This window comes from Acomys russatus, chromosome 10 (assembly GCF_903995435.1).
Source record: "Acomys russatus chromosome 10, mAcoRus1.1, whole genome shotgun sequence".
Lineage (NCBI taxonomy): Eukaryota > Metazoa > Chordata > Mammalia > Rodentia > Muridae > Acomys > Acomys russatus.
Window position 1 is genome coordinate 57,128,903 of NC_067146.1, and position 144,179 is coordinate 57,273,081.

The following is a 144,179-nucleotide window of genomic DNA, read 5'->3' on the forward strand; positions in this document are numbered from 1 at the left end:
GTCCAGGATGGCCAAGGCTACACAGAGAAACCCTGTCTCAGAAAAAAAAAAAAAAAAAAAGAATAGAGTAGTGGGGAGAAAAAAAAAAAAAGAATAGAGTATCAACTACTGTTGTGAAGCTGATTATTAAACAAATATAAAAGAATTTCAATTATTTATATGATAGCTGGGTTAAGTGAGAGAGACAGAGAAACAGTTTTGTTTTGTTTTTCGAGACAGAGTTTCTCTGTGTAACAGCTCTGGCTGTCCTGGAACTTGCTCTGTAGCCCAGGCTGGCCTTGAACTCACGGAGATCTGCCTGTCTCTGCCTCCCAAGTGCTGAGATTAAAGGTGTGCACCACCACCGCCTGATCCGGAGAAACAGAGTTTTATGAAAATAACTTTAACACAGAAGCAGGAGGGTCTCTGCCTTAGAGGCCAGCTTAGGCTACAAAGCAAGTCCAGGACAGCCAAGGCTACACAGAGAAACCATGTCTCAAAAAACCAAAAAAGTGATAGGTACCTAAGGAACAACGGGCAAGGTTGTCCTCTTATTCACACACACACACACACACACACACACACACACACACACACACACACACACACGTGTACATGCACAGACACAAAAATGGTACATAGCTTTCTTGGAAATCCTGCATCTGGTTTCTGACTGTGATTATATTTTAAATCAGCATAGCTCAATATCCAAATCAGGGTGCCGCTGCTTTCATATTGGTTGTTTTCTGTACAACTGATGTATAAAGAACTACTCGAGCTGTGGTTCCTGAACTTATGAGGCTGTGTCCTCAGCTCCTCAGAGGAACTCTGAAAGCATGGATAGTACTGAACCTTATATGTACAGTGTTTTCCCACACATACTTGGTAGGCTTGCACCTTTTCCCCTTGAAGGAGGGGCTTGACAACTCCACAAGCACTAAGATACTATGAAACTGATGTAACAAAGATGGCTACTAAGTGTCTAATGGGAGTGTAGCAAATACAAACATCAATATCAGATGAGGGCATCATTCAGGTTAGAGGACGAACAGTAAGACTTCATCCCACTGCTTAAAGAGTACACAATGTAAAACTTGTGAGTTGTTTATAGTTGGACTTTTCCATTTAATATTTTTGAACCGTAACTGACTGTAGGTACCTGAAATGATGGCCAAGGAGAGAGATATCTGTGTTTAATGTGCTCTTGATGTAGAAAATAAATAGGCTATTAATGTTTATTATTAAAATCCTATAATTATTATGGTGGTATTATTTTCTAATCTATTACCAAACAGTAAAAGACACAGATACCAGATGGAGTTTGGATAAGCCTTATTTCACACGAGGCTGGGCAGATATAAATAACCGCCTAAGTTACGTTGTTACCACCCAGCCCCACATTCCATGCTTTAATCATTTCTATTTGGGCCACCTCCCAGGCAAATAGTATAAATACTTGCACGTGCTTTCCATCCGGGCTGCTCCTCTCCACACCACTCTCAGAGTTAACTCCTGGCCATGTGTTTCTCTCCATGCTAACCCATGGTGGTCCCCCTGTCTCCTCTCTCCTGTCCTCTGTCTCCTCCTCCTCTGTCTACTTCCTCCAAGCCTGAGGACCTTTGCTAAACCTACCTAACCTCTGCCGGCCCAGATGTGTAGGCAACTTTATTTAGCCAATCAGGGATACTTTTGGAGGCAGGGCGACACAGTATCATTTGGAGTACTTGATAGTCTGTAAGAGAGAGCAAGCAGACCATGGGAAGCAAAATCATTAGCAATCAAACACAAAGTAGCAGACGTGCTGTTACATGTACTACTTATTATTTTGAATACAAACTCCATGATATCACCACCAGAACAAACAAGATACCACATTCAGTCCCTCCTCCAAATAGCTGTGTCATCTGAATTGACTTGGGTCACCTGGCCACATATGTATTTTTTGTGCAAGCAATATCACAACCACAGATTCTCCTGCCACCCGAGACCATTGAGTTCTCCTTTGCACTGTCCCCAACTCTTGCACCCTGATTCTGTTCTAAATGGAATTTCACAGTACCGGTGTGACCTTTGGGGACTAGCGTTTTTGGTCAGTGTAACATCCTATCCTCAACGGCCATCCAAGAAATTGTGCAATGATTATTCTCTTTTTGATGTTTGGTTGTTTCCAGATTTGGGCAATGACAAGGTATCGTATTCATGTGTGATTTAAGCCATAGCCCTCCTTACTCTTCGGCAAAGAGAACAATTGCTGGGTCCTATGGTGAGAGTGTGTGTTTAAATCTTTATTAAAGAAACTGCCACGGCATTTTGCAGGCAGTTCTGCGTTCGCTCTGCATTCTCAATAAAATGAGAGGCCTGTTTCCATGGCATCCTTACAGTCTGTGGTAACCACTCGTCTTCTGGTTAGTAGGAACCTATGTCTATAGGATTGTGACCTACCTCCTCCATGGCCTTTTAGTCACTAAATATTTATTCAAATGCTATTTGGGGGCCCTTTTACTTAGTGCTGTTGCCAGTGCATCAGTAAGCTTGAGGCTGGCAGCATGCTTCAGTGGTAACATGCTTCAGAGGTAACATGCTTCAGAGGTAACATGCTTCAGAGGTAACATGCTTCAGAGGTAAAATGCTTCAGTGGTAACATGCTTCAGTGGTAATATGCTTCAGAGGTAACATGCTTCAGTGGTAACATGCTTCAGAGGTAACATGCTTCAGAGGTAACATGCTTCAGTGGTAACATGCTTCAGAGGTAACATGCTTCAGAGGTAACGTAACATGCTCAGGTAACATGCTTCAGAGGTAACATGCTTCAGTGGTAAAATGCTTCAGAGTAACATGCTTCAGTTGGTAACATGCTCAGAGGTAACATGCTTCAGTGGTAACATGCTTCAGAGGTAACATGCTTCAGTGGTAACATGCTTCAGAGGTAACATGCTTCAGAGGTAACATGCTTCAGAGGTAACATGCTTCAGAGGTAACATGCTTCAGTGGTAACATTCTTCAGAGGTAACATGCTTCAGTGGTAACATGCTTCAGAGGTAACATGCTTCAGTGGTAACATGCTTCAGAGGTAACATGCTTCAGTGGTAACATGCTTCAGAGGTAACATGCTTCAGTGGTAACATGCTTCAGTGGTAATATGCTTCAGAGGTAACACGCTTCAGTGGTAACATGCTTCAGTGGTAATACGCTTCAGAGGTAACATGCTTCAGAGGTAACATGCTTCAGTGGTAACATGCTTCAGAGGTAACATGCTTCAGAGGTAACATGCTTCAGAGGTAACATGCTTCAGTGGTAACATGCTTCAGAGGTAACATGCTTCAGAGGTAACATGCTTCAGAGGTAACATGCTTCAGAGGTAACATGCTTCAGAGGTAACATGCCTCAGTGGTAACATGCCTCAGAGGTAACATGCCTCAGAGGTAACATGCCTCAGAGGTAACATGCTTCAGAGGTAACATGCCTCAGTGGTAACATGCCTCAGAGGTAACATGCTTCTGAGGTAACATGCTTCTGAGGTAACATGCCTCAGTGGTAACATGCCTCAGTGGTAACATGCTTCAGAGGTAACATGCCTCAGTGGTAACATGCCTCAGTGGTAACATGCCTCAGAGGTAACATGCCTCAGAGGTAACATGCCTCAGAGGTAACATGCCTCAGTGGTAACATGCCTCAGTGGTAACATGCTTCAGAGGTAACATGCCTCAGAGGTAACATGCCTCAGTGGTAACATGCTTCAGTGGTAACATGCTTCAGAGGTAAAAGTGCATGGCATCAAGCCTGATGACTGAGCTCAATCTCTTGAATCCACATGGTAGTAGTAATAGAGGGAAGACTCTTGCAAGTTGTCCTCTTTCACATATGTGCACATGCGTGTGTGCACGCACACGCACGCACGCATGCACACACACACACACGGGGGGGGGGGGAGAGAGAGAGAGAGAGAGAGAGAGAGAGAGGTCGAAATGATTCAGCGGGTGAAAGGTAAAGCACTGGCTACTTTACTACCAAGCCTGATGACGCAAGTTTGACTCCTGCACATTTTTAATTCCAGTACTTGGAGGCAGCGGACACAGGAACTCTGTGAGGTCCAGGCCAGGTAGGGCTGTACAGCGAGACCTTATTTCAAAACAAGGTGGAGATGGGGGCTGGAGAGATGGCTTAGTGGTTAGACACACTGACTGCTCTTCCAGAGGACCCAGGTTCAATTTCTAGCACCCACATGGCAGTTCACAACTGTCTGTAACTCCAAGATATGACACCCTTACACAGACATACATGCAAGCAAAACACCAATGCACTAAAAATAAAGAAATTGTTAAAAAAAAACCAACAAGGTGGATACATAGCTCATCAGTTAAGAGTGCTTGTTGCAGAGGACCTGGGTTCATCTCCCAGCACAGGAGATCCAATGCTCCCTTCTGGCACCAAGCACACACACACATGTGATGCACAGACACACATGCATGCAAAAGATTCATACACATAACATAAATAAAAATTTAAAGACAACACCACCCCCAAAAAGATAATGTTCCTAATCATGTGCACATGGCATATACACATATGTATATGAGATATATTTATGTACATATATAATATATATGTTATTTATACACAATACACATTACATTTGTATGTACACAGAACATGATATACACGCTATGCATGTATAGGACAGATATGTGGATATTATATTTATTTCATGTATGCCGTGGTATATATTCATGTATTTGTATGTTTATCAAACTCTATGTATATGCTTATTGTTTTATATTTATGTGTATTTGTATATGATGTGTACATGTGTACATGATATATATTTATGTTGCTTTGTATGACATATATGTGTGTATATGGTGTACATTCATCTATATTGCTTTGTGTATATGTATATGTATATGTAATAGTCTGTGATGTTTTTATACACAGGCGTACATATATTAGACATGTATACAAGTGCAGGGATATATGTTAGGGTATATTTGTGTGTTCTGTATGTATCTATGATGCATTTATACATTTTGCATGCATTTATGTATATTCGATATTCATATATATAGTCTGTTATTGACTTTCGTGTGTTGGTGTGCATTCGAGTATTTGTACAGAACTAGGATATCTTAAACGTGTTTGCGTTTGTATTAGCTATATATTCATACATATGTGGTGTGGTATAACTTTCGTGTGATTGTGTGTACTTGCGTATCTGTATGTGTATGAAGTACATTTGTAAGTCAGGTGTGTGTTCAGGAATATCTCTGTTTGTATGTCATATATTACTCGTCTCTATCTGAGTCATGGTGCAGTTTCTGTTAACAACCTGTTCCCGCACCTAGGTGGAGGAGGGTGCGGACTCCTGCGCCGGGCTTCCGGTGTCCTGTAGGGAGCGTGACCCCTTCGGAGTCGCGGGGGGCGGGGGGGGGGGGGTCGGTTGGCCGCAGGACGCACGCGCGGATGGGTGGTGGACCCCGCGGAGCCGCGCACGCAGGCAAGCCCAGAGGCTGCCGGGAGGAGCGCCGCGCTATCGATGGCAGGCGCCGGTGCTCGCGGGGACTGCCGGGAGGAGCGCCACGCCGTCGATGACCCGGCCGCGCACGTCCTCGGGGCCGCGCACGCAAGTGCGGGCTGTCACCATCTTGGTTCCGACGGCAGCGCGGTGCAGGCGCGAGTCGGGGCTCCTTTCTCTAGGCGGCGGCGCGCCGTGGATGAAAGCAGCGCGGGCAGGCGGGCCTCCAGCGTCGCCGCGCTCGCGCCCGTGTGCTGGGCGGAGAGCGCAGAGCCGCAGGCGGGGCGGCGCGGGACAGCGAGGCCCCGACCCTGCCGGGCCCCGCCCAGCCCGCCGGGCCCGCCCCCGGCCGCTCCGCCGCCCGCCGGGCCGCGCAGATGGGATAGGCGGCGAAAATGTTCAGCTTCGAAGGCGACTTCAAGACAAGGCCCAAGGTGTCCCTCGGTGGCGCGAGCAAGAAGGTGAGTCGGTGCGGCCCGAGGTGTTAACCGAACCCGAGCCCGAGGCGAACGCCGGCCTGTCAGCGCCCGGGCGGTACTGCTAAGGCAGTACCGGTGCGGAGCGAGCTTCGGCCGGGCGCGGCTTGGGTGCAGCCCTGCCGGGTGTGCCGGGTCTGGTAGGAGGCTCCAGTGGAGCGCTGTCGAGAGTTGCGGAGTGAGCTGCCCAAGGGCCGCAGTTTTGACCTGGAAACACACGTGCACCGGTAGTCTGTGTCTAGGGCGTTACACCGTTAGCTCTCCAGCTGTGCGAGAAGGGGGGGTCTCCCGCCTCCCGCCACCCCTACCCCGCGTCCTTTAAGAAAGAACTCTTTACAAGCTATAAACTTGACATACCCTCTCTTTACAGTCTTGGAGTGACCTGTCCCCCAGAACTGCTTAGGGAAAGAGTCCTCCGTGCCTGTGAAGTGGGAGCGGGGCAGGTAGGACAAGGTCTTCATAGCCGGCGTCTAGCTTTTAGCCTGTACCACGCAGCATTACAGAGTTGTGCCTGTCTGACGCCTGGGCCGGGTTGCATGTAGACCTTTCCCCTGCTGGAGGCTGAATGACACTGCCTGGCATTCTGCCGCCGGCTGAAGGAAGGAGGGCAGTCGGCCGGGATGTCCCAGGCCTAGTCCGGAATCGAGACAGGATCCCTAGAGTTAAGTTAAAAGAATTTTTTTTTTTTCAAAACAAAAATTTAAAGTTTTAAACTAAATTATATGTATATAAGTGTTTGCCTGCATGTATGTATGTGCACCACATGCTTGCTTAGTTCCTGCAGAGGTCAGAAGAGGGCTTTGGATCTCCAGGAACTAGAGTTTAAGGACAATTGTTGGGCTACTATGTGGGTCCTAGGAACCAAACCCAATTCCACGGCAAGAGCAGTAAGTGATCTTAACTGCTCAACAATCTCCTCAGCCCTTTAATGTAAATTCTTTTGCCCGCCCTACCCCCGCCCAAATTTCGTTTTAATTATTGTGTGTGCAAGAACAGTACTGCTGGGCCATTGCTCCTGTCTCAGCTCAAAGGATTTTCATCTGGACACATTTATGTAAATGATCACTTCTTGGTTTTTTGAGACAGGGTTTCTCTATGTAGCTTTGGGTGTCCTGGCCTCCCTTTGTAGAGCAGACTGATCTCCAACTCACAGAGATCCGCCTGCCTCTACCTTCCTGAGTCCTGGGATTAACTCCTTACTTTTGATAAAGAATGTTCCTGGCCAGAGGCAGGTGGATCGCTGTAGGTTCAAGGCCAGCCTGGACTACAAAGTGAGTCCAGGACAGTCAAGCCTACACAGAGAAACCCTGTCTGGGGGGGGGGGGAGAAAAAAAAGAATGTTCCTGGCATACCTATCTGTAGCTGTTCTTCCTGAAGATGACTGCTTTTCTGATCTTTTATTACAGGTCAGTTTTAACTATTGTTGAACTTCCTGCAAATGGCTGGGCGTGGTGGCACACGCCTGTAATCCCAGCACTCTGGAGGCAGAGACAGGTGGATCTCTGTGAGTTAGTTCAAGGCCAGCCTGGTCTACAAAGTGAGTCCAGGACAGCCATGGCTACACAGAGAAACTCTGTCTGGAAAACAAAACAGAACTTGGTGCAAATGAAGTCAGATGCAGGGGATGCAGCTTGATGAGCCTTCTGTCTTCCTTCTTCAGCTAGCCATTGTCTTAGATAGATTCTCCCATCACACTGTGTCCCTGTTGGTCCAGGCCATGAGTACAACACAGTTATTAACCCATTCTGGTTTTGCTGGGTGCCTGTTATATGTGTCTTAGTAGATGTTGCTGGTGCACATTGCCCATTGTTTCCCTAGCCCATTACCCTACAGCCAGCAGAGTCTGAGGGCACCATTGACCCACATCGTTGCCAACACGTGCTATTAATACTTTTTGGAAATTTGACCATTCTAGTGGATGTACTTTCTTTGTGTCTTAAATTATCACTTGAAATATTCTCCTTTTGAGCTTATTATTTTTTTTAATTGACTAGGTCTTTTCCTTTTTAAAAGTTAAATGAATACTTTTATGCTTATTATCTGTAAAGGCTATATGCTGGAAAAGTCCAAGACTTAACACCTTGAAAAAAAGAATGGGCCACTAATGACTTCATTTCCCTCAGGCTAATACAGACACACAGATTGTTTGCCTTTGTCTAGAAAGATGGGAAGAAGTAGGATGGGTTTGAAGGTACAGTGTGCAAAGTTTGAATTAAGTGTGAGCTGTGTCCCACTGCTTCAGTTCTACCATCTTCTACTTGCATTTTGTTATATGTGAGACAGGCCTTATTCTGTCCCGAAGTCCAGCTCTGGGAAGAGGAAGAGGAAGTCTTGGTGGTTCCGAGGTAGGGAGGATTGAGCAGGCAGGGAACAGCTGGTTGAGGGAAACCTATTGTTGGTTGAACATCTAGCTAGAGGAACTAGATGTTGAGAGATTTAGGAACAGGAGAAAAGAAGTGTTAGTCCAGGCATAAATGTGGTGCAAACTGAAAGATTTTCTAGTCCAGGAGAACTTTTTCTTCTGCTTTTTCCTTGTCTCCTTGGGCCAACTCCAGTCATCCGTTATACAACCCTGCCCCCTTCCCCCCAGACAAGGTTTCTCTATGTAGCCTTGGTTGGTCTGGACTATCTTTGTAGACTAGGCTGGCCTCCAGAGATCTGCCTACCTCTGCCTCCAAAGGTGTGCACCACCACACCCAGCAACCCCAGGATTTAAAGTGAAATTCAATTTTTTTCCTTACAGATTACATCATGATTTTCTCATCTTTTACAATCAATACAGCCTCTAGAAATCCAGCAGAACAAGAGAACAATCTAACAAAGAAATTCAAACAGTTCTGTATAACCTACAATAAAGCCTACAGCCAAAACCAATCAATTTCCAAGCAATGGTCAGCATGACTTGATTATTATTTCTTAAACAATATTAGAGAAAATTTAATCATAATTTTCCCTGGGGCTAATGACATTGTGTTTGCATGATTGTCATAGCAACATAGCTTGAAACTAAATGTCCTTAACACAGAAAGAACTTGACTTACTTCCAGTCCCAAACCAGCAGGTGTGCTATCTAAGCCTAGGCTAACTGCCAAGGGGTCCTTTATTGTAAAATAAAGGTATAACATCCCAAGCCCACCTTCTATTGCTCTCAAAACAGATTCTAAAGAAACAAGTTTACTTTTCTACAACTAGCAGTATCTAGCCAGGTACTGTTATGTCAAGGTCTTAACTTTCTTTCAGGCAGTTTCTGTCTGTCTGGGCTGCTCACAATAGTCAGAGCTAAGGCTTTCATTGTCTCAAGCCTTTGGCCAGATGCCTTCTTTCAGCATTCTCTGTGGGGAAAGTTTTCCAGTGTGAATTTCGTTAGGGATCATAAAGTGAGAAATAGAGGGAAAGACAGTTTTAGGAGAAAAAGCAGATTTCAATCTAGTTTTCTGGCAAAATTACACCTGGACCATACATAATATTTAAGGGTAGTGGTGATCAGCCAGAGATCTTTGGGACTTTGTCAAGCAAAGCCTCTATGTCTTGTCCTCATGTCTGTGACAATTCTGTATTCCTGGCTGGCCTAGATCTCACTGTGTAGTCCAGGCTGGCCTCAAACTTATGTGCAACCCTGCCTCTGCCTTCCAAGTGCTGGAATCACAGATAAGAGTGCAACAACACACCCTGCTGTGAGTCAGTTCTGAAACCAGGATACATCCTGATGGCACAGTTTATTTGCCCCCCCCCTCCCCCGTGTGTGTGTGTGTGTGTGTGTGTAAACTGTCTTAGCAGATATTTGATTACAGGTACAAAAGTCCACTGAGGGTTGGAGAGATGGCTCAGTGGTTAAGAGCGCCGCCTGCTCTTCCAGAGGTCCTGAGTTCAATTCCCAGCGACCACATGGTAATCTGATACCCTCTTCTACAGATAAAGCACTCATATGCAATAAATAAAATAAATAAATCTTTAAAAAAAAAAGTTCACTGAAACTACCTGCAGAAAAGCAAGTAAACAAAAAGCCCAAGAGAGGCATGATAATATTTCATAGAATGTACAAGTCAAAATTGTCTAGTTTCCATGCTACCAGTACTAAGGTAGTTTAGCTCAGCTGTTCTCTTTAAACTACAAATCTTTTTCTTTCTCTTTCTCGTTCCTTTTTTTTATTTTGGAGACAAAATTTCTCCTTTGTAGTCTTGGCTGTCCCGGAACTGTTCTGTAGACCAGACCTCGAACTCAGAGATCTGCTTGTCTCTGTCTCCCAAGTGCTGAGATTAAAGGAATGTGCTACCACCATCCAGCTAAGCTGCATTCTTGACTTTCTTTCTGTATATAGGTCCAGTCCATTTATTTCATTCTAACCAAGCAGTGGCTATGTATGATTTCCTGCTTGAGTGCCTTGATGTCCATTCCTGAATCTCCGGAGAGGAATCTGATTGGGTCATAGTTTCCACCTTGAACTGAGTCTCAAACTCTGAGGGGTGAGGAGAGGGAGTTTTTGAGCACAGATCATTCTAGGGTGTGCTTAAGTTAGAAGACTCCAGGGGAAGTTCCTGTGGGGTATAGACATGTGTGGAACCAGAGGAATTTGGGTAGACCTGCAGGTGAGGGATGTCAGTGAACTGCTTGCTTAGTTGTTGATTGCAGTTTGGGACAGGACGGATTACAGATAGATATACTTTGGGACCTAAGGAGACTGATGTCTGGGGAATGAGTTTATAGAAGGAAGGAGTGGGCCAGAGGTGTTGACTGCTGAATGGGTGCCTCTAGATAACACCATGATCTAGATTGGGAACTGAAGACTGGACACTGGAGTATAGCAAAACTTTCTTGGAACTGCCAGCAGTTAGAATAAAGACATGGAGACAGTATTATTATAATGGGCATTAAAGCTGGGCAGATTCTCAGCTATTCTAACCTGACAAACCCCGGCCTATGTCCCGCCACGTGGCCCATTACCTCTCTTTCACTCAGTCCAGTCCCAGCACCAGTTCCTTCCCATGTCATGCAGGGGAATCCTCCTCATCTGATTCTTCTCCCAGAGACCCTGTCTTAGCCTAGAAGTCATCTTGCCTTTCCTACCTAGATATTGACCATGTCAGATCCCCCCACCCCTTTTTTTGGTTTGTTTTTCAAGACAGTATTTCTCTGTGTAGCCTTGGCTGTCCTGGACTCGCTTTGTAAACCAGAATGGCTTTCAACTCACAGCGATCTACCTGCCTCTGCTTCCTGAGTGCTGGGCCATGTCAGATCTTTATTAAGCCAATTACAATGTGAGGGACGAAGAGTGTTTACAAAATATGAGGCAGGTGATCCATAAGAATAACAGTATCAGGGCTGAGTGTGGTGGTACGCGCCTTTAATCCCAGCACTCAGGAGGCAGAGGATCTCTGAGTTCGAGGTCAGTCTGGTCTACAAAAAGAGTTCTAGGATAACTAGGCCTACACAGAGAAACCCTGTCTCAAAAAAAAAAAAAAAGAATGCCAAAGTCCAGACAGCACTCAGCTCTCTCTGGCTTAGTAGCCAGCAGTTGTATATACAGAGATATCCTTCACACAGTGTACAAAAGGTTACCCCAACACTGGAGAGTGTGTCCCTAAGGGTAACAGGAGCTTAAGTCAAGACTGCAGTTCAATGAGGAATGGAGGGAGGGGTACAGTGACTCTGTGTAGAAGACCAGAAGATTGGATGGATGACAGGGAGAAAGAATTTGGAGTCAAAGGAAGGTTTGGGTGATAGGGCAACTTGACCAAGTTTTACAGAATGGAACAAAGCAAGGTGAGGGGAGGCAGGGCATAAAAATACAGGGAAGATCCTGGAAAAACCAAATGTATACAGTTGGGAACTACTTTCAGATTGAAAGTGAGGATGGATGTGGGTGTAGAAAAGTTGTAGGAAGGAGGAATAACTTTAGCATTACCTTTGCAAGTTTCCATAGCTACATAATCTAATAGTGATAGTTGAATTATAATAATTTCTTTTTGTTTTGTGGGTTTTTTGTTTTGAGGCAGAGTTTCTCTGTGTGTATCTCTGGCTGTCCTGGACTCACTTTGTAGACCAGGCTGGCCTCAAACTCACAGGGATCCACTTGCCTCTGCCTCCTGAATGCTGGGATTAAAAGTGTGTGCCACCACGCCTGGCTGAATTATAATCATTTTAATGTTTGTTCATTGCTTCATTCTTTAGAGCAGCCCTAGGTGTGGAGTAGGTGTTAGAGTTCCTATGTGTTGATGAATCTGCTCCTGGGTAGCATTGTCAGCTGAAGTCCACAGTTCTGTACTATGCATCTCATGATTCTGACAAGTGACTGCTATAATGACCTGACTCTAACCCAGCATCATAGTTCCCATTGCCTTTAAACCCTTTATTCTCGGCCCAGCCACTGCCCTCCTCTCTTTACCCTGGCAACTCCTTTTCTTGTCTAATAGTATTGCTTTGTCCAGAATGTCACTGTTGGAATCATATAAAACACAACTTTTCAGAATGACTTCTTTCACTTTTATATGTGTTTTAAGGTTCCTCCTTATCTTTTGTTTGTTTGTTTGTTTGTTTTTTGAGACAGGGTTTCTCTTTGTAGCCTTGGCTGTTCTAGATTCACTTTGTAGACCAGGATGGCCTCAAACTCAAAGAGATCCACTTGCCTCTGCCTCCTGAGTGCTGGGATTAAAGGCGTGCACTACCACCGTCCGGCTCCTCCTCATCTTTTCATGCTTTGCTATTTTAATTTTTAAATTATATTTATTTGTATAAGTGCATTTGTGTGGGCGTGTGAGTGCCACAGAACTCTTGTGGACTCTTGTGGAGGTCAGTTCTTTCCACTGTGCAGGTCCCAGGGATCAAACTCAGGGTGTCAGATTTGGCAGCAAGCACCTTTACCCACTAAACCATTCCACCAGCCTGCATTTTATTTTGTATTAATAGTATTCTATATATATTAAGAGTGGTTTAAGGTTTATAGAAAAATGGGTAGGAACATAAAGTTCTCAAATATCCTTTCTCCCTTACTGTTTACTACAGGTTTGTTTTGTTTCTGTTATTGATGGTAACATTTTCTGTGGTTTGACATTTGCATTTTTATTTACTTTTAAAAATTAAGACAAGCTTTCCTGATGTCACCCAGGCCGGCCTAAAACTTGTAGCAGTTCTCCTGCTTCATGCTTCTCATGTGAGCCACCATACCCTGAAAATTGACTTCTTGCATTTAGCAGTCTGCTTGTTTATTGTGGCTTGGTAGCACTTCGTTTAATAACGATTTATGGTATGTGCCAGTTTGTCTTATTAAGCTATATTGAGAGATTCATGATTGCTTCCAAATTTGAAGCAATTATGAATAAAGCCACTATAAACTTTTGTGTGTATATAAGTTTTGAATCTGGGTAAATACCAATGAGTATCCTTTTTATTCTTAATATTTTTTGCAATGTTGGGAACTGAAAGACCTAGTGCATGGTAGACTGTTCTCCGCAGTATCTTCAGTCTCTAATTTTTTAAAAACAGTTATAGCCCAGACTGGCCTTGAACTCCTGATTCTTCTGTGCTGGGAGTACAAACAAGTGCTAGGATTGTAAGTGTGCTAAGTATGCACCACCCCACGTAGCTGTATGTTTTTGATGAGGTGTCTGAGTTGTTTGGTTTCTTACCACTGCCCAGGTATTTCTTTTACTTATAAAAACAAAATTTTCACACTTTTGTGTGAAATGGCACATAATTGGAGGGTCAAAGGCAGTGTCTGGGTATCAGTTCTGCTCTTCGGCCATGTGGATTTCAGGGATGGAACTCAGGCTCTGAGGCTTGGCAGCAAGTACTCTTAGCATCTGAGCCTTCTCACTGGCCCCTCGTCATTTCCTTATATTTGGAGCCTGTGAGCCCTTATAATCATGAAGTCTATCAGAGTTATAATTTATTATCAATATTCACTATACTTTGGCGTACTAGGCTTGTTCTTTTACCTGTTTTATCGTTCCCTCTTTCCCAACCTATTCTTCTACATTCAGATTGACTTTTTGAAAATGGAAATATTTATTTGTTGGGTTGGAGAGATGGCTCAGGGTAAGAGCACTTGTTCTTGCAATAGACCCAGGTATGATTCCTGGTGCCCACCTGGCAGCCTGCAACCATCCGTAATTTGACACTTTCTGTGTGCACTTGTCATGTATGTGGTATATATACATTAAAGCAAAACGCCCATGCACGTAAATATGCCTAAATTTACATACTTGTTTTATTTCTCTGTGTTCACCTGAGTATATATGTGTATAATATAAGCTTGCAGGAGTCTGTGAAAGTCAAAAGAGGCCTCCCCTCCCTACACAAAGATAGTTGTGAGCCTCCATGTGGGTGCTGGAACTGGAACTACAAAGAGCAATAAGTCCTCATAACTTCAAAAACACTTCTCTAGCCTGTACTCTGGACTTTTAAAAAAATTGTTTTTTAATTTTATGTACTCTATCAGCATGTATGCCTGCAGTCCAGAAGAGGGCGTCAGATCTCTATATAAATGGTTGTGAGCCACCATGTGGTTGCTGGGAATTGAACTCAGGACTTCTGGAAGAGCAGACAGTACTCTTAACCACTGAGCCATCTTTCCAGCCCCCTTTGGACTTTTTTTTAATATTAATATTTGTCTTTCCGTGTCTGTCTATTTCATTAACATGTCTTCTTGTTCCACCCATTGCTTTTGACTGAATAATACTCCTTGCGTATATGTACCACATTTTCTTCATCTGTTCACCTGGGATAGGCACCTAGATTGATTTCCTTTCTGGTCCTTGTGAATAATGCTGTAATAAGAGGACTTAAAGACCTTTTTTTGTTTTGTTTTGTTTTTTCGAGACAGGGTTTCTCTCTGTAGCCTTGGCTGTCCTGGACTCACTTTGTAGACCAGGCTAGCCTCGAACTCACAGCAATCAGTCTGCCTCTGCCTCCCGAGTGCTGGGATTGAAGGCATGCACCACCACTGCCCGGCTAGACATTTTTAACATGCTGATTTCATTTCCTTTTGCAAAATGGGGTAGGTGGTAGTATGTCTTGTAGAGGAATTTTAATTCAGAACATGGCTGCTCTGGCAAGTGATCACATCCAAAGACCTTATAGGTTTGTGTGATCTGAATGCAATACAAACCAACCTTAATCCAGGAGACAGAGTTAAGCAGATCTGAATTCAAGGCCAGCCTGGTATAGAGGAAGTTTCAGGTAAAGAAAAGCTTAGGCCCAGGTGTGGTGGTATATGCCTTTAATCCCAAACCATGAAGGTCAAGTTTGTTTGAAAAAGGAAGTACCCATTTTTGAAAGTGATACTTAATTGAGTGTCAGAAAAAGTGATGAATCAGAGAAAGATTTGACCAAATAGCATACGCCCAACTCTCACATGTGTTTTCTCTGCTGATGAAATAAACCAGTTAAAGCCAGATTAAGAGTATATAACATAAGGTTTATTGGGTACAGCTCTGGGTCAGATTCATGGGGTTCACTAATCTAATAGGAAGAGGTCAGGAAAGTCACCATGCAATCAGGGAGATTGAAACCCTGGCAGGGAGGTGGGGGGGGGGGGGGGGGGGGTGGAGGAGAAAGGGCGCCAGAGAGAGGGGGCACAGCTCTGGGCTGGAAAGTTCAAGGTTGAAGGCAGAGTGTGCCCGCCATGCCCCATATCAGATAGGGACTGAGGAATGCTGAAAGAACCTGGAGGCCAGGTCCACTTTGGTATGTTAAATAGGCACCTCACTTTGCTGAATCCCAGCAAGCTCTACTGTACTTAAGGCACAATAGAAAAAGGTGCATTTGGCTCTAAATCTTTCCTTATGATGTAGCTTTAATCTTAATTCTTTTAGACATGCTAGTAAGCGCTAGTGTTCTAGTAAATAGCTTGGTCTCTATGTCGCTTGTGTATTGTGAAACCGTTTACTATAAAGGATGAAACTGTCAATAGCACCCTGGGAACTGGTCTGTGGTTTAGTTTGAATTTTGTTTTGTTTCTTTGTTTCTTTTTTTTTTTTTTTTAAGATTTATTTATTATTTATACAGTATTCTGCCTGTATGTGCATTGGATCTCATTACAGATGGCTGTGAGCCTCCATGTAGTTGCTGGGAATTGAACTCAGGACCTCTGGAAGAGCAGATGGTGCTCTTAACCTCTGAGCCATCTCTCCAACCCCTTGTTTGTTTCAAACCAGGGTTCAGTATGTATCTCTGACTGATCTGGAACTTGATACATACCAGGCCTGCCTCTGTCTCCCAAATGCTGGATCTAAAGATATGAATCGCCGTTCATGGCATGCAGCTATACTTTTCACATTTTATTTTATTTTATATGACGGCATGTTTTGCCTGCACATGTTTGTTCACGTTGTGTGTGTGCTGCCCAGAAGAGAATGTCAGATTCCCTGAAACTGCAGTAATGGACTCTTGTGAGAGATGCCCTGGAAGGGCAGCCAGTGCTCTTAACCACTGCGTCTTTTCTCCTGTGCGTGAGACTATAATTCTTGAAAATGAGGAAGCCATACCATCATGAACCTAGCCAAATCAGGGCACTCCTGGTTCTTCTGGGAGGTCTTGAATATACCGAGGCAGATGGATCACTGTGAACTCAAGGCTGTCCTTTAAAAAAAAAATTATTATTAATTCATTCATACCACATCTCAATTGTTGTCCCATCCCTTCTATCCTCCCATTCCTCCCTCCCTCCCACTTTCACCCTATTCCTCTCCCCTATGACTGTGACTGAGGGGGACCTCCCCCTGTATATGCTCATAGGGTATCAAGTCTCTTCTTGGTAGCCTGCTATCCTTCCTCTGAGTGCCACCAGGTCTCCTCATCAAGGGGACATGGTCAGATATGGGGCACCAGAGTTCGTTTGTAAGTCAGTCCCCACTCTCCACTCAACTGTGGAGAATGTCCTGTCCTGAAATCAGGGATACACAGCCATAGTGGTGTGATTTGAGACCTAAGGTTATCCTTGATAGGTATTCTTCACCTACAAAATGAGCTAATTCAAGCCAAATTTAAGTACAAAGGCAGGTTTATTGGGGGCAGCTCTTGGGTGGGTTCACTGGTCACAAGGAACAGGGCCAGGGGTGTTGCCATGCAGAGAGAGACGGAAAAGTAAGGGCCAGAAAGAGAAAGTGCACACACAGAGAGAATCAAACTGGATTAAATAGAGCCCCTGGGGGAAAGGAAGCCCAGGCCCTGAGCTTGAAAGTTCAGGTAGGGACTGAGGCTTGCTGGAAGAACCTGGAGGACAGATCCCCTTTGGTATGTTAAATAGGCACCTCAGCCACCTGTCCTGGATCTGAATTCCAATATCCTAGTCCCCCTCCCCACCCTTTTCTCCCCCAGTTTTCAAGACAAGAATTTTCTCTGTGTAGCTGGGATCATAGGGGCGCACCACTACAGCGGGTGGGGAAGTGGGGGTGTAGGGGAGGGGGTGCTCCATTCCCAGCCTTTTGTTAATGTAGGTAGTAGCACCTGTAGGTAGTCACTTCAGAGCTGTCTTGGGTGCAGGTTTTGAGGAAACACCTGGACTTGGCAGGATACTGTAACACATTTATATGCTGGGACCAGAATATAAGGAGTTTAGGGAGAACATTTTTTCTTGGTTAAACATTTGAAACTTTAGGCACATGTCTTGGTAGTTCCAGTTAGACCAGCACCATCTGTTGAAGATGCTATCCTTTTTCCATTGTCAAAAATCAAGTGTCCATAGGTGTGTGGATTCATTTCTGAGTCTTTGATTCAATTCCATTGATCAATTAGCCTATTGCTATGCCTGTACCATGCTGTTTTAATTACTGTTGCTCTATAGTGCAGCTTGAGATCAGGGATGGAGATTCCTCTGGAGGGAGGATCTTTTATTATACAGGATTGTCTTAGCTATTCTGGGATTTTTGTTTTTCCATGTGAAATTGAGAATTGATTTTTTTTTTCAAGGTCTAAAAAATTGTGTGGGTATTTTGATGGGGTTTGCATTGAATCTGTAAATTGCTTTTGGTAAGATGGCCATTTTTACTATGTTAATTCTCCCGATCCACGAACAAGGGAAATCTTTCTATCTTCTCATGTCATCTTCAATTTCCTTCTTTAGAGACTTGAAATTTTTTACTTGAGTGGTTAGTTATACCTAGATACTTTTATATTACTTCTGGCTATTGGGAAGGGTGTAGTTTCCCTAATTTCTTTCTCAGCACGATTGTCATTTGTATACAGGAAGGCTACTGACTTTTTTTGAGTTAGTTTTGTATCCAGCCACTTTGCTGAAGGAGTTCTCTGGTGGAATTTTGGGGATCACTTATGTATACTATCATATCTGTGAATAGGGATACTTTGACTTCCTCCTTTCTCATTTGGATCCCCTCGATCTCCTTTTGTTGTCTTATTTCTCTAGCTACAACTTCAGGAACTATATTGAAGAGATATGGAGAGAATGGGCAGCCTTGTCTAGTCCCTGATTTTAGTGGAATTTCTTTGAGTTTCTCTCCATTTAATTTGATGTTGGCTATAGGCTTGCTGTGTATTGCCTTTATTGTGTTGAGGTGTGTGCCTTGTATCCCTTATCTCTCCAAGACTTTCAACATGAATGGGTTTGAGATTTTGTCAAATGCTTTTTCGGCATCTAAGGAGATCATCATGGGTTTTTTTTTCTTCCGGTTTGTTTATATATATGGTGGGTTACATTGATGGATTTCTATATATTGCACCATCCCTGCATGCCTGGAATGAAACCTACTTGCTCATGGTAAGTGGTATCTTTGATGTGTTCTTGGATACAGTTTGCAAATATTTTATTGAGTATTTTTGCATCAATGTTCCTAAGAGATATTGGTCTGAAATTTTCTTTCTTTGTTGAGTCTTTGTGAAGTTTAGGTATCAAGGTGGCTGTGACCTCATGGAATGAGTTTGGTGATGTTCCATTTCTATTTTGTGAAGTAGTTTGAAGAGCATCAGTATTAGTTCTTCTTTGAAGGTCTGGTAGAATTCTGTGCTGAAACCATCTGGCCCTGAGCTTTTTATTTGGTTGGGAAACTTTTGATGACTGCTTCTGTTCAATCTTCTTGTATCTGTTGAGGCTTGCTTTGTGACCTACTATATGGTCAGTTTTGGAGAAGATTCCATAAGGTGCTGAGAAGAAGGTATAGTCTTTTGTGTTTGGGTGAAAGGTTCTGTAGATATCAGTTAGATCCATTTGATTCATGACATTGGTTGGTGTAATTATTTTTCAGTTTAGCTTCTGTTTCATTGACCTATCCTTTGGTGAAAGTGGAGTGTTAATGTGTGGGGACTGATGTGTGGATTAAGCTTTGTTAATATTTCTTTTACAAATGTGGGTGCCCTTTTATTGGGGACGTAGATGTTCAAAATTGTGATGTCATCTTGGTTGGATTTTCTTTTGATAAGTATGAAGTGTCCGTCCTCATCTCTTTTGATTAATTTTGGTTGAAAGTCTATTTTATTAGATATTAGAATGGCTACACCAGCTTGCTTCTTGTGTCTGTTTGCTTGGAATACCTTTTTCTAGCCTTTTACCTTGAGGTAATGTCTATTATTGTGGCTGAGATGTGTTTCTTTCTTTCTTTTAAGATTTGTTTATTATGTATACAGTGTTTTGCCTATATATATGCCTGCACGTCAGAAGAGGGTACCAGATCACATTATAAATGGTGTGAGCCACTATGTTGTTGCTGGAAATTGAATTCATAACTTGGAAGAGCAGACAGTGCTCTTAACCGCTGAGCCATTGCTGCAGCCCGAGATGTGTTTCTTGAATGCAGAAGAATGTTGGGTCTTGTTTATGCATCCATTCTGTTAGTCTGTGTCTTTTTATTGGAGAATTGAGACCATTGATGTTGAGAGATATTAATGACCAGGGACTGTTAAGTGCCTTGATGTTGGTTGTGGTAGAGTGTTTGTGTGGTTATGTTTTGCTACAGTGAAGTTATCTATTTCCTGTGTTATCTTGGCTGTAGTTTGTCACTTTAGATTGGAGTTTTCCTTTTAGTACCTTCTGTAGGGCCGGATTTGTGGATAGGTCTTGTTTGAATTTGTTTTTGTCATGGAATATCTTATTTTCTCCATCAATGGTTACTGAAAATTTCACTGGCTATAGTAGTCTGGATTGGCATCTGTGGTTTCTTAGGGTTTGCAGGACCTCAACTCAGGCCCTTCTAGCTTTTATGGTCTCTGCTGAGAAGTTGGGTGTAATTCTGATAGGTTTGCCATTATATTTTTTTCTTGCTGCCTTTAATACTTGTTCTTTGTTCTGTACATTTTGTGTTTTGATTATTATGTAGCAGGAGGATTTTCTTTTCTGGTCTATTCTACTTGGTGTTCTGTAGGTTTCTTGTATGTTTATATGCATCTCTTTCTTTAAATTGGGGAAATTTTCTCCTATGATTTTGTTGAAGATATTTTCTGGGCCTTGGAGACAGGCATCTTTTTTCTTCCCTCAATTCCTATTATCCTTAGGTTTCATTTTTTCATGGTGTCCTTGATTTCTTGGATGTTTTGTGTCAGGAATTTTTCAGACTTAACATTTTCTTTAATGGATGCATCAAATTCTTCTATTGTACCTTCTACACCTGAGATTCTTTCCTCTATCTCTTGAATTATGTTAGTGAAGCTTACCTCTGCATTTCCTGTTTTCTTCTCCAAGTTCTCTTGTTCCCGTCTTTCTTCTGTCTGTGCTTTTATCATTGTTTCCATTTTTATCTTCAGCTCTTGGACTGTTTTATTGATTTCCTTCATCTGATTGTTTGCATTTTCCTTAATTTCTTCTAGTGATGTCTTCATTTCCTCTCTGTAGGCTTCTGTCAGGGCCTTTCTGAGGTTCTCAATCTGGCTGCATTTTCCTGCATTTATTTACGGGTTTTATTCGTTTCCTTCTTTATCATCTTCATGACTAAGGATTCGAGGTCATTTTCTTGTGCTTCAGTTGTGTTTGGGTTCCCAGAGTTGAATTCTTTGGGATAACTGGATTCTGCAGATGCCATGTTGTTTTTGGCTTTTGTTGTTTGTGTTTTTATGCTGGCTTTTAGTCATCTTGCTGTTTTTGAGGTAGTTTATGGTGTCCTTCACTGGTCGTTGTGAGTAGTTCGTTAGTGTCTCTAAGTCGAGACCCCTCACCCGTGGAGATCAGGGAACCCTTCCCTAGATCAGTCAGGTGACCTGGTTTCAGCTCTGGGGGATTAGCTGCACACCCGGGGCTCCCCTCTGGACCTGCGAAGGTTGGTGCTGGTATTCTGCAGCCCAAGATTCAGTCCAAGATAGTGGAGGTACTATCTGCCTTTGGCTGGACTTTGAATACCCTGTCCTTGGCCACTAGAGCCCTGAGACCTCGGATCAGTCTGCCAGAAAGTGCAGGAGCCACTTGCTATCTTAGGCTTCAGCCCATTCTTGCTCGGGCAGTCGGATCTAGGTTGAGTCCGCCAGATAAGTGAGGGGGCCTCCCGCTGGCTTAGGCTTCTGCAGCCTATTCTTTTTTTTTTTTTTTTTTTTTTTTTATTATTAATTTATTCTTGTTACATCTCAATGGTTATCCCATCCCTTGTGTCCTCCCGTTCTTCCCTCCCTCCCCTTTTCCCCTTATTCCCCTCCCCTCTGACTGTTCCTGAGGGGGATTTCCTCCCCCTGTATATGCTCATAGGGTATCAAGTCTCTTCTCGGTAACCTGCTGTTCTTCCTCTGAGTGCCACCAGGTCTCCCCCTCCAGGGGACATGGTCAAATGTGAGGCACCAGAACATGATAGGCAGATTTGGGCCCAGGGGTCCCCGCTCAAACTAAGGCACCAGCCAAGGACAATACAGGTGGTAAACTTTAAACCCCTACCCAGATCTAGCCAATGGTCAGAACAGTCTCCACAGTTGAGTGGAGAGTGGGAAATGACTTTCTCACGTACTCTGCTGCAGCCTATTCTTGACTGTTCAGACAGACATAGCAGGGACCAGGTACCGCGCCGTAGTGGAGAACATGTCCGCAGCCGCTTGTAAGCACCCCACCCTCACCCCGTGGGCCCTGGGTCCCTCTGTGGATTGGCAGGGTGATCTGACGTCAGATCTATTCCAGATCCACCCTCTGGGCTTCTCTCTGGGCCAGCAGACACTGAAGTTGGTAGTCTGTAACCCACAGTTCAGCCAGATAGAGTGCAGGAACTGCTTGATATGCTGCACTGGGCTTTGGAGACCCAGCCCTCGGCCACAGCACCGAGGGGCTTTCTGTGGACTGGAGGGGGTAGTCTGGGTTCAGATCCAACCGTTCTTCTGGGTTTTCCCCTGGGCCAGCAGATCCAGATGCTGGCACTTCAGTGACCACAGTTCAGTCCCAGATCCAGAGCCTGAGATATAGAGCACAGGTGCAGCTCTCATGCAGTATGCAGCCAGTCTCTGGGGACTGGGCACCCGTCCTCTGTGGATTGGTTGGATGACTGAAGGACACACCCACCTGTTCTCTGCACTGTGTGGACCCCTCTCACCTAGGGCTCTCCAAGTCTTGTGGTCTGTAGCTCTCAGCCCAGTCCCTAGGCTCTGTCCTGCCACTCACTGTGTGTAGTTGGCGCTGCCATCTTGGATCCCCTAATTACATTAATTCTTAGCATGACTACAAATACATTTCTGAACACATTACAGGACAAGATCATTTTTAATGTGGCTGACTACCAACTTGCATTTCTTTCTTTTTAAAGATTTATTTATTTATTTTATGTATATGAGTGCTCTACCAGCATGAACACCTGCATGGCAGAAGAGGACATCAAATCTCAGTATAGATGAGCAGACAGTGCTCTTAACCACCGAGCCATCTCTCCAGTCCCAACTTGCATTTCTTAATTATTAACAGTTTCCAGTAATTTAGTAGCTTTCATGAGACACTAAGGCTTTAGGTTCTATCCTTGTTATGTTTGAACCTTTATGGATTTGAATTGAAGCTCTTCTAGTATCAAAATAAAACTTTGAGTCGTAGATACGGTTCATAGAGAGACTGGCACTTTGCTGAACCTGCTGTATTGCATCATTACAGGCCATTGTAGTTTTCTGGATGACTTAGTTTAATCCAAACAGCTAAAGCTTAAAAGACAGAGAAGTTAGATAAAAATTATTTTAAAAAGCCAGGCGTGGTGGCCCATGCCTTTAATCCCAGCGCTGGAGAGGCAGAGGTAGGTGGATCTGTGTAAGTTCAATGCTAACCTGGTTCAAGACAGCCAGTGCTACACAGAGAAACCTGTGTCTTGGTGTCTTGGAAAAACAAAGAAAAACATTTTTTTTTCTTTTAAGCTTTTAGCTTAATATAGGTTGGCATATTTCCCATAAATGAGATGGCTGCCAGCCTTGGGCCTGCTCTTAATCAAGATGGTAGTGAAGCCCATCGTTAAGATGGCAGTCAGCCACATATTTATATCCCAGAACAGAATCATACCACATGGTTTAAGATTATCTAAGCAGAGACTTTCAATTAGTAACCCTGTGTTATGAGTTTTAAGTTAGTCTTTTGTTATAAGTTTAAAGCCAGGGGGCTGGAGAGGTGGCTCAGTGGTTAAGAGCACTGACTGCTCTTCCAGAGGTCCTGAGTTCAATTCCCAGCAACCACGTGGTGGCTCACAACCATCTATAATGTGATCTGATGCCCCCCAGGGGTACAAGCAGGCAGAGCAATGTATACGTAATAAACAAACAAACAAATAAATAAATCTTAAAAAAAAAATTTAAAGGCAAATGTTGCAGATTTTAAGCCATACCTAATGAGCATCTTATAAGTCCTTCCATAAGAGTTTAGAGCATAACTTTAAGATATGTGTATGTATGTGTGTGTATATGTATAGATATGATCTATTTATATAAATATATTGAGTCAGAATGCAAAGAAATCAGAGATAGAGGATTAGGAGTGGAGCCGGGTGTGGTAGCACATGCCTTTAATCCCAGCAGAGAAAGGTGGATCTCTGTGGGTTCCAGGCCAGGCTGGTGTACAGAGTGAGTTCAGGACAGCCAAGGCTACACAGAGAAACCCTATCTGGAAAAACAAAAACAAAAACAAAACAAAACAAAACAAAAGATTAAGAGTGGAGAAGCAGAGTAAAGCAAGTTTAGATATAAGGTATTTTGGAACCATTTGTCCATGGCAGTAAGAATTTGGGATTCAGGTGTGTCAATTTGTAATAAAATCTGAGTCCATGAAAGAACAGAGAGAGTGCTTAGCTTAGTGCAGGCCAGCTGCAGATAGCTAGAGGGGGTAAGGGCCTGTGGTCATGTGGGTAGGCTGAGAGCCAGATCCAGTGTGGAGGACAGAACTGACTGAAGAATTAGACTTTAGAATTTGTAATTAAATTCACAAATGATTCATACATACCTTAGGGGACTCAGATCAGCAGTTTGGTTCAAGCAACCATTGTGCGATGAAGTAGGGGGAGGGGCTTTCCCAAAAAACCTGAGCTCATAGAGAGTTCAGATTGAAGTTGTCAGAGAAAGGTCTGAGTCAAACCCAATGTGCCTGGCAATTGAGGTTTAGAATGAGCGGCTTTCATTTTCCCAGCCTTTGCCAGTAATCTGAAGACTCAATGGGCAGTATTCTGCACGAAAGTCTGAGGGTCGTATAGTAAGTAGAGCGTCGGAGGGAATGAGGTAGCCTTGGGTCAAACATCTCTGAATCCAAAGACTCCTAGGCTGAAGAAGAACCCGGAGTCCACAGTTGATGCTATCAGTCCGAGAGAAGGAGAGGGGAAAGGAAAGGCCTCGTGTGGCTGGGGCTCAACATCTCATCTCCGAGTCTTGGCACCAGATAGGTATTCTTGTCTACAAAATGAGCCAATTCATGCCTAATTAAAGTATAAAGGCAGGTTCATTGGGGGCAGCTCTTGGGTAGGTTCACTACTTCCCAAGGAATGGGGCCAAGGAAGTTGCCATGAAGAGGGAGACAGAAAAGGGGCCTGGGGTGGGTGGGTGGGTGGGGGGTAGGGTGGACCACATAGAGAGAATGAATGAGTCTGTGAGAGAACCAAAATGTCTGGAGAGCCTCTGGAGGAGAGGAAGCCCAGCCCCTGGGCTGCAAACTTCAGGTAGGGACTGGGAGTGCTGGGAAAACCTAGAGGTCAGGTCTGCTTTGCTGTATTAAATAAAATAAGCACCTCAGCTGCTTGACCTGGATCTGAATCCCAACAATCCTGATCTATATAATGAGACTTTGTCTCAAAACAAAAAACAAGCAAACAAAAAACCCAAGGTGGACAACTCGTGCAGAATGATACCTCATATAACCCTTATTTAAATTAAATTAAAAATTATTTTATTTTGCCAGGCGTGGTAGTGTGTACCTTTGGTCCCAGCATTCAGGAGGCAGAGGCAGGTGGGTCACTGTGAGTTGGAGGCCAGCCTGGTCTACAAAGCGAGTCCAGGAAAGCAAAAACTACACAGAGAAACCCTGTCTCGAACCCCCCCCCCCAAAAAAAAAAAAAACCCAAACAACAACAACAAAAACCAGACTGTCAGAAGAGTTTTATCAGAACTGTATTCTGGGTTGTACTAAGCTGTAGTTGATAGCCCCTAAGGTTTTTTGGGGTTTTTTTTTTTGTTTTTTGTTTTTTGTTTTGTGTTGTTTTTGGTTTTGGTTTTGGTTTTTTTTTGGTTTTTTGAGACAGGGTCTCTCTGTGTAGCCTTGGCTGTCCTAGACTCACTTTGTAGACCAGGCTGGCCTCGAACTCACAGCGATCTGCCTGCCTCTGCCTCCCAAGTGCTGGGATTAAAGGCGTGCGCCACCACTTTTGTAGTATTTCTATAATCCCTGAGTTGGTGTCTACAAGGTTTCTTCATTGTGATTTGCTATCTTTCAATTGGTAATTGATAATATCATGAGGAGATTGAGGCAAGGGAAATCCTTATTCTTAAACTTTGGGCCACTGGTATTAGCATGGTTCAGTGGGTCTTATCTGTAGCAGTTACTGCCTGGTACTTAAAGACGGTTCTGTCTATTGACTAGTTGAAGTGAAGACTAGACCCCCCCTTTTATTTATTCACTTATTTGTCTTAAATATGGCATCATGGAGATAGACTTGGCCTCATGGATTAAAATACAATAACTGTCATTATTTTGTAATGTTACCTGAATCATGAGAGAGTGTGGAAACCAAAGCTGTAGACAAGGTCAAGACATAAATTCAAGACAGGAACTGTTATGGATGAATATTGGTGGGGCACAGCTAAGTGCTGTGTGGGGTGCTGAGTGGGCCTTAGGAGTGGGTAAAGTCCACTAATAGAAAGCTTGTGTAGTTAATGTTGAACCTGTATTAGTTTCCTGTTGATAGTCTGGTTCTGTAGGAAAGTGGAGAAGATGTATTCAGATTAGGGAGCTCAATTTGAAAAAAGGACAGTTTTTGACTATTTTTGTAGCTTTTCTTTGACTAAAGAGTTTAAATTTCAAGAGCAATTTTTAGTATCAGTGGGTAATTATTTAATAGGTTTAAAGCAAATTGTGTGGCCTTTGGACATGTGGTAGATAAAGGCTTTAATTTGAAGTTTTCTATGATGAAATATAGTTTTATGTAGCTTTGTAAATTGCTGGAGAATCTTTGCTCTATACATTATGTGTTTGTATATCAACACATATGCTTATTTTACATTGCTCATTTGCATATGTGATTCTCATATGCCAGAAAAAAATAGGGGGGGGCGGTTTACTTTAAATAGATCTTTGGAAATCCTTTCTGGACCAGACCATTCTGTAATCTTTGTATGGTGATGGTATTAGGCTTAAAATGATAATCCTAATTTTGTCTCTCTTTGGATTTAGGAAGAAAAGGCGTCTCTTTTACATCGTACTCAGGAAGAAAGACGGAAGAGAGAGGTAATAGTTTTGATTATTCTATATTATTCCTTCTAGGCCCTTTTCTGCAGTGGTTTTTTTAAAGCTTTGCTTTACATGTACATGTATATATGTTATATGTGTTTATCTTTTGCAACAGTTTTGGATGTGTTCAATTTTTCCGGTAAGTTTTTCATTCCAGAACTGCTGTAGGAAAATAATGGGCGTAAGGCTGAGTTCTGATTAGAGATGAATGTGAGGTTTTGGTTACCTTTTTTGCTTATAAGAAGGTTTCCAGAAGATCTAGAAAGGCTTAATATGCAGTGTTTATTTCTCCATGTAAGGAGAAAACCTAACTTTAAGGTTCTTGTCTTAGCTATTTATAACAAAGCTAAAAGGGGCTAATGACATTCTTTTCCTCTTGTTGTTGTTTTTTTGTTTTGTTTTGTTTTGTTTTTTCAGATAGGGCTTCTCTGTGTAGCCTTGGCTGTCCTGGAACTCACTTTGTAGACCAGGCTGGCCTCAAACTCACAGTGATCTGCCTGCCTCTGCTTCCTGAGTGCTGGGATTAAAGGCATGTGCCAACACACCCAGCTAGAAATAAATCTAAAACTGGTTGGTTGGTTGTTGGTTTTTTTGTTTTTGTTTTCCGGGACAGGATTTCTTTGTGTAACAGTCCTGGCTGTCCTGGACTTGGTTTTGTAGACCAGGGTGGCCTCTAACTCACAGGGATCTGCCTCCCGAACATTGAGATTAAAGGCGTGCACCACTGCACCATCATAGCCTGATATAGTTTGCTTGTTACTTATTAGCGCACGCCTTTAATCCCAGCACGTGGGAGGCAGAGACAGGTGAACCGCTGTAAGTTCGAGGCCAGCCTGGTCTACACAGCAAGTCCAGGACAGCCAAGGCTAAACAGAGAAACCCTGTCTTGAAAAAACAAACAAACAACCCAGCTTATTTTTATTTTATGTGCATTGATGTTTTGCCTGCATGTATGTCTGTGTGAGGTGTCAGATCCCCTGGAACTGGAGTTATGGACAGTTGTAAGCTGCCATTTGGGTGCTGGGAATTGAACCCAGGTCCTCTGGAAGAGCAGACAGTGTTCTTAACCACTGAGCCATCTCTTGAGCCCCCCCCCAAAAGTTTGATTCTTTTCTATTTTTTAATACTTTGTTTTTATTTTCTGTGCATTGGTATTTTGCCTGTATGTGTGTTTATATAAGAATGACCAATACCCTGGGAGCTGGATGTATAGACAGCTGTGAGTTGCTATGTAGGTGCTAAGAATTGAACCTGGGTTCTCTGGAAGAACAGCCAGTGCTGAGTCATCTCTGGGTTATCTCTCCAGTTCCTGTCTCTTTAAAACCTGCTTCCTGCCCTTCCTGCTAGCCTACCAGTGTAGCCTGTTTTCCTGTTCCTGGATTGTTGGAATTGCAGTTGTGTGTCATTGTGTCCAACTTTGATGTTACATCTTTTGGGGATAGTTACTTCAAATAACTGTAATGGTTAACCATAACTTATAAGGCTTGCTTTTCTAGATAAGAGTTTTGGGCATTGTTATTTTACTCATTTGTTTGTTTATTATTTGGTTTTTTGAGGCATGATCTCTCTAGTCCTGGCATGGGATCTTGTTATTTCTGTGTAGCCCTGCCTGTCCTGGAACTGGCTCTGTGTACCAGGCTGACTTCTAACTCCTAGATCTGCCTGCCTCGGTCACCACCCTAGGTTTTGTTATTTCAACAATTCATTCTTGCCTTTAATGGATGTCTGGGAGCTTGTGGTTTGTCTGGTACTGTTGTGCTTGCTGGAGATAAGATAGTAAACAAGACAGTTAAAGAACCTGCTCTGGAGTGCTTGCTTGTAGGTAACAGCCGAGGACTAGAATGCTATTGAGGGCAGTTAAGACAGTAGAGTCATGGCTGTTCACTAAGGAGGCTGGGATAGATGGGCACAGATGGTAGCATCCTGAGAGAAGGCCAGAGTGGGTGACAGTGAAGGCCTAAAGGTTACTGCTGTGCAAACTAAAGGAAGAACATTCCTAGTAAAGAGACATAATAATAGCAGAAACTAATTTCTAGCCTTATCCTTATCACTGGTGACATTTTTTGGATAGAACTTTCATCTGTGAGGACTGTCTTCACGGCAGCATTTCTTCCCTCCACTTAGACAGATGACCAGTTGTACAGGTAAAATTGCCCTCAGTTGAGATTCAAATGCTCTACCAGGGAAGGTATACATATTGGTGTTTTCCACTATTTGTGGAAGTTCTGTAGTGTGTCTGGCATTCTTTTTGGTTTTTCAAGACAGGGCTTCTCTTGTAGTCCTGGCTTTCCTGGACTCACAAAGATCCACCTGCCTCTGCCTCCCAAGTCCAGTCTGTGTCTGGCATTCTTGGCTTCTTACGTCCTTTTCTCTGTGTTTTGTTTTTTGTTTTTATCTATGATGGGATTGTAAAATGGTGGTAGCCATCTTGCAAAACATTGTTGTAGAAATGTTAATTCCATTCCTAGGTTTGTATTCAAGAAATGCAAGCCTATAGCCTTCAAAAAATGGTGGACATAAGTGTTTATAGCATGATTGTTCATAATAGCCCACAGCAGAAACAGGGCAGTTGCCTACCAGTTGATGAACAGATAAACAGAATAGTGTGTGTGTGTGTGTGTGTGTGTGTGTGTGTGTGTGTGTGTGTGTGTATGATGAAATATGATTTGGCCATAAAAAGGAATGATGCTAAAGAGTGTATGAACACTGAAAGCACCATGCCAAGTGAAAACAGCCAGAGAGAAGACTACAGATTGAGTGATCCATTGTCTGAGGTGCATAGGCTAGGAAATATGCATTTCCATTTCCACTGAGAAATGTATATGCACTGAGAAGTGGCTTGAAGGTTTGGGCAAGGAATGAAGGATGATTGCTAAAATTGGTAAGGGGTCTCTTTTGAGGAATGATGAAATGCTCTGAAATAAGTTGGAGGTGATATACCAAGAGATGGTGGCATATACCTTTAATCGCAGCACTTAGGAGGCAGTGGCAGGCAAATCTGAATTTAAGGCCAGCCTGATCTACAGAGTTTTAGAATAGCCAGGGCCACACAGAGAAACCCTATCTTAAAAAACAAAGCAAACAAGATGGTGGTAATTCTCAGCACATTAGAAACATGCTTAGTGATGGGATTGGAGAGATGGCTCAGTGTTAAAGAATGCATATTCCTTGTACTCACATTGGACACTTGTAACCATAGCTCCAAAGGATATAATGCTTCTGGCCTCCAAAGATCCCTGCATTTCCCTGTACATATCCATACACAGGCACAGACATGTAATTAAAAAAAAAAAAAAAGCCAAAAACAAAGATGCTGGATGTAGTGACACATGGCCTTTTATCCCAACTCTTGGGAGGCAAAAGCAGGAGGATCTTTGTGAGTCTGAGGACAGCCAGGGCTATATAGAGAGACCCTATGTACAAACAAACAAAGAATCATTAAAACATTGTTTAAGAGTGGTACACTTAAAAGAATGAATTTTATGGTTTCTGGATCATATAGCTAATTACAAAAAAAAAAAAAAAAAAACCACTTTGCTAAATGTCATTTTTACTGATTCTAACTAATTGCTCCTTCTTTCTTCCATTATTCAGGAAGAAAGGCGAAGATTGAAAAATGCAGTAATAATCCAGTCATTTATTCGAGGCTATAGAGACAGAAAACAACAAGTAAGTTTGTTCTTGAATGAGAGGTGGAGTCGTGCGTGGTGGTGCATACCTTTAATCCCAGCGCTCAGGAACACTGAGGCAGGCAGATCACTGTGAGTTTGAGGCCAGGACAGCTAACTGTAGTGGAATTTTAATTAAGAATATGGCTACTCTGACAAGAGATCACATCCAAAGACCTAGGCAAGCAGATCTAAGTTCAAGGTCAGCCTGGAATAGAGCAAGTTTCAGGTAAAAAAAAAAAAAGCTTAGGTCCAGGCATGGTGGTACATGCCTTTAATCCTAAACAATGAAGGTCAAGTTAGTTTGAAGAAGGAAGCACCCATGTTTGTAAGTGATTTTTGAGTGGCAGAAAAAGTGATGAATCATAGAAAGATTTGACAAACTAGGATATCGCCAACTTTCACAAGGAGAGGAAAGGGAAACTACTTAAAGAGGCAGAGAGGGGGGAATGGGAGAGAGGGAGAAAAGAGGAGAGGTAGTTTTACTGGGAGAGTTTTACAGAGACAGGTTGCAGAAAGAGAACTCAGGTGAAGATCAAATGAGCCAGAGAATGAGAAGCCAGAAGATTAGAAAGGAATTCTGGAGTTAAGTTTGAGGCCAAGCAGAGCAATTCAGAGGCTGAGAGAGAAACCAGATTGAATAAGTCAGCTGGGAGAGGAGTTAGAGCCAGAACAACTGAATTGAACCAGTCAGCCCAGAGCTCAGTAATAACAAGAAAGGGTGAGCTTATTAAGCAGTAAGTCCCAGAGGATGAACACATTCTAGGCCTAGGTTAGATTGTATGGAGGTTAGAAGCTTCCAGGACAAGGTTTAGGTTAGCAGACAGGCAGTAAGCCTCCGAGACAAAAATTAAAACAGGCGGATAAAAGTTCCTTTTACAGCCAAGGCTACACAAAGAAACCCTGTCTTGAAAAAACAAAAAAACAAAACAAAAACCCCTGAGACGTGGCTCCTAGATAAAGGCACTTGTGACTAAGCCTGTCATCCTGAGTTAAGTCTCCATGACTCACATGGTAGAAGGAGACAATCAGTTCCTCCAGTGTCCACATAACATGTCATAAGAAAAGTAAACCAAGCCGGGCGTGGTGGCGCATGCCTTTAATCCCAGCACTCGGGAGGCAGAGGCAGGCGGATCACTGTGAGTTCGAGGCCAGCCTGATCTACAAAGTGAGTCCAGGATGGCCAAGGCTACACAGAGAAACCCTGTCTCGAGAAAAAAAAAAAAAAAAAAAAAAAAAAAAAAGTAAACCAGCATTGGGGAGGCAGAGACAGGCAGATCTCTGTGAATTCAAGGCTAGTCTGGTATATATAGTGAGTTTCACGACAGCCAGGGCTATGTAGAGAGACCCAGTCTCAAAAACAACAAAACAAGGAGGAAGAGGAAAGAAAAATAAAAGAAGACTTATTTCAAGAGGGGGGAAAACTGAGAGGGAATTAGAACCTATTTTAGACATAATATTATTTTATATAAATAGCACTGTCTTATGGATTTCACATGCCTGCTTTATAAAACCTGGTGTTAAAATAGTATTTTTCCTAATAAATAATTGTTTTTCTTTTCTTTTTGGTTTTCAAGACAGGGCTTCTCTGTGTAGCCAATAATTGTTTTTCTTTCTTTTTTAAGATTTTATTTATTTATTTTATGTTTGAGTGCTCCATTTGTATGTACACCTGCAGGCCAGAAGAGGGCACTAGATCACATATAGATGGTTGTGAGCCACCATGTGGTTGCTGGGAATTGAACTCAGGACCTCTGGAAGAGCAGCTGGTGCTCTTAACCTCTGAGCCATCTCTCCAGCCCATAATTGTTTTTCTTAATGATTTATGAATAGGTAAGTTTTTAGGAAATGTTAAATAAGACAACTAGTAATTACACAGAAGAAAGGAGTGACTGGTTCTTTTTTGGTTTTTCAAGACAGGGTTTCTCTGCGTAGCCTTGGCTGTTCTGGACTCTCTCTGTAGACCAGGCTGGCCTCAAACTCGCAGATATCCGCCTGCCTCTGCCTCCCGAGTGCTGAGATTAAAAGTGTGCGCCACCACGCCAGGCCAAGTGACTGGTTCTGATATTAGACATTTTGGATCTTTGCGGCATCCTAAATTAGGAGTTTTTGTTACTGGCTTGTTTTTTAATCTTTAACTAATGAACCAGTAACTAATTCTTAGTTTTTGGTCATCATACCTGTAAAACACTCAGTGCTTATCCACCATGAAAACTATGGGTAGGTGAGTTTTTAGAAAACTATGGAACAGTATGTTGACACATGGTTTCTTGTGATTCTAGTACTCCATCCAAAGAAGTGCATTTGACCAACGTGCTGACTTAGCTCAGCCTGGTGGCACCTTCTCCCTTGCTGATGGCTCCAACCTTACCCTCTTGGTAAGGCAGCTTTTGTTCTTTTACAAACAGAGTGAAGACTCCAAACGTTTGGTGAGTATAAACACATTTTCACTTAGTTTTATTTACCCATTTTCCATCTACTTGGAGTGGGGGGAGCAGTGGAAGTAGATCAGTAAGGCAGATAACCCCTTCCAGAGTGTAAGCATTTGTGAGCTTTTCCTTTTTTTTTTTTTAAACCAGCTGTAACAGGTGATCTCTGTGTTGATGTGTTTTACTTTTAAAAGTCAATGTACATTTTTAATTGATTTCTTTATTATGCGGCTTTTAAATGTTATAAGGGTATAATGTTATAAGGCACACTCTTGTCAGTGTGCCCACTTTCTTTTATTTATTTAAGTTGTTTATTCAGATTACATCTTACTTGTTTTCCCCTCGCTTATTATTTCCACTCCCTCCCACCCTCTTTCATCCTATTCCCCTCCCCTAGGTCTGTGACAGAAGGGGACCTTGTCCCCCACTATAAGATCACAGCCTACCAGGTGTCTTCCTGGTAGCCGGCTTATTCTTCCTCTGAGTGTCACCAGGCCTCCCCACCAAGGGGAAGTGGTCTAACAGGTGCACCAGAGCTCACCTCCGAGTCAGCCCACTTTCTTCTGTACATCAAACTTTTTGTCTTTGTCCAGTTGTTATGAGGTACACCCTCAGTATTGATTATGTACACACATATTTTTGCTATCTATCTTTAAATATAGGCTCTCTTTAAAAAACATTGTAACTCATTTCTTTAAAAATCTTAGGCTTTTGTTACTGCTAATGAGGGATTGGGAGCATTGTGTTAGTGAACTGTGCTCTTATAAAGTAGAATTTGTAGTTAGATGTGGTGGCTCATACCTCTAATCCCAACATTTGGGCCATGGAAACAGAAGGATCAGGATCTTGAGGCTAGCCCGGACCACAACAACAGCAAAAAAAAAAAAAAAAAAAAAAAAAAAAAAAGAGGAGGAGGAGAAGGGAGGAAAACCCCTTATGTTCCATGTGCCCTAGGAAATATTATGAGATTTACCTATAATTGTTAGGTTAGACATTTTTGTTTGTCTGTAAGAACTGTGTGCTAAACAGAGTTCCTACATGGAGCAAGCACAATGCTTTACGACGAATCTAGAGCTTGCCTCTAGACCTACCTCTGTCGTCTGAACTTGAGCTAGGCTGGGCCATGAAAGAATGTTGTATAACTGACACTGATCAAGAAAGGAACAACGGGCTGGAGAGATGGCGTAGTGCTTGAGCACACTGGATGCTCTCCAGAGAACCCAAATTCAATTCCCAACATCCACATGTTGACTCAAAAATGTCTGTAACCCTTGTCCCAGGAGATCCAAGGGCGGCAGTCACCCATGTGGTGCATAGATACACATGTAGACAGAAGGCCCGTACACCCGTACACACCAGGCATGGTGGTACGCGCCTTTAATCCTAGCACTTGGGAGGCGGAGGTCAGCCTCTGTGAGTTTGAGGCCAGCCAGGTCTACAGGATGAGGCCAGGGCTAGAAGAGAAACCCTATCTTGAAAAACTGTTTTAAAAAAAAAAAAAAAAAAAAAAGGCAAGGGGCGGGCATGCACTTTAAATAAATAAATTTTTTAAAATTTCTTTTTTAAACATATATTTGTATTATTGCACATAAATAAAATAAACTACATATAGTAGGAAGAACCATGAAGCAATCAGGAATTTTGTGTGTGTGTGTGTGTGTGTGTGTTAGTGTTACATTCACAGTGATTTGACTGTATTTGGCAAACTTGAAGTAAACATCTTTCCTATCTTGTTGAGTCTAAAATTCTGAATGAAAATATCTATCATATGTCATCTCCATTAACTTAAAACATCTATCTAGATCTAAAAACATCTAATAAATAATTTTTAAAAAAGAGGGAGAGAGAAGTACAGCAGTAGTTAATCTACCCACCATCTAGACTTTGCTTCTATGCAGCTCTCTGGACTCCTGAAGTCCCAGAAGCACAATAGCAGGCCATCTAACTTTCTCTCTGAGTAGACTGGCCTTGACCTTAGGGCTCTCTATTCCTGCGCATGGAAAGATTGCCGAGGAGCATAAAACAGGTAGGTGTTGGGAGTCTCTCCAGAGCACCTCAGTGTCGGAGAACTCTTCTGTGATCTAGTTCTAAAGAGGCATGCGTAGACCTGCTTCAGAAGCTGGCAGTGAAATCTTGGAGTGAAATGGAGGCTTTGACTGCAGGCCCAGGCACAGGTAAAGTAAATAATTCATGTGCAGATTGTGAAACCCGAAATAGAAAAAAATGTTGTGAAACACAGTTCACACAAGAAAAGTGAGTTTAGGGCTGGAAGAGATGGCTCAGAGGTTAAGAGCACTGGATGCTCTTCCAAAGGTTCTGAGTTCAATTCCCAGCAACCACATGGTGGCTCACAACCATCTGTAATGAGATCTGGTGCCCTCTTCTGGCCTGCAGGCATACATGCAGGCCGAACACTGTAAACAGTGAGTGAATGAAAGAAAGAAAAAGAAAGGAGAGGAAAGAAAGAAAAGTGAGTTTGTCAGGTGGTGGTGGTGCATGCCTTTAATCCTAGCACTCAGGAGGCAAAGGCAATTGGATCTCTGTGTGTTTGAGGCCAGGACAGCCAGGACTACACAGAAACCCTCTTTCAAGAAAAGAAAGAAAAAAGAAAAGTGAGTTTAAGTCACATGTGATGGTGAAAGCCTATGACCTCAGCACTAGGGATTGTGGTAAGTTCTAACTAACTGAGCTACAAGTGAGCCCTGTTCTGAAATAAGTAAGGAAGATTGGAAGAGATTGTGAATATTTTCAATTTGCTAACAAATATGCAAGAAGAGTTTTCCTGTGGCAAAAGTCACCTAATTAGTTCCCCAGTTCCCACTTGGAAACAAGCAGATTGCCATTTTGTATAATTTTTTAGTGATACTAAATGCAGAGTTAAATGTTTATGTCTACCCGTGTGTGTGTGTGTGTGTGTGTGTGTGTGTGTCTGTCTGTCTGTCTGTCTGTCTGTCTGTCTGTCTGTCTCTCTCTCTCTCTCTCTCTCACATACACACACACACCTGTCTTATCTATATCATCTGTTTATTTGGTTTTTCGAGACAGGGTTTCTCTGTTTAGTCCTGGCTGTCCTGGAATTAATGCTCTGCTTCCTGAGTGCTGGGATTAAAGGTGTGTGCCACCACTCCCGGCTCTTGGTTGACTCTTAAGAAATGTTAGAACTGTCTGGGGCTCTGGAGATAGAGCTCTGTGGTAGAGTGATCGCCTCATGTGTGAGACCATCTGGTCTGATAAAATATGAAGAACAACTTGGGAGGAAAGAGTTTTTTCAATTACACTTCTATATCACAGGCACTTAGGTCAGGCACTCAACCAGGGCAGAAACCTGGAGGCAGAAGCTGGCGTAGAGGCCCCGAAGGGGTGCTGCTAATTGGTTTGCTCTTTGTGGTTTGCTCAGCCTGCTTTCTTATTGAACCCAGGAGCACCAGCCCAGGGTGACCCCCAGCTTGTCTAGCTCCTGTCTACAGTAGAGGCAAGGGCAGTTCTTGTCCAGTGGCTGGACACATATGAAGCTCGTCTTCTTCAAAGTCGAAAGGGGGCGTTGCTAGGAGCTGACATGTCTCACTGTCAAAAAATTGTCAAATTAATGAAATGTCTGTAAATTCTGAGGTTTTGAAGACTGTCTCTAGTATATCTGAATTACTTGCTTCTAGCTATATACTGAGTGATTAATGAGAGACTGGGTTGCATTAAAATTGATAAAGATTCTATCCAAATAAAAGAAAATTTCAAAGCCAGGTGTGGTGGTGCATACCTTTAATCCCAACACTCAGGGAGGCAGGGCAGGCAGATCTCTGTGAGTTCAAGGCCAGCTTGGTCTACAAAGCAAGTCCAGGATAACCAAAGTTACACAGAGAAACCTTCTCTCAAAAAGAGAAGTTTCCAAATGAAAGTCACAACTCAAGAGATGCAGAAAGACAGCAATGCAGATGGTGCAGAAAGCAGAAACCTCTACATGGAGACAGCTTAACAAACCAGCTGAAGAGGGACAGATAGTTCATCAGACTGGCAGGCTAAAAAACCTTGATGCTGAAATAAATTCTTGCTAAAGGACAGATGATGTGGACAGCAATTATGAAGGACTGTCCCAAGAATGGATTTTCATAAGGACATTTGGACTGTTAAGTGTATGTGATTGATAATTGTTTTTACTGTAAAAGTTGAACTCTGTACAAATTTTAGCTTAAACAGAAACAGCGAAGATGCAGAGAAATTTTAATTTAGAACATGGCTGCTTTGGCAAGAGTTCACATCCAAAGACTTTCTAGGTCTGGATGATCTGGCTGGAATATAAGCATACCTTTAATCTGGGAGACAGAGGCAAGCAGATCTGAGTTCAAGGACAGCCTGGTATAGAACAAGTTTCAGGTAAAGAAAAGCTTAGGTCAAGGCATGGTGGTGCATGCCTTTAATCCCAAACAAGGGAAGTAAAGATAGTCTGTAAAAGGAAGCAACCATGTTTGAAAGTGGTGTCTAATTGAGTAATAGTAAAATTAAGTAAATAGTAAAGAATCAGAGAAAGATTTGACAGACTAGGACACGCCCAAGTCTCAGGAGAAGTGAGAGGAAAGGGAAGCTACTTAAGAGGCAAGGGAGAGGGGCTGGGGCGGGGGGGGGGGGGGGGGGAGAAAGGAGGCAGTTTTACAGGGAGAGTTTTACAGAGACAGGTTGAATGAGAGAACAAACTAGACACAAGCTTGTGAAGACATAAGGAGCCAGAAGATTAGAGCAGATTGCTCAAGTTAGTTTGAGACCAAGCAAAGCAATTCAGGGGCTGAGAGAAAAGCCAGATTGTGTAAATCAGCAGAGAGAGAGGAGTTTGACCTACAACAGCTGAGTTGAACCAGCCAGCTATGAGCTCAGAAGGAGCAAGCACTAAGTCTCAGAGGCTGAAATTTTTCTTCTAGTCCTAGGTTAGATTGTATGGAGGCTGGAAGCTAGGCCTAGGTTAGCAGACACAGGCAGTAAGTATCCAAGACAACAATTACCTCAGGAGAGTAAAAGATACTTTTACAATTTCCTATTATTTTCAGTGTTTTAAAAATATACTAAGGAGATGTTCATATCTAGGAGAAACTTCTTAAACATAATAGTCAAAGAAAAGCTCATTTGACACATAATCACCTACATTTCAGAGTAACCTACTTTCACGAGGTAGAAGTAGGTCTTATGACGTGAAAACAGAATACAAATCTATCTTACAAAAATATAGTTGAGAAAATAGAAGAGTCCTTGTTAGGTATTGACAGACTCTAACATTCTACTTTGCCAAATTTCCAGACCAGTAATAGTGTCTAAAAAGAGTGGATATGTCTGACCAGCCCAGTTATGTGATTGCCCTTGGATTAAGGGCCATGTGATTGGTTGCCTTCCTATGGCGATTATGTGGGATAAATTTCCCTTTAGTAAATCTGTGTGCGTGAATAATTTTAAAACAACAACAAACCTTTAAGTAGGTATTGAGTTAGGGAAAGGAAACAGAAAGAAAGGATGTTGAGACTCTGCAAGCCTGCACACAGGAAGGGCAAAGAGTTCATGCAACTTCAGGTTAGTCCTGGATTTCCCATGTATTCTTCTGGTGCATTCCTTCCTTTTGTATATGAATTCCTGTTGTTTCAAGCAGAATAAGCTTTATGTATTCTTTGTTTAGAGACTAATGTATTGTAATTTAACAATGATATGCTAAGAGTATCCTGACATAAAGCCAGGTGTGGTGGTGCACGCCTGTAATCTTAGCACTCAGGAGGCAGAGGCAGGTGGATCCCTGTGAAGTCAAGGCCAGCCTGGTCTACAGAGTGAGTCCAGGACAGCCAAGGCTACACAGAGAAACTCTGTCTTGGGGGGGGGGGGGGGGGGGGAGAGAGAGAGAAAAGAAGAATATACTGACTTAGAGACCTTATTATTAAGTTTTGATTAGATTTAAGTGTGGAAATATGCAAAGACATTTTTAGTATTACCTAAATAAGTAAGCAGATGTTTATGGGTTAAATATTGTATTTTTATGTTTTACTCTTACAGATATGGATGTATCAGAACTTAATTAAACACAGCTCTCTGTTTGTCAAACAATTGGATGGATCAGAGAGACTTACATGTTTATTTCAACTAAAGAGGTTAATGAGCCTCTGTTGCAGGTAACTTTTGTCATAGTTGGAAACTTAGAGAATGTGTCAGTGTCTTTAGGGTTTAAGAGCTTTGGAAAGCAGCTTTATTTTATTTTTTTGGTTTTTCTAATTTTTTTTTTTTTTAATGTGTGTGTGTGTGTGGATGTTTTGCTGTCTATATGTCTGCACACCAAAGATATACACAGAAGACGGCAGAGGCCAGAAAAGAATGTAAGCTCCCTTGGAACTAGACTTACAGAGCTGAGCCACTCAGCTCTTGGACTGAACTCCAGGTCTCTGGAAGAGCAGCCAGTGCCCTTAACCAGTGAGCCATCCCTCTATAGCCTGTGGTTTTCTGATTTATTTATTTGTTTATTATTTATTTATTTTTGAGACAGCATCTAGTTTTTCAGCCCAGGCTGGCATTGAATCCAAAGCCATCTTTCTTGCCTTGGCCTTTCAAGTACTGTAGTGAAATGTAGTTGCTTACTGTTGCTGACAGTTGTCTGCTTTTCTTCCTGAATGAAACCTTTGCTTTCTACAGCTTGTTTGGTGCTTGGTGGGAGCAGTGGCACTGCTCTCAGGCATTTGCTTTCAGTAGCCTGTTTGGAGCCTGTTTCCCTCAGCAGCACTGATTATGGAGTGGCAGGAACATTCACAGAGAGAAGTAGATGGGAACAGATTGAGGGTAGTAGTTGGAAAAAAATATCATACCCGACCTTATGAGGAGTTAGCCTTGATGGTACAAAAGGAAGAATTGCTGAATTGAGGAGAAAGAATAAGATGTAGCTCCTGGGCTATGACATGTGGCCTTGGAAAGGTGAAAAGACAATTTATCCATACTGTCAAGAGGAGGCAAACAGTGGGGACTGGAGAGATGGCTCAGTGGTTAAGAGCACTGTTTGCTCTTCCAGAGGTCCTGAGTTCAATTCCCAGCAACCACATGGTGGCTCACAACCATCTACAGTGAGATCTGATGCCCTCTTCTGGGGGGCAGGTGTACATGCAGACAGTATTCATATACATTTAAAATTGTTTAATTAGTTTAAAAAAAAAAAAAAAAGAGGCAGTGAGAAAATGGGCAACAGACGTGAGCCCATCCTTGAAAACAAAACCTGAATTAGACCAGCAAACATTTGAAGAGACTGTATTAGTTAGAGAAGTAGAGATCCATGTTGTGGTAATAACATACTCATAGATTCTTCTTACCAAGGGCTATGATGTGGTGTGATGGGGACTCCCTCTCACAGTCTCTGGGAATCGGGTGACTTCATGGTCAAAAAGAAAGGTCTTTTGACTTTTCCAAAGGTGCTGCTGAGGGAAAAATAATTGGGATCTAGTAGTTGAGTACACAGAAAATACCCAAAAGAGATGAAGCTCAGTATGCACTGGGGATTGTCCTTGAGTGCTCACTCATACCAGCCTCCCTTTGAGGCACGACTTCCCAACTCTAGATGTAACATTTTCACATGGGAGACCCGAGTTCAGAAGATTGAGATTTGCAGGCGTGTTATATGATGATCCTAAGAGGGACAGTGAACAGGACCAATACACTGAGAACACTGAACAGCTTCTGCCACGTAAAAAGGCAAGAAGTACAACTTTCTCTGCGGCCATAGAGACAATTGGTAAAGTGAGACATAGTAGGAAAATTGACTAAAGACACCCAAGAACAGCTTCCTTTCTAAGGCTGTGCATGTCTTCTAAGTATTTGGTGTAGAACAGTGTATAATGGTGCCTCTATCAAGTCAGTTCTAAGAAAGGACATTGAGGAGCTGGAGAGGTGGCTTGGTGGTTAAGGGTGCTTGCTGCCTTTGCAGAGGCCAGGAATTCAGTTCCCAGCGCACAACTACCTGTAACTACAGCTCCAAGGGATCCGACACTCTGGTTTCTCACTGGCACCTGTGCTTATGTGCACATACACACACACATACATGTTTAAATTTCTTTTTAAAGGAATAGACCTTATTTCTGTTTTTGGTTTGTTTTTTGAGACTGGGTCTCCATATATAGCCCCAACTAACCTGGAAAATCTATCTGTCTCAGCCCCTGCCTCCTGAATGCTACGATTAAAAGCTTGTGCCACCACGCCTGCACACCTGGCTGTAATCCATTTTAAAATCCATTTAAAATTTAAAATGCAAAAATCTAACAATTACAGTTAGGACTTCTTTTGCCTATAGTCCTCTTAGCAAGAGGGGGGGCTTCTGTCAAAATAATACATGACCAAAAAGAGTGTGCTGTAGTCTGTACTTCTGGGCACCTGCAGGCCTAGACAGTCCTGACGTCACCATTGCAGATGTGCAGGCACTTTTCCCAGAAAGCCTTATAAAACAAAACAAAACATCTAAAACCAAAAAACTAGCTCTCCCTCTCCTAGCAACTGTTAAATAACAGTGTCTATGGCAAACTTCTCTTGCAACAACTCATGGATTATGATTGTTCTCTCACTGTTTGCGATCTTTGGTTGTCCTTTGCTGTCTCTCCCTCTGAGACTATATACTTTACATGTCTACCCATTAGAAAGATAATGTTGATACGTAATAAAAGACTCAGAAGGCTGGGTGGTGGTGGCACACGCCTTTAATCCCAGCACTTGGGAGGCAGAGGCAGGCAGATCGCTGTGAGTTCGAGGCCAGCCTGGTCTACAAAGCGAGTCCAGGACAGCCAACGCTACACAGAGAAACCCTGTCGCGAAAAAACAGCAACAACAAACCAAAATAAAGGACTCAGAAAAGTCTGAACATTGTTGCTTGAGCCCTGCCCTTTTTTTTAGAGACTCTGGCAGTGGTACAGTGGCTCCCATGTTCATCACAGGAACTGGAGGAGCCAGGGAAACTGGCAACCCTGGCTTTCTAGTAAGTGTGTGAATTTGTTTTTACAGATTGCTGCAAAACTGTAGTGATGACAGTTTGAATGTTGCACTTCCAATGCGAATGCTTGAGGTGTTTTCATCTGAGAATACATACTTGACTGTTTTACAAGATTCTAACTATGTGGTGTCAGTGATTGAACAAATTTTGCACTACATGGTTCAAAATGGTAAGTGCGGGGGGCAGACCTGTGGAGGTGGACATCATTGTAGAGGTATGCCCAGGCTTGTGTGCTGTTGAGGAATGCTACTGCTCTGAATAAAAAGCATTATGCTCTTCAGAACAGAAGTTGTGTGTGCCTCCTGGGAGAGTGATAGCAGCCACTGAGTCTAGCATTGGTCTTAGCCTCTGAAAATGCAAAAAGCCTTTTCACTGTCTGTACTTAAATATTCTTTATTTAGAAAAAATAAACAAGGTCATCTGGTTAATCATAAAAGGAGTTGGTTTTCTTGAAAGCCACCAGTTACTGTTAAAAAGTATAAATAACTTGTTTGTTTTGTTGAAGTACAAGCCTGTAATGATTAACTCCCCGATATAGATTAAAATTACAAAAATTAAGGTCTTATTTATTTTGACTGTTTGTAGGTGTAAAAATCCAAACTGGACTTGTTAAAAATTTCAAAGTACTAATAAAATGAAGACCCACAGTGAAATTACGGAGTTTGATCTTCTAGAAAATAGACTCATGGTGGCAGTGAGCTTGAGTGAATGTGTGTGTTGTATATATCCAGCTGAGGTTAAGCATTTGATGAGAATTTCTCTTTTCCTGTTTTCTAAAACTGTTAGGAAGATAACCATGAGCTGTGCTTTCTTTGAAATGTTTCTGAAAATAAAATATGACTGAAAATCTTCCACCAAAATTGCTGCTTCTGTTGTGTGCAGTGGCATAGCTGTCTTTCAGTTGTTTTAATGAATTCTTTGTGATGTTACTCTTCTGTACATTTTAGTTTCATATTTAGTGTATACTTTGTACAGTTTAGTACAGAACTTTGCACTCTAGACATGCTTATGGTTACTGTTTTATATACACAAAATTTACTGTTTTCTTAAAAACTAGTCTGTCTTCTCAGTTTTATAATAAAACTTACTTCCCTTCCCAAGACTGTCTACCAGACAGAATTGAAGTGGTTCTGAACTCTAATGCTCTTTTTTGGGTTTAATTTTTTAGACAGAGTCACCCTGTGTGGCCTTAAGACTCCTGCCTCTGCTTGCAAAAGCTTGGATGAAAGACAAGCCCCCTGCCTAGCCGTAACACACTGATAAAAGAGCACTGGATCATTTGACAGTGATAGCTCAGATACAAGGCTTTGTAGGCTTGTCAAAAAGTACTCCTTAAGTTGGGATGGAGAAATGGCTCAGGGATTAAGAGCACTTGCTGTTCTTGTAGAGGGTCTGGGTTCAATCCTAGCACTCACCTACATGGCAGCCTTACAACAATCTGGAACTTCAGTCCCAGCGAATCCGATGCCATCTTCTGAACTCTATGCACCAACCATGCAATGGTACACACACATAGATGTAGTCAATACATATAAAATAACCACAAATGTAAATTGAAATGTTTTTGTTTTTTGCAAAAAGGGGTAAATATTTCTAAAAAGAACTTAAGAAAAGCAGCAAAAGTTGTGTGTATAAACCTACCTCTAAGTCACTGAGTTCAGGTTGTGGGTTTTAAGTACACTGTTTCCTCTAAAAGAAACTTGAAAGCTCCTATAGACAAACAGGTCATAGTCGCGCCAGCAAGGTGAGATAGGCATTCAGTCCATCAGAACAAACTGCCACCAGCAGCCAGTTGGTAGCATGGGAGTCTTGAGGATAACAGCACTGTAGACTGAAGCATATTAGTGTGTCTGGACCCACAAATTCATTGTAACACCAAGGGAGCCCCTAACATTATTAGTTCCATACTCAAGTGCTTAGGAGAGAGATCAAAAGGTCACAATATGGACCCTACTAGAATCATGGGATTAGGAATCAAGCCTGTTGATTAAATAAAATTAATAACACCAGATAGTTGGCAAATTGATCACTTAGTAGCTATTTATAATATTAAGAAGTACAGTTAATTCACTTTTAGCTATGATAATGGTCCCCTTAAAATATTTACTCTATCTTTTCATGGTATACTGAAGTAATTATGTCTTTGATTTGTTTCTAAATGAGTGAGTAACAGTGGGTCAAAGCTGTCATTGTACATTGTTGATTTAACTAACCAGTGCACATGGGAGTCTATGAGCCATTCATATCTTAGCAAAATGAGTGTCGCTGGATGTGGTGGCTCACTCTTGTTACCATAGCACTTGGGAAGCTGAGGAAGGAGGATTGCTGTGAGTTTGATGCCAGACTGAACTATAAATTGAGACCCTCTTCCTCCTCTTTCTACCCATGTAGCTTTAAAAATTGATGGTTAGCAGTTGAAATAGCTCAGGGAATAAAGGTACTTTCTGCCCAAAACTTGATGATCTGAATACAATTTCCTAGGTTCAATGAGGTGGAAGAATAGACTCCTCCATGTTGCCCTCTGAACCTCCCCAAAATGAGTGTATTTAAATTTTTAAAAGTATTTCTCCATTGTAATAAAACAGGCACTTAATATAAATGTATTGTCTCCTTTCTTTTAGGATATTATAGATCTCTCTACTTGTTGATTAATAGCAAGCTTCCGTCAAGTATTGAATATTCTGATTTGTCTCGAGTTCCAATAGCAAAAATTTTGCTGGAGAATGTCCTAAAACCATTGCACTTTACATACAGCTCCTGTCCTGAGGGTGCAAGGTGGGTAAGCAGAGACTGCGCAGTCACTTTTTAGTAGTATGTCATGATTGACAGAACATAGTGCACTTTTCTCTCTTGCCTATGCCTAGCATAATAAATTTGTAATTCTGGTCATCTGATTTATTTCCTATTCTTTAGTACCCATCATAAGGGGAGGGATTGTCTTAATAGAAAAGATATAAAATCAAATTCTAGTCTCCACTGGATGATTAGTTTTATCAATATATAGTATAGATTATTTGCTTAGACATTTGGGGAAATGATTTGAATTCATGATTTCATAGGTAGGATGTTTTGATTCTTTTGAAATCCCTTTTTCTTTCAGGCATCAAGTTTTCTCAGCCTTCACAGAGGAGTTTCTTGCAGCACCTTTTACCGATCAAATTTTTCATTTCGTCATTCCGGCATTAGCAGATGCACAAACTGTGTTCCCTTATGAGCCCTTTCTGAATGCATTATTGTTACTAGAGAGTCAAAGTTCAAAACGGAGTATTGGAGTGCCGTGGCTCTTCTATTTTGTTTTAACTGTTGGCGAGAATTATTTGGGTATGAAATATAAGATGAATCTTTCCTAAGTCCTATATAAGTAGCTGAGCAGATAAGTCAGAAGACTGCAGTGACATTTTAGCGTGGATTTCACAAATTGTTAGAAATCTTGAAAATCCAGCTTGTTTTCCTATAACCAGGACGCAAAATGTGGTCTTTTTCCTCAACCATCAGCACTTTAGTTCTTACACAGGCTACTTGGAAAAAGGGACAGATTCCATAAATTGAAGGCTCAGTCCCATGAAACTGCCTATGCTTCAGACCCTGTTGCACAAAAAGGGTTGTCACCTGTGCTTCTGACCAAGTAGTAAAAATTGTGATTTCTACAACCCCTTTCTTCAACTAATAGTTTACTAGAGTCTAAGGAACTTGTTGACTGTTATATTGTAAAGGTTACAGCTGATAGCCAGCAGTGGTGATATACTAGTCAGGGTCTGTGGGGAGGAATGGAACTTGAACACTTAAGTGCAAGGACTCAGAACCTTGTTCTGTTTTCAGTAGCCCTGACCACTACTCCATAGAAGATGGAGTTCAGCTTAAAATTAAAACTCTAGCCTGCTCATCACTTTAACTGTCTAGGTAGTAGCCCCACCTTTGTTTGTTTAAGCCTTTAGTATTGCCTAGCAAGGACTCCAGAAGGTATTTGCAGGAGTGACTAGAGATCCTGCTGGTGCTCTGGTCTTAGGTTCCCAGAGACAAAGATAAAATATATTGTATAGTGTGCAGCAGTTTGAATATAATTAAAGTAGTAAGGCCCATAAAGAAGGACCTCTGGATAAAGTGATGCTCATCTGTCTGAAGTAACTCATGTGCTGATTGTCTTTCAAAGGAGCACTCTCTGAAGATGGCCTGCTGGTTTATCTGCAAGTGCTACAGACCTTCCTCTCTCAGCTACCTGCTTCACCCACTGGTACAGGCTGCCCTGATTCCACCAGTGACTCTGAGGACGATAATGAGGAGACTGACCAGCCCACCGGCCCCGTAAGCTGTCACACCAGAAGCACTCTTCTAGCTTCTCAGCCTCAGCTTTACAGCCAGGGATGCAGCCCTGTTACGCTAGGCCCTTCTATACCCATATTTCTCAATCTAATCCCAATCTCAAAATCAGTTGAGTGGCTCAGATTTCCAACAAAAGTAAGAAGTAAATGCTGTGCTTGCAGCGCAAGTAGCCTCCTCAGCATTATTTGTTGCATGACCACCATCAGCTCCCTCTGAGAGAGGCTGAGGAAGTAACATTGTATTGTTTACAGCCTGTTTTCCTATCTATGCTAAGATGTGGGTATAGACATTATTACAGGAAGCTCTTCCTCCCTGTGGGTAGAAGCTACAACTTGCTAAAAGACGCATATATAAATTTCCTGCCTGACTACTCTTTAATACTTGTTTAATACTTTGAGATAACACAGTACTATACTCCACTTTAGGTCTTCCTTTCCCCCACAGCACACAATGGCTTTAGGGGATCTCTTACACGGTTTTATGCTTTGATTCCTCTTCTTTCTCCTGCCCTGGAGATTATTATTTCTTCTGTTATACATTTAGGTTGAGAACTAATTGCTCAGTTATACATAAGCCAAGAGCCACTCATTCCTGGACCAGATCTTTTAGCCTGCTTCATTTTCTTTTTTAAACAATTTTTTTGCTTTGTTTTGTTTTGAGATTTTATTTTTCTTTTATCTACGTGGATTGTTTTGACTGCATGTTTGTCTGCGCTCCATGTGTTTTCAGTGCCGTAAGAGATTAGAAGAGGATATTCCATCCCTTGGGGACTGGAGTTACAGATATTTGTGAACCACCATGTGGATGCTAGGAATCGAATCCAGGTCTTCTGAAAGAGCAGCCTGTGCTCTTAACAACTGAGCTCTCTCTTCAGCCACCTTTTTCAGATTTTTTAATGACAGGATCTCATTGTGAAGCTCTAGTTCACCTAGAACTCACTATATAGCCCAGGCTGACCTTGCTCTTACAGACATCCTCATGTTTCTGCCTCTGCCTTCTAAGTGTTGGGATGACAGGTAGGGGGCAAGGCTCATGGTCTCACTGTGTAGCCTTGGTTGTCTCCAAACCTTAGAAATCTTCCTGACTCTGTCTCTCTTGAGTGCTGGGATTAAAGGTATATACTATCATAGCATGCTGAAGCTAGATTTTGTTTTCTGTTTGAGACAGGGTTTCTCTGTGTAGCTTTAGCTATCCTGGACTTGCTTTGTAGACCAGGCTGGCCTTGAACTCACAGAGATCCAAAAAGAAGATTTTAAAATTTATTCATTTGTTTATTTGTTTTGTAGGGTTAGGGATTAACTTTATGGCTCTGAGTATGCTTGGTAAGTGCTCTTCCTCTGAGCTACATCCCTAGCCAACCTGACTCCTTTTTTAACTCTAAAGAATATAAATATTGGGCTGGAGAGATGTATCAGAAGTTAAGAGCACTGGCTGCTCTTCCAAAGGTCCTGAGTTCAATTCCTAGCAGCCACATGGTACCTCATAACCATCTATAATGAGATCTGCTGCCCTCTTCTGGTGGGCAGGCACACATGTAGGTAGGACATTGTATACAAAGTAAATACATCTTTTTTTAAAAAAAAAAAAAAAGAATTTAAATATAGAGCTGGAGAGATGGTTTAGTGGTTAAGAGCGCTGGCTGTTCTTCAAAGGTCCTGAGTTCAATTTCCAGCAACCACATGGTGGCTCACAACCATCTGTAATGAGATATGATGCCTTCTTCTGGCGTGTAGGTGTACATGCAGACAGAGCACTCATACATAAAAGGAATTAAAAAAAAAAAAAAAGAATTTAAGTGTATTTTGTTGCCTCGTAAAAATTACATGCCTGGGCTGGAGAGATGGCTCAGAGGTTAAGAGCACTGTCTGCTTTTCCAGATTTCCTGAGTTTAATTCCCAGCAACCACATGGTGGCTCACAACCATCTATACTGGGATCTGATGCCCTCTATACATAATCTTAAAAAAAAAGAAAAGAATTACATGGCCAGATGGCGGTGGCCCACGCCTTTAATCCCAGCACATGGGAGGCAGAGGTAGGTGGATCTCTGATGTAGAGGCCAACCTGGTCTACAGAGTGAGTTTCAGGACAGCCAGAGCTACATAGAGAAACCCTGTATTGGGTGTGGGGAGCTGGGGGAAGAATTACATTATGGCCCGGGCCTGGTAGCCAACACCTTTAAGCCTTGCTCTTGGGAGGCAAAGGTAGGCAGATCTCTGAGTTTGAGGCTAACCTGGTTTATAAGAATGAGATTCAGGACAGCCAGAGCTACATAGAGAAATCTTGTGTTGAAAACAAACAAAACAAAAAGATTTACATGATGGCAGTGGTAGTCTATTCTCTTGTCTAACATGCTTCAGGTCCTGGGTTTCATTCCTAGCAGTGTTCTCTCTTGGGGAAAAAACAAAACAAAAGAACCACCTTGGCATAGGATAGATACACTTATCATCATTTTAATGAGTTGATAATTTAGGACAATTTGTCAATAATTTTGTTGGACCAGAACCTTTATGTTCATGTGTATGTTACTACCTTTTCTCTTCCTTCGATACTTAATTAGGTAGAACATAATTTGATTGTAGGAGACCTTTCCAAGGTCAAAGTTGGTTTATATGCTAGGCATAGTAGCTCACTACTATAATCGTGGGAAGCTGAGGCAGGAGAATCTCCAATTTAATACTACCCTGAGCTACCAAGTGAGTTTGAAGACAGCATGAACTGTGTATATAGCAAGACCATGTCTCACTACTCACCTTCTTCCAAAAGAGTTTACCCTCAACTCTTGACTTTTAGGTTTCAATACAGTCTGTTCACTTTACTCTAAAGGAGTGTTGGAATTGGAAAATTACTATAAATTGAATATTCAAGCGTTCAAACAGTATAGTTAGCAGTACTGTCAGGTATTCTTTTATATATATATATGTCATGCACATAAATCGGAAAAAACATATATCTTTAGTTAATACTAAGATAAAACATGGCATAGGTTTTATCCAATAAATCAACCCTAGAGAGATTAAGATCAGATACCAAATTTATTAAGTATTATGCATATCCTTTGAATTATTAACTGTCTCATACTAAAATAGAAGTATCATCAGATAGTAATTTCACTGGGTTTTCTGTCAGTACAACTCAGATCTATGGTATATGGAATGAATTTTTCTTAAGATGTAAATGCTTTTTTTAAAAAAAAAGCTGAATTTTAGGCAAAAACTTGAACGTTCATAGTTGCTGTATTATTGTGGTGGGCAGAGTTGATGCCTGATGGTGACTGTGTCTCTAGAGGAGTTAGATGACCACAATGGGCAATTAGGAACTATGTTGGGAGGTTAATGGAATTATTAGGTAAGGCTTTGTGTTTTCTCTTCAGAAAGATGTGTGGTGACAGGTGACTGCTGGGTGGGCAAGTTCCAGCAACATTCCACTTACTCAGACTCGTTTCTCTGTTCCATTTAGGAGGATGGCAGGGTCTCAGCCCCATACATTACCGAAGAGTGTCTGAGAAAGCTAGATACGAAGCAGCAGACCAACACCCTGTTGAACCTGGTGTGGAGGGACTCGGCCAGTGAGGAGGTCTTCACGAGGATGGCTTCCATCTGCCACACGCTGATGGTGCAGCACCGTATGATGGTGCCCAAAGTCAGGCAGGTCTCTTGGGGTTGGTGTACACACGTGGGGGAGCTCGCAATCTCTCTGTGATTCACAGTGTGAACTGTGACCTATTTTCTTATAGAAGAGGACACAGGATACTGGGCTTACCAAGCCCTTCATGAAAATGAAACTGGTTTCCTTTTTGGAACCATTTACGATCCTTCCCGGCCCTGAATGTGATTTAGTAGCAGATTAGTTCAGCTATTTTTTTTTTTTTATTTTCTTTTTATTAATTTATTCATATTACATCTCGATTGTTAGCCCTTCCCCTGTTTCCTCCCATTCTTCCCTCCCTCCCATTTCTCCCCTTCTCCCCTCCCCTATGTCTGTGACTGAGGGAGACCTCCTCCCCCAATATATGCTCTCAGAATATCAAGTCTCCTCTTGGTAAATAGCTATTTTTCCTCTGAGTGCCACCAGGTCTCGGGGGACATGGTCAGAAAAGGGGCACCAGAGTTCGTGTGAGAGTCAGATCTCACTCTCCACTCAACGGTGGAGAGTATCATGTTCGTCGGCTAGGTCTTGGTAGGGGTTCGAAGCTTACTGCCTATATTCTCCTTGGCTGGTGCCTTAGTTTGAGGAGTACCCCAGGATCCAGACCTGCCTGTCATAAAGTTCTTCTTGTAGGTTTCCAGGACCCTGTGGGTCCTACTATTTCCTCTTTCTTCCATGCTACTCTTGCCTAAAGTCTCAATCGGATAGCCTCTCCACTGACCCACTTTCTTGGTAAGTAAAGATTTTCATGGTACGTATCCCTTGGACTAGTGTTTTGATATAAGTGAGTATATACCGTTTGTCTCTTTTTGCTTCTGGGTGAACTCACTCATTATGATAATTTCTAGATCAATCCATTTGTCCACAAATTTCGGGAATTCCTCGTTTTTAATAGCTGAGTAGTGTTCCATCGTGTAAATATACCACAGTTTCTTAGTCCATTCTTCTACTGAGGGACACTTAGGCTGTTTCCATGTTCTGGCTATTTTGTATAGAGCAGCTATGAACATGGTTGAGCATATGTCCCTGTTATGTGGTAGGGCATTTTCTGGGTATATTCCAAGGAGTGAGATGGCTGGGTCTTGAGGAAGCCCTATTCCCATTTTTCTGAGAAAGCACCAGATAGCTTTCCAAAGTGGTTGTACTAGTTTGCATTCCCACCAGCAATGAAGGAGTGTTCCTCTCTCTCCACATCCTCGCCAACATGTGGTGTCATTTGAGTTTTTGATCTTAGCCATTCTGATGGGTGTAAGATGGAATCTCAGTGTCGTTTTGATTTGCATTTCTCTGATGACTAATGAGGACGAGCATTTCTTTAAGTGTTTCTCGGCCATTTGATATTCCTCTGTTGAGAATTCTCTGTTAAGTTCCAAGCCCCATTTCGCAATTGGGTTGTTTGGTTTTGTGGTGTTTAATTTCTTGAGTTCTTTATATATTTTGGATATTAGACCTTTGTCAGATGAAGGGTTGGTGAAGATCTTTTCCCATTCTGTAGGCTGTCGTTTTGTTCTCTTGACAGTGTCTCCTGCCTTACAGAAGCTTCTCAGCCTCATGAGGTCCCGTTTATTAATTGTTGACATTAAGGCCTGGGCTGTTGGTGTACTGTTCAGGAAGTTGTTTCCTGTGCCTATGTGTCCCAGGCTCTTCCCCACTTTTTCCTCTAACTGAATTAATGTCTCTGGTTTTAAGTTGAGGTCTTTAATCCACTTGGACTTGAGTTTTGTGCATGGTGACAAAAAACAAAATCCAACACCAATTTATGTTCAAAGTTCTGGAGAGATCGGGAATACAAGGCACTTATCTAAACATAATAAAGGCCATATACAGCAAACCAACAGCCAACATTAAATTAAATGGAGAGATACTCAAGGAAATTCCTCTAATATCGGGAACCAGACAAGGCTGCCCCCTGTCCCCTTATCTCTTCAATATAGTTCTTGAAGTTCTAGCCAGAGCAATAAGACAGCAAAAGGAGATCAAGGGGATCCAAATGGGAAAGGAAGAAGTCAAATTATCCTTATTTGCAGATGATATGATAGTGTATATAAGTGACCCGCAAAATTCCACCAGAGAACTCCTACAGCTGATAAACACCTTCAGCAAATTGGCAGGATACAAAATAAACTCAAAAAAGTCAGTAGCTTTCCTGTATACAAATGACAAACAGGCAGAGGAAGAAATTAGGAAAACTACTCCCTTCACGATAGCCACAAACAATATAAAATATCTAGGAGTAACTCTAACCAAGCAAGTGAAGGACTTATTCGAAAAAAACTTCAAACCTCTGAAGAAAGAGATTGAAGATGACATGAGAAGATGGAGGGATTTACCTTGTTCATGGATCGGGAGAATCAACATAGTAAAAATGGCCATCTTACCAAAAGCAATTTACAGATTCAACGCAATCCCTATCAAAATACCTACAAAATACTTTAAAGATATTGAAAGATCAATTCTCAAATTCATATGGAGAAATAAAAAACCCAGAATAGCAAAAACAATCCTATACAACAAAAGATCCTCTGGAGGAATCTCCATACCTGATCTCAAGCTTGTACTACAGAACAACAGTAATTAAAACAGCATGGTACTGGCAAAGCAATAGACTGGTGGATCAATGGAATCGAATCGAAGACCCAGAGATGAATCCACACACATTTGCTCACTTGATTTTTGACAAAGAAGCCAAATCTATTCAATGGAAAAAGGATAGCATCTTCAACAAATGGTGCTGGTCTAACTGGATATCTACATGTAGAAAAATGCAATTAGTTCAGCTATTTTTACGTGCAATAGTGTCTGGCATATGAATGTTAGACCTCAACATCCATTTTAAAATTTAGACTCATACCTATGCACCAGTATGCTTCATTTCTTTTTAGGTTTTTTTTGTTTTCATAGTGCCTTTTAGTTGTGATACCCTGACAAATAACTGTAGTCAGCTTTAAAAAACAAAACAAAACAAAACAGAAAAACTATGAAGAAACTTTTAGCCAGCAGTGTTGATGGTAGCACATGCCTTTAATCCTAGCACTTGGGAGACAGGAGTAGGTGGATCTCTGTGAGTTTGAGGCCAGCCTGGTCTACACAGAGAAACCCTGTCTCAAAAAACAAAAGACAGACTAACTTTTGGTTATGATAAAAAAAAAATGTTGTTGTTGTTGGTTTTTAAATGTGGACTCTCATCTGAGCTCTCTGCTATAATTCACTCCTTGTAGTCAATTGCAGTAGAGCAAGTGTGAGGCCCAAAGGCTGCTAACACATGCTGTAGAGTAAGGAGTCCTTGCTTTGGTTAGTAATTGTTGAATATATGCCTTAGTTGTGTTTAATTCCAAAGGTATTTAAAGAATAAAGCAACTTTCTGTGCTGGCTCAATTTCATAAGTACAGCCCTGTTCCTTTGAGCAACTGTTCCAGGACTTTTTCTGTGTGTTAAATATAGTAGGTTTTTAAATTTATACTGCTTTTTCAGAGCTGGGATTGATAGGTTTAATTTTGTTTAGCATGTGCCATCAGAATTATAAAGGACATGGTGTTTGTTTGTTTGTTTGTTTGTTTTACACTGGTAGAGATTTCTGAGACAAATGGATATGAAGAAAAGAGACAGAACTGTATGTAAGGGCTTAGCTGCATAATATTGGAGAAAAGGATGACAGTATATTACTCAGTGTTTGTATAGAGATTGGCTGCCCTACAAAAACTCAGGAAAGTGATGACTAGCTAGAATGTTGCAGAGGTGGAGAGAACTCTTAACTGTAGTGTTTTGTTGAGTTTGCTATCAAGTCACACACACACACACACACACACACACACACACACACACACACACACACCTTTTTTTTTTATTATTATTATGAAACAAGAGTTTCTCTGTATAGCTTTGCCTGTCCTGGAACTTGATCTGTAGACCAGGCTGGGCTCGAACTCATAGAGATCTGCGTTCCTTCAAGTGCTGGGTCTAAAGTCATGGGCTACCACTGCCCCAAACCTAATATTTTGGTTTTGTTTTTTTTGGTTTGATTTGGTTTGGTTTGGTTTTTTGAGACAGGGTTTCTCTGTGTCACCTTGGCTGTCCTGGACTCGCTTTGTAGACCAGGCTGGCTTGGAACTCACAGAGATCCATCTACCTCTGCCTCCCCGAAGTGCTGGGATTCCAGGTGTGTGCCACCATGCCTGGCTAGATGCTTATGAGCCACCCTGTTGTTGCTGGGAATTGAACTTAGGACCTCCAGAAGAGCAGCCAGTGCTCTTAACCTCTGAGCCATCTTTCCAGCCCCTAATTTTTTTTAAACTAGTAAGTTTGTTACAAACGTCTTCTTTTTTTTTTTTTTTTTTTTTAAATTTATTTTGGCTTTTGAGACAGGATTTCTTTGTGTAGTCTTGGCTGCCCTGGACTAGCTTCGTAGACCAGGCTGGCTTTGAACTCACAGAGATCCGACTGCCTCTACTAAATACCATCTAAGCACCATTCTATCCAGGGATCTGAAGTTACTGAGGGAGTATCAGCAGAAACGTGAGGTGCTCCAGCCTTCCACTTCTAGCTGCACTGAGATGAGCACAGTTGGCCTTTGTTTGACTCTCACTGCCTAACCAGTCTGCACAGCTGCTTTTCTTGATATAACCAGATGGCCAACCAGGGACTCCATCAGCTCACTCAGGTTTGCCTGCTTCACTCAACAAACTATACAGGTTTTTATAGGCTTAGTGTGTATTTCTTGAGGAGACATATAGGAAGGAAGTATCTATTTCTTAGTCTGGCTGGTGCCCATAGACTAGAAAATGACTCCAGCCAGGCCATTTTGATGAATAAATGAGCTGGTTTGGGGGGGGGGGGTCCTCTACAGCTTTGGATAGCTTTCTGGAAGCTATTTTCACTAGTTAGCAGCCCAACCTATGCTCCTTTATAGAGCCTGACATTTATTCAGCACCTATCAGAGGGCAGAAGCAAACCAGAAGAGCTACAAACTGTTACGCAATTATCCTTGTCCTTAGTAAGTTCACAAAGGTCTCAATGAGTGCTGTCTGGCACTGAGAGGGTTGCTTTTGTTCTGCTGCAGTCTGGCTCAGAGTCTCAGCATTGCTTTGATTTCAACTCACAAGACTATTCCTCCTACATTGTCCTGACCTCTTTTATGTGCTCCCCTTTATAGATACTATTATTTTCATTCTTTTTGGTGCTGGGGTGGTGGTAATTTGTTTTTTAAATACCCATGGGCTTCTCTTGCTTAGTTTTTCTTATGGATTCTTTTTCTGTTTTTACTAAACTTTTCAAATTTTTCTTTACTTTTATAGTTCTCTCTCAGCTGGTACTTTGGCTCTTAAATTTCTGTCTTTCATTTAATAACTTTCTGGAGCTCCAGAATCTTGTTGAACTGCTAGAGCCATGTCATGTGGGGCTTCCCATGTTGTCCACTAGGAACCCCACATCTCCCAGAAACTTGCTTTCTTCTCATCCCAGTAAATGGGCTCATCATTTACTTATGTGTGTCCTAACATTGAAATATTATAATACATAATACTATATTATGTTAGTAAACTCAAATCCTCATTCATACTAGTCAGTGTGGTTAGGGATCACTGCACAGATTAGAACAAGCCCTTCTTGTAGGAAGTCCATTGGACACACTGTCATAAGGTTAAAACTGGTTATGTCTTCCTCGGTGAGCCCTATTCTGGTTGAGTTACATACTTAGTCAGACTATCATACTTTAGGTCATGTTTTGCCAGAGAGGTGCGTTATCAAAAACCAGAAATAGTTTCATACTCTAACGAAGGCCCACCTGTGTTTGCTTTCAGGACAGTTTCACATTCTTTGCATTGTTGTCTTACAGGGTCATCTTTTCTTTAGCCAATATCAGTTACCAGTAAGGTTGCCTGTAGTTTTAACATGGAAAGTGTCCATGTAGTTAAAATATTTAAAGTGTCCATGAGGCATCTGAGTCAGTTCTGTCTCAATATAAGCTTGATTTTTGTCCCTCTAAAATCTAATACAGTGAGTCAATTTTATTGTATCTTTCATTTATTAATCATTGTATTTCAGACAGCGATGTGCCCTGTGTCTTCTCAGCACTGTTAACATGCAGTAGTAATGACTACTCTTTAGCTCTTGAGTTACAGATTACCTTGTCATTTTATAATTCAGGGTAGATAATTATCCTGCTAATACATTTTGTGTTTTGTTGTATATATATCATTAATTATTATATATTGCTCGTGTGGTTTATAAGTATTTCTTTAATGCTTTAAAGAAAAAGTAAGGATGTAACTGGAGACATTTTATTTTTTCAACTATGATTTTGTCTTTTAACGTATATTGTCAGAATAACCAGTAGATTTAGTAAGCTCTCTATTCTTTAAATTTTGCATTCTATTTCATGAGTAAAGACTATATAAAACCAATAAACTTTTAAACATTTTAACAGCTATTTTGGATTCATATAATATTTAAGCTAATTTCACATTTATGAGAATTCTAATGACATAGTTTACTGCCTGTGTGGTAGCCCATGCATATAGTGCTAGCACTGATGAAGTAGAAGCAGGGGGATCAAGAATTCAAGACGATCGTTGGCTGTATGAGACCCTACAGTCAATATAAAAAGAATGGGGGAAAACTTGGGAGTAAACTTGGAAGACATGTGCACCAGAGTCATTTTAGATTCCTTCCTTCCAAGGATGCACCAGCCATTTAGCTTCTTGCTTCTGCCTCCTGAACGCTGAGTGCTGGGATAAAGGCATGTGCCACCACAGCCTGGCTCCTTCCTTTTTTTCCCAAGATATATTTATTGGAACTGGAGAAATGGCTCAGCAGTTAAGAGCACTAGCTGCTCTTCCAGAGGTTCTGAGTTCAATTCCCAGCAACTGCATGGTGGCTCACAACCATTTATACTGGGATCTTATGCTCTCTTCTGCCCTGTAAGTGTACCTGAAGATAGAGCACTCATAGACATGAAATAAATCTTCTCAAAAGCAAATGTGAGTGCCTGTATGAATATGTGTGCACCACATGTGTGCCTGGTGCCTGTGAAGGGAAGAAAGTATTGGATCACCTGGAACTGGAATTACAGGTAGTTGTGAGCTGCTGTGTGGAATGGGTTTGTTTTGCTTTGTTTTGTTTTTTAAAGATTTATTATTTATTATACAGTATTCTGCCCGCATGTGTGCCTGCACACCAGAAGAGGGCACCAGATCTCATTATAGATGGTTGTGAGCCATCATGTGGTTGCTAGGAATTGAACTCAGGACCTTTGGAAGAACACACAGTGCTCTTAACCTCTGAGCCATCTCTCCAGCCCAAGTCAAAAATTAATTGCTGACCAGCTCTCCAGCCCCTCTTAGGGCTATTTTTTCATAGCAAAATATACCCAGTATTCATAGTTCTGATTGTGTATTCAGAAAACATAAATACGGAATAGTATGTATGAAATACTGGATTAAATGCAGGAAATTAGCTGATGTAATTGAGATTTTTAGGTTGAGATGCCTTGTATATCCAAGCCTTACTATTTATCTTCTCCTATGAGCTTTAAAAAAAAAAAAGAAAGAAAAAAAAAGATTTATTTATTTATTTTATGTATATGGATGTTTTCTCTGCATGTACATCTATCTGCACATAAGAGGTCATCTGATACCATGAGGCTGTAGTTATAAATGGTTGTGAGCCATCATGTGAATGCTTGGAATTGAACTCAGGACCTCTGAGAGAGCAGCCAGTGCTCTTAACTGTTGAGCCATCTCTCCAGCCTTCATATGGCCTTTTAAATTAACACTCTTCTTGCAAAATTTAGCCAATTAAAACATCTTTCTGCTTTCAGTAGCATAAATTGTGGAATACACTACCTAGCTATCTATCTATCTATTTATTTATTTTGGCTTTTCGAGATAGAATTTCTCTGTGTAACAGCCCTGGCTGTCCAAGACTCGCTTTGTAGACCAAGCTGGCCTCGAACTCAGAGATCTGCCTGTGTCAGCCTCCAGAGTGCTGGGATTAAAGGCATGCGCCACCATGCCCAGCTCTACCTAGCTTTTTAAAACACCCTCACAGCTATTTCCATGGGAGGAACAAGAGGCATCTGAAAAGTCTGTAGGCAGGTGATTTGGTTCTGAGACATTCCAAGCAGAATTAACTCGGGGCTTGCTCTGTCAGAAGCTGACTTGTGGTGCTAGTTATTTGGACTGCCTCTTGTTTTTTATGTTAGGCTCAGTGTATGATAGGAACAGAGAGGTCATTAAAAAGGGCATGAGATTACTGTGTTGAGATTTAAAATATAGTCTCTTCTTGTGATGGAACTGCTTTAAAATTTTTATCTTCTGATATTTCCTACTTTGTTCTTTTTAAAAAAATATATTTATTTATTCATTTATGTGTGTGAGTGCTCTGTCTTCATGCACACCAGAAGAGGGCACCAGATCACAGTATAGATGGTTGTGAGCCACCATGTGGTTGGTGGGAATTGAACTCAGGACTTCTGTAAGAGCAATCAGTGCCCCTAATTGCTGAGCCATCTCTCCAGCCCCCTACTTGGTTCTAAAATGCTTATAGTAAATCACATTTCTGTTTTACAAACATGTTTTTGTTACCATCTTAAGTCTGTGTTTTTGTTTGTTTGTTTCAGAGACAAAGTCTTGTGTAGCTTAGACTGGCCTTGACCATCTGGTCTTCTTCCATCTCCCAACTGCTGGGATTAAAATTATATGCCACTGCACAAAGCAAATTTGAATTATTATTACTGTTTTCAGTAAGCCATATAGTGGAGAGGGCAGCCTAAGCTTGAGTGAAAGCAGCTCTGAGTCCTCAGGGCTGCTGGATCCTGACTCAATCTCAGGACAGTGACAGTAGATGAGAGCCAGGCCTGCCTGCCTGCAGCTGTGGTACATGGCTCTTTTCAGTTTCCTTACCAAGGGGCCTGTGTCAGATGTGAGCTTTTGTGGTATTAATGTGAGTTCTTTAAATTGTATACTGTTTTCACTGTATAGTTGTATAGCTTTGTTTTTAAGTAGTGATTCAAGTAAATAATAGCTTACTCCTCCCGTTTTTCTGTTTTCAGGCTTCTCTACAGTTTAGCCTTCAATGCCAGGTTTTTGAGGCACCTTTGGTTTCTCATCTCTTCCATGACAACACAGATGATCACAGGGTACGTGCTATACAGGCTTACAGATTGAGCCTAAGGGCATGGAAAGTGGCAGCCTAAAGGAAGTGTTGTAAGGGCATTTTTAATTACTGCTTAAACTTGTTCTGTCATGTTAGGAGATTGTATTCCAAATGGCCTTAATTTCCACACGTACACTCCCCCCTCCCCCGCCAAAAAAAGAAAAATTAGTGCCTAGTTTTACATTTAACTTACCTATAAACTTGATTAGAATGTGGCTTTTATCTGAAGGGACATTTGTTTTTAAAATTTGAGGCATTGGGGTTTTTTTCTTTTTGAAAAATTCACTTCATTTTATGTGTGTAGGTGGTTTTGCTTTTGTTTGTTGTTGTTGTTTTGTTTTGTTTTTTGTTTTTCGAGACAGGGTTTTTCTTTGTAACCTTGGCTGCCCTGGACTGACTGGCTTTGTAGACCAGGCTGGCCTCGAACTCACAGTGATCTGCCTGCCTGCCTCTGCCTCCTTGAGTGCTGGGATTAAAGGCATGTACCACCACACCAGGCATGTCCAGGTGTTTTACCTACATGTATGTTTGTGTACCACATGTATGGATTGTATTTATAGAGATCAGAAGCTGGAGCTGCTGGTGGTTGTGAGCTGTCACATGGGTTGTGAGAATCAAGCAGTTAAGAGCCAGCTCTTAACTGCTGAACTGTCTCTCCAGTTCTTGTTCCCCTGCTCTTTGTTTTGGTTTTTTGTTGTTGTTGTTGTTTTGGTTATTGTTTGTTTCTTTGTTTTTAATAAAGCAAAAACCACACAGTTTCACTTTGCAGCCAGTGGCTTGGAACTTAAAGTCCTGCCTCAGCTTCTGGAGTAGTAGCACCCGTCATATTCGAAAATCTAACGTGAAGGGAGTTTTTCTGAATCACTTTTATGTTTCTCATTGAATCTTACTGATTCTTACTTGAATTAGAGTTTTTCTCAGCCCACTGTGTCTAGTGACACTCACGAAGGCTGAGTGATTTATGTGGGCTCAGCAGAGATTAGAGACACCTAGATTAGATTCATACTTAGAAAATTTAAAATAAAAGGTTTTGGTGCATTTAAATCCTTCTGACATGACCTTGACTTTCATGAACAACAGTTTACTTAGGGCAAGAGGAGATTGGAGATCATTAGAACAGGAAATTATCATCGACCTATGTGTACCCCAGCTTAGCAACAGAGATACTGGTATGCTCAACTTGATAATTGCCTGCTTGTTTACGACATTTGTCTTTTGGTGAGGAAATGGAGTCATGATGTGTGAAAGAAAAATGACACTGTTAATTATATTAAATTATTAATGCTATTTTACAATGGGTAAAGTTATATAGACTTTTAAAGGTACTTGAGAAATTTGAGTTTCTTGTTACTTGTTTAGTTTATTAAATTCCTTCCAGGAACATAAACAATGTATTAATATATTCCTAGTTAGCATCTCATCATACCACTTTTGGGAGTAAAATTAAAAACAAAACACTTGATTTTCTGAAAATGGCAGTGAATTTAGTCAGAGGATAATTTCACAGCAAGACTAGTTTAGCTGGGAGACCTGGGAGTCTGCCTCATTGTCTTATCAGGTAGCCAGGAGGTGCCAGGCCCAACTGAAATGCAGCCTGTTCCTCACCCCAGGCTGCCTCTGCCTTTCAAGTGCTAGGATTAAAGGCACCACTGACTGTGCCCATGGACAGATGTTTTGCAAGACCTATTTTTATTCAAGTGTGTTCTTTCCAATATTTCCTCTTGAAATAAGACAGATTTACTGAAGCTGAAGCTACTGACAGCCAGCAAACAGGCAACTCTTTACCAAAGGTAGCAACAGGCTACTCTGCTTGTCACTGTACTGTCCACAGAGGGGCCCTCAGGGTGTCTGTAAACAAGACTCCATTCAGCAGGAAAAACTAAAAACCCTTCAGTAGGGGGAGGGAGCACTCACCACACACAGGTACAAATCCTCATTTGAGGGTGGATCCATGTGATGGCTCATTGTTATCTGTAATTCACCTAGTTTTTGGTGTCTTGCCTATCACATTAAATTATAGATGTTTTATTTGCTTCCAAGTTGGTTGAGATTGACCTGATTTCAGAAGGATGTTTGAGTTGGTGTTTTTAACAGGAAGAATGGCCTGTGTTTCATTTGTCCCTGGCTGTAGAGTCCACTAGTCCCTCCTGAGTCCTCCTCCCACCCACCCCCAACCCCCAGCCCTCCTGAGTCCTTCTCCCACCCACCCCCAACCCCCAGCCCTCCTGAGTCCTCCTCCCACCCACCCCCAACCCCCAGCCCTCCTGAGTCCTCCTCCCACCCCACCCCCCAACCCCCATGGTAAGAATAGGCAGGCTCCTACTCTGTCATCGTGCATGTGTGGTGTTAGTTTCTGCATCTTCCCTCAAAATATAACTTTTGGGACCTGGGTGTGGTGGTACAAGCCTTTAATCTTAGCAAAGGCAGGTGGATCTCTGACTTCCAGGACAGCAAGGGCTACCCTGTCTCCAAAAAAGGCAAGAGAGTGTAATGATGACTGCATTGTAGAGGCCTCCCTGTTTGTAATAAATTAGCTGTGTTTTCTGTTTGACAGACTTCCATGAGAAAAAAAAGAACAGATCACAGCTTGTGGTAATTAGTAGAGACACAAAGTTTTCTACAGACCCATCCACGTGGCATGCTAGGGGGCCACTTACAAACATGGACAGGAGAAACAAGTTTCTCCCCCCAAGAAGTAAAAGCTGAAGGTTCTAACTTGGCTTCAATGTAGAACTGTTAAAGACCTTCCTGAAAGCAGGGGCTAGGTAAAATGTTCTGCCTGCCACAGATGTTGGCCTTTTTAAAATGTAAGTCCAGGGAGAGGGGATAATTTTCCATGCAGGAACCAAGTCTTCATCTAAAACTCTGCAGGGCTTTGGCATGGGACTATGTCCACTCTCAGTAGCTGCCTATTGCTGCAGGGGGCAGGAGCAGGAACACACCAAAAAGGTTGATCTGGTAGGCTCTCTTGTCTTTTCTGGTGCCAGTTACTAACATGTGTTTTCTTGAGGAAAACGTTTCCTTCCTTTAAGTTAATTTTATTTTTAATGTAAATTTGTTCTTTACTAAATATATTTATCTGATGTCTTAATTCCTAAGCTAAAACTCACTTAAAATAGCCATTTTGCTTCTCCCTGCCCCCTACTTTAGGTCTATGGTGCCATTGCTTCAGGTGATATCAAGGGGTTCACCCATGTCTTTTGAAGATTCTAGTCGAATCATCCCAATCTTTTACCTCTTCAGCTCCTTGTTCAGTCATTCGTTGATTTCCATACATGACAATGAATTTTTTGGTGATCCTATAGAAGGTGAGAATTTTGAAAAATGGGTTTGAAAGGCTGGCCCTCAGGTGTACGCACTCTCTCCTCTCTCTCCCTCTCTCTCTCCCAGTCCCCTGCCCCCTCCTTACCTCTCCTTCTTTAAGTTTTCATGTGTATATTGATTTAAGAAAAAAAAAAACTGGTGGAAAATTGGGTTGTTTTAGTTGTAGGTCAGAGACAATCATCCATGATGCCTTTCACTCTGGAGGAGTTAATCCTGCTGTCTCGCTGCCTTCGAGATGCCTGCTTGGGGATTATCAAGCTAGCATACCCAGAAACAAAGCCAGAAGTTCGAGAGGAATATGTTACTGCTTTTCAGAGTATTGGGGTCACTACTAATTCTGAGATGCAACAGTGCATACAAATGGAACAGAAGCGATGGGTTCAGTTGTTCAAGGTATGTGGCATGGTGGAGAATGAATCGAGCTCATGTTTCTGCTTAGTTCCTTTCAGAAAAATAGGAATGTGATGGTTGATTTCAGGCATAACTTTAATTTGCAAAACTTTTAAAGAAAAGCCTTGTTTCTATTTTATATCTGCTTCCATTTTAAATCATTGCTTTTGTGTTGATGAAATGGCTCAGTATAGGTAAAGGTTCTTTCTACCAAGCCTGGAGACCTGTATCACACAGTTAATACATATGTAAAATGTCCTTGACCAGTTAAAGTAATAATAAAACGTGTTAAATATTTTCATTTTTAAGTCAGATCTTTTCTTGGTAGTAAAAATCATTTTTTTTAATCTTTTATAAGGTGGAATTATAGACATAAAATTAGTCATAGTTTTTGATTCATGCCGTATATAAATTACTCCAGAATGTGTTTATTTCTAACCACGGAAAAAAAGAAGTTATGGGGTACCATGCCCGGAGTGCTGGCAGGAGTGGGGTGACTTGGAGTGGAAAAAAAAGAGCAGGGAAATGGTGCTTGACTCTGACCCCCATGCAATTTCTGCTGCAAACACATCTAGTCAGCTAAAATTGCTCATTAAAGGAGTGAGTGCAGAAGAAATGCATCTTCCAAATTGAATGCTAGATTTACAGGCCGTTTAATACCAGCGACCTCTCGAACACTAATGTTCCATGAGAGTCATCAGCTGTCCCTTCAGGTCTTTTATCACTGCTTTTGTCAAGCTATCTATTTAATTGAAAGAAGTTAATTGAATGAAAATGATCAACTAAGCTTGTATTAATATTGCTAATGGAACTTTCTTCTTGGCCATGTTTGGAGAAAGATGTCAAACTAGACTTTAGGAAAGACCCATTAATGCTTGCACTTAACCTGATGGGCTAATTAAGGACTGCTTATTCATCCTACAAGTCTATGAGAGTCTCTCTGCAGCCCATTCTGCCTGATTTTACAACACATTTCACTTAGAAGCATACGCATTAGCAGCAGTGAAAGTAACTGATAATGTTTTGATTGTGTGAATACAGGTCTAATGCATCATTGAATTCATAATTTGTGCAGTTTGATGTAATACATGTTTGCACAATTTATTTTAATCACCTCTCTGCATTTCTAAGCAAACCTTAAAAGTTGCCTATTGAGCTCTTCCTTGAAGATGGGCTATTTTGCACCTTTTCTAGGTTACAAATAAGCTATCTCACCTATTTCAGACTTGGAGTGCTTATGTAGACATTCATGGACCTGGGCCATATGGTAGTGTGTATATTTTCTTGTCCATGTGTAATTAAGCTTTGGGAGCTTTTCTAGTAGCATTCCCCTTCTGTGGGACACCAGGTTTTGTGTAACTTCACTGTTTCACAGTTCCTACTGGATATTTTATAATTTCATATGGCAGTCTTATCTTTGGGGCTTAGGAATATCTGAATTTAATAATGCCACATGAGAGATTTTTTTTTCACCCTGACACTATTCTGTTTTGCTTAAACATTAAATAAAAATTTTGTAGAACCAAGGGCAGTGATGCATGCTAGTAATCCCAGCTCTTGGGTTGCTGAGTCAGAGTGATTACAAGCATGGGGCCAGCCTGGGCTATAGTGACTTCAAGGTGAATTAATCAAGACCCTGTCTCAAACACCCTCCCCATGAAGAGGCAGTAAATCCTTCTTGATATATCTTTGTATCTGGCTACCACATTTAATAGGCCTTATCAAGAGAGAGATTGAACCCAGGCCTTTGACCATGCTAGGTAAACATTCTACCACTGAGCTACATCCAAAATCCCAATTTTTTTTTTTTTAAATGGGATTGATTTCTATTTGAAATTGTGTTTTAGCAAAGACTTCGGCCTTAGAATAGAACCGTTTAAAGGATGCCCCTGTTTTACAGCACCTGCTATGAGTCAGACTCTCAAAATCATGCAGAGTAGTATGACCCATGAGTGATCAGCTGCTATTAGCTTTTCTTATAGGAAAAAATGACTTTTATATAAAATACCGCAAACAGTAGGGAGTTGTCCCTTTTTCCTAAAAGCAAGCATTACCTCTCTGTTCATATGGTAATGATTCTATGTGGGAGATGTTGACTGTTGAACAAAGCCATCCATGTACCGTTTATGTGTATTACAGTACCAAATTAAAGTTGAAACAATCACAGTAAAACTAACCAAAAGATGTGAAAGCATTTGCCTTTAATTTCTGGCTTTCTTTTGAGTGACAGAGTTGTAAACACTAAGTCTTAACTTTGTACTTCAGTGCAGACCATTTTCATTTTTCAGTCAGAGATGATCTTCTTGAATTAATTTGTTGGCTGGTCACAGAACACAGAATTTAAGTGCTTAAAGTCATTTTACTTGTCACTGTAAGAAGTAAGGTTGGTTCCTAAGTTCTGCATCAATGTTGTTGAAACAGATCATGCATTTATCAACTTTATAAACTTCTTTTTGAACTGTAATTTATGGCTGTAATTACTTTAACCCAGTGAAGAGGCAGTAAATCCTGCTTGATATGTCTTTGTATCTGGCTACCACATTTAATAGGCCTTATCAAAGGCAGTGTGTCAGGGGCAGGCACATGGATGTGCATTGTCACATAGAGAGCAGAGTGTGCTATGGTAGATGAGTCTTGTTGTCTTGATTGTTGGTTTGTACTTCCTGTTTGGGAAAAGAAAATGTGGTGGACCTGTGTATCCCAGACCTCAGGAGACTAAAGCAGTTTGGTCATGGGACATAGAAAAACAAAGTTGAGACTTGGCTATTAGCTTCCTCTGCTAACTATCCCTCATACTGTAGGCCTAGTCAAAAGTTCATGTCTAAAGAGGTCCTGTGCCATAGTGGGGTATCTGCTGTTCATTGCTAACTGAACATGATGTTCAGTTACTTCTAAATATATGCCTATACAGTACTGCTGCTGTTACCGTTAGTCAGAAAAGCTGCTCTTTGCAGTGATAAGCAATTACTTCAGATACTCATAACTGGCCAAATTACTGAGAATAAATGACCCATAAATGGGACATTCATATTTGTCCTAGGGTTTCTTTTTCTGGGTTTTGGGTGTTTTTGGTTTTGTTTTGGGTTTTTTTTTTTTTTTTTTTTTTTTTTTTTTTTGGTTTGGGTTTGTGTTTTTGTGTAGCCTTGGCTGTCCTGGACTCACTTTGTAGACCAGGCTAGCTTTGAACTCACAGTGGTGTACCTGCCTCTGCCTCTCTGAGTGCTGGGATTAAAGGCGTGTGCCACCATGCTAGGCTTTAGTTAGGGTTTCTATTGCTGTGAAGAGACACTATGACTACAGCAGCTCTTATAAAGGAAAACATTTAGTATGGAGCTGACTTACAGTTTATCAGCATGATGGGAAACATGGCAGCATGCAGGCACACATGGTCCTGAAGAAGTAGGTGGAAGTTCTACATCTACATAGAAAGGCAGCAGGAAGAGAGAGTAATATTGAGGCTGGCTTGAGCATCTGAAACCACTACAAAAGTTAGTGGCCACCTGAGCTTGATAAAGAGAGTTAAGGCCAAGATGGGCTTAAAAGAAACCAGAAGCATCCACTTCACAAAGGACACACATAGATGTGATGTTGCAATTGGTCAGCATGGCCACCTTGAGAATTGATCAGCTCCAAAAGCACAGACAGGCAAGGTGAGTGGAGAAAACAGATTTAGTAGAGTGTGGTATTTCTCAGAATAACTAGAAAAAATTTTCACATAGTGACCGAAGGAGCTTCATTATAGCCAGGGTAAACTATTGCACTGCTAGAGATCTATCTTGAAAATCTAGCCAAGGGGCTGGAGAGATGGCTCAGTGGTTACGAACATTTGTTCCTCTTGCAAAGGACCCGGGTTCAATTTCTAGGAACCACATGGTAGCTCCTTTATAAGAGAAGAGAGTCATTCTTAACCATTGAGCTATCTCTCCAGTCTCCTGACCTCTTCCCCACCCTGCTTCCCATTTTGTCTTTTAATTTTATTACAGGAAAAATTTTTACTATCTTTTTTATTATTAAATATTTAATTTTTACATTTACATTTATATTATTACACACATATATAATAAACTACCCTCAGCAAGAAGAACCATGAAACAATCAGGAATTATATAAATGTTACATTCTTAGTGTTTTGGCTATTTGTATTTGGCGGCCTTGAAGAAAACGATCTTTCCTATCTTGGTGTGTCTAAAATTCTGAATGTAAACCAATATCTATCATATCTCATCATTATCAACTTAAAACATCTATCTAGACCTAAAAACAACCCTTAAACAGCTAAGCTTAATTGTAAAACTAAACTATCTGGTCTTCAACCCCATCAGAGACTTGAGAAGGAATAAAATTAATTACTCTAATATACAAGGGGTGCAGGTTAGCAGCTTCCCAAATGAGAAGAACTCATTTTGTTTCTTGAGGCAGAGTTTCTCTGTGTAGCCCTGGCTGTCCTGGAACTAGCTCTGTACACCAGGCTAGCCTTGAACTCACAAGTCTATGAGCCTCTGCTTCCCGAGTGCTGGGATTAAAGGCATATGCCACCACCATCTGATGAATCATAGGCTCCCTCATGGTTGAAGGCACAAACTGACTCTCCCCCCTCCCCCAAGATAGGGTCACATGACCTCATTTTTAAAAGAGCACTTTGTGTATGCACCTGTGTTGTTGCTTTTCTGTTTCTTTTGGTTTGTTCCTCCAGCATGTTCTTGTGGTCCTTGAAGGAAGATGTTTTTAAGCTGGGAAAGGTCACATCCCGGTGGTGAAGCACTTATGCCAGTGTCTTCTGGTTAGTGCTGCTGCCTGCTCTGTGAGGTGTTTGTATGACACAGCCCTGTCGTTCCTTTTCAGGTTATCACCAACCTAGTGAAAATGCTGAAGTCTAGAGACACAAGGAGAAATTTCTGTCCTCCAAACCATTGGCTGTCAGAACAAGAGGATATCAAAGCAGATAAAGTTAGTGGACTATCTCCCTAATATGTTTCATTAAAGATGATTTCTTAGCTTTTTGTTTTTCTGGGGAGAGTGAGTAAGCCTGTTTAAATAATTTTGACTCTTCAGTTAATTTAGGTATCAATGTTGTCTGTAGTGCTAACTCTTGGTCAAAGGGCAAGATATGTAGCAACAGCATTGGCCTCGAGTTCGTCCTGATAATCACTATTTTGATTGTACTATTTTTTTTGTCTTAGGTTGGAGTGAAGCCCAATAATTGTCCATTCGAGTTGAAAAAATTATTTTTAGTAATACTACAATAAAAGTATGTTCATTAGTTAAAATAGATGGGCCTTATCCTAGGTTGTCTGAAGGGGCTGAAACAATTGACTATTACTAAGATTTGAACCTAAAGCAGACTGAATCTTCCAGACCATCAGAAAAAGGGTGCATCAGATGCTCTCAAACAGTCATCACTGATGCGTTTTAGAACCCTTGAGAGTGGAAGACAGTGCAGAGATACAGGAGAAACAGGGACACAGGTGCTGCAAGAAACAAAAATAGTGTGGCAGGACATTGGAGATATGACTTGTGTTCCCAGGGACAAACTATCTTCAAGTTGAGCCTGAGGCCTCCATCTCTGCCCACTGGCAGAGTCTGCAAATGGGCAGATCTTGCAAAGTGAACAGCTCTGGGGCCTAGGCAGGGACTCTAAAGAAAATTTCCCACCAACACAAAAGAGCTTTTGCATGGTGGTAGTTCTAGGTCTGAAGAGTGGTGATCTGTCACAGTAGAGGCTGCTGGGGTATAAGGAAAGGTCAGAGACTCCTGAGAAGCCCCTCTTCCCAGATATGAACACTGCCTTAGAAAATCTGAGTAAATCTGAAAATAGCTGCATGGACTGGCCTTATAGAGTAAGTCCACAAATTCACAGTGGTGTTACAGAGAAAAAGACCTTCATCCATCAATTTTAGAGAGTGTGAAGGAACCATGTCATTCTGAAGACTGTTCTAGAAAGAAAAAATGAATATTTGACTTGCCTCTCCAAGGCTATCTATCTAGATAGCATTGATGTCTTCCTGTTAAGCATTTCTTCCACATAATGGGTGCCCTACTTCATGGGTTCAGGGGAGGGTGTAACATGCCACCACACACATTGGCCCTACTACTGCTCTAAGCCTCTTCGGGTGCCTCTGCAAGTATTGAGTATGACCCAGACTATAAGGCCAAAGCTTGTATGTTCATGAAAAAAAAAAATGTACAAAGGCCAAAACTAAGAGGTTAGAAGAAATTACAGATTTAAAAGCTTAAGAGAAAATCTTTTATGCTTATATTACTTGAATACTCATTCAACCAAATTAATTGGAAATAAAAAGCTTTAGAGGAGATAGGTAAATATAATATTTGTTACTTTCTCAATGAGATATGCTCTTTTCATAATTATATCATTGTGTTAATTTACTCTGTCCAGACACTCAACAGTTCACTTTGAAGTAGTTAAGGCTAAAATATGAATACATGAGAGTTAGCTTGGATTGGACAGGGATAGACAGACATCTCTTTAAAAGAGTACAGGCTTTTAGTCTGCTTAGTTGCCACCAAGCAGTACTGGGGCAGAAGGAAATGCTGACAGCAGCAATTGATTCCCACAGGTCACCCAGCTCTATGTACCTGCATCTAGACATGTGTGGCGGTTCAGGAGGATGGGCAGGATTGGCCCACTGCAGTCCACCCTGGAGGGTAAGTTCTCCTCAGTTGTCACTTTTCTTTCTTTCTTTCTTTCTTTCTTTCTTTCTTTCTTTCTTTCTTTTTTCTTTTTACTTATTTATTTATTTATTTATTTATTTTTTAGACAGGGTTTCTCTTGTAGTCTTGGCTGGCCTGGACTTGCTGGCATTGAACTTTCAGAGATCCCGCTTGCCTCTGCCTCCCAAGTGCTGGGATTAAATGTGTGTGTCACCACACCTGGCTGGTACTTCTTTTCACAAGGGTGAATACTCAGCAGCATTCACCTCTCTTACTGTTGCTCTGTGATTTTTTTTTTTTTTTAATTTATTATGTATACAGTGTTCAGCCTGCATGTACACCTGCAGGCCAGAAGAGGGCATCAGATCACATAAATGATTGTGAGCCACCATGTGTTTGTAGGGAATTGAACTCAGGACCTCTGGATGCATAGTCAGTGCTCTTAACCTTTGAGTCATCTCTCCAGCCCAGCTCTGATTTTTATTGAACACCATATACACAGAACATTTCATCATTCCAATAAAAATCAGCTTGTGTTTCCTGGTGGACAGATAGAAAATGATTATTATCCCACCTTTTCTAAAAGGTGGAACTGCAGGATAAGCAACATAAATAAGGCAGTGGTGTTTTGTGGATCATAGCCGTTTCTTTTGATTGCTCTATAAAATTCCATTGAGTAGCCATAGCATATAAAGGACATTGGGTTATGTCAGTCTTTGGTGATTATAAATGTTGCAGTCATTTTCTTCAGTACCATAACCCCTGATAGGTTTTCCATGCTTCAGTAAATAACTCTCTTTCCATGTTCTTAATAAGCAACTCTGGTTAAACAGGTAAAATGCGACATGAAAGTTAAGAGGGAGACTAGTTGTGAGGAAAGTGGTCACTGAGAGTGGAAAGATGAAAGAGGACGAAGGGCTATGAATATGATCACCATAGATTGTGTACATGGGAAAATTGTCAACTTTTTTAAAAATAAAAAGGTGGGGATGTAGCACAGTGCTAGAACTTAACCTGGAACAAACTTAGCGTTTCATTCCTGCATCTACAATGACAATAACTCAATGTGATTTTATTGTTTGGTTTGGTTTGGTTTGGTTTTTTGAGACAGGGTTTCTCTATGTTATCTTGGCTGTTCTGGATTCTCTTTGTAGACCAGGCTGGCCTCGAACTCACAGTGATCCGCTTGCCTCTGCCTCCCGAGTGCTGGGATTAAAGGCGTGCACCACTATGCCTGGCTCTCATTGTGATTTTAATCTGCGTTTCCCATCTGACTAATGGTATTGAATGTATTTTTTGTGCTTGTTTTTAATTTACTGCATTTGGAGAATTTTTAGTGTTACAGATAGAATTTCTTTATCTGTTATAAAATTTGCCAGTATGTGCCCCCCACCCCACCCCTGACCCCCAGTCTCTCAATAGGGTCTCTCTCGATGTAGTCCTGACAGTCCTGGAACTCACTCTGTAGACAAAGCTGGTCTCCAACTTACAGAGATCCCTCTGCCTCTCAAGTGCTGGGATTAAAGACATGTGCCACCACCACCCAACTATAAGGGAATCTTAAACTGTTAAAAATTATTCAGATTTTGTGGTTTTGTTTTTCATTTAAATGAGTTTGAAAGAGTTAACTGTGACTCATTGTGCCAGGCTGTTTTCTTAGTGTTGGGAGAGAACAGGGCCTAAGGTTACTAGTTAAGTACTAGGCCTGTAAGATATGAATTAATAAAGCAACAGTTTTCTTTAATCCTGCTAGCTTCCAAAATAATTGACACAGAGATACTATGATTTATTTTATAAGCTTAAAGAATTGGAGCTGGGCAGATGTACGTGAGAATGTACTCATCTGGATGAGATCCAGATCTTGGGGGCCAGTAATTAGCATTAGAATACATAACACCAGACTAGCCCCCAGCAATTCCCTCTTTTTGTCAAAATAAAAGGACTCTTTCTCTTACAATAATAAACTCCATATAGTAAAAACAAATATGAAACAATCATGAAAACTATCATGTAATAATTATATTTACAATGTCCAGTCTTTGGTACCCTACAATCATTCCTACCTTGATGAGTTCAGAGTTCTGTATCCAAATTATTTTTATCACAGTGTGAATTTAACAACCTAAAAATTCTATTTAGACCTATAAATATCCTTTTAAAACATTTTCTAAATGCTAAACAACTTAAGCCTAATTGTGAGACTAAACTGTTTAGTTTTCAGACCCATCTAAGACTTGAGAGGGAAATAATGTTACCTAAGTGTGTAGGAAGTGCAGGCAAAGCTTCTAATACAAAGAAATAACAGTCAGTTGACTGCCCGGTAGGTCACCCAAAATCTCTCTACCGTATTGGAGTACATCTTCAGCCTTTTGGCCCAGTATATCTGGCAGACTTAATTGTGAAGCCGGGAATATTGACAGACTTGCTTACCTTGTCTTGGCAGTTGGCGCCCACCCCCCCCCCCCCGTACCCCCACAGCATGTTATCTGCAATTGAGTAGGGGTAGTTTTACCCAGTGGCTAGCTTGACATTTTTGAAGCAACTCCACTTGGAGGTCTTTTGATGCTCTTAGCTTCTTTGAGGTAGTGTAGGGTTGCTGCTAGAAGCTGACTTAAGTAAAAAAGGTTTTAAATTAATTTTAAAAACCATTTTAAAATGCCGTATTCTGCAGGTCTTTGAGATATTTGAAGACCTCTGTCTGTCCATCTGTCTGTCTGTCAGTTTATCTATTGTAAATCTGATCACGTAAACGTTGCTTCTTTCTAGCTAGTTACTATGCGTTTAGCCTAAGATACACACGTAAAAAATAGACAAGTATCTGACATGACCATGAGCTTGATTGATTAATCATTAATTTGTATTACTTAATTATTCTAAACAGTTTGTCATAGCAGCTTATAAAAGTCTTGGAAGTAAAACTTGTATTTACAAATAAGTTATATAGGGGCTGGAGAGATGCCTCAAAGGTTAAGAGCACTCACTGCCTGCTCTTTACCAAAAGTTCTGAGTCAATTCCCAGCAACCATGTAGTGGCTCACAACCATCTATAAATGAGATCTGATGCCCTCTTCTGGCATGTAGGCACACACATAGGCAGAACACTATATATATAAAATAAATAAATACATCCTTTTAAAATAAATAAATAAACACATTATATAGGCCCAATACCTCATATCAGAGTAGAATGTATGTGTATCAAAATTAACCTTAAATTTTGTATTAATATACAAAATTCTATATTAGTGTTTAAAAAATAACCTTATTGTAGAATAACAGTTAAAGCTCTAATTGAAGAATAGATTTAATAATTACTTTAAAATTTTTTCTTTTATCTTATTATCCCTATATGATATTCCTATATTCCCCATTCTTCTTCTCAACTCCTATCCCTTTACCTAAGCAAAAGAGAGAAATCCTTGAGTCTAAATTTCAATACCTTGTTTTTTCTCTGATTAACACCATTAATAACTTTAACCAACCCAATGCATTTCAAAGGTGTAGCTCCCTTAAGAGAAACCATGTTCAGATACTAATTAATAAAGCAACAGTTTTCTTCCTTCCCTTCTTACCTTTCTTTTTTTTTTTTTTTTTTTTTTTTTTTTGAGATAAGGTTTCTCTGTGAAGCAGAGCCCTTGCTGTCCTGGCTTTGTAGACCAGGCTAGTCTCGAACTCAGACCTGCCTCTGTCTCTGGAGTGGTGGGATCAAAGGGTATCACCACGCCCAGCACAACAGTTTTTTTTTAACCCTGCTAGCTTCCAAAATAATTGACACAGAGGGACTATGATTTATTTTACAAGCGTAAAGAACTGGAGCTGGGCAGATACCAACTCTCTAAGCTATTTAGCTATCTCTCAGCTACATAACACAAATTACTTGCCAATAAGTCATCCTTTCTGAGCTACATCTGCTCCATCAGGCCACACCCTCTTCTCCATTTTCTGCTCCTTCTGCCACATCGTCCTCCTGTCTTGCTCCCTACCCAAACCCATGAACCTAACTTTTGCCTACCTCTCTTCTGCCAAGCCACAGGCTTCAGCGTTTTTACTAACCAATCAACTTTAAATTAGTTAGAGCAAGGTTTACACAACAAAGACAGGTATATATGAGAATGTGCTCATCTGGGTGGCAACCAGATCTTGGGGCCAGCATTAGAATACATAGTACCAAGCCAGGCTTGATGATGTAGTCCTTTAATCCCAGCACAGGTAGAGGCAGGCTGATTTTTGTGAGTTCAAGGCTAGCCTGGTCTACAAAGTCCAGGACAGCCATGGCTGTTAACACAGAAAAACGCTGTCTGAGAAAACATTTAAAAAATAGGGTAGTAGGGGAGAAAAGAACAATACATAGCACCTGACCAACCCCCAACATAGGCCCACTGGATACACAGCCTTCTAGGCACCTTGACATGCATGCATGCCCACCCCAGAGGACAAGGGAGAGTACAGGAACCTCCCATTTTAGCTCTGACATCTTGGGCCTCGCCCTGTGAGTGCTAGCTGGGTTTGTGAGATGAGCAGACAACGGAAGATGATCACCCTTACCCAATCTGCATGTGTATCACTCACCTGGCTGGAATGACTTCAGAGATTTCAGATTGGGCCTAGAGGGTGTGTTCATGGAAGTAGAGAAAGGTAGAATCACTAGGATGATTTTATACACCCTTATTTTAGGAGCTGGCAGGGAATGGAAAGGAAAATACAGATGGACTCATGAGTTTTATTTAACATGTGTTTCAGTGGGTCTGGAGTCCCCACCCCTGTCTGTGTCTGAGGAACGACAGCTTGCCATCCTGACAGAACTGCCCTTTGTGGTTCCATTTGAAGAGCGAGTGAAGGTATGCCATTTAGACCCTGTGATGCTAACTGAACACAGATAAAAAGTTAACACAAGACTTTTAAAAATCGCCAAGTGCAGTGGCACAAACCTTTAATTCCAACACTCAGGAGGCAGAAGCAGACGGGTCTCTGTAAGTTTGAGGCCAGCCTGGTCTACAAAGCAAGTCCAGGCCAAGCAAGGCTACACACCAAAAAGAAAAAAAAAAAAAAAAAAAAACCTAAAAATTCCAATTTCATCCTTAAAATGTAGCCAGATACTTCTCTGTACAAGCTAAAGCTATGCTTTCCCTTGTAACTAGTGTAACAGCCTGTTAGACTAGAGATTTCTGATAGCGGGACCTAATGAAGGTTGTTTAAACTATCAAAGTGTGCATTGTTACTAAACAGGCCAATTTTTTGGTAAAGGTACTTTTTGTACATTCATAAGAAAGTTACTATAACCATCACTGCTTTGAAAATGGGCAGCTACCTTAGCTTCTTGCCAGATGATTTTGAAGAAATGTTTAAAAGTTTGAATATATCTGTTTCCAGCTTAATTTAGATTTCTGTTTTACTAGAAACAGCTAAGTTCTTTCAGGCGTGAGCCTCAATATTTTTCAGGCCTTCATTCTTTGTTCAGGGAAAAAAAAAAAAAAAAGACCTAGGTCAGTGGTTCTCAACCTTCATAATGCTGTGACCCTTTAATGTAGTTAGTTCCTCATATTGTGGTGACCCAACCATAAAATTGTTTTTGTTGCTACTTTGTTAACTGTAGTTTTGCTACTATTACGAATTGTAATGTAAATATTTTTGGAGATAGAGGGTTGCCACCCATAGTTTGAGAACTGCTGCTCTAGGTGTTCAAAAAAAATGCCAGCCCCCTCAGTCCATGGTGATGCATGCCTTTAATCTTAGCATTGGAAGAGGCAGAGACAGGTGGATTTCTGTGAGTTTAAAGTGAGTTCCAGGAGTACCAGGGATGTTACACAGAAAAAACTCTGTCTCAGAAAAATACCAAACCAAGCAAACAAAAAATGCCAAAAGCCATAGTACCTAACTCCTGAGCTTCCTCTACTGGTATTTCAACAATTATAGACATGAATTTTATTCCTGGGGGAAATATTTTCTCTAAGATAGTATACTCCTTTAAGACTTCACTACCCTTCTAAATAATATTTTTGACGTGCTTGTGTGTTTGCTTGTGTATTCTGGAGTCCATGCAGAATTGGAGGAGAGTTTTTAGGAGTCTCTTTTCTCCTGTCATGCAGGTCCCAGCTTGAACTCAGGTCATAACTCTTGGCTGAAAGTGCCTTACCCCCTGGGTCATTTCAATGTCAAAGAAAACGGCTTTAGAAATACTTAAATACTCATTTCTTGAAAAAGTTAATATTTGCTACCTAGTATATAAAAATTTATGCCGTAATTTATAGGGATACAAAGTTAAAGAATATTTAACAGTTTTGTTTACATTGCTTGTGTTTATACTAACAAGTCTTTTGGTTCTAATAACCTTATAACTTTACCTTTTTGTTAGATCTTTCAAAGGTTGATTTATGCAGATAAGCAAGAAGTTCAAGGAGATGGTCCATTTCTGGATGGAATTAATGTCACAATAAGAAGAAATTATATTTATGAAGATGCTTATGACAAACTTTCTCCAGAAAATGGTACATAAATATATATGTAGTGTCCTTTGTGTGCCTGCATATGTCAGTGGGAACTTGGGAATTATTGTAGAAAATGATAATTGTTGCTGGCCATAGTGATGCATGCTTTTAATCTTAGTACTTGGGAAGCAGAGGCAAGTGGATTTCTGTGACTTTGAGGCCACCCTGTTCTACATATCAAGAAAGGAAAAAATAAAGCCAGTCGGTGGTGGCACACACCTTTGATCCCAACACTCAGGAGGCAGAGGCAGGTGGATTTTTGTGAGTTTGAGGCCAGCCTAGTCTACAAAGTGATGTTTCGAAAAACCAGAAAAAAGAAAATCGTTTTTTAAAAAAAAAGTCCATTGAGCTGCTGCTGGGTGTGATGGTACATGCCTCTAATCTATTAGCACTAGAGCCAGGGCTACATAAGGCTGTGTGTGTGTGTGTGTGTGTGTGTGTGTGTGTGTGTGTGTGTGTGTGTGTGTGTGTGTGTAAAACAGTAGATGGAGTACTTGACTAACAGACTAGCATGGGCAAGGAACTAGTTTCAATTCCTTGGGAGGAAAAAAAATTTTTTTCCTGTTCATAATTTGTTCTATTGTTTGCTTGTTCTTTTTGTACTAAGGAGGAAACCCAGGTAAGTGTTTTACCACTGAGCTGGGCTTCCAGCCTTTTATATGACTTTTTAAAACTGAAATGTAATAGATAACATTTAGTAAATGTGAACTATCAACCAGTATTCCTAAAGTTGATAGGTATTACAACGAGCATTTTATGTTACCAATTTTTACTTTTAAAAGCAACCCGTTGTCCTCATTCCTGTGTTGTGTCTTATTCCTTTGGCTGCCTATAGTTCCAAAAATGCAGGTGACGGCTATTTCATTCTGAGTTTTGTTGTTCTTTCTGATAGATGGGGTCTCTCTAATCCAGTCTGACTTAGGATCCATAATCCTCCTCTTAGCTTCCTGAGCACTGTGATAATGGTTTTTCATTTTATATTTTTCATATAAATGTGTGACCAATTTTTAGTCAAATTATATTAAAATAAGTGCTGTTGATTTTGTTGTGTTTTTTTTGTTTTGTTTTTTTTTTTTTTTTTTTTTTTTTTTTTTTTTTTTTTGAGACAGGGTCTCTCTTGTAGCCTTAGCTGTCCTAGACTGGCTTTGTAGTCCAGACTGGCCTTGAACTCACAGAGGTCAATCTGCTTCTGTCTCCCAGAGTGCCAGGATTATAGGGTTGTGCCACTGCACCTGGCTCAATAAGTGCTGTTGAAATCTGTATTTCTTTCTTTAAAAAAATAGTTCTTCAGTAACTCTACTGTAAAGAAAATTGCACTTCAACCATCTGAAAGCCAGTAACACATGCTTTATATTTTTCTAATACTTGACACTGAAGAATTAAATGCTGTATAGGAATAGTGTAAACTGAAGTGTATCATACCCATGGTTTTACATACAGTCAGTGTTTGATCAGTACAGAGAATTCAGAATAAAAGCTCTGTCACCTTAGGTCCATGGTAGATGGGAAATCATAGTTGCTTCTCTTTGAGGAAACCACTTAATTTTCTCTAAGGAAAACTAAGCCTCAGGTTGTAGTAATTTTCACTTCCCAGCTGAAGAACAGATGTCAGTGTGGTGCTAATAGAAGAAAACTGGTGCCAGTGGTTCCCTGCTGTACTCAGGAGATGTGGTTTTGCATAATGTATATTTGTCCTTTGAGTAGCTCAGTGCTCTCTCAAGCCCTGTGTGGTGAACTGTTTCAGTTTGGGTCTAAAGTCAGACTGTGAAATCCCCACTAGGACAGATTTCTCTTGCCCCAGGATTTGTTTCCAAATATTATGGGTAAGAGAGATGAACATGGACTGGAGAGGTGGTTCAGAGGTTAAGAGCACTGCCTGTTCTTCCAAAGGTCCTGAGTTCAATTCCCAGAAACCACATGGTGGCTCACAACCATCTGTAATGTGATCTGGTGCCCTCTTCTGGCCTGCAGGCATACATGCAGGCAGATCACTATATAATAATAATAAATAAATAAATCTTGAGAGACTGGTGGGGTAGAGGGCGGGAGATGAACACAGGTACCTGTGGACTCTAGGGGGACGCATGTTCTCCAAAACCTAAGAGTCTCTTTGGAATCCTCATAGCAGCTCATAAGTCAGCCCTCATTCATGCTTTATTATCCAATTCCGTGCTCTTGGTTACCTTATTAAATTTACCCTTGGCTAAGTGCACTCAGCAAATATGTAGGCAGTGCCTGTTGAAATTGTAACTGAGCCTAGGAAGAAGTATAATTAGGACAACATGAAAAAGATAAGTGATTATCATGATAGGAAGACTGGAGGAAGGGCTTTTTGAAGAGGTAGAACTGGAGCCAAGATGTTTGGGAAAGTTGATGCGTAGGGTATGGGGCCTATTCAAACTGCATACCTCTCTCTGAAGCTCTGTAATTTTGGAGTGTATGTAAACTTTTGAGCCAAAGAGAGGCTGTGTACTTGTACACGATTTTAATTTAGTTCATTTAATTACAGAATTAATTACATTAAGTAAGGATAAAATCAAATTGATGTTTTTCTTAGGTTTTCTCCTCCCACCAAAACTTTAAAATAAAACCAAATGTTTCTAATTTGTTCTTAGAAATAAGTAGTGTCAAGATCCCTAACAGGCTAGATTTTATGCTGAAAGTGTTCGCATTCAATTATATATTGTGATTTTCATAAGTAAGCTTTCAGAAAATACAGAATCCTTGAGAAGCTATAGTCTGAGGATGGTCCTCGAAACCCTCAGTGTCAGAGCCCTTCTGCATTGGTCCTGAAGTTTAAGGAAGAGATTCAGTAATGGCTAAGGGCAGCAATTTCTCATTCACAGTGTTTCCACATTTAAAACTTTGTAAAGTCCTTAATACTAGCCCATGGCAGTGAGTACGAGGTCTTCTGTGTAGTAGCAAACAAACATTCCTCTTCCTTCTTGAGCTTGATTGTTCAGAGATTAATGAGATGGGCATGAATATCAAAATGCATATTTTTTACATGGCATCTCTGAGATTTACCCCCCCCCCAGGACTTTATTTATTTCAAGCTTCAGCAATTTCTTTCTTTCTTTCTGTGTGTGTGTGTGTGTGTGTGTGTTTTTAAAGAGACAGGGTTTCTCTCTGTAGCCCTGGCTGTCCTGGACTCACGTTGTAGACCAGGCTGGCCTTGAACTCACAGTGATCTGCCTGCCTCTGCCTCCCAAGTGCTGGGATTAAAGGAGTGTGCCACCACCGCCCGGCTTTTTTCTTTATTAATTTATTTATTTAATCACTTTACAGCCTGATTGAAGCCCCCTCGCTCCTCCTCTCCTAGTTACACCCTCACATCCCCCATACCACCACCACTACCCCTCAGAGAAGGGGAGCCCCCAAGCGGCAAATTTTTAATTATTATTATGTTTAATTTTTTTCCCTAGGGAGTGGTACATGTGCCACAGTGCACGTGTCAAAGTCAGATGACAATTCCTTTCACCATGGGGGTCCCAGTGATCACCTAAGGTTGGTCAGGCTTGGCCACAAGTAAACGACAAGCACATTTACTTGCCTGAACCACCTGTCTAGCTTTGGCAGGTTTTGTTGGTTTTTTTTTTTTTTTTTTTTTGAGTCGGGGAGGTTGTTTTGGGGTTTTTGTTTGTTTGTTTTTTGGTTTTTCAAGACAGGATTTCTCTGTTACCCTGGCTGTCCTGGGCTCACTTTGTAGATCCACCTGCTTCTGCCTCCCTAGTGTTAGGATACCACGCCTGGCTCTTAGCAGGTTTTTAAATACTTTTTATTATTCAGGTGGCATTTTTTCTGAAACTCTGATAGGTTTTTGGTTTTTGTTATTGTTTGATTTGAGGGCATGGGTTAAAAATACAGTGCAGGTTCTGTGTGAGGCCAGAGGTGTCAGATCACCTTCAAGGTAGAGTTATAAATACTTTTAAGCCACCTGACATAGTTGTTGGGTCTCAAACTCAGGTCCTCTGTGAGAGTAGTTTGTGCTCTGTTTTGTTTTAAGACAGGATTTCTCTGTGTCACCCTGGCTGTTCTGAACCTCGTTCTGTAAACCAGACTGGGCTTCAAATTCAGAGACCTACCTGAGTGCTGGTAGTATGTGCTGCTAACCACTGAGCCGCCTCTCCTGCTCCTCTCTGGGACTTTTGTTGAACATATTTCATAATCAAATTAACCAAAATAGATAGAAGCAACATGTTTGTGGATTATCAGTGAAAAGCTTGTTCTTCTCATGAGTGTAGTGAAGACCACAGAGAAACCTGTCTGAATGGATAACAGCCAGGGCTTTATAGACAGCTAGAGTATTTTAAATAATGTGGGACCCATTTTAGTATTAATCATGTGGATTAGAATAAGTCATTCTCAGCCTTAGGATGGAACCTAGTACCTTTGTAAACCTAAAAGGTTATGCAAACTTCCCAGCACACCTTCTAGAGGTAAATGGACAATGATAGCTTTTGTTACCCCTAGACAAGACGAAGAGCCACCTGTAGTCCTGCTGAGGTGGTTTGTTTGCCAGATTCCCATGGGAGATATGGATGTGTCCCGTGCTGTTGGTCCAGGGAGTACCCTCTCTCTTGCCTGCTCATATTTAACTCTTGTCTAAACATAGTTTTTTTTTTTTGGTTTTTTTTTTTTTCCTCTAAACTCAATCCTGTTTGGGGGATAGGGTTTTTGTCTCTCTGCCCTCTACCCCTATTTAATTTTTCAGACTCAATTGGTTAAAAAAGTAATTTTTACAACGTTGATTTATAGTTGATATTAATAAATGGCATTAAAAACATCAGTGTCCTTTTAAAATGACATTTAAATTTTTAATTATTCTTTTTTTAAAGACAGTATCTCTCTGCATAGCCTTGGCTGTCCTGGAACTCACTGTGTAAAGCAGGCTGGCTTCAAAAATCACAGAGATCCACCTGCTTCTGCCTCCTAAGTGCTGGGATTAAAGGCATGTACCACCATGCCCAGCCCAATTTTTAGACATTTTGATCTGGAAAAAATGAAGTTTCCTGGAACTTAACAAATAATTTTTTGTTTGTTTTGTGTTTTTTGAAACAGGGTCTCTTCTCTATATAGCCCTGACTGTCTTGGAACTCTGTAAACCAGGCTGGCCTTGAACTCACTGAGAGCTTCCTATCTCTGCCTCTTCAGTTCTAGAATTAAAGACATGCCCAACAATAAAGAGTATTTTTAAAAGATATATTTATTTATTATTATGTATACGGTGCTCCTCATATACACCGCCAGGCCAGAAGAGGACATCAGATCTCATTATAGATAGTTGTGAGCTACGATGTGGTTGCTGGGAATTGAACTCAGGACCTCTGGGAGAGCAGTCAGTGCTCTTAACCTCTGAGCCGTCTCTCCAGCCCAATAAATAATATTTTTAAAAAACAAAAACCTTCAACGCAGAAGCAATGACATGAAACAGATCTTTTGAAAAGAAAGGAGATACTTGTTATCTTCAAAGTATGAAATCCTGCTGTATGACAGAAGCATCCTTATAAAAACTTAAAGTTTCCTGTATCACAAACTAATTTACTTCTTAAATCATCTTGCAAGCTTCTGTTGCCTACAACCTCATGACATGCATGTTTCAGCTGTCAGAGTCATAAACACACTCAGATTTCACATATTAAACAAAACTGCCCAATGTTTACTATGTCCTTGTAGTCACTAAAACTCAGCCAAGGTGGGCAGTGAAAGGCTCAACTACTTCTCAGGTTGAAGGCATGATAGTAAAAGTCTCTCCATTTTTCACTTACATATCCAGAATCAGAACATTGCTGTAGAAAATAAACAGCTGTTGGGCCTGGAGAGATGGCTCAGTAGTTAAGAGCACTGCCTGCTCTTCCAAAGGACCCGGGTTCAATTCCCAGCACCCACATGGCAGCTCACAACTGTCTGTAATTCCAAGATATGACACTTTCACACCAATGCGCATAGATTAAAACTAAATAAAATATTTTTTAAAAAAAAGAAAAGGAAAGAAAAAGAAAAAGAGAAAATAAACAGCTGCATATATATTTCCAGATGATGAAACAGGATTGTCTTAGGGTTTCCATTGCTATGAAGAGACAACCATGACCACTGCAACTCTTATAAATGACATTTAATTGGGGCTGGCTTACAGTTCAGAGGTTAAGTCTGTTATCATCATGACGGGAAGCATGGCAGCATCCATGCAGACATGGTGCTGGAGGAGCCAAGAATTCTACATCTAATCCAAAGTCAGCTTAGAGGAGACTGGCTCCAAAGTCAGGCAGAAAGAGTCCCTCAGTCCACACTGGGTAGAGCACAAGCATAGGAGACCTCAAAGCCCACTCCCACAGTGACTCCACACTCCTCCAACAAAGCCACAACGCCTAATAAGTGCCACTCCCTGTGGGCAAGCATTCAAACATAGGAGCCTATAGAGGCCAACCTACTCAAACCGTCACAAGGGTGGTGCAAAAGATACCAGTAGTTTGCTTCTTTCGTGGATGCTAGCCTACTGTGAGTCTTCATACTAAATTTTTAGCTCTAGAAAACTGGCTTGGGCCGGGCAGTGGTAGTGCACGCCTTTAATCCCAGCACTTGGGAGGCAGATGCAGGTGAATTGTTGGTCTACTGAGCCAGTCCAGGACAGCCAAGGCTACAGAGAGAAATCCTGTCTCAAAAAAAAAAAAGAAAGAGGAAACTGGCTTTTGCATCCTTCAAATCAAAAATACAGTGTCTTCAGCTTATACTCTGGCTTGTCTTGTGAACCATTTCAGTGATGAGCTTTATAACAGAGTTGTTAGGACTGTTCTCTATTGCCTATTACTTTTATTGCCCCAAACCTGTATCTCTTTAGAAAGAGTCTCTTTTTCCCTGTGTACAATGGGCACCTTGCCCTGTTGCCTAATTTTCCTCTTCAGAGATGGTGCATTGTTCTTACTCAGAATCTCTCTCCCACTAGTCCACTAACCAACCATCTCCTGTGTGATATATACATGGAAAAGGCTTTCCATGTAGGCCCTGGGGAAAATTCCTGTAAGTTTTATTGGTTACTAATATTTTAATGGGAACGTCTACATAAAAGTTGGCATTTCTGGGTTATTTGTATTTTAAGTAACTGGTGTCATTGTCTCTTTACTATTACTGATTTGTTGAAATGTAAATGTTAAATGTCCCTGGTTAATAGTCTCAGTGCCTTTCCATAGTACTTTCTGTAACACTTTTTATTTTATTACTCTCTTTTTAATAGAACCTGACTTAAAAAAGCGAATCCGTGTGCACTTGCTTAATGCCCATGGCTTGGATGAAGCTGGCATCGATGGTGGTGGTATTTTCAGAGAGTTTTTAAATGAACTACTGAAATCTGGATTTAACCCCAACCAAGGCTTCTTTAAGACTACTAATGAAGGGCTTCTATACCCCAACCCAGCTGCTCAGATGCTTGTGGGAGATTCTTTTGCAAGGCATTACTACTTCCTAGGCAGAATGCTTGGAAAGGTAATCCTTATATAAAAATAAGGCTTAAAACAAAAAATGTCATTTCATTGCTTTTCTATAGTTGTCTAAATTTCATTGATATTGTGTGTGTGCATAGCTATGGTTTGACATTTGGTGTCTTTTTCAGTTGCTTCCTACTTAATTATATTCTTTTTTTGGTTTTTCGAGACAGGGTCTCTCTGTGTTAGCCTTGGCTGTCCTGGACTCACTTTGTAGACCAGGCTGGCCTCGAACTCACAGCGATCCACCCGCCTCTGCCTCCCGAGTGCTGGGATTAAAGGCGTGCGCCACCACGCCCGGCTACTTAACTATATTCTTTGAGACAGGTTCTCTCACTGAACCTAGAGCTAGTCAATTCCATAGACTGACTGACCATCAAGCACCAGCTTTCCCCACTTTCCCAGCACTGGAAATATAGGAGCATGCTGACATGCTTGGCTGGCTGTTTCTGGTTTTGCTTTGTTAATGTAGGTGCTAGGAATGGAACTCCTCCTACTTTATCCATGTAGCCATTACCCCAGCCCCAAAAGTGACTGTTTTAAAGTTATTCAATGTGGTTTAAACTTGTTACATGAAAGGGGAATGTATAACTGAATGCAGACTTCAAGTTTAATGGTGAAATGTGCAAAGTGTTCCCTCTAATTCAAGTCAGAAACAAGACAAGAGCACACTTGGCCCTGGGGGATCTGCATTGCAATTGCTTTTCATAAGTAACCCTGAATCCCAACAAAATGTAGTTGTTTTTTTTACTGGTTACTTATATTTTTAAATTTGGGGTTTTTATATACAAGTATATATGTCTAGATTGTTTTTTACTTTGTTTGCTTACTTGCATGTTAAGTCAAAATATTGGTTACTATTAATTGTGGTTACTGTTCCAGTAAAATCAGGATCTGAAACTCATGCCTAATCTGTCTTAAATGACTGTGTATTTGAACTCTGACTTGATCCCATGGGACAGATAGAGTCATGTGGTGGAAGGCATGGTGCATCTGAGTGAGATCTATCCAGTGGATCTCTGCTGTCAGGGTCAGTTTTTTTTTCAAGGTTTTTATTTGTAACTATGTGTATGTAAGTGCAGGTGCCCTGGTAATCCAGAAGCACTAGATCCTCTGAAGCTGGAGTTCCAGGTGATTGTGAACTGAACTCGGCCCTCTGGAAAAACAGAACCTTGCTCTTTATTACTGAGCCACCTCTCCAGTCCTGTTTCCAGGCTCTTAACTATCCAGTTCTTATTAGTATGACACACAGAAAAAGATTTTATTCCGAACTCAGTGACTCAAGAACACATTAGGAGTCCTTGTAGCTTGAAGACAGAGTATCCAGCCAGCTGTAGTAGGGCAGCTAAGGAGTCAACACAGCTAAGGGAGGAGGTGGCTCATCTGCCCTCCCTTCTTCACCTGGCACACTTTGAGTTTAAGTTATGCCCCCTGCTTTTTACTGTTTTGGAGACAGGGTCTCTCTACACAGCTGAGTGTCCTGGAGCTCACTATATACACCAGGCTAGTCCTCAAACTCACAGAGATCCACCTGCTTCTGTCTCCTGAATGCTGGAATTAAAAGGCATGGGCCAACATGCCCAGCTTGAGTTATGGGTCTTAAAATATAGAAGAAAGATTTGGGGTTATAAAGTAACATTGTAGCATACACACAACAAATTCACAACTGATTCTCATTGCCAAGAAAGATGACCTGAATTTGATCTTTATATTCAACATGGTAAAAGAAGAAAACTAGCTTTCACAAATTGGCCCCTGGCGTGCATATGGAAACTAAGTAAGTGTAATAAAGGGTGTATGAGAAAAACTCCAGTATCTTTAGTTGTCAAACAAATGTAAATATAACTACACTGAGATACTGTTCTATCTATAATAGCTACTATTGGAAGACATGGCCAGGCATGGTGGCTCATGCCTATAATCCCAGTATGTGGAGTGTAGGATGATTATTTTAAGTTCCATACCAGCCTGGACTATGGGTGGGTGAAAAGCTCATGAGAAAAGGGGGAAAAGAACTTTGATGCACAATTAGTGAGGCTGTGTATATGAACTCTAGCACAGAGGTTCCTTGAAGACCAAGTAGAGCCCTCAGCTCATTCTTACAAGACCTAATATATCCCAGAGAAAATGAAGTCAGCATGTCCTTATGACCCACATTTATTGCTACACTAATCATAATAGCTAATATATGAAATTAACCTAGGTGTTCAACAGTGGAGCAAATAAAGAAATACTAGTATACATACATGATGGAATAATATTCAGCTGTAAAGAGTGAGGTCCTGCCATTTGCAGCAAAATAAATAGGACTCAATGATATTGTATTGAATGAAGTAGTTCAGGCACAGAAAGACAAGTACCACATGTGCACTCTGGTATGTGGAAGCTAAAAACTAGCTGTCCTCAATATAAAATAGTGATAAATAGGAATTGGGGGAAAATGAGAGGAGATAAGGGAGGCTGGATTTCATCAGTGAACACTGTAGTCATGTGTAGAAATGTTTACTCTCTGAGCCCCATTCATATGTACAGTAAATATATGTTAACCAAAAGTAAAATTAGAGTGTGATGGCACATGCTTTTTGTTTTGTTTTGTTTTGTTTGTTTTGGTTTGGTTTTGGTTTTTCGAGACAAGGTTTCTCTGTGTAGCCTTGGCTGTCCTGAACTTACTTTGTAGACCATGCTGGCCTTGAACTCACAGCAATCCGCCTGCCTCTGCCTCCCGAGTGCCAGGATTAAAAGGGTGCTCCACCACGCCTGGCAATGGCACATGCTTTAATTCCAACACATAGGAGGCTAAGACAAGAGGATTGTGAGTTCAAGACCAGCCTGGACTGTCTTAAAAACCAAGGACTTGGCACATAGCTCAGTGATTGAGTGTTTGTTCACTTTGTTGAACCCCCAACACTGCAGAATAAAAATAGAAGTGATTTAGTTAAATTATTTTTTATCATGGGATTTCCTCAGGGGGTTCTGAAATATCTGTTTACCATCTGATTGTAAGTGGATAACTTTGCATCAGAATATCTGCATCCAAAAAAAAAAAAAAAAAAGAATACCTGCATCCAAATGAATGCACCCATACAGCACTAATACTGTGGCACCTGAACATTAAATCTGCAAGAGAAGAAAACTATCTATTGATTGATTATGGTATTTATTGGGTCATAATATATTTAAATTTTCTTAATGCATATGTTAGTGATTGTTTACTGTGATAAAGTGCACAAAGGTCTTCAGAGCAGCTTTGCACAGGAAGAATTACCTCCCGTCACTGGTCACTTCTCAGTTAAAAGTTCCATTAGCAGATGGTTCCTGCCTGGGCTGTGGGTCATGGCTGCACTTTGTTGCCTGTAAATCAGGCTTTAGACAGGGATAAGTAAACATCCTGGGATGTGGTCATGTCACGTTGGACTTTTTTACAGACAGAAGCACCTTAGTCCATTTAAGCCAATTAAGTTCAGAATATTTATTGGAACATATCCTTTATCGTATTTGAGTTCCATTTGAAAATTTTCCCCTTGATTCAGAATATTGATTTAATTGGAACAGAATGCCTATAAATCAGATTATTTGGTAATACTGTGGTAATATATTTGAAATTTTTAATTAGCAGATTGTGTAACTTCAGCATGCTTTATAATTGTTTATTTCCGTAGAGTAAGTATGCAGTTAATGTATCATAAAGTGTGATGTTGACAGTTAGCAGTTGATCTTGACCTTTCTGGAAGCTGAAAGAATTTATTCTTGTATGTCATTAGTGTCCTTTAGAAAATGCTCTTTGAGTTCTGAGGTTTAAATCTGTAAAGCTTGAGGTGAACACGTGGACCCTTGCTTGCCTCATCCTTCCTATGACACACAACTGCGCACCTCTGCCGTCGTCATTGAGCTCCAAGCCTCACCCACTATTATCAGACCAAGGCTTTCCTTGGACTTGGGATCTAGACAGTAGTACAGGCTTCCTAAAACTGAGGCAGAGCCTTTTACACAATTTAAATTTAGTTACCATGCCAAACATGGTTAGGCACACCTTTAACCCCAGCACTAGGGAGGCAGAGACAGGAGGATCTCTGAGTTTAAGGCCAGTCTGATTTACATAAGCAAGTTCCAGTACTAAATAGTGAGACCCTGTCTCACAAAACAACAAAAATTTAGTGGCCATGATGAGATGCATTTCTGCTTTGCTCACGATCAGCTTAGAAAGGCAGCAATAAGTAGTTGAGCCCAATTTCTACAGTAACCTAAACTAGGTAAGGAACTCCAGATCTTGGCTGCATGACCTGAAATGTATTTAACTTTGATGCTATAAATCAGTAGAGCAAACACTCAAATGGGAACGCTAGGTAGAGAGTGGTGATGGTGGAATCTCAGCCTTAGTAGTGTAGAGCTGAAAGGGAGTCGTGTGGGAGGGCATTTGTTGATGAATCAGGAGTGAAAGGAAGATGATAGGAAACAAGAAAAGAAGAATAGAGGTGGATTTGGCTAAACTAGGGAAGGTTGGATAAGGCTGAAGTTACTCAACTTAGCTACCTGAGGCATGCCAGTGAACCTTAGGCAGCCACTGTATTTAAGAACAAGGTCCAGACTGAGCTGCAGGCTTGAATGGGTGCACACAGGGAGTGGAGTTTAGGAGCAAAGTTCCACAAAGGAAAGAGAAAACAAGGAGAGTGCAATGTTTCAGAAGCTTGATAAAGACTGTCTCAAGGGAAAAGGATAGTTACTATATAATGTTACTGATGGGCCAAGTAACATTAGAACAGAGAGGTGGCCTTGTCATTTATCAGTGTGAGCAATCTTTACATAGAGTAAAAGCAAAGTCTCAGCAGATGGTCATCGACCATAGCATCATTGCAGCTAAGGCACACTCTGTGCTCTGCACCTAGGACTGTTATCTGGGAACTGCTATGGCCATTCAGACTAATAAGCACTAAAATAAAGGACATTTTTGTGAGCAATAGGCAAGCAAGCTGTTCTCTCACCCTCTGCATGAAGCACAGACCTTACTCATGCTTTAAGGAAAAAGTGTTTGCGTTTTAATTTTATCATCATTGCTTTTGCAGGTCAGAGGCCAACTGTGAAAATCAGTTCCTTCTGCTATGAGTTTGGGATCTTGGATTCTCAGGCTTGCATGGCATTCACTTTTATCTGCTGAGCCATGGAGTGAAAATCTTGAACTAAAGAGGGCCTGGCCCATGTAGGCATCACAAAGAGAATGTGTGCTTTGCAGGCAGCAATGTCTGACCCCAAAGGCTTAGATGTGAAAAAGGCTCAGACACCGGGTATCTTTTTGGCAGGCACCAAACAGTGTGGCCCATGCTGTTCACTGCTAAGGCGGCCAGCAATGGATGTTCATTGGAGTCCCCAGTGATCCCTGAATCTTACATGTGAAACCAGAACAGTCACAAAAGAAAAACATCAGGCCTGTAGAGATGGTGCAGTGGTTAAGAGTGCTTACTGCCCTGACAAGGGGATGAGGTATTATGCCCTCTTTTGGTCTCCAAGTGCACTGCACTCACATGCAGAAGCCCACACTCATAGACACATCTACACAGAACTAAATAGGTTAATTTTTTAAAAAGAAAATCAGTTGATTTAATCAAAAGTTAAAGCAGTTGGGGCTCTAAGAATACCAGTAATCGTTTGAGATTCTTTGCCCCCCCCCCAAGGCTGTTCCTGTCCTTCAAATAACACAGCAGCAAGGCATGTTCAGTTTGCTTCCTAGTTATACATCCACTAGTGAGCAGCTGCACTCATTGAAGCTGACATTCACACAGGCAACAAAACAGGGCTCAGTATCTTGTAGATTAGGTATGGTTGGGAATCCAACCCCAGCTCTAATTAGTATCAGGTAGCTGTGTGGGCCTAAATGCTACAGGAGTTGACTGTGACTAAAATCCAAAGAGTCTAAATGAGTCTAAGTGGCATGCATAATGGTAGTGTCCTGAAAGAGTCAAGAAAGGATAAGTGGTTTTATCAACTCATAGAAGTAGAGTAAAATATTGCCTGGCATAGTTTACAACTAATAAGTGTTTCAGTGATAATATTGCTCTACTTGGACCCCTATGTGTCCTGCAGAGTAGGGCCAGTCCAGTTCCTGTTTCTAAAGCTCAAAATTGGAGTATGTTAGCTTAGAGCTTTTTTTGTTTTGTTTTTCAAGCTATGTGGTTAGCATGATTGGAAATAATTAAAATTATTATGTGCTTGCTCATTTCGGATGACTTTAAAGCACGACATCATTTCCTATAGTTTTTAGATTAAGTTATAAATGTTCACTTTAGGACTACCTGAAGATTGATAGAAATGCATTTGAAAAGCATTATTTTTTTTATTGATTCTTAATGTAGTAAATTACCGAAGTTATTTGGCAGCAAACAGAAGTGGCCTGTGCTGTGGCTCACATTTTTTTTCTCCTGATAGAGCCACAATTTGCATTAATTACATTGAGACTGCACTCACTTATATTAAAAGGCTTCTACTATAATTAATCCTTTTCATTTCAAGCCATTTTGGCACAATTTCTGGCTATAAACATTCATAAAGGACATAGCTGGAAAATACAGCACAGGCTTTTTTGTATACCTATCTTTTTTGTGTGTGACAGGTAGTTATTGATACGTTTCTAGAAACAAGTGTGGTGCAATGGGCTGGAAAATGCTAAGTGGATTATTTTACATAAAAATTAGACAGTTTTAGAGTTGTATAACTAACCTGTATTTAGAAAATACCTTGATTTACGCTTAACATTTGTATCTCAGTTGCATACATTATGGAAATTTAATTTATAATCCATTTAGCTGATGCAATCATAGTTTTCAGTGCAACCATTTATTAGTGCTTGTATATTAAATGCTCTAAAGGTTTAAACCTGCCCTGTGTAAAAAATTATACCTATGCATTTACATTTTATGAGTCACGGTGGGATTTCTGCTTAAAATTCAGGTAGCCCTGATATATTTAACAAATTTATCTGGTTTATTGTTACTAATGCAGGAGTGGCAAACAATGACCTTCCATATTGAACGCCCAGTGATTTACACTCAGCTTACTTTCAAGGTCCACTGTGTAAAGAGGGCTTTTTCTCAATACATGGGGATCAATCATGTAGCTTTGTGCAAAATGTCTTCCTTGACTTTGAACTTATCCTTCATTTAGAAGTAATGGTGTTTATAACTATTCAAGCTTAATAATAGTAGCTGGTTTTGTTTGTTGTTGTTTTGGGAGTCTTGTTTGTTTTGAGAATAGTTGCCCACGGAGGAGATTGTGTCTTATGTAGACATTTTCTGGACATGTAACTGGCCTTAGAGGTTGAGAGGGAGCAGAGAGTCACCATGAATACTGATCTTTGAGTTAGACATATCCTGAAAGGGGGAGGGAAAAAGAAAAAACGCTTATGAAGGAACTCAGACTTCTGTGGCTCCATAGGAATTGGTTTCTTAGCATATTCAATCTAAGGAAAATGAGTCAGTCATGGCCTGCTCAGCCAAGCTGTTAGCTAAGAAACTTGACAAAGATTGGTTATGGCTTTCAATTTTGCCTGTCAGAATAAGACACTAAGAATGTAAGGTTGGTGTTTGTTTATGTGCTTTTGTGTGTGCTCATCTGCCATGATGCACATGTGATGGTAAAGGTAAAGTTCTTTCATTCCACCATGTGGTCCCAAAGATCAGGCTTGGCAGTAAGGCCTTCACTGTCTGAGTGACCTCACCATAACATCTAAAAACGTTTTGTTTTGGCTTTTATAGACAGGGTTTCTCTGTGTGTAGCTCTGGCTATCCTGGAAGATTTGTAGACCAGACTGGCCTTGAACTTAGAGAGATCCACCTGCCTCTGCGTGAGCCACCACACTCAGCTTTTTTTTTTTTTTTTAATCTCATCAGACATTTTTGAGTCTGTATTGCATTTTACAACTGTGGGCTGTTGGCATATTTACCGTGTGGCATGAATCTCTGACCTGAAGTTGGAAACCTTACATAATTTTACTTTCCATCTCTGCTAGGGAATCTCTGGAGATCTCCATAGTAACTCACTAACACTAATTAATTCAGTGGGTGTCAGGAAGGGCAGTTTCCAGCCACAGTGAGATGCTCCATTGCCTCAACCACCAGGACCAAGATTAAAAAGCGGCAGTCCTGACAGGTGGGAGTGTGAGGGCCAGCGGTAGGGACTGGTACATCACTGGTAGGAAAAATAAGTGCTAGCATTTTAGAAACTATTTGAACAGTGTCTTCCTTGTGAGAGTCACCTCTATGCTCTATTTTCTGCTTTTAAGTATTATGTTCATGGAAGTCCAGAAGTAGAGACACCACACATATCCATTTCCAGGTAAATAGGTGAATCCATCACACCACAGTAAATGAAAGCATCTCCAAAACCTGGTGTGTGCTATGAGAAGTCTTAGGAGTGATGAAACTTACTGTCCAAGAGAGCAGGCTAAGAGTAGATCTGCGGAGAGGGTTCCCTGAAGTTATCCAAGTATAACCAAGTAAGAATTTCATCCAAGGGGCTGGAGAGATGGCTCAGAGGTTAAGAGCACTGGCTTCTTTTCCAGAAGACCTGGGGTTCAATTTCCAGTAACCACATGGCAACTCACAATTGTCTGTAACTCCATTTTTCAGGAGACTTGACACCCTCACACAGACATACATGCAGGCAAAACACCAATGCACATAAAATAAAAATGAATTATTTTTTAAAAATTCATCAAATGGCCCAAAAAGGTTTGTCGATACTACAATGCAAATGATTGCAAAAGTGTTGGAGATAAAGATAGGAATGACTTGTAGTGAGGACATATTTCTTATTTCTCATTTTTTGTTTTTTAGGTTGTGTGTGTGTACCAATTAGAAGAGGTCCCAAAACCAAATGGCAGTGTCTTTTTTTGGTTAAAGGAAAGATGTGGCACAAAATAGACCCACAGTGAAGGCAGAAGGTGCAGAGGCAGGAAGTGGAGGGATGCAGCTGAAGCGATGGGTGCCAAAGGTGTGCAGAGCTGTTAGGAGCCTGTAGGGGAGTAAAGGATCCACCTGTAGAACTGTAAAACAGTACTCTGTGTTTGAGTTCCTGTTTGCGGTCACTTGGTACCTAACATACTACAGCCCTAGAGCACTCATATCTGACTGTTTATGGAAAACATTTGCTGACCTACTATAGCATAAAGGACTTGGCTCTTAAAAATCCCATTTGGAGTTATTACTGTGTGTTTCAGCCCTGGCACATGGTACATGCATGGCCTCACATTAACATGGAGACAGAGTCTGCCTCTCAGGACTCTGTCACTGCTGAATCAGCTTGTGTTCTGGTTATAGGAAGCATGTAGATAATATTGAACGTTAATCCCTGTCTGCCATCTGGTCTGTCTGAAGGCTCTGTATGAAAACATGCTGGTGGAGCTACCTTTTGCCGGCTTTTTCCTGTCCAAGCTGCTGGGAACTAGTGCTGATGTAGACATCCACCATCTGGCCTCACTGGACCCTGAAGTCTACAGGAACCTGCTTTTCCTCAAGAGCTATGAGGAAGATGTGGAGGAGCTGGGCCTGAACTTCACGGTGGTGAACAATGACCTAGGGGAAGCCCAGGTAAGCCGAGCGCTTCAACCTCTCAATGTGAGTTGCTCTTCCTGCCACTGTCACCATGGCGTTGTCCTCAACTGAAATAGACTTGGCTGGGGTGTGGCCGCCACAGCAGCTGAGGCCTTCCAGCTCCCTCCTGTTCTCAGCATCTTTTCAGGGATGGCATCTCCTGCCTAGCTGTCCCTCCCTCTGCAAATGATGTCCCTAGTTGTGCTGAAGCTGGAGCTCTTCCCTCATTTCCATACTGGAGAGTAACTGTCAGACCTTCCCTCCCTCACATCTTCCTGGCTGCAGAGTCAGACTAGGTTTTGGTGTTACTTTTGATTTGTTGTTTGGAGGGGGGGGGCGGAGAGAGAGAGAGAGAGAGAGAGAGAGAGAGAGAGTGTGTGTGTGTGTGTGTGTGTGTGTGTGTGTGTGTGTTTTATGAGACAGTTTCACTATATAGATGAAGCTGGCTGGTTCTCAAGCACCCAGGTCTGCCTACTTCTGTCTCCTAAGTACTGGGATTAAAAGCTTCCACCTCATGTCTGGTCAAACTTTTTTTCTTTTTTTCTTTTTCTTTTTTTTTTTTTTTTTTTTTCCGTGGTGGTGAGACAGGGTATCACTATGTAGCTCTGGGTGTCCTAGAAATCATTATGTAGACCAGGCTGGCCCAAATCACTGCCACCACTCAGCATCCAAATTAGTTTTCTTGATACCAGCTTTATTGTTATAGAAGTCACATTTCATGAAATTCACTCTCTTGGAGTAAGTATATTCATAATTGTTAGGAATCACTATAGCCAATTGTACAATATTATGTTTGTCCTAGGAAGAAATACAGTTGTTCTCTGCCTGACTGTAGTATATGTTAAGTGTTTCCAAAATTCAGAAAACTCTTTATAATATTTACAAAGCTCTATGTACTGATGAATGCACCAGAGAGGCCAAGGAAGCAAAATCGCAAATTCTAAACCAAATTGGGCTATATTCAGAATTTGTCTCAACAAGGAAGAAACCCTACCTCAACCTTGTTACTAGTATTAGTTCAAGAAGTATGATTATAACATGATTATGATGTGTGAAGTATTAACAAACATGACTTAAAAGTTGTAGGTGGGAACCTTTCTGTGTTATTAACAGTTCATGCTAGAGTTGGCGCCCAGGGCCCTGAGTGTGCTAGGCAGGCACTTGCCTCCAACACCATTGGTGGCCCTTAATATAGAGCACTAATTTTTTTCTGACTTTAGTAATTGGGTTAGTAGCTGCTTTAAATTCTGGTTTTCATTTGGTCTTGTTTGTTTTCTCTAGACAGGGTCTCACTATATAGCTTTAGAACTCACAGTGCAGACCAGGCTAGCCTCAAATTCACAAAGATTCACCTGCCTCTGCCTCCCGAATACATGAGGTTAAAGGCCTGGGCCACTGCATGGGCAAGTTTTGTTCTTTTAATTTTCCATTGTTAGCCTGGCGTGGTAGTGCATGCCTGTAATCCCAGCAATCTGAGAGGCAGAGACAGGCAGATCTTTGTGAGTTTGAGACCAGCCTGGTCCACAAAGAGTCCAGGACAGCCAAGGCTACACAGAGAAACCCTATCTCAAAAAAAAAAGAAAGAAAGAAAGGATAGATGGTAATGTAGAAATTGCTATACCAAAGTTCTGACTAGAAGAATAAAGAAGCATAGTGGCAAAGCAGAGTGAAGGGACTGCTGCAGAAGTAGATACAAGTGGGTAGCCCTGTGTGCCATGAGCCGCTGCCCTTCCTCTGTAAAATAGCAGCTCTGTTCTTGGGCTATTTCCTTTACTGTGAGCAATATGCCTTTTTTGTTAGTCCAGTAATGAACTTAATTTTTTTAGATGCTGATTTATGCATGTTTACAGGTCAAAAAAGCCAAGGGTATAACCAGACCAGAAGTAATCACGAACAGTTGGGCTGGAGTCATAAGACCTTGACTGGAGTTGTTGGGTTTCTTGTGGGCTGTGTGGCCTTAACCATAGGGCCTTCCCTATTGCAGGAGGAGCTGTGGTGTTGTCACAGCTGACCCTCAAAAGTGCGGGAGGAAGACACCTACAAGGAGAACTTCCCTGTGTTATTTTCTTCACTGCATTGCTCAGGGTAGAACCCAGGGTCGTTTTCTTTACCACTAAGATATGTCCATGACCTTCAAAGGGTGTCTTAATGTACTCATCAAACCTAGAATTGGGGAACATTTGAGTGGCTTTTGTTGCTGTTGTTTTGTTGTTTTTCCAGACAGAGTTTCTCTGTGTAGCCTTGTGTCCTGAACTCGCTTTGTAGACCAGGCTGGCCTCGAACTCACAGTGATCCACCTGCCTCTGCCTCCTGAGTGCTGGGATTATAGGTGTGCACCACCACTCCCGGCTCTATTTGGATGACTTTTAAATAAACATAGGTTAAGCATAGCTGTTTAGATTTAGCCTGAGAGAGGATTTTAAATAAAAGGTAGTATCACTATTTTATTAAATTATTAGAAAGTCCACTATTGTCTTATTAGGCAGAATAATTGGTGGTGTTGGAAGTCCCTTTAACTGAAAACTTGATTGTTTCTTTGTCTTCGCATCATACAATCACATCATCATCTATTACGTACCTTAATCCATTTAAAGGAGGCGGTGTTTTTATATATGGAAATAGAATAGCCAGCCTCGGGAGGCTTGGTTAACAGATGAACTGTCAGCTGAATACCAGCAGAGGAATTAAGGTAATGAGCAGTCCGCACTCAGCCTGGAGACAATGGCTTGAAAGCCCATTGTGAGATTTGATGGGTCCCAAACTGAAAAGCAAATTAGTAAAAAAGATTGAATGTCTAAAATGTAAAATACTGCAGGAAGGGAATCAGCCAAGTTTAGCATTCAAGTTTAAAACTACATAACTTATAAAATGGTAATCTTACCATACCCTCCAGTACCAGGTGCAGGTTGAGTAAAGTTCTTCACCTCATATTGAAATTTCCTTTATGTAAAGTACTTAAATTGGGGTTATAAAAGCCACGACTCTGATAGTATGTTCTTTTTGGTTTTTCAAGACAAGGTCTCTCTGTGTTAGCCTCAGCTGTCCTGGACAGCTGGCCTCGAACTCACAGTGATCCACCTGCCTCTGCCTCCCAAGTGCTGGGATTAAAGGCGTGCGCCACACTGCCACGCCCGGCCTTGGTAGCATGTTCTTGTTATTCTGGAGATATAAAAGAGCCGTGTAAAGAAAGTAGAGCTGGGTGGTGTCAGTAGTTCTGTGATCTGCACTGTAAGCATCCCTATAACCCTAGGCTTATTGCCTCTTGCTTCCCCAGACACAGAACCCATTTCAGGCCGTTCTTAGTTCACTAGCAGTAGTGCCATTGTTGTGTTGTGAATACCCAAAAATGTCTTTGCTCATGTGTTTGTTTATTTGTTTGTTTGTTTAAAAAGGAGCTCTGGGGCTGGAGAGATGGCTCATAGGTTAAGAATGTTGTCTGCTCTTCCGAAGGTCCTGAGTTCAATTCCCAACAACCACATGGTGGCTCACAACCATCTGTAAAGTGATCTGATGCCCTCTTCTGGCCTTCAGGTGTACATGTAGGCAAAGCACTGTATACATAATAATAAATAAATAAATAAATAAATAAATCTTTTTTAAAAAAACATAAATAAATAAAATAAAAATAAAAAGGAGCTCTGGCAAAGTTTTATTAAAGGACAGCTTTCCTGGTATACTTTTCACCAGTCTGTTCTGGCATCTTCTAATAATGTCAGAATCTCCTGGGTCACTGATAGCCAGTGTGCATACTCTGTAGTATTTTCTGCACACTGTGCCCAACTCAGTATTATTGCCACTGTAGTGATAGACACCAGTTTTAGCCAGCATGGCATAGTATTCTATTTCAGATTTCCTCAAAGCTGGCCTGTTATTGGTGAAGACAACCAGTTTTGCTTTACCTTGTCTGATCATCTTCAGAGTCTGCTTGTATCCTAGTACATACTTTTCACTTTTCATAACAAGCTGGAGCCTAGAATTGATCAACTCCAGAGACTTTTTCATCTTCTTTGCGGCCACCATCTACCTGCCGTAGGTGGGGGACAATCCCCAACCAAGATCAGCCGCCAAGATGGCCAGGGAGCAAGAGAGGAAGAAGGTCCCACAGTGCAAAACTCTTCTAGGCAGCTGCTCCTTTATTTTGAGCCCCCACCCCTATGCCAACATTATGTGGGCCAGGATGGCCTTGAATTAGCTGTCTGTCTTTGCTTTATAAGTGGGAAGCCCTACACTTGCTTATTGTATATTTTTTATCCTTGGAATAGGTAACCTCCACTAATCCCAGAAATACATTTTTAACAGATTTATTTAAGGCCAGGCTGGTGTATAGGGCAAGTTTAGGATAGCCAGGGCTATACACAAAGAAACCTTGGCTTGGTGAAGGGGAGAGTACATTTTTTTTTTTGTTTTGTCTTTTTCTTTATGTTCTGGTTTGTTTTGAATTTTGTTTTTAACAGTTTTCACTGTGTAACTCAGGATAGAATAGAAGTCTTTCTGCTTTAGCTTTCCAAGTGATAGAATTAATAGGCATGCCAATACTTAAAATACTCAAAGCATTTACCACCGTCTTTTTTTTTTTTTTTTAAGATTTATTATTTATTATGTATACAACATTCTGTCTGCATGTACAGAGGGCACCAGATCTCATTACAGATGGTTATGAGCCACCATGTGGTTGCTAGGAATTGAACTCAGGACCTTTGGAAGAGCAGCCAGTGCTCTTACCCTCTGAGCCATCTCTCCAGCCCTTACCACCATTCTTTAAATCAAACATTTTACAGTAGAAACAACATTCTAAAAATATTAAGGGAAAACTGGACAGTGGTGGCACACGCCTTTAATCCCAGCACTCGGGAGGCAGAGGCAGGCGGATCGCTGTGAGTTTGAAGTCAGCCTGGGCTACAAAGCGAGTCCAGGACAGTCGAGGCTACAGAGAGAAACCCTGTCTCGAAAAACAAAAAAAAAAAAAAAAAAAGGAAGTATGCTGAATGTTTACTTTCCAGAATACCTTATTCTCTCTGGGACTAAAATGTTCCTCTGATACTTAACTTTGCCTTTAATGACTCTGCTTTGTTTGGTTTTGGGGTTTTTTTTTGTTTGTTTGTTTTTCAAGACAGGGTTTCTCTGTGTAGCCTTAGCTGTCCTGAACGCCCTGTGTAGACCAGGCTGGCCTCACAGCAATCCACTTGCCTCTGCCTCCTGAGTGCTGGGATTAAAGGCATGACTCTGCTTTGTAAAATGAGATTGTCACTGTTCCGTTACTTCATGATTCCTTAGTGCTGGAAGGGGACAGGATGCTTAATGATAAGAAAGACAAAAGCCGTGTTGCTGTGGCTATCCTGTGTGCCTATGCTGCTGTTAAATGTTGGATTCTTGTTTTCTGAAACTTTTATTTCCCTATTTACATACTCTAGAACTCTGTTCTTTATGTTTACAGGTGGTTGAACTAAAATTTGGTGGGAAAGACATCCCTGTAACTGGGGCCAACCGAATTGCCTACATCCACCTGGTGGCTGACTACCGGCTGAACAAGCAGATCCGACCACACTGCCTAGCTTTCCGCCAGGGCCTAGCCAACGTTGTGAGCCTAGAGTGGCTCCGAATGTTTGACCAGCAGGAAATTCAGGTGTTACGGCTACTGCTCTCAAAGACACAATTGTCTCAGGAAATAAAACACTTTTTGAAAATCTCCCTTAAGGTTTACAATTTAACCTTTTCTTCTCTCCCCCCCCCCCCCCCAATCCCCCCAGGTATTAATTTCTGGTGCACAAGTTCCTGTAAGTCTGGAGGACCTAAAATCCTTTACAAACTATTCAGGTATGTAGCACCACATTTGGGAGTGCCTTTCCCGTAGGCCAGTTGTCACTATAACCTTATATCCCTTCCTTCTCTCCACCTTACTGTGAACCACTATTCTCAGTGACTTGCAGGACTAGTAACAATTACAAGTGTAATTAATCCTTTTCTGGTTTTTATGGTGTTCTGGATCTTGTGTATTTTCTTCTTTACAACTTAGCTTTTTTTATTTCTACTTACAGACATTTGGTTGTTTCCAGTCTTGGTTTTTTAAGATTTATTTAGTTAGTGTGTGTGTGTGAGTGTTCTATCTGCATGTACACCTGCATACCAGAAGGGGGCATAAGATCATATTTTGGATGGTTGTGAGCACCATGTGGTTGTCCGGAATTGAACTCAGGACCTGTGGAAGAGCAGCCAGTGCTCTTAACCACTGAGCCATCTCTCCAGCCCTCCAGTCTTGCTTTTAAAGAGGGTGATATGCTGGGCATGTTGGTACACTCCTTTAATCTCAGCACTTGGGAAACGTAAGAGGTGGATCCCCAGGGCTATATAGAGGGCCTTTGTCTCAAACAACAATAACAAAAATAAAAGGGGCAATAGGCTAGCATACCACTCTGTAGTTAATTTGATTAGCATATGTGAGTCTCTGTCTTCAAGGCCTAGCACATGAATCATTAACTGAATTAATAAGTAAAACAGTTTTAGCCACTCTGTTACCAAAAGAGAAACACTAGTAAAAGACTGAAATTTTAGATTAAGGGAATAAAGCAAAGAATTTAGAATAGGACACCGAATACCTTCCTCCTGCACACGGGTTTATATAAAGGTCTGTGCCAACACTGCCTGGCTTTGCTTTTTTTTTTTTTTTTTTTTTTTAATTGGGTGTGGTGATGCATTCCTTTAATGCCAGAAGTCATAGGTCGAGGGGAGGGGGGTCTCTGAGTTTGAGGCCAGCCTAGAGTACATAATGAGTTTCCTGCCAACTAGAGCTGTACACTAGGATCCTGTCTCAGAAACGGAAGTTAATATTGCACAGGTGTTCAGGAATCCCAGAAGATGGAAAGTTCAAACCCAACCTGGGCAAATTAGCAAGCTCCTGTCTCAATATAAAGTAACAAGAAGCTGTTATCTTGGTTGCCTGAGACTCTGGTTCAACCTCCAGATTGAAGAGTGGGGAGGGAACTGTTTTTGAGAAACCCATCTGATTTTTTTTTTTTTAAATTTTATTTTATTAATTTATTCTTGTTACATCTCAATGTTTATCCCATCCCTTGTATCCTCCCATTCCTCCCCCCCCCCCCATTTTCCCATTATTCCCCTCCCCTATGACTGTTCCTGAGGGGGATTACGTCCCCCTATATATTCTCATAGGGTATCAAGTCTCTTCTTGGCTACTTGCTGTCCTTCCTCTGAGTGCTACCAGGTCTCCCCCTCCAGGGGACATGGTCAAATGTGAGGCACCAGAGTACGTGAGACCCATCTGATTTATAAACCTAGAATATACGTGGCTCATCAAACAGTTCTATATATACAACCCAAGAATTGGTCATTCCACTGACAGCATCAGAAAGAATAGAATACAGTTGAACCCAGTAATACAAGCACAGGACATATGTAATGAAAACTGCAAAAAGAACTGTGAGAAATTTAAGGAGCTCCAGCAGGGCCATGGAGGCACAACCCTTTAATCCCAGCACTTGTTGAGTTTGAGCCCAGCCTGGTCTATAGTGAGTTCCAGGACAACCAGAGTGATTAGACAGAAAACCCCTGTCTCAAAAAAAGAAGAGAAAAGAAAAGAAATAGAAAGCCGGGCATTGGTGGCAGATGCCTTTAATCCCAACACTTGGAAGGGGAGGCAGAGGCAGGCAGATCACTGTGAGTTCAAGGCTAGCCTGGTCTACAAAGCAAGTCCAGGACAGTCAAGGCTACACAGAGAAACCCTGTCTCATGAAAACAAAAAACAACCTAAAAGAAAAAGAGCCTGGTGGTAGTGGTGGCAGCAGCTGTGCATATATACCTTTAAGCCCAGCACTTGGGAAGGCAGGTAGATCTCTTGAGTTTGAGGCCAACCTGGTCTGCATAGTTGCAGGATAGTCAGGGCTATATAGGGAGAACCTTTATTTAAAACACACACAGCACAAAACAAATTCTTTGAACAGGGCAGCGGTCCTTTGTGAAAACAAAGATTTTACTGGGTGGGAAGGAGCAAAACATTTGCATAAAAGTCTTGTTTTGTTTTTCTAGACAGGGTTTCTCTGTGTAACAGCCCTGGCTGTCCGGCACTCACTTTGTAGACCAGGCTGGCCTTGAACTCACAGAGATCTGCCTGCCTCTGCCTCTTGAGGGCCTGGTTTAAAGGCATGCGCCACCACGCCTGACACTACCAGTACTCCTAATTGCTATATTATCTTCCAAGCCTCCTCTTTTAAAAACTTTACGACTTTATTTGTGTGTGCGTACTCATGCACAACAGCATTTTTGTGGTCATCAGAGAACAATTTGTGGCAATCAGTTCTTTCCTTCTAATATGTGAGACCCAAGAATTATGCTAAGATTAGGTTTGATAGCAAATGCCTAGGCCACTGAGCTAATTGGTACACAGGCCCAAGCATAAATGCATCTTGTGCTAAGTGAAAGAGATCAGACCAAAAGGACAGATACTACAGGATTCGGTTTATATGAGGCTCCTGACAGAGGCTCACATACTCATGACTCATGAAGGAGACTCAATTTGAGATTATTCTAATGAGAAAGAGGCAGGGCTAGGGATCCTGTTAAAAGTTGAGAGTAATGCTGCATGCGAAAATGAATGTGATCAGTACTCTTAAATTGTCACATAAAAGTGGTGTAAAGGGTGAATTTTGTTAAATGTTTTACCACAAAATGAAAAGGGAAATCTAGGGCTAGAAAGATACATGGTAGGTAAAATGCTTCTGCTATTAGGCTTGAGGACCTGATTGTGATTCCAGAGACCCACGTGATAGAAAAAGAGCCACAGACACACACTAAATAAGTGAGCAAATGTAGTTTGGGGGTTTTGTTTGTTTTGGTTTTTTGTTACTGTTTTTTAGTTTTTCCAGACAGGGTTTCTCTGTGTAATAGCCCTGGCTGTTCTGGAACTCTCTTTGTAGATCTGCCTGCTCTGCTAGGATTAAAGGCATGTGCTACCATACCCAGCACCAAATGCAATTTTGTTTTTGTATTTGTTTCTTTAGGTTTTCCAAGACAGGGTTTCTCTGTGTAACAGCCCGGGCTGTCTTAGACTTAGTTTGTAGACCAGTCTGGCCTGAACTCACAGAGACCCACTTACCTCTGCCTCCCAAGAGCTAGGGTTAAAAGCATGTGCCACCATGCCTGGCTTCAAATGTAATTTTAAATTAATAATGATTTTAAAAATCCAAATTAGGCATAGGTCTCAGGAGGCTGAGGCAAGATTTCTGTGTTCAGGGCAAATCTGTGCTACAAAAGGAGACCAGAAGGAGACAGGTTGAAAGGAAAAGGAGAGAGAAGGAAACAAAAATCCACCTAGAGTTCCTGTGTTCCGTTAAAGGGCATTTGTTGCACTATTTGTGAAGTTAGAGGTAGCGGGTCAGAAGTGCCTGTCTGGTCTTTGTGAGAAACGTGGAAATGTTCTGAATCTGGATATGTTGGTGATTCTAAATTTACTAAAAGTCACTTAAATTTGCATGTATGTATATTTATATGTGTGCTTTTTTTTCTTCTGTGCTTCCTATTATAAAAATGAATAATGCCAAAGGTCATAGTGTCTGCACTCTCCAGTTGTATGTTTAAGAAAATGCCATCATTCTGACCTTTCTTTGCCAAGAAATTGCCCTGGGTTGTTTGCCTTCCCTGTCTGCACTGAGAGTTTAATACCTTTAAGGATTCCAGCAATTCCAGTAAATAGATTTAAAATATTATCATAATCATTTTGGTGCCAATTAATGCACTTAAGATATCTTATTGATGTTATTTCTGTAGTGTGATAACAATGAGGGAACAATATATAGCAATTATTTTAGTTTTAGGAAGCACTTAATGAGATTAAAAGCTATAAGTAGCAGATAGTACATTTTAGAATTGTGTCTAATCACAGGCGGGGTGGTTGTCAGCCATATTCTGAATCTAATTATCAGTAAGAGAGACATTAAAATTATCAAGACATGGAGGTCAAATTGGCCAAATGCCTAGCTCCTTGAAGAATAAGATGTCAGTGTCTACTGTTTTTTAGATGTATAGCCAGATGTCAGATCCTGCTCAAGAAGTCTACTGCATGTCTGTTGGTTTCTTTTTCCCCTTCTACAACTTTTATTAGACATGCATTCCTAGCAAATTATCATAAGCTCATAAAGCATGTTTTGCTCCTGCATGCTGTTGGTTTCTAGTATATGCTAGACATCATTTTATGCCCTCATCTTGTTATTCTGGCTTGTTCCACCCTTATCATATCTGCCCTCTACCAAGGACCAGAGGCAGGTATCTGCCACTTTGGCTCTTAGAAATCCTACTTCCCTCTCTGATAGGCCTCTCAAAACATTGGTGTCACAATCCCAAGTTTGTCACTCCTACTTCTGTGTTGGTTTGGGGGTTTGTTTGTGGGGTTGGTGTTTTTTGTTTGGTTGCTTGCTTTGTTTTGGTTTGGGTGTACTAGAATTCGCTCTGTAAACTAGACTGGCCTCAAACTCACAGAAATCCACTGGCTTCTGCCTCTTAAATGCTAAAATAAAAGGTATATGCCACAACTGCCTGGCTTGATTTTATTCTTAATGCATCGTGTGTTCGTTTTGTCATAGGGGGCTATTCTGCCGATCATCCAGTCATTAAAATCTTTTGGAGAGTTGTAGAAGGTTTCACTGATGAAGAAAAGCGCAAGTTGCTCAAGTTTGTAACAAGTTGTTCTCGACCCCCTCTGCTGGGGTTTAAGGTATGCACCTTTCATGCCATTTTCCTTTAAAACCATACAGGCCTGGCCACACATGGTGGTTGTCTTTTTGTCCCATTCTAAGTACTAAGTGTGTAATAATTGTACTTAGGCGTGTGTTATCTAGAGAGCTTGTGTTCAGTAAGGCTGCCTGAGATTGAGATCATCAGCCTTGTCAGGCCATGGTAATTTGTTTCTACTCTGGACTGAAGACTACATGACCTAAAATGTTGATGTAGTGGAGATGAGCAGTAGATTTTTGGTCATTGTTGTTATTATGTCTTACTTTACATTATCCTAGCATTGTTTGATTACTTCTGAAAATTAGTGTTAAGCTCAAATAACTTGGCCTGTTGTTTTCAGTAATTAAAGTTATTTGGGGTTTGGAGAACTAGTTCAATTAAGTAGTAAATACTTGCCATGCAAGCAGGAGGATCTAAATTCAATACTTAGAATTTACCAGACAAGGCAGTGTATGCCTTTAATCTTAGCACTCAAGTGGATAAGACTCTTATCTTTGGGTTATAGGCAAGCCTGGTCTACAAAGTGAGTTCCAAGCCAGTCAGAGCTAAATAATGAGATCTGCTGTCTCCAAAACAAAATATACAAGTAGATACCATTACTAGATTGAAGAAGGCTGGGCCTGTAATCCCAGCACTAGAGAAGTGGAGACAGGAGAATCCTTGGAGCCTCCTGAACAGCCAGTCAAGCTGAATTAGCAAGCTTGAAGATCAGTGAAAGACCCTACCTCAAAGCATGAGTAGAGGGCCAGCAAGATAGCTCAGCAGGCAAAGTCACTTGCCCTACCAACATGACTACTTGAATCTGATCATGCTTCAGTACTGGACATTTGTAATGTCAGCACCCCTACAGTGCTTTGAGATTTGGAAACTAGACATGCCAGGTAATTAGCCTGAATTACACAATGCAGCAAAAGTTCTGTTTTGAAAGAAAGTGGCAGGAGAGAACATACTCCTAAAAAGTTGCCCTGTAATCTCAGTATATATTTTACACACGTGCACATACACACTTTTTGTTTTGTTTTGTTTTTCGATACAGGATTTCTTTATACACCAGGCTGGCCTCAAACTCAGAGATCCACCTGCCTCTGCATTCCAAGTGCTAGATCAGAATTTTGTTTTGTTTTCAAGATAGGGTTTCTCCATGTAACCTAGACTGCCCTGGATTTGCTTTGTAGACTGGGTTGGCCTCTGCCTCTGCCTCCTAAAGGCTGGAATTAAAGGCATACGCCACCACCACTCGAAAGCAACTGAGGAAGTCACCCAACCTCTTGCTTCCACATGCACACCAATACCCACCCACACAAACATGCCACACACAAAACAAGTTGCTTGAGAGACATATAATGATATTTTGTATATTCATTGTAAAATAAGATAAAGAAGCATACATATTTAAGAAATACATAGTAGAATCAGCAAGATGGCCCAGCTGGGGCTGTTGAGGTAGCTCACTAGGAAAGGGCACTTGCCAAAAATCACAACCTGAATTTAGCCCCCAAAACCTGTGTGATGGATGGAAAAGAATAGGAAGCAACTATCCATGATGCTGGGTTTGAAGACAGTGAATAATAAGAAAGGTCTGTTCATGAAACAAGTAGGGCAGAAACAGTAGGACTCTTTCAAGTTACTGGAGCAAGGTAAACAACCAGGTTTATTGGCCATGAATAGAGAGCAAAGATATATCAGGTACGCTGGAGGGATAGACCAGCCATTAAAAGTAATGGCCACTCGTAGGACCCAGCAGCATGACAGCTCACAGCTGCCTGTGTGACTTCAGTTCCAGAGCATCGTCTTCTAGTCTCTGTGGGCGCCAGGCAATGTGGTACACAGACATGATGCAGGCAAGACACCCACACACCTAAAATTAAAATAGATCATTTAAAATGTCAAGATTAGAGGCTAACATGGTGTACAGAGTGAGTTCTAGAACAGCCTGGGTTACACATAGAAACCCTGTTTCAAAACACAACTATAAGAAAGTTGTCAAGAATCATGAAATAGGGCTGGAGAGATGACTCAGAGGTTAAGAGCACTAGTCTGTTCTTCCAAAGGTCCTGAGCTCAATTCCCAGCAACCACATGATGGCCCACAACAATCTACAACGAGATCTGGTGCCCTCTTCTGGTGTGTATGTGTGCATGCAGGCAGAATACTGTATACACAATAAATAAATCTTTAAAAAAAAAAAAAAAAAAAAAGAATCATGAAATAGAAAATTTAAAAACAAGATAAACATGAACTGTTAAATAAGGAGTAAACCAAGACTGAACTCACTTAGGAAAGGAAAAGCTGCACTTTGTACAGCTGAGGCCGGAGGAATAGTCATTCTAAGCTGTCTCATAATACATAGAAAGACCCTGTCTTCCAAGAAAGAAGAGTTCTATAAGCCTGGCTTGGTGGCTCACACCTTTAATCTCAGCGCTTGAGAGGCAGAGGCAGGTGGATCACTGTGAGTTGGGCCAGCCTGGTCTACAAAGTGAATCCAGGGCAGTCAAGGTTACACAGGGAATCCCTGTCTTGGGGGTGGGGGGGAGGAAGGAAGGAAGGAAGGAAGAAAAAGAAAAAAGAAAAAATTCTGATCCAGCACTTGGGAGGCAGAGGCAGGTGATCTCTGAGTTTCAGGCCAGCCTGGTGTACAGAGTGATTCCTGGGCAGCCAAGCCTCACACAGAAAAACCCGAAGAGTTCTATAACAGTTTTTACAATTATTTTGTTAGATTTCAGAGTCAGAAAAGCACGTTGACCTTGAGGCTGTGAGTGCTCCAGAGCAGATAGACACAGAGAGAGGAAGAAGAAACTCACTCTCTACAGATGTGGGGAAGAACAGCATCTCCTAAAAGCTAGTTAGAGCTGCTATGTTTAAGAAATAGGATTGGTTTTGTATTTTTGTTTTGATTTTTGAGACAAGGTCTCTCTTTGTATCCTTGGCTGTCCTGGACTCGCTTTGTAGACCAAGCTGGCCTCGAACTCACAGCGATCTGCCTGTCTCTGCCTCCCGAGTGTTGGGATTAAAGGCTTGCGCCACCACACCCAGCTAAGAAATGGGATTGTTGCAGACAAAAATTGTTAAGTGCTATAGAAAAAATTGTAAAGTTACCATCAGACCACACAGTAAATTGATGATTTTTTTCTTTCTGAATTAATGCAAATCTCCATTGTATTGCATTTAATTACATATAAAATGGTGCAGTTGGCTCAGATTTCAATAAAGAACTTCATCTTTTCACTTTTAAGACTCCAAGTAGGAAAAGTAAAGTAAAAATACTCGAAGTAGGAAACTCAACTAACATTATGAAGGAGATAATAAAACATGGTGCATCGGTGATGGAGAGATGACTCAGTGGTTAAGAGCAGTGACTGCTCTTCCAGAGGTCATGAGTTCAATTCCCAGCAACCACATGGTGGCTCACAACCATCTATAATGAGATCTGGTGCCCTCTTCTGGCCTGCAGGTGTACATGCAGACAGAACAATGTGTATGTAATAAATAAATCTTTAAAAAAAAAAAAAAACAAAAACAAAAACAAAAAAACATGGTGTATCACAGTGAGGGTATCCAGAACTTTGCATTTACAAAAAAACTTCAGACCCTGCCATCAAATCTTTTCTGTCTTAAGTTTGTCATGCTTTTATTTTTGTTTCTTGAAGCGGAGATTCATTGTGGCACAGCAAGCTGTAATTAGAGATAAAAAAAGAATGCTTTATTCTCATTTGTGCTTGGTTGTGAGACAGGGTGTTGTTACTGTATTTCAGCCACCTTCTCTATCTGAAACAGAACTTCACTGGCCTGGGGGTCACAGCAGACCTCCTGCCTCAGCCTCCTAATTGCTGGAGTTTGCAGGTGTGCAACCTCACACTTAGACCCCCATAACGGTTTGAGCATTTTAGCCACACATAGTTGTGGGGTTTTTTGTTTTTGTTTCCTCCAGACAGGGTTTCTCTGTGTAGTCATGGCTGTCCTAGACTCATCCAGGCTGGCCTCGAACTCACAGCGATCCACCTGCCTTTGCCTCCCTAGTGCTGGGATTAAAGGTGTGCGCCACCACGCCCAGCCCACACATAGTTCTTAAAGTTCCTTTTTGACAGAGTGATAAAGAAAGATCTAGGTCTTTTGTTTATTTTGAGACAGGGCGTCTATTATGTAGCTCAGCCTCCCAAGTGCTTGGACTAAAGGCATGTCCAACCATGCTTGGCATATCTAGGATTTTATAAGGCCCTTCCCAGGGTGTGTTCTTACTCAGTGCAGAAACATAAGATACATACTGAGTTCAAGAGGCACATGCAGCAGTCTACTGAAGTGGCAGTTCCAGACAGCTGAGTGTGTCGTGCCTGTGCCAGCTTCCTGCAGAATCTACTGTCGCGATATGAGTATTGTTTAAATTTTGTTGTCTGTTCTCCTGTAATAGCTGCAAGATAACTGCTATTCTTTACATTGTTAGATTTGTTTTTCCTTCTAACAAAATCTATGTTTTTAACATAGCAAATGGGAAGCAGTAGTTTGGCAGAAGGAAGAAAAGGATCTGTTCTTTCCCGTTCAAGCCGCTGTTAAGTTTTGTTTCATTCATAAGCTGCTGCTTTTATTCAGCATTATCTTGGCCTGGAGAAACAGCTTACAAGTAAAGCACTTGTAAGCATGTGCAAACCCTGACTTAGATCCCAAGTACCACCTCCAAAAAAACTCAGGACCTTTTTTTTAATGTGTCGAATACTCTTTTAATTTGGAGCGGGGAAGGTGCCTCAGTCAGGGTTACTGTTGCTTCAATAAACACCATGACCAAAAGTAACCTGGAGAGGAAAGAGTTTTTTTTGGCTCACACTTCCACATCACTGTCCCTCACTGAAGGAAGTCAGGACAGGAACTCAAGCTGGGCAGGAATCTGAAGGCAGGAGCTGATGCAGAAGCTATGGTGGAGTGTTGCTTGCTGACTCTAAAGAGCCAAGAACTATAGCCCAGGGTTGGCCCCACCTACACTGGGTTGGACCCTCCTCCATCAATCACCGATCAAGAAAATTCCCTACAGCGATGGCTCAGAGATTAAGAGCACTGACTACAGCCTGGGCTGGTGGCACAAGCCTTTAATCCCAGCTGTGAGTTCAAGGCCAGCCTGATCTACAAAACAAGTCCAGGACAGCCAAGGCTACACAGAGAAACCCTGTCTAACAAAAACAAAAAACAAAACAAAACAAAAAGAGCACTGGCTGCTCTTCCCAAGGTCCTAAGTTCAAATCCCAGGAACCACATGGTGGCTCACAACCATCTATAATGAAATCTGGTGCCCTCTTCTGGCATGCGGGTGTACACGCAGGTAAAATACTCATCTATATAAAATAAAATGAATCTTTAAGAAAGAAAAAGAAAATGCCATACAACAGTGTTTCTCAACCTTTCTAATGCTGTAACCCTTTAATATAGTTCCTCATATTGTGGTAAGCCCCAACCATAAAAAAGTTCTTTTTGCCGGGCGTGGTGGCGCATGCCTTTAATCCCAGCACTCGGGAGGCAGAGGCAGGTGGATCGCTGTGAGTTCGAGGCCAGCCTGGTCTACAAAGTGAGTCCAGGATGGCCAAGGCTACACAGAGAAACCCTGTCTCGGAAAACAAAACAAAAAAAAAGTTCTTTTTACTGCTTTTAACTGTAATTTTTGTACTGTAAATACGTTTCACAATGGTCTGAGGTAACCAATGCTCTGCAGGCTTCCCTACACCCATTTTCTCAACTGAGGCCCCCCTCCCCTTTAATGACTCAAGCTTTGTGGCAGTTGACAAAGAATTAGCCAGTACAGTGAGCTTGATTCCTGTCCCACATACTTGAAAATAGGAACTAACTCCTGCAAGTTGTCTTCTGACCTCTGTATCTGTTTCATGGTGTGTGGTTTAATTTTATTGTTTGTTTTCTTTTCCAGATAGGGTTTCTCTGTGTCATCTTGGCTGTCCTGGAACTTACTCTGTAGACTAAATGAGCCTTGACCTCACATAGATCCGCTGCCTCTGACTCCTGAGTCCTGGGATGAAAGGCCTGCACCACCACTCCCTGGTTTAAATTTTTTTTGATAACTTGAAATCATGCTGGCTATGTGGGGCAGCATCCAGTGAACAGGTCCCTCAAGTTACTTGCTTTCTGTATAGAGGTGCTTTGCTCCCATTTCTATCGTGTGTGTGTGTTGTTGACACATCTACAGGGCTTCTAAATTAAGATGCATAACTGCACTTAATTTGAAGTATCCAGCTGACCCTTGTGTGTGTGTTTTCTCTCTCTGCTCCCGCTTCCCTCTTTTTTGAGATGGAGATGTTACTCAGTAATATGGCCTGGCCTCAAGCTCACAATCCAATTCTAGTCCCGCCTCAGCTTCCTGAGTGCTGTGATAAGAGAGGGGGATCAGGAGCTGGAGAGGTGGCTCGCGAGTTAAGAACAGTAGCTGGGGGGTGGTGGTTGTTGTTTGGTTTTTCAAGACAGGGTTTCTCTTTGCTGTCATGGAACTCTCTTTGTAGACCAGGCTGGCCTCAAACCCCCATTGATCCTCTGCCTCTTCCTCATGACTGCTGGGATTAAAGAGTGTGCCACTATGCCTGGCATTATGGCTGTTCTTACAGAATACCTACATGTGCCTCACAACTAGATGCCACCGTGGTTCTGGTGATCTGGTGCCTTTTTCTGGCCTCTTTTCGCACCAGACATACATGTGGTTTACACACATACATGCAGGCAAAACTTTCATACACATAAAACAAAAGTAAATTAGTCTTTTTTTTTTTTTTAAGGCAGGGTGATGGATAGCCAGGTGTGGTGGCACATACCTTTAATCCCAGCACTTGGGAGACAGAAGCAAACAGATCTCTTGGGTTTGAGGAACTCTGAGTTTAATGCCAGCCTGGTCTACATAGAGTTCTAGGACAGCCAGGGATGTTACACCAATACCCATGTCTAGTAGATTACAGCCTTGTGTAACCTCAGCTTCAGGGATATACTGACACCTCCAGCTTCTGAGGCCTTCCCTCACGTGCACAGACACACAGACATGTTCACATACATAATTTAAAATAAATTTTTTTTGTGTTTTGTTTTTTCATTTTGTTTGCTTTTTATTTTTCAAGACAGGGTTTCTCTGGGTAGCCTTGGCTGTCCTAGACTCACAGCGATCCGCCAGCCTCTGCCTCCCGAGTGCTGGGATTAAAGGCGTACATAAAAACATTTTTTGAGGGCTGGAGAGATGGCTCAGCAGATAAGAGCACTGATTGCTCTTCCAGAGGTCCTGAGTTCAATTCCCAGCAACCACATGGTGCCTCACAACCATCTATAATGTGATCTGATGCTCTTCTCTGGCCTGCAGGGTGGTACATGCAGGCAGAGCACTGTGTAAATAGTAGTAAAAAAATCTTTAAAAAAAAAAACACTTTTTTTTTTTTTTGAAAGAAAGAAAATACCCCAGGCGGTGGTGGCGCCTTTAATCCCAGCACTCAGGAGACAGAGGCTGGAGGATCACTGTGTATTCGAGAACAGCCTGGTCTATAAAGCAAATCCAGGATAGCCAGGGTGACACAGAGAAACCCTGTCTCGAAGAGGAAAGAAAGAAAATACTTTTTTTTTTTTTTTTTTTTTTTTTTGAGAAAAGCAGCTGCCAGAGCCCTCTAACCATACTTTGTTCCCCGTCTTTTAGGAGCTGTACCCTGCATTTTGCATTCACAATGGAGGCTCTGACCTTGAGCGGCTACCTACAGCCAGCACCTGCATGAATCTGCTGAAGCTCCCAGAGTTTTATGACGAAGCCCTGCTGCGAAGCAAGCTGCTGTATGCCATCGAGTGTGCTGCTGGCTTTGAGCTGAGTTGAGCCCAGGAAACTGATTTGATCCAAAGGCAGCCAGCTCCTGCCAGACCCATGAGAGCACTCAGGCGGGACCCTCAGCTCTCCTCAAGCCTTCTATCTGGCATTCCTCCCTGATTTTTTTTTTTTTTTGTGACACAGTCACTTACATAGATGGACATTACTTTTCACATAACCTAACCATTGTTATGTGCCATGTGGCTGGTTTAGTAATTTTGCCAAGAAGAGCAAGATTTTAGAATAGTGGCAACTCAGTGAAATTAACCAAAGATGAAGCTTTGGCCTTGCTGACCCAGTTTATATCCCCTCCTGGGTCAGGCACCTGTATCTGCAGGCGGAATCTGGGGCTGATAAGTAGAGCTCCAAGTCACTGCTTCTCATGTGGTTGATTGTTTACAAGCCTAATTGTAAAAACTGAAGGCATTTTTCCTGGGCCTTTTCCCAAGGTGGATAGGTTTGGAGAATGGATAACGCTAGTATTATTTTATTTGTGCTTTTTAAGCCATGTCCCCCAGGTGGGACTCGCATGCTTGTCTTTAGACTCCTACTGACCTGCATCATGAGGTTTGGACATGGCTGTGTGGGTGTGAGGTAGCTGCTGCCCTCATTGCTCTTTGCCTGTCTCTGTTTTGTGCCTGGACATTTTTCCAGGTAGGCAGAGGAGGAAGGCCCCTACACTTCCTGAGGTACTGTGTCAACCTGAAGTGAGTTGGCAGCTGGGGAATGTGGGCACTGCAGCTTTTATTAAAGTCATTTGAACCAAAGTGACAGGCTGCGTCTATCCGTGATCCACACGCCCTCCTGGCCTTGCAATACTGCCCATCATCTTGGTCATGGGAGGGGGGGCGACTTAGCAGTCCTCAGCACCTCTGCTTCCTATGCTGTTTGGATAAGAAGACAGCATCCTTGACACATGTCAGGGAAAAGCATCGGGCCAGGTGAATCTCACTTAGGCACTTTATCAGGGTCCAACTTGTTGCATGGTGACTACAGCCTCTGCAAACAGGAAGCAGGAAAGCATCCAGGATCAACATGGAGCTGGTGAGGACTCCAGATCCCATGCCTCTCCCAAGTCCAGCATCTTTGTGCCTGAGGCTCTTTGTGCTGTTGGGGTTAGGTGACCAGAATTAGCAATATACTTCTAAATGTGGGAAAATGGAATGACACTTTTAAGACAATGACCATTATCAGATAAAATGTGTAATTTCTTAATTTGAATAATAAAGTGTTTAAATGCTATTTGTAGTCTTGATACATAGGAAGAAATAGCATTTATCTTGATTTGATCTATCTTTTGTTTGGGCAATGTTTATATTGGATGTCCTACATCCTTGGTTAATTTGTGTAGTAGTCTTTTAGAATTGAAGTATCTTGAGACTGGAGATAAATTGGCAGTTTACATATTTGTGGGGTTTTTTCCCTGTTGGCTCTTCTGAGCTTATTTATTTATTTGTACGTCCTAATGGATAAGTATTTACATTAAATCTTTTCCCCAAGAGCGTGTTGGAGTGCTGCCCCAGGTCACTGGTCAGTTGTGTTCTGCTGTAGTAAACTTCCTCGTCCAGGTCACATGTATGCAGTATAGGAAGCTACGCAGCCTTTGGTCTCTTGAATTTGGGGCCATCATTGTCCTTGGAATACCCAGCAGGGGTGAGGGTCTCGGTGCTAACTCTCAATGGGTCTTATATTAAATTACTGAGAGAGGAAAAAAATCTTAAAGGAAAATTCTCATTTCCTCAATGTTCTAGGTGCATTTGTGTTTGGTTCTATTTGCTTACTTTGGGTAACTTTTTCTCTAAGACTTAAACATTGGGTTGGTGGTTGATTATTACAGGTGTTTCTCACAGGCTGTTACATACTTACAGAGCTTTGCTTTGGTGTCCGTGGGCTCACCACATAAGTGTTCTCTGATCACATCATAACACCAGTTGTATACTGTCACTTAAGTGGGCTCAGTGTGTGTGAAGCCACCCAGTGTGAGCTGTAGTGTACTGAGCTGCTGGCACCTTGTGAACATGCTTAGGAATGTGTGTGGTAAAGCTGAAAACAGCATTAATTTAAAACTTTATAATTACTCAAATGGCCGGGCGTGGTGGCACACGCCTTTAATCCCAGCACTCGGGAGGCAGAGGCAGGCGGATCGCTGTGAGTTCGAGGCCAGCCTGGTCTACAAAGTGAGTCCAGGATGACCAAGGCTACACAGAGAAACCCTGTCTCGAAAACCCAAAAAAAAAAAAAAAATAATAATAATAATAATAATAATTACTCAAATGGAAATTAAGAGCCCACTACTCTTCACTTATATTTACAGACTGTCATCACAGTCTACTGTACAGTAGTGTCATTGCCTCCAGGCCATAAAGCTTCCCTAAACAGCACTGCACTTGAGCAGGCCCAGCTGGCCTTAAGTTCTGGGCTTAGGTAGTGACCTAAACAGACGCGGGGCCCAGAGGTCCAGTGCAGAAGTTCACTGAACACATAGAAGCCTCTGTTCTAGAAACATAAGGGTTGGGTGACTGCAGGCACAAGTATATTTCAACGGAGTGCAGTTCAGAAGTGCTACACTTCTTTCTACAGGCTGCACATAGCAAGTCCATAAATGTGGGCTCTTCGTGTCTTTGTGACAGGTTTAGCGGTTGTCACATTTCAAACTTATTGTACCACTGTTACATTGTAATGGTTGTCTGATCATCAGTCTTTGTTATTTCTGTAAGAAATTGTTTTGACACTGTGAGTTCGAGGCTCACCTGGTCTACAAAGCAAGTCCGAGGCAGCCAAGTCTACACAGAGAAACCCTGTCTCAAAAACAAAACAAAAAGAAATTGTTTTGAGCCAGGTGGTGGCGGCGGACACCTTTAATGCCAGTGCTCAAGAGACAGAGGCAGGCATATTTCCGGGTCCAAGGCCAGCCTAATCTACAGAGTGAGTTCCAGGACAGCCAAGGTTACACAGAGAAACCCTGTCTCGAAAAGCCAAAGAAGAAGAAAAGAGTTTTGGGCCAGGCCAGTGGTGGCACACCCCCTTAATCCAGCATTTGGGAGGCAGGGGCAAGTGGATCTCTGAATTCAAGGCCACTCTGGTTTGCAGAGTAAGTTCGAGGACAGGGCTACACAGAGAAACCTTGTCTTAAGAAAAGATAAATAAATTGATTATTTTGGGATACCACAGGCTGAAACCAGGTAAGATGAACTTAATGTATAAATATGTTCTGACTACTGAAAGTATTCTCCCTCTGTGTTCCTCCTATTAAGTGTCTGTTCTCACAGTTAGAAAAATTTTGATGTCAAAACAGTAGCTGCACAGTAGCCTCTGCATGTGAAGTAAAAGGAGTTGCTCATCTCTGAACCAAGAGAGAGAGGTAGAGCTAGAGCTAGAGAGAGGTTGAGGTAGGTAGAGGTAGGCTGCCATGGAAGAGCGCTTGCCTTACATGAGTGAGAGCCTAGGTTTGTACCTAAGCACATTAAAAACAGCAAAAACTAGAAATTATTAGGTTTAGTGAAGGCGTGTTAAAAGTACAATGAGAGCTAACTGTGGAACACACACCTAGAGCAAAATGCTACAAGTCCTAGGCCAGTGTGGGCTGTATAGTATCAATCTGTCTAGGGCTACCAACCGAGATCGTGTCTCAAAGAAAGTCAAAAAAAGAAACTTCAGGCTGAAAGCCTGTGCTTTAACCAAGCTGTGACTACAGAGGAAAAGCTCTGGAACTCAAGTGCTGCTCTAGGGTGTGCAAGTTAAGAGAAGGCAGCAGTGCCTTGCTATGGAGAAAGTCTAACTGAGCTAGGTGGATCACACCAGCCACATCGTGGACAGGAATGAGGTGGCCAGTGAAAAAGGATGCTTTATTCTGGAGTCATTTCCAGTGACCATGGCCCTGGGAACCCAGCTTCAAGTTGCCCCAGATTCCATGTTCCAATGTAGAAAGTTTCATGAAGTTTCATAGTTTTACAAAACAGGAAATATCATAAATCAGGGCAAGTTTAAAACACATTTCTGGGTACACCAGAGAGGCAAGATGAGGGAAACTCTTCTCTAGGCCCAAGCTGCTCTATGAAGACAGTCTTATCTTTGGGATTGGTGGGATTAAAGGCATGCATCACCATGCCCACCTGAGAAGCCCTGTCTTGAAAAACAAAAATAATAAAGGATCCTCAGAGGAATCTAATCTGAAGCCTAGACTGCCACCTTGTGATGAAATTGCAGAATGGTTGCCAGTAGAATGCTAGATAAAAAAGCTTCAGCTATAAGCCAACATAGACTATATTTATATTGTCAAAGATTAGTTGCTAGATAAAGGACAATATGCTGAGTTAAGAATACAGATTCTGGCTGGGCAGTGGTGGCACACACCTTTAATTGCAGCAGAGGCAGGCAGATCACTGTGAGTTTGATGCCAGTCTGGTCTACAAAGCAAGTCTAGGACAGCCAAGGCTGCACAGAGAAACCCTGTCTTGAAAAAAAATACAGATTCTGTTTAATGGTGCCACCTTAGAGCAGTGTCATACAATAACTTATGTGTTTCATTTTGTAGAATTTGGAAAATTAAAAGTATGTGGGCCATACCGTCGAATTCCAATGGGCCTTAAATTCTGAGATTGTATATTTATTAGAGGTGATGGTTATCTTGGAGATGCCTTTGCAGACTTAAGCTAATAATGCTCTAGCATATATATCCAGTAAAGTACAATATTTTTTTTAGACATTATGGCATGAGAAATGTTACAGATGTATCTTGCAATCCTACAGGACAAGCAATGTAGAGAGATCTATCAGGACTTACAGAAAATGCTCATTAAACAGAAGGGGAATATGAAATCTCCCAGAAATAGATTAAATAATAAATAATGCTTTATTGACTTTAAATTTTTTAAATGTAAATGAAACAAGTAGCACAGCTATTGGAAAAAATTAGAAAAGACTGCTGAATTAGATCAACCTATATATTTTAAGGGTGTCTTAAGAATGGAAGTCAGGAAATGTGTTGTTTTAGGGGAGAAGTTATGCCTTTGTTTCTACAGAAAGTGAAAAGCTGTAGTTTCTTCAAAATTAATAAAGATTAGATTAGACCAGGGTAGACCTGAAAACCCTGGCTGCAGACGTGAAGGGAAAAAAACCAAGAACAACAACAAAACAGGTGTTTTATATGCTGATCTATCTACTTGGGAACAGCTCTGATACATGAATGTCTCTAGAGTCTAAATAGACTTATAAATTTAAGCCTTTCACCTGTTCAAAGAGCAAAGAATCATCTTAACTGATTTGTGCACACCGCACATTCCGTGCATGTGTTAATACAGAAATGTATAATGCCTTTAAAAGTTTGTGTGTTGTGGGTCGTGGTGGCGCACACCTTTAATCCCAGCACTCAGGAGCAGAGACAGGTAGATGTCTGTGAGTTGGAGGCCAGCCTGGTCTACAGAGAAATCCTATCAAAAAAACAAAACAAAAAACAAAGCTGGATGGTGGTGGCGCACATCTTTAATCCCAGCACTTGGGAAGCAGAGGCAGGCAGATCTCTGAGTTTGAGGCCAGCCTGTCTGCAAAGAGAGTCCAGGACAGCCAGGGCTCTGTTACACAGAGAAAACCTGTCTTGAAAAAACAACAACAACAACAAAAAAAAAAAACACCAACAACAACAACAAAAAAAAAAACAATTTGTTTTTAGAACAAAAGGACCAGTAAAGACAAGTATTCCAGATGATCCAGCCTCACAGGTTGCCTCATAGCTGTTTCCTCAAAAAGCTACATCCAGAACAACTTCAAATGGCTGGTTAAGATGGTCTAGCCTCAGCCTGGAGAGATGGCTCAGAGGTTAAGAGCACTGGCTGTTCTACCAAAGGTCCTGAGTTTAGTTCCCAGCAACTAGAGTGAGAGTGAGTGCTCTCTTCTGGCATGCAGATGTACATTATATACATAATAAATAAATAAATCTTTTAAAAAAGATGGTCTGTAGTCCAGCCTCACTGACTGTTCCAGCCTAGACTTCAGTTAAGCCCTACACTTTCCCATCACACAGAGACTGGACAACAAATGACAGGTAGCTCTCCCAAGATTTAGCCAATATCTCAATTTTCTTAGAGCCCCCAAAAGATGCCATCACCCCCAAACAATAGGAAGCAATTTTAAGAGAATGACACCCCATTCCCAAGAGATGGGATGGTTGCTTGTCATTACTTAAGGGGGGTTGAATGCAAGTTGTTAATGGTCAGGGAGGAAACAAAGTAAACAGGTTAGATTCAGGGATTTCTTTTTTTTTTTTTTTTTTTTTTCCCTTTATACTTTCTTATCATTAGGGGAAAGGGGGTAGAGGGAACTGGGGGGAAGGTGATATAAGAATGATAGAATAGTTGGGCATTGTAGTGCACACCTTTAATCCCAGCACTTGAGAGGCAGAGGCAGGTGGATCACTGAGTTTGGGGCTAGCCTGGTCTACAAAGCAAGTCCAGGACAGCCAAGGCTACACAGAGAAACTCCATCTCAAAAAGCAAAACAAAACAAAGCAAGAAATTCAAGTTAGTAGTCAGTCAAACTTATGGTCATGTTATGCACTAATTTAGTTAATCATAAAAATAAACTTTATTTAGCCTCCTGTAGTTTTCAAAGTTAACCAGATAGTAAATAGCTAAAAACAACCAACATTTTCCTATTCAGATATACTATAGATAAGTGGTCTTCAAACATTTCAGAGATCTATAGAATATGGCATTTAAGATCTATTAATAATAATAAGCTTTTTTTTTGACAGTGAGATGTCTGCTCCTGGCAGCATCCCGGTTCTGCTTCATAGAAGATGATGGGCATTGAAGAACTTCCCTGTAGAGTTTGCTTCAAATGTGGCAAAGCCAGCCTCTGCAGGGAGGTGGGGGAGGAGGGGGAGGACTGCCCTTGCCTCATCTGCAAATAGCATGGTGTCCAAAGCCGTGGACAAGCAGCACACGGGGGAAGTCGACTGCTGAACTTTGGCAGGACAAGGTAGGCCAGTCCTTCATAATTCCTGCTTCACAGAAAAATCTGTGGGCCAGCAGGCCAAAGATGGATGCTCCAGTGTTGCAGAGAAACCTTGGGTGATTGTCCAGGCAGGCAGCAGTCTCTGTCATTTCTATAGTTTCGTAAGTTCCTTGCTCTGTTTATTCAGGTTATATTTAACTTTCTCAGGTCTCTGATGGGGTTGAAGACTAGACAGTTACAGTTCTACAGTTTTCTTTGTTACCAAGTTCAGAAAAGAAACTCATAAAAGTGATGTAAAGTTTATGAAGGTTGAGAAACATAAAAGCTTAAGTCATGAAGGATCTAAGAAAATATTTTAAGATCTAAAAAGATGCTTTCAGGTTATATGCAAGTTATAATAGAAAATGATTTACATAGAGAACTTTGGACTCACCAAAATAGGATAGATAATGGAATACTTTCTCCAAGGTTGCCAAATACAAATGGACTAAACATTGTGAATATAACTCTGTGGTCTGTCATTCTTTTTCTTTTCTTTCTTTCTTTCTTTCTTTCTTTCTTTCTTTCTTTCTTTCTTTCTTTTCTTTCTGTTTTTAGGGATTCTCTGTGTAGCCTTGGCTGCCCTGGACTGGCTTTGTAAACTAGGCTAGCCTTGAACTCACAGAGATCCACCTGCCTCTGCCTCCCTGAATACTGGGATAACAGGCATGCACTACTCTGCCCAGCATGAATGTAATTCTTCCCTGATAGCTCTCATAATTGTTCTTATAGTGTATAGTTTATTGATGTTAGAGAAAGTCTTATTGGACTAAAAAAGGGAGATATTGGGGTGACCTGTGCCCTGTGTTGGGGTTATCTTTGTATTATTCAAATGCTGACTTCTGTACCAGCAGAGAGCTGAGTACAGGCTGGACTGATACTGTTATTCTTTTGTTGCACCATATTCTGTAAACACTCCCTCCAATACCTTCTGATTGGTTTATAAAGAGCTGAACGGCCAATAGCAAAGGCAGGAAAGGAAGGTGGGCTGAGGTAGGAACTCGGGGAAAGATTCTGAGGTGGAAGGAGTCACCAGCCATGGAGGAAGAAGGGAGGAAGAAGCCACATGGCAGAATGTAGATGGGCATAAATGGGTTAAGAGCTGGTTGGGAACAAACCTTAAGCAAGGCCAACCATTAATAGCTAATAAAAGGTCTCTGTGTCATTATTGGGAGCTGGCAGTCCAAGAAGGCTTGGTTATGATTGGCACCCAATGGCTATAAGGCTGGCCTGGAACTTCCTATATCTACCAGGCTAGAACTCAGACCCACCTGCCTCTGCCTCCAGAGAACTGGGATTAAAGGTTAAACAATGAAACATCTTTTTTTTTTTTTTTTTTTTAAACATCTTTTTTAGAAGTTGCAGCCATGATCACCAATGACAGTGGCTGTGCTCAAGAGCAGGGTTTTGAGATTTGATTTTGGTTTTTGTTTTCATTTGGTTTTTTTGTTTGTTTGGGGGGGGGCCTTTGTTGTTTTGTTTTGTCTTTTTGAGACAGGGTTTCTCTGTAGACCAGGTTGGCCTCGAACTCAGAGAGATCCACCTGCCTCTACCGCCCAAGTGCTGAGATTTAAAGGCATGCACCACGGCCGCCCAGCTTGGGTTTTTTGTTTGATTATTGTCATTATATGAAATAATCCGTTTTATTACTTTTTTACACGAGTGTCAGGTACCTTGACTATATCACATTTTGCACATATATCATGTTCTTTGATTCTTCTTTTGTCCTTATATCTGACTTGTCCCTTTCCCCAAATACTACCTTTACATTTACCACATTAAAAAAAACATAGTTATCTGTCCTTCAGTGTCTGGTGGGCAGCCCGGGCTCCAAGTTCTGTGGGCTGGTCTAGGCGCAGCTTGCTTCTGCATGAGACTGGATAGCTTAGAGCGCTCAGGGTTAGGCCTGTGGCTATGTGCCAGGCCAGGTTCCAGGCCTTACCAGGGAACGTGGAAAATGAGTTTCTACCAGTGTTATAGTTAAGTTCTTTTAGAATGAGAGTGCTGGTATCAGAATGCAGTGAGACTTGGGAGCTCCATAAGCCCATGGTGACACCAAAAGTGTTACCGCTCCTTATTTGAGCTGCTGTGCTAAGTACAGCAAAGGAAACAGACAGATGTCTGACATTGGCAGGCTGGCAGGACCAGCGAGACACAGGCCTAGTAGTCAGCACTGACCTAGCAGTGGTGGAGCGTCTGCCTGACCGCTGGGAGCCCAGTGGTGGTCGCGCCTAAGGCCACTAAATGGAGTCTTAGACAGTCAGACAGTCTTGGTGGAGGAATGGCAAGCAAGAGAGTGAGCTAGCCAGCCAGCCTTTACTTATAAATCCTGGGCAATGGGGAGGGGTTGAGGGTGAATGTGTCTGATTTGCTGAAGCTAGGGGTGCCAGGATGCATAATTTACATACGGGGGGCTCATTTATACACAGTAACACAGGGTCCTATCACAAGGAGGAGAAAACAGTACCTAATTATCCTATGTGTGAGGGGATAAATTTTAGGTACTATTAAAGGTCATTCGCTGGAAGCTAGGATCTCCTCAACATAGGGTAGGGTACTTCCAGGAATTCCCTGTGCTTGTTGAAATAGTTCCTTATCAGGAAAGGGTCAGGCCTATAATCTCTCCTGAAGACAATGATGCTCCTTACAAGATCTGGGGTTACCAGATCAGGTGTAGTAAGGACCCTGCTGAGAAAAGGGAGTCCACCAACATAGACTGAAGGCAAAACTGGCTTTCTGGAGACATCAGACCTTATCCTGCAGAGTCCTACAGTTACCCGTCATCCTGAATCTGTCTTATTTCATTTAAGGCAACCTTGAATTCCGCCTGCTCTTGTGCAAATATTGTAATTTTATTTTTATTTATTTAACTGGTATTTTGAGATAGGGTTTCTCTGTGTAGCCTCCTGTGGTGCAACAACAAATGGGAACAAATCATGTAGCTTAGAGCACACATTTTTAACCCCAGCTCTGAGGAGGCAGAGGCAGGTGGATCCCTATGAGTTTGAGGCCAGCCTGGTCTATAAAGTGAGTTCTTCCAGGACAGCCAGGGCTACATAGAAAGGTCCTGTCTCAAACAACAATGACAAAAATAGTGTTGATTAGTTAGTTGGTAGAGAGAGCACTTGTCTAGCACACATGATCCCTAGCACTACATAAACTTCAGCTCTTTGGAGGTGAAGAGGCACAGGAGTTCAAGGTCATCCACTGCCACATAGTGAGTTCAAAGTTAGCCTATGCTACATGAGACTGTCTCAGAAGAAAGTTATTCTCTCATGCCCATATGCTGAGAAAATCCCCTGCCTTGTCTGTTTGGCTCCTTTGCCTTGCTCCAGGCCAAACTGACAATTCCAAGCTTAGAATCAAGTTTTCAGATCCCAGGTGAGACCTGCTTTGGTTTTCAGATGTAGTATAGGACCACCTACTGGATGCCCACATCCTAAGCCTGCGAAGGAGGCTTATTGGGCAGAAGGACCTTTGGGTATGAAATTGAAGATCTTGAGATGAGATCCTTCTGAATTATAATGTGGGTAAGTGGTTGGGAGAGCTAATTCTAGTGGATGCCTGTCTTCCTAAGAGAGAGACCAGGCCTTACCCCTTGCAGCGATGGAGAGCTGGCCCCAGTGGTATGAGCTTGGGAAAGCAGTCAGGCTGCCCAAGCCACTGTCACCCAGGGCTTTTGAGTTGGCCCACTCCAACATCTACCCCATCTATGAGCAGCTGGAGCACAAGGGCTGGCTGTCCTCCAGAACCAAAGCTACGAGATCTCCCTGACACAGGGCAACAACAGGATTGACGGTGCGGCAGAACCCGGAAGCCTCAATGATCCACAGCAATGAACATTTTTCAAGAAAAGTATCTGAGCAAAAGGGTATACTGTGTGACACACTGCAGCTTCCACAACTAGAAGTTTGTTCGTCACCTGTTGGTGGGGAGATTGCAAGGTTGGAGGTCAGATATGGAGGGATGAGGTACATGGTCGGATTGGAGTACATGATATGAAATTCACACACTCACACAAATCAATAAAAAAGTTGGGGGGCCAAGCATCATGGAGGTGTCTGTCATCATAGTTTATGGAAAGACAGAAGAGCGCTCTCTCTCTCGCGCGCTCTCTCTCTCTCTCTCTCTCTCTCTCTCTCTCTCTCTCACACACACACACACACACACACACACACACACACACACACTCACACAATAAGGCCAGGTATTGGGGATACAGTAGCCAGTAGAAGCTGACAAAATGTGAACTTTTCCCAGGGGGAAATGTAGCCCACAGACACCTAGGCTTCCAATTTCCTGTCTCTAAAACTGTAAGAGAATAGCTGTCTTGAGAAACAACAGAAGCAAAGGAGGATGAACCTGCCAGAGACAGAAAAACAAAACCTGTGGGGTTTTATGTTTGTTTTTCAGCTAGAGGATCCACCAAAACTAATTAAGACCTTGCTTGCCAGGTGTGGTGCTGCACACCTTTAATCCCAACGCTCGGGAGACAGAGGCAGGTGGGCAGATCTCTGCGAGTTCGAGGCCAGCCTGGTCTACAAAGTGAGCCCAGGACAGACAAGGCTACACACAGAAACTCTGTCTCAAAAAACTAAAACAAACAAACAAACAAAAAGATGCCGGGCTCTGACCCATGAATAAATTAATTCTTGGATGGGCCCCAAACATTATGGAGAGTGAGGGAAAGGAGGTGCGGTCCAGTTCAAGGAAGTGGTCACTTGAAGCATATCCTCGGAGGCAGTCCTGTCCTGGCCACTTGCTGGCTCTCCTGAGACAAGGTCTTCATGGCTGCAGTCTACAATGATGCTCCGCCAACCTGCACAAGGCAAGTGACCACGTACTGAACTCTTTAAAATTAGGAGCCAAAACAAATCCTTCTTCCCTTTGATTCTGGCAGGGATTTGGTCACAGTAATGAGAAACAGAACTTACATGAAGGCCAAGGATGGCCCAGTGTACAAGTCAGCCTGTGGCTGAGCAGGTGCCTGTGTGCTTGTTGCCTAAGGGGAAGCCAAGTCCGTGACATGAGAGACTGCGCCTGCCAACTTTCCAGGGACCCTGGAGGGCATCTGACCTGGGAGGTGACTGGCCCAGTGAGTGATGGCAGCAATAATACCAGAAATCTATGCAGCTCTGCCTCAGAAGGTCTTAGTAGTGAAAAAAATTGGTTTTCTTTCTTTTTCTATCTTTTGAGATGGGGTCTTGCCATGTTTCCCAGGTTGGGTTCAATCTTTTAGACTAAATAACCATCCCCAGAGGCTGGAATAATACGCAGGTACTTCCACATCCAGTTTAAAAAGAAATTTCTGTTTTTCAGAAATTATCTGGGTAGGATTACCTAGGATTTACTGTTACTCTCTTTTACTGTGGTGGGCACGCCTTTAATCTCAGCACTCGGGAGGCAGAGGCGGGCAGATCTCTGTGAGTTTCACTGTGGAGCCCTAGCTGTCCTGAAATTCAGTCTGTACACAAGCTGACCTAGAACTCACAGAGATGCCTGCCTCTACTTTCTGAGTCCTGGGGTGAAAGGCGTGCACCACCACCCAGCTTCCTTCTCTAGAAAATCCTATCTGGTACATTATGCCATGCTGCTCATCTTTTTCTTCCTCTTCCTGTAGGCTCAATTTTCTTAACCAATATATTTTATTAACAACTTATTAAATGAGCGTACGTCACTTATAACCCGACTAACCAAAACAATAGGAAATGAGGATTAATGGACACAATAACAAAACCGTAAGGATATCAGTTCCGAGGAACGATTCTCCTGGCACAATCAGCAGGATTTCTTCTGCTGGAACCTGGAGTAACCAGAACCCAGAACCTCAGCAGGAGCCGGAGCCTTGGAGCCTTCCCTCGAGCAGTTCTCTCTAGGAGCTTCTCAAAGTGGAGTGATGAACAGCTGAAACTATTCGAAGTCTCCAAAAAGCCCACCTCCAGTTTGGGGTTCATTTATATATCTCCTCCCAGCGTCTGGTTGCAGGATCTTTTCAGCTGTCAACAATCAAGCTCCCGCACAAGGTGGTTGGTCCTCTAGTGGATTAACCTCACCTGTTCTCTCACAAGACCTTTCACCATCCCACACTTGGGATCCTAAAAACAGGTTTATCTCTCCTTCCTCTTCCCACTAGTGTAAGTTCATAATTGAGTCTGTTTAATACATCGTTGAGTTCTCAACACCTAGAATAATACCTACTGCACCGCAGGTGGTCAGGAATATTTGGTCAGGCATGGATCTGCTCAAAGAAGAAAGGCATTGCTGGGCCCTCTAGATGGCTCAGGTGCTGGTATGCAGGACTTCCCACCTGAGTTGAATCCCTGGATCCCACAAGGTGGCCAGAGAGAATCTACTAAAGAATGTTCTCTGGCCTCCATGTGCAAGCTGTGGCAAGTGCACACCTGCATACAAATGTAAAGAAATGCTTTGCTGAATCAGGTTAAGACCTACGTGTGTTCATGTTCTCACGGATGGTGCTGGTTTTTTGTATTTTGTTTTTGTTTTTTGTTTTTTTTTAATCCGGCCCCGAGAGCGTGCCTACAGTTCCGGCCTGCATTGACGAGTGCAGGGAGTGGGTGCACACCACAAGGGCCCTTCCTAAACCAAGGCAGCTTGCAAACTGTCTGAACGGCGAGATTGTGCGACCTAGTGGCCAAAGTCAGTCAGGCTCAGTCTGAACGGGGAACATGCACCACCTAGTGGTCAATTAAGAGTCTGCAGCTCAAGAGGTCCCTGCAGCCCCCTGCCAGATACTGCCAGCAGCACCTGACAAATCACGGCATTTTAATCTATTTGTAAATAGGCTAAACAAGCTTGTCCTTGTGTCTCTCCACCAGGTGATGACCCAGATGGTAGGGATGCCAACCTGCTTTTCCTGGTTTGAGAGTAGCTTGCCAGGATGCTCCAATTTGTGGGGGCATGGAGAGGTGTGCACATGTGGAGGTCAGAGGACAATTTAGGGAATGTAGGGTCCAGGGATCAAACTAAGGTTGTCAGTCTGTGTGGCCAGAATCTTTAACAGTGAGCAATCCTACCAGCCCCTTAATTTTTTTTTTTTTTTTTTTTTTACTTAATTATGAGCCAGGCATAGTGGCGCATGACTTTAACCCCAGCACTTGGGAGGCAGAGGCAGGCAGATTGCTGTGAGTTCGAGGCCAGCCTGGTCTACAAAGTGAGTCCAGGACAGACAAGACTACACAGAGAAACCCTGTCTTGAAATTTTTATTTATTTATTTATTTATTATGTATACAGTGCTCTGCCTGCATGTACACCTGCAGACCAGAAGAAAGCATCAGATCACATTACAGATGGTTGTGAACCACCGGGGGGATTGCTGGGAATTGAACTAAGGACCTTTGGAAGAGCAGGCGGCACTCTTAACCACTGAGCCATCTCTCCAGCCCTTTTTCTTTCCTTTCTTTCTTTCTTTTTTTTAGATTGAATCTTCTCTGGGCATGCCATTAATCCCAGCATTCAGGAGGCAGGGGCAGGCATATCTCTGTGAGTTCAAGACCAGCCTGGTCTATAGAGTGAGTTCCAGACAGAAAAACCCATTCTTGGAAAGCAAACAAACAAACAAGACAGAATCTCATTTTGTAGCTCTGGCTGTTCTGGAATTTATTATTAGACCAGGCTGGCCTTGAACCCACAGATATGCCTGCCTCTGCTTCTGAAGTACTGGGATCAAAGGCGTGCGCCACCATACCTGGAAGCCCTTTCATTCTTTTAAAATCACATGTATTTGCTATTTGGTGAGCATGTGATGATATGTGTGATCGTCTACCCTTGTGGAGGTCAAGGGACAACTTTGAGGAGTTGGGGGTTCTCTCCTTCCAACTTGAATTCAGGTTGCCAGGCTTGGTAGCAAGATCCATCTTGCCATCACTAGACATGTTTATTTATTTATTTATTTTGGTGTTTTTGAGACAGGGTCTCTCTGTGTAGTCTTGACTGTCCTGGACTCACTTTGTAGACCAGGCTGGCCTCGAACTCACAGAGATCCGCCTGTCTCTGCCTCCCAAGTGCTGGGATTAAAGGCATGTGCCACCACTGCCCAGCATGTTTATTTTTATTTTGTATAAGCATGGATGTTTTGTCTGCATGTGTGTCTGTTCTGGACATGTATGTAGTGCTCATAGAGGCCAGAAGAAGGCATTGGACCCTGCAGGATTGAAGTTCAGATGGTTGTTAGCTGCCATGTGGGTGCTCGGAACCGAACTCAGGTCCTTTGGAAAAGCAATGAGTGCCCTTAATCACCAAACCACCTCCAGATCCTAAGTTTTGAAGAAAAATACTTACTTTTGCTAAATATGGTGATATATGCCTTTAATCCCAGCACTTGGGAGACATCGGTAGGTAGATAGATCTCTGTAAGTTCGAGGCCAACATGGTGTCTACCTAGTGAGTTACCCAGGCAGCCAGGGCTACACAGTGAGGCCCTGCCGTGTGTGTATATGTGTGTGTGTGTGTGTGTGTGTGTGTGTGTGTGTGTGTGTGTGTGTTTCAGTCTTCCTCTCCCTCTGTTTCTCTCCCTCTCTGCCCTCATGGCTTCCTTTCTGACTCTACCCTTTCCCAGGTCCTCACTCCTCTCCCTTTCCCCAATAAACCCCTTAAGAGCAGATCTGTTGCATGGTGTGATTTCTCAGGGGCACACCTTGGCATGCACCTGCACTGTACCCCCTCACTCCAGTTCCAGGGGATCAAATACCCTCTTCTGCTCTACTAGGCACACGTGTGTACACAGACATACAAGCAGACTGTCTTAGGGTCTCTATTACTGCAAAGAAACCCCAAGACTGGAGCAGTGGCCAAGATGGCTGAGGTAGAGTAGAAGCAGCAGCAGACCTTCCATAAGTTTGCCTACCACAGCCACTTTGGGGTAAAGACAGAGCCGGAGCTTGTCAGGGGTGAGGGCAGGGATGCCCACATTGCCACACATCCAGCTAGAGTGATGGGAACCCCCTCCCCCTCCCCCCTCATGCCTTGGATGGACTTATTCTGCTAAGCCAGAAGCCACTAAGGTTGCACAGTCCCTTTTCCCATGTGTGAGGTCTCTGATGACAGCCTTAGGAACTTGCAGGTTGGCAGCTGGAAGAGAGAAGGGACTAGAACAGTTGTTAACTGTGCTTGAGTCTTTGCTCAGCCTTTGGTGATGGGTTTCGCTTCTTCTCAGATAGCAGGCTGGGCTATCTGAGGCTCAGGCTGAGAGTTGGACATGAGGACAGGGTCACCATGTAGGATAGTGAGCGTGACATACAGAAAGTGGGAGGCTACTCCAGCCTTGCGGTTACTTACTTACTTACTTACGTGTGTGTGTGTGTGTGTGTGTGTGTGTGTGTGTGTGTGTGTGTGTGTGTGTACACACATGCATGTTCCACGATTCATGTGTGGAGGTCAGAGGACAACTTTCAGAGTCAGTTCTCTCCTTCTACCATGTTGGTTCTGTCAGAGCCAAAGGACACTCCAGTTCCCCCAAATCCTCAAAGGCAGTCCAAATACCCGGAAGTGGGCTCTAGGAGGGCTTTTGATACTTAGATGAAGCCAGCATTCAGGAACTTATGAAACTGTTTCCTTATGCCAAAGGGAGTAGTCTCCCTCACTTCTGACAGAGGAGACACATAGCAACCTACATTGTCTCTCAGCAATCAAAGCACAGTCTGGTATTACAAGGACCTCTCACACATCTCAAAGTCCATGAAGATCTAGCCCCTGGGTCTTTTCATCTCCTCCTCTCCCCTGAACTCCCTCCAGCTCACAGGATTCCCAGTCCCCAGCCTCTCACTCTCCTTATAGCCCTGCTGCTCTCACTGTGTTCTCTCTCTGCTGTGTCCCTGCTTCTTTTGCTGTTTCCTCTGCTCTCTATTCCCTGCTAGTCTCCCCTCTCACAGATAGCGCTGGCCAGGTGGAGTGCTGACCAACCTACTTCTGTCTCACCCTGCTTTGGACTCTTGCAGGGTTTTTTTGTTTTTTGTTTTTTTGGCTGTTTTATATCTTACATCTACAATAAAAACCTTCTCCCTTGGGCTGTGGAAAGCACTGGCTGACCTTGCAGAAGGCCCAAGATCAGTTCCCAGCACCCACATAGTGGTTCACAAGCACCCATTACTCCAGTTCCAGGTATCTGATGCCCTTTTCTTACCTTCATGGGCTCTTGTGCACCCAACACATAGACATACACAGAGAGAAGAGAGGGAAGGAGGGAGGGAGGGAGAGAGAGAGAGAGAGAGAGGGAACAAAGCCTTTAACCATTCCATGGAACGCTCATGTCATCAGTTTATACAGGTTCCAAAGATAAAATCCAGGTTATCAGTCCTGGCATCAGGTGTCTTTTCTCCCTGAGTCACCTTGTCTGCTCAAAAATACTCTTTTCATAAAGTTAAGAACAACTGAAAATTTAGTGCCTGGCGTGATGGCGCATGCCTTTAATCCCAGCACTCGGGAGGCAGAGGCAGGCAGATCACTGTGAGTCCGAGGCCAGCCTGGTCTACAAAGTTAGTCCAGGACAGCCAAGACTACACAGAGAAACCCTGTCTTGAAAAATAAAAAAAAAAAACAACAAGAACAACTGAAAATTTAAAAGACGGCAGGCTCAGGATTAAGGCTGTGGTTCAAACTGGGTGGGAAGACCATCTTACTCAAGTGGGGCTTTAGTGAAGCAAGGTTCAGGAAGCAACTAAAACAGGCTTTAAGGCAGGTGATCTCTGTGAGTTCGAGGCTAGCCTGGTCAACAAAGCAACTCCAGGACAGCCAATGTTGGAGGTTGGTCTGATCTGCCCAAATAAGGAGACTCATGTAACCCAAAATGTTTGTAATCTTGCCTGAAACCTTGTTCCTGTTTGGCCAATAAAAAGCCATCACACCCGAGCAGGGCAAATGAGATGGGTGTGGCTAAAGTTCTTGGGCTTTTGGGAGACTGGAAGGGAGAGAGACCTGAGGAGGAAGAGCAGGAAGAAGGAAGGCCAGCACCATGGGTTAGGTGGAGGAAGAAGCACATGGCCGGCATGGATGAAGATTTGGCCCACATGATGATAATTAGCAAGTATTTGGGATTATGAATGGGAGAAAGCTCGACAGAAATTATTAGAAGCAGATGGCATGGGACTAGGGCAGGGTATGAGATACCTGCCCCAATATGGGAGGTAGTTTAGGGGATTAATATCGGCCCTGCCCCAGGTTAACTAAGGCTATTTTAAAATATAATAAGTTTCATTGATTTCGAGCAGGTTAGAAAATAGCACTGTAGCTGGGCGTGGTGGCACACATCTTTAATCCCAGCACTTGGGAGGCAGAAGGATCACTGTGAGTTTGAGGCCAGCCTGGTCTACAAAGTGAGTCCAGGACAGCCAGGACTACACAGAGAAACACTGTCTTAAAAAAAAAATAATAATAATAATAATAAATTTTAAAAGAAGAAAATAGCACCACAATAATAATTATAGGACTATAACAACCATTTATTAGGCCACACTTCTAAATTAACCCCAACAATCAAGGCTACACAGATAAGCCTGTCTCAAAAAGAACCAGAGACAGACATGTGGTGGTGGCACACACCTTTAATCTCAGCACTCCTGAGGCAGAGGCAGGCAGCTCTCTCTGAGGCAGAGGACAGCCTAGTCTACAGAGGGAGTTCCAGGACAGCCAAAGCTACAGACAGACAGACAGACAGACACACACACACACACACACACACACACACACACACACACACACACACACCTGTCTCAAAAAAGATCAAAAACAAATCCAAACAAACAAAAAGAATCAGAGATAAAACAGGCATAGTGGCACACACCTTTAATCCCAGCACTCCTGAGGCACAGGCAGGCAGATCATGCCCGTAATCCAGCACTCAGGGAGGCAGAGGCAGAGGCAGACAGATCTCTGTGAGTTCAAGGCCAGCCTGGTCTACAAAATGAGTCCAGGACAGCTAAGGCTACACAGAGAAATCCTGTCTCAAAAACAAAACAAAAAACAAGCAAAAAAGAAAGAAAGAAAGAAAAGAAAAGAAAAACGGAGAGAGAGAGAGAGAGAGAGAGAGAGAGAGAGAGAGAGAGAGAATATTAACTATGCTTGCCCCAGAGGTAAGAGGAAATGGAGAGAGGCCAGAGGGAGGGAGACGGGAAGTCCAGCAGCAGTCCCACCTTGCATTTCTTCACCTTGATTCCAGCCAAGAAGTACAAGGAAGCTGTGCCTGGCAGTGTTCCTGGACGTCTTGGTCGCCGGGGCCCTGCCACATGCCGGGGTTCTGAGGAAAGAGGAAGGAGGATGTCGGGAACCCATTCAACAGCGCCAGACCTGATTGTCTTGTTTTGCTGGTGAGTCTCCACACCAAGTCTCCTCAGAAAACCTGGGGCTGGCCTTCTTGGCCTTCCTTGTGTCTCCATATTGGAGCAGTCTCACTTCCTTCCTGAGGCTCCTCACCTGTCTCCTGCTGGAGGCGATGGGACGGGAGGGAGCCGACCCCACAATCCCAGCGCAAGGGCCTCCCAGCTTGTTACCACAGCCAACCAACCTTCCTGTTGCTCATCCTTGGAGGCCACCGCAGGCAGCACTGGGAATGCTCGCTCCTGCCCGAACTTCAGATGGATAGGGAGGACTCCAAAGTACAAAACACACCCGGTGTGAGTTTGAATATAAACTACATGCCCCTTGATCCCTTGAGTGTAGAGTGTCACTAGTTACCCTGTACATGGTACCTGCCTCAGGCTACCTGCTTCCTTATCAGCTTTGCGATCCTGTCAGGCACAGGGCTTGCTCTGAAACTCACAAAGGTGTTCATGGCTTGCCTTTCAGATCACACCAGAGTCGGCGATCACAGACACTACAGACTATAGATGGTATATGCTAGGCACTAGCTGTTTACACTGGCCATCTGAGTATAAGCCTTGACCAGCCTAATGGGTTGAAGTTATTTCCAAATTCATACCGTACTAAGCCTAAGTCCTGTAAGAGGCCATGTTCTAGCACTGGGCTTCTTCATAAACTCAGGATTCCATCGGGGGCCCCCAAGTACAGCTGGACCTCAGTGGAGGAGACTGAGTGGGCCCCCAAAGGCAGGAGATTGGCAAGCACAGGGCTGGCCATGTGAGGCAAGAGGAAGGTGGAGGGGAAGGTGGCCTTGCAAAGGCCTCTGGGAGTCCAAAGAGAGCTAGTGAAGCTGGGGAGAGAGAAGAGCTTCGGGGATCAGGTGTGTGTTTACAGTGCAGCCTGGGAGAGATGAGAGATGCCAAGTGCCACTCAGGAGGCACACATTCCAGGCCGTGGAGGTCCTAAGCTAAGCTCTGGGTGTAACAAGAATGACTCAGGGAGCCTCGCCCCATGAAGCAGGAACCATTTGACTCAGTGTGGACAGATGAGCAGTACTAAGTAGCTGGCCAGGCTACTCCTACCGTCAAGGGATCCTAAGAAGCCAGCAATGGGAACTGCTTCCGCAGCACCACGCAGTGCTAGCTCAGCTGCCAGCTCCTCCCAGGCCAAGTGGCAACAAGCAGCCCAGTCAGTGAATGTTCTCATAAAGAAGGGACCAAGAGCTGTAAGTAGCAAAGGTCCTCTGCTCTGAGGTAGATCTGCTAACCTGGGCACGGATGAGTTTCTGTGGTTCCCTGCCTAAGGTACTATAATCAACCATCGCTCACTCTTGTCTCTCCGGGGGATACTGGCCATTGTTCCAGACATGAGGACAAGCCATAGAGGCTTTGCTTGACAACATTCCAGAGACCTCAGACTGCTCAGCATGATCTCTAGACATCCAGAACAACTGTTGAAACTTTGTGTGACAAAGTCCCAAAGATCTCAGGCTGATCACCACAGCCCCTAAATATTATGTATGGCCCAGGTGTAATTTTGCCTTAAAATTACTTTGAAATCTGCTTTTTCTCCTAAAACTGTCTTTCCCTCTAGTTCTCACTTTGATTATGAGCCCTAACGAAATTCACACTGGAAAACTTTTCCACAGAGAATGCTGAAAGAAGGCATCTGGCCAAAGACTTGAGACAATGAGAGCCTTAGCTCTGACCATTGTGAGCAGCCCAGCCAGGCAGAAACTGCCTGAAAGAAAGTTAGGACCTTGACATAACAGTACCTGGCTAGATACTGTTAGTTGTAGAAAAATAAACTTGTTTCTTTAGAATCTGTTTTGAAAGCAATAGAAGGTGGGCTTGGGATGTAATGCTTTACAGATATTTTACAATAAAGGACCACTTGGCAGTTAGCCTAGGCTTAGATAGTACACCTGCTGGTTTGGGACTGGGATTAAATCAAGTTTTTTCTTTATTAGAGAACATTTACCTCAAGCTATGTTGCTATGACAATCATGTAAACACAATGGCTTTAGCACTGGGGAAATTATGATTAAATTTTCCCGAATATTGTTTAAGAAATAATAATCAGGTCATGCTAACCATTGCTTAGAAAGTGATAGATTTTTGCTGAATGTGTTATTGTAGGTTATACAGAACTGTTTGTATTTCCTTGTTAGATTGTTCTCCTGCTCTGTTGATTTTTGAATGCCCTATTGATTGTAAAAGATGAGAAAAATCATGATGTAATCTGTAATGAAAAAAATTGAACTTCACTTTAAATAATGTACTGGGGTTGGCCCAAGGAGTAACAGAGACAGACAGACAGTAAGCATGTGAGAGAAACAGAAAAATAAAGTTCTCCTGGACTTTACGACTTTCAGTTTGGCTGGGCAGTGGTGGCAAATGCCTTTAATCCTAGCACTTGGGAGGCAGAGGCAGGTGGATCTCTAAGAGTTTGAGGCCAGCCTGGTCCACAAAGTGAGTTCAGCCAAGACTACAGAGAGAAACCCTGTCTTGAAAAACAAAAACCAGACCTTCAGTTTGTGTTTCTCAACAGCTGGTTCCTATGGCTAGTTGGTCTCCAGTGGTTGGTTTCCCTTAACCAGCTGTTCACTGCCTGATCAATTCTCCCTACCTTGGATCCACCAAGACTTTCTTTTCTCTCCTCTTCACTGTTCCCGGAGCCAGTCTTCAGGGGACCATGTCTGAAGACAGCTGGGTAAGGGTGTACACTGGGGTAGAGCATCTAATGAGGAGAAGCCAGGTAGCTGTCAACAGCCCAAGACAGAGAGCTGTCAGCTTCAAGTCCCACAGCACAGCTGAGAGAGGATATGCTAGCCTCAGAATGCCCTAGGCACTTTTGCTGCAGGACACAGGGTGGAGAATGGTGGACTTAGGATATAGGAAAAAGATGGAGGATCTAGGATCCAGCATCCAGGATGAAGGATACAGGATACACGGTGCAAGAGCAGGGAAGATGGAAGATGAACACAGAACAGAGGAAGCAGGATGAAGGACCTAGGGGCTGAATGGAAGATGAAGAATACAGGACACAAGATGGAGGGCACAGGAGAAGATGAAAGGAGGACACAGGGAAGCAACAGATAGCCCTATTCGCTGCCATCCGACAGCCTTGGGATAAGAAATGAACAAAATTTCCCAACCCTGAAAAGAGCAGTTTGCAGACAACACTGCGTCAGCCCGGGGAGCAGGACTTCCCGTGGAAGGCTATGTGCCTGAGGGCACCAGCACCTGAAGGCATTGCCCTAGAAAACTTCAGGATTCCCGTCTGGGTGCCCTGCCCAGACATGCTTTCCTGGAAACACCCAGAGCTTCCCTGCACCACAAACTTAACCTTTCCCCTGAAAGGGCCTCTGTGTCTGAGATGGCAGAGTCAGCTTATTCTGGCTATCAGGTAAATGACTAAATGACTAGGCTCCTAGCCCAGAGCAGAGGCGGACCCAAGGAGCCCACGGGAGCAGAAGCATCATGAGGACTTTCTCAGGGTTATTTGAGGGCTGTTTCCTAAGGGTGGCACTGAGTGGAGGCTGCTGCCCAGTCCCAGCTTGTCCCAGAGGAGTGGATGGGAGGAATTAGGGGCTCCCCCAGCAATGTAAGTGTGGGTGGGAATGAGTCATAGGTGGGTAGAGCAGACAGGTCTGCCTGGCTATGCTGGGAGGCCGGTCCAGGGAACAGGTGGTTGAGTGGCCTTAGAGGTCAGATCTGACTACCTCCCTGAAAGGGCTACTGTCTAGCTACTTCCTCTTCCGTCAGCCAGTGTTTGAAAAGATGCGCTCAGGGCACTGCATTCAGTACCCAAGATCTTGGGGCCATGGGCCCCGGTGGGTGCACAAGCTGTGTGGCTCACCTGAAACACCAGAGAAGATCTGCACAGAGGCCCCCCGCCAGAAGGCCAGGAGGGTGAGGAGAGAGGAGATACCACCCGGTATAGCAGGGGCAGAGCTGGGCAAAGGGAATGAGAGACGATGTGACTGCTATGGCCCCTGGAAAGCCAATAGCAAGGTGGTGATGGGGTCTCCCAATCTTCAGGACTGCCCTCTTGGTGGCTGGTATATGACCTCATCAGATGGTCAATCCCTGCTCCTCACAGCCCAGAGGTGACGTCCCAGAAAAATGACTGGGGAGAATGGAATGGAAACAGACCCCCAGGTCTGTTCTGAGCAGGCTACAGGCAGATTGTCAGGTACAAAGAAAACTCCAATTCACAAGCCCCAAAAGGCAATCCAAACATCCAGAAACAGGCTCAACCTGGACTATAAGAGGATTTCTGGCAGTTCGATAAAAGCCAGCATTCCTCAGGAATCGTGAAGCCTGTTTGTCCGCTCTACCAAAGGGAGTCATTTCCCTTACTCCGGTGAAAGGACATGTGGCTGCCTATCATGCTGGTTGGCATTTCAAAACTCACGCTGGCCTCCAGGCTCCCTCAGAATCACAAGTACCTGTTACATATTTCCAAGTCCACACTAGCACCCAGCCCTTCCCACCTCCCCTACCCTAAACACTCCCTCCTGCTCATCGGATTCCCTCCCCTCAGTCTCCTTACAACCCTGCTATTCTATTTTCTCTCTCTCCTCTCTTTCTGCTCCTGTTTCTCTCACTATCTTCCTAGTCTTTTTGGAGGCAGAGTGGAGGGTGTTGAGGCAGGCAGGGTTTCTCTGTGTAACCCTGGCTGTTCTGGAACTCACTTCGTAGACAAGGCTGACCTTGAATTCTGAGATCCATCTGCCTCTGGAGTGCTGGAACTAAAGGCGTGTGCCACCACCATGCCTGGATTTGTATGTTTGGTTGGTTTTGGTTTTGGGTTTTTTTGTTTGTTTGGTTGGTTGGTTTGGTTTTGGTTTTTTGAGACAGGATTTCTCTGTGTAGCCTTGGTTGTCCTGGACTTACTTTGTAGACCAGGCTGGCCTCAAACTCACAGTGATCTGCCTGCCTCTGCCTCCCAAGTGCTGGGATTACAGGCATGCACCACCACACCTGGCTGTAGTGTTTTTGTTTGTTTGTTTGTTTGTTTTATTCATTAATGTATTTGCTTAATCACTTTACAGCCTGATCTACATACTGAGGGACCCAAGTGGGCAGCCCCCTCGTTCCTTTCCTCCTAGCTCTGCCCTCACACCCCCTCCCTCCATCCTCCCCTCCCATGGGTACCAATTTACCTTGGCACAACAAGCCTTACTTAGCAGGACCAAGGGCATCCTCTCCTACTGAAGCCAGGCAAGGCAGCCCAGCTAGGGGAAAGGGATCCAAAGGCAGGCAACAGAGTCAGAGACAGCCCCTGCTCCAATTGTTAGGGGACCCACATGAAGAACAAGCTGCACATCTGCTACATATGTGTAGGGAGCCTAGGTCCAGGCCATACCTGCTCTTTGGTTGGTGGTTCAGTCTCTGTGAGCCCCCATGGGCCCAGTTTAGATACTCTCCAAGTCTTCTTGTGTCCTTGACCTCTCCCACTCCCTCAAACCTTCCTCCCACTCTTCCACAAGACTCCTGAAGCTCCGCCTATTGTTTTTCTGTGGGTCTCTTCATTTGTTTCCGTCAGCTGCTGGGTGGAGCCTCTCAGAGGACAGTTATGCTAGGCCCTGTCTGCAATCACAACAGAGTATCATTAACAGTGTCAAGGGTTGGCTCTCTCCCATGGTGTGGGTCTCAAGTTGGATCAGTCATTGGTTGGCCATTCCCTCAATCTCTGCTACTTTTTTTTGTTTTTGTTTTGTTTTGTTTTTGTTTGGTTTTTGAGACAGGGTTTCTCTGTGTCACCATGGCTGCCCTGGACTCACTTTGTAGACCAGGCTGGCCTCGAACTCACAGCAATCCATCTGTCTCTGCCTCCCAACTGCTTGGATTACAGGCATGGGCCATCCTACCCAGTGGGTTGAAGGTTTTATGGGTGGGTTGGTGTGCCCTCCCTCCACTGGAAGTGCCCCCCTGCTTAAAGAAAGTGGCGGACTTCAGGCTCCATATCCTCCACTCCTAAGAGTCTCAACTAGTGCAGGGCATGGTGGCAGGTGCCTGTAATCCCAGCACTCAAGAGGCAGAGGCAGGTGGATTTCTGTGAGTTCAGAGCCAGCATATGGAAACCCTGTCTCGAGAAAAAGAAGAGTCTCAACTAGGGTCACCCCATATACTCCCAGGAGCCTCCCCTGACCCAGAGATGTCCCCCAAGAATTTCCATTATCTCTCCCTCAGTCTTCCCCATTCCTCCCCACCCCCTCCCCTCTCCTCCCCCTCCCCCCAGTTTCCTCCCTCCATCTCCTTCAAACGTCTCTTTTATTTCCACCTCTGAGAGTCAAGCATCCTCCCTGATCCCTCCTTGTTACTAGCTTGTTTGGGTCTGTGGCATATATATCACGTAATATGTATGTATGTGTATATATGTGTGTGTGTATATATACATATATATAATACCACTTATAAGTGAGTACATATTATGTATGTCTTTTGTTTGTTTGCTGTTTTTGTAGACAGGGTTTCTCTGTGTAGCCTTGGCTGTCCTGGATTTGCTTTGTAGACCAGGCTGTCCTCGAACTCACAGAGATCCACCTGCTTCCCAAGTGCTGGGATTAAAGTCATGGGCCACCACTACCCGGCCTCAATATCTTTGTTTTTAATAGCTCAGTAATTTTCCTTTGTATAAATTTACTACATTTTCTTTATTCATTCTTTGGTTGAGGGACATCTAGATTGTTTCCAGTTTCTGGCTATTAGTGTTAGGGTCCAGAGGAAACCTCACAGCCATTCAGACATCACTCTCAGTTAGATATGGATGGCTTATTGAGCGGGCACACACCCAAGACTGATCCATCGGGGATGCAGTTCAGACTTGGGAACTGAACTATGACTTTTAGTATTTCCAAAAGTCAGTTTATAAAGTCAAAAACCTCAATTAGCTCATGCAGAGGGGCGGATGATGGAACAAGGTGGTCTGCTCTGATTCAAGTTATTTCTGCTAACTAGACAAGCTCTTCTAACTGACCTTTAACTTGATTGGTCCTAAGTAAAGCTGGTGATTAGGGCCAGATGCTCTTATGGTTGGGGAATTTTCAGAAACAAAAGGCTATAGAGTTTGTTTGTTTGTTTGTTTTTAAAGATTTGTTGGGCTGGAGAGATGGCTCAGTGATTAAGAGCACTGCCTGCTTTTCCAAAGGTCCTGAGTTCAATTCCCAGCAATCACATGGTGGCTCACAACCATCTGTAATGTGATCTGATGCCTTTTGCTGGCCTGCAGGTGTACATGCAGACAGAACATTGTATACATAATAAATAAATAAATAAATATTTTTAAAAATTATTTGTTTATTTATTATGTATACAGTGCAAAAGATGGTTGTGAGCCACCATGTGGTTCCTGGGAATTGAACTCAGGACCTCCAAAAGAGCAGTCGGTGCTCTTAACTGCTGAGCCATCTCTCCAGCCCCTAGAGTTTCTTAATGAGCATAAACACAATTTCAGTCAACCTGACCTTGCTTAGAGATGCTTTGTAGACGAGGCTGGCTTAGAACTCACAGAGACCCACCTGCCTCTGCCTCCCCAAGTGCTGGGATTAAAGGCGTGCGCCACCACCGCCCAATATGAATAGAGACTCTTTTATGTTAGTAACAAGTTGAGATGATGTGGCTGGAGGCCTGCAACAGAATGGAAAGGAGCAGATCTCGCCATTGCAAATGACGCCACTGTGAGCACAGTCGAGCACGAACACAGTGTAGCATGGTGGAGCACTGTTTGGGTGTATGCCCAGGAATGATATAGCTAAGTCTTTGGTTTTGTTTTGTTTTGTTTTGTTTTTTGGGTTTTTTGTTTTTTTGTTTGTTTGTTTGGTTGGTTGGTTATTGGTTTTTTGGTTTTGGCTTTGGTTTTTTTCAAGACAGGCTTTCTCTGTGTAGCTTTGACCGTCCTGGACTTGCTGACCTCGAACTCACAGAGATCCACCTGCCTCTGCCTCCTGAGTGCTAGTATTAAAGGCATGCACCACCACTGCCCAGCTTAGCTGAGTCTTTAGGTAGCACTATTTCCAATTTTCTGAGAAAGTGCCAGGTTGATTTCCACAGTGGCTGTACACATTTGCACTCTCACCAGCAGTGGAGGAGAACTCCCCTTTCTCTGCATCTCCAAAGTTCCCAAGAGGCTCTATTCTCCCTATGTGCATGCTACACACCCCTTTAAAGGGCCCCACTATCACAGCCTGCTGTCCGTCTACTGGTCTATCTCATTGTCTGTCTCTCTCCCCTCTACCCTGTATACCACCCACGCCCTAATAGATCAGTTGCATGGTGTGACTTTGTGGCATACCTTAGACTGGACCACCAAGGTACCCCTACTGCATACACCCTAGGAGATGCTCCAGGAGCCTAAGGGACACGTATGAGATAGATAAGGACAGAAATGGTTAGAGCAGATGGAGAAGCAGCCGAGGAGTCAGACTAGAATGTGGAGTCATTTGGCGGGTAGCAAAAGCCAGCAGAAACACGTGCCCGGTACCTACCTACCAGCAGCTTGGTCCTTTATGCCACTTCCACCAGATGAATAAAAAATGAGGAAGTGACAGTGCTGTGAGGGTACGAGAGCTGCCAGGGCACAGCTGATGAGAGATTTCTCCTCATATTGTAGCTGTGAGGGAGAAAGCAGCTGGAAGTGTCTGGAGGGGTCCAGAGTGAACATGTCATGAGAGGAGGTAGGAGGGAGAATGAAAGAGAGAAAGGAAGCTGGGCATGGTGGCACACGCCTTTAATCCCAGCACTTGGGAAGCAGAGGCAGGCGGATCGCTGTAAGTTCGAGGCCAGCCTGGTCTACAAAGCGAGTCCAGGACAGCCAAGATAACATAGAGAAACCCTGTCTCGAAAAAACCAAAAAAAAAAAAAAAAAAAAAAGAGAGAGAGAGAGAAAGGAAGACAGGAGAGGGGATTAGGAACTAAGAGGCCATGAGCCCAGGAGAGTGATGTAGCCAAAATGGGTGAGTTATATTGGGAGGAGAAACTGGCAGAAGGGGACCGGTCCCTGGGCTTGATTGTTTAGGGTAAGAGTAGGGTATGCCAGCCAGGGTGACTTTGTTACAGGTACTGAGAGATGCTAGGAGAACCTGGAGGCCAGTGTCCACTTTGATATGTTAAGTAGCTACCCCAGTTAGTCATTTGTCCTGAATTTGGGGCCTAATACTAGGAAGTTGAGGCAGAAAGACTTTGAGGCCAGTCTAGGCTACACAGTAAAATCCTGCCTCCCCCCCCCCCCCCCTCCCCCCCCCCCCCCCCGAGACAGGGCTTCTCTGTGTCACCCTGTCCTAGACTCATTTTGTAGACCTGGCCTCAAACTCACAGCGAGCCACCTGACTCTGCCTCCTGGGTGCTGAGATTAAAGGCATGCAACCACTGCACCTGGATCAAAATGTTTTTAAATAAATTTTTTGTTGTTGCTGTTGTTATTGGTTTTTTGTTTGTTTGTTTGTTTTTGTGTGTGTGTTGAGACAGGGTTTCTCTATTGTAGCCTTGGCTGTCCTGGACTTGCTTTGTAGACCAGGCTAGCCTCAAACTCTCAGCAATCTGCCTGCCTTTGCCTCCCGAGTACTGGGATTAAAGGTTTGTGCCACCACGCCCAGCAATTAAAAATTTTTTTATTATGCATACCAAATGGGAACAACACGAGTCCTTAGGGATGGTGGTGAGACCTGGAAGGACCTGGCTCCAGAGCAGTCAGTCATTCTTGCAAACTGGCATAGCACAAAGAAGACAGGTTGAGAGGGTCTCTGAGCCTGCAGCATGTACTCAGGAAAGAATGGAGACCTCTGGACCAGTGCCCACACTATCCAGTGCCCACCCTATCCAGTGCCCACCCTATCCTGTAGAAACAGCTGGAATGGAGCCCGTACTCAAAAGGGGCACATTTGCCCCAAAGACACTTCTTTTTTGTTTTTGTTTTTTTGACACAGGGTTTCTCTTGTAGTCCTGGCTGTCCTGGCCCTGCTTTGGAGACCAGGCTGGCCTTGAACTCTGAGTGATCTGCTTGCCTCTGCCTCCGGAATGCTGTGACTAAAGGCGTGCACCACCACACTCAGCCAGCTCCAAAGATGTTTAAACTAAGCTGCAGTCTGTCTCACGAACCCATTTCCATGAGTTTGCCCACCATGTCCACACTGGCACTGGGACATGGGTTCCAGTGTTCTGGGACAGCTCTGAGGGAAGCAATGGCTCCATCACCATCTATGGCAGGATGAGATGAACCATCACCTTCCACACAGGAGGCAAACAGGTGTAACACCAAATAGCAGCAGCAGCAGGAGCAGCAGGAGCAGTCTGGTACACTTCATATCCTGTGTGTGTGGAGGGCATTTCTAACAGATGAGGCATTGTTATGATTTATAATGATTCAGCCAGGGGGTAGCATGGAGGGCCCAGGCCAAGAGGTGCGCCCTCTGAGAAACTATGACACAATGGAAAGTTTATTGGAGGAAGGGAAAGGAGGGCCTAGGGAAGGGGTAAGAGCAGCAAGTGAGCCATGAGGGCGAAGAGAGAGCAGACAGGTAGGGAGAGAACAGAGAAAGAACAGAAAGGGGAGAAGGGGAGGGGGAGGGGAGGGAAGGGAGGAGGGGGAAGGGGGAGGGGAGGAGGGAGGGGAGAAAGGGAGAGGGAGGAGAAGGGAGACAGGGAGAGGGAGCAAAGGGGAGGGGGAGAAGGGGGAGGGGAAAAGGGAGAGGGGAGAGGGAGAGAGGGGAGAGAAGAGCCACCCACCAACTAATCAATGAACAAATGAGCCACACAGTAACTAACCAATAAACAAATGAGAAACCCACTAACTAACCAATAAACAAACAAATGAGACACAAACCAACTAACCAATGAACAAATGAACCACCCACTAACTAACCAATGAACAAATGCATCACCCACTAACTAACCAATGAACAAATGAGACACCCACCAACTAACCAATGAAAAAATGAGCTACACACTAGCTAACCAATGAAAAAAATGAGAGAGAACTGGAACAGAGTGGCTGCCTGTATGAGTGTGCCTTGTTTTCCAGGCCTGCTGGTGTGCCCCAGTTCCGGAGAGCCTTCCTGGCCTCAGGAGCAGACCCTGGTTGCCCTGAAGCCAGATGGGTGCAGCAGAAGCTAGTGAGGGATGTGATACAATGCTTTGAGAGGCGGGGCTTCAAGCTGGTAGGAGATGAAGACGTTGCAGGCCCCAGAGAGCATCCTTGATGAGCACCATCGGGCCCTACAGAAGAAACCACTCTACCCAGCCCTTATCAGCTGCGTGAGCTCTAGGCCTGTGGTGGCCATGATCTGGGAAGGGCACAATGTGGTCCTCATCTCAAGGGCCATGATAGAACACACTGACTCAACAGAGGCAGCCCCTGAGAGAACTAGGGGAGACTTTAGTGTTAATATCAAACGGAATGTCATCCATGCTAGCGATTCTGTGGAGGGGGCCCAGAGGGAGATCCAGCTATGGTTTCTGAGCAGCAAACTATTGAACTGGGTAGACAGTGGTCACTATGGCAGCTGCTACCCAGCCTGAGGGTTTGAACTGCCTTTTGTACTTCAAGGTACACCCATGACCAACTACCTCTGTCAACAAGAACTTATGCCCACACCCTTCCCATCGTCCCAAACCACTCTGTTTTCATTTTCTGTCCAACTCCGGTGCAAGGGAATCTAAGCATCAACTTTACGTGTCTTTTTGTATCCTAAGACAACACAATATTGGCCTTTCCATACCAAGGAGCCAGACAATCTTTGAGGCATTATCAAAGGTGATTTCACCTGCCTCAAAAGAAAGATACTAAAGGGCTGGAGAGATGGCTCCCTGGTCACGAGCACTGACTGCTCTTCCAGAGGTCCTGAGTTCAATTCCCAACAACCACATGGTGGCTCACAACCATCTATAGTATGATCTGATGCCCTCTTCTGGCCTGCAGGGGTATAAGCAGGCAGAGCACTGTATACATAATAAATAAATAAATCTTTAAAAAAAGAAAAAGAAAGAAAGAAACTAAAATCTTATGAAAAAAGAAAAAAAAAAAAAGAGCTGGGTGTAGTGGCACATGCCTTTAATCCTAACACTCTGGAGGCAGAAGCAGATGGGTCTCTGTGAGTTTGAGACCAGCCTGGTCTACAGAGTGACTCTAGGACAGTCAGAGCCTGTTACACAGAGAAACCTTATTTTGAAAAACAGAAAATGGGCTGGAGAGATGGCTCAGAGATTAAGAGCACTGACTGGCTCCTCTGTCAAAGGTTCAATTCCCAGCAACCATATGATGACTCACAACCATCTATAATGAGATCTGGTACCCTCTTGTGGCATATAGGCACACAAGCAGACAGAACATTGTATACATTAAAAAAAAAAAATCTCAGAAAAAACAAAAAATGAGAGAGAGAGAGAAACATAAGGAAACAGAGAGAGCGAGCTCGGGTGTGTGTGTGTGTGTGTGTGTGTGTGTGTGTGTGTGTGTGTGTGTGTGTGATAATGTAAGCAATTGCTGGAGCCTGAAGGCAGGCCCGCAGAATAGCCTATACACTAACAGGCATAGCCAGCGCCTTCCCTGGGGGAGCATAGCTTGTTTGTGTTTGTGAACTGTGGGTTTATTATTGGAACAATGAGAAAAAAAAATTTTTTTTTGAGATTGCCTTTACTGGCCTAGAACTCACTATGTAGACCAAACTGGTCTCAGTCTCACAAAGCTCCACCTTCCTCTGCCTCCTGAGTACTGGGATTAAAGGCCTGCCTAGTGTAGCGAGCGCTTTGGGAGAATCACTGTGAATGCGTACATAGCACATATATATCTATCTATGTCTCTGAGTGTCAGAAATAAGTCCAGAGTCCCAGGAAAAGAAACCACCACTGCAATTGGAGGTCTGGACAAGGCAAAAAACATCATTCTTGACCAGTCAAACGGGTATGCTTGGGAAAGAAACTCAGAGACAGGAAGTGCATTTGGGTTTTAATTTGGGTGCCTTTTCTTTATTGACTGGAGTCCTACCTCACTCAACTGGCTAATCTGAAAAGAATTTGTGCACAGGAAATAAAGGAGGAAGGGGAAAGGGCTCCCTGCTCCAAGGAGGAAAAGGTCTCTGCTCCAAGCAAACAATTTCCTGAGATGCAGCAGGGAGCTTTTTGGTAAACAAAGGTGTTACTGGGGAGGCGGGTATAAAATGTTTGCACAAAAGTCTTACAAGGTAGAAGAGATTTAAAAAACAAACAAACTGATTCCTCGTCCTAAACACGAATTTTACACTATTTGGTATAAAAGACTCATATTTGACATTTTCTTTTTTGTTTTGTTTTGTTTTTTGAGACAGGGTTTTTTTGTGTAGCCTTGGCTGTCCTAGACTCGCTTTGTAGACCAGGCTAGCCTCAAACTCACAGAGATCTGCCTGCCTCTGCCTCTGAACTGCTGGGATTACAGGTATGAGCCACCACTCCCAGCTTATTTGATA

At 42.5% G+C, this 144,179-nt stretch overlaps 1 protein-coding gene and 2 pseudogenes across 1 annotated transcript; 2 read left to right on the forward strand and 1 right to left on the reverse strand.

Annotated features, from left to right (window-relative positions):
• The first annotated feature begins 5,815 nt into the window (after positions 1 to 5,815).
• Positions 5,816 to 111,564, forward strand: Ube3c (ubiquitin protein ligase E3C). The gene is made up of 23 exons (XM_051152228.1): positions 5,816 to 5,949; positions 26,708 to 26,761; positions 30,359 to 30,433; positions 32,715 to 32,861; positions 38,880 to 38,995; positions 41,850 to 42,007; positions 44,460 to 44,613; positions 44,939 to 45,159; positions 45,989 to 46,140; positions 49,617 to 49,804; positions 58,852 to 58,938; positions 62,106 to 62,263; positions 62,440 to 62,672; positions 67,512 to 67,616; positions 69,245 to 69,332; positions 74,079 to 74,176; positions 75,691 to 75,823; positions 83,055 to 83,302; positions 92,664 to 92,876; positions 98,314 to 98,502; positions 98,627 to 98,693; positions 103,469 to 103,599; positions 111,274 to 111,564. Exons 1-23 carry the CDS (start codon positions 5,884 to 5,886, stop codon positions 111,442 to 111,444), a joined length of 3,252 nt encoding a protein of 1,083 aa, XP_051008185.1. The 5' UTR covers positions 5,816 to 5,883; the 3' UTR covers positions 111,445 to 111,564.
• LOC127194798 (60S ribosomal protein L30-like) lies at positions 96,532 to 96,899 on the reverse strand (annotated as a pseudogene).
• Positions 111,565 to 139,693: 28,129 nt separating the features above from the next.
• On the forward strand, positions 139,694 to 142,257 carry LOC127194152 (nucleoside diphosphate kinase, mitochondrial-like; annotated as a pseudogene).
• The last annotated feature ends 1,922 nt before the right edge of the window (positions 142,258 to 144,179 follow it).

Bases quoted from the DNA above. Each gene is read 5' to 3' on its own strand.
- Ube3c (XM_051152228.1), top strand. From the start codon at position 5,884: ATGTTCAGCTTCGAAGGCGACTTCAAGACAAGGCCCAAGGTGTCCCTC. The intron at 32,862-38,879 runs GTGAGTATAAAC...TTACTCTTACAG, and splicing joins GTGAAGACTCCAAACGTTTG to ATATGGATGTATCAGAACTT. The intron at 69,333-74,078 runs GTAAGTTCTCCT...CATGTGTTTCAG, and splicing joins ACTGCAGTCCACCCTGGAGG to TGGGTCTGGAGTCCCCACCC.